Consider the following 144,179-nt stretch of genomic DNA (forward strand, 5'->3'; position numbering starts at 1 on the left):
TTCTTCCTCGAACAGAGGCCCGAACAATTCTCATCCACCACTACTCTCCTTCGTCTGGCTGAATTTGTTCTCATACTGAACAATTTCTCCTTTAACTCCTCTCACTTCCTCCAAATAAAAGGTGTGGCTATGGGTACCCACATGGGCCCCAGCTATGCCTGTCTCTTTATGGGGTACGTGGAACATTCCTTGTTCCAGTCCTACTCCGGCCCCCTTCCACAACTCTTTCTCCGGTACATCGATGATTAATTCAGTGCTGCTTAACGCTCTCGTCAGGACCTGGAAAAATTTATTAATTTTGCTTCCAATCTCCACCCCTCCATCATTTTCACATGTTCCATCTCTGACACTTCCCTTTCCTTCCTTGACCTCTCTGTCTCAATTTCTGGTGATAGACTGTCCACCAATATCCATTACAAGCCTACCGACTCCCACAGCTACCTTGACTACACCTCCTCACACCCCGCTTCCTGTAAGGACTCCAACCCATTCTCTCAGTTCCTTCGCCTCCGTCGCATCTGTTCTGATGATGCTACCTTCAAAAACAGTTCCTCTGACATGTCCTCCTTCTTCCTTAACCGAGGTTTTCCACCCACGGTCGTTGACAGGGCCCTCAACCGTGTCCGGCCCATCTCCCGCGCATCCGCCCTCACGCCTTCTCCTCCCTCCCAGAAACATGATAGGGTCCCCCTTGTCCTCACTTATCACCCCGCCAGCCTCCGCATTCAAAGGATCATCCTCCGCCATTTCCGCCAACTCCAGCATGATGCCACTACCAAACACATCTTCCCTTGACCCCCCCGGTGGCATTCCATAGGGATTGTTCCCTCCAGGACACGCTGGTCCACTCCTCCATCACCCCCTACTCCTCAACCCCCACCTATGGCACCACCCCATGCCCACGCAAAAGATACACCTGCCCCTTCACTTCTTCTCTCTTCACCGTCCAAGGGCCCAAACACTCCTTTCAAGTGTGCAATATTTCACTTGCATTTCCCCCAACTTAGTCTACTGCATTCATTGCTCCCATTGCGATCTCCTCTACATTGGAGAGACCAAACGTAAACTGGGCGATCGCTTTGCAGAACACCTTCAGTCTGTCTGCAAGCATGACCCAAACCTCCCTGTCACTTGCCATTTTAACACTCCACCCTGCTCTCTTGCCCACCTGTCTGTCCTTGGCTGCTGCATTGTTCCAGTGAAGCCCAACACAAACTGGAGGAACAGCACCTCATCTTCCGACTAGGCACTTTACAGCCTTCCGGACTGGATATTGAATTCAACAACTTTACTTCATGAACTCCCTCATCCATCCCCATCCCCTTTCCGTTTCTTCCCCCTCCCTTTTGTTTTTTCCAATAATTTATATAGATTTTTCTTTTCCCACCTATTTCCATTATTTTTAAATCTATACCTTTTATGCCCTTTTAGTCTTATTTCACCCCACCCCCACTAGAGCTGTACCTTGCGTGCCCTGCCATCCATTCTTAATTAGCACATTCATTTAGATAATATCACCACCTTCAACACCTCTTTGTTCTTTTGTCTGTGACATCTTTTGATTATCTGCTCCTATCACTGCTTGTTTGTTCCTACAACCACCGCCCCACACCCACTTCTCTCCCCCCACCCAACCCCATCCCCCCCCCACCCCCCACCTTAAACCAGCTTATATTTCACCCCTCTCCTATTTTTACTTAGTTCTGTTGAAGGGTCATGAGGACTCGAAATGTCAACTTTGTTCTTCTCTGCCGATGCTGCCAGACCTGCTGAGTTTTTCCAGGTAATTCTGTTTTTGTTTTGGATTTCCAGCATCCGCAGTTTTTTGTTTTTAATAATAAATAAGTACAATCTGATCGCCATTACAGAGTTGTTGCTACAGGATAACATAGATTGGGACCTGAATATAAAGTATACATGACATTTAGGAAGGACAGGAAGTTAGGAAAAGGTGGAGGGTTGGCTCTGTTAATTAATGATAGTATTAGTACATTAGAGAGGGATGATCCAAACAGGATATAGAAGCAGTTTGGGTTGAGATGAGGAATGATGAAGGCAAGAAGTCACTTGTGGGAGTGGCGAACAGGCCCCCTAATTGTAAAATAAATTGTGAAGAGTACATAAGGAGACTACAAAGTGGCAAAGAGAGATAGGTTAAGTGAGTGGGCAAAGACCTGACAAATGGAGTATAATGTGGGCAAATGTGAAATTGTTCATTTTGGCAGGAAGAATAAAAAAGAAGCTTATTATCTAAATGGTGAGAGATTGCAGAGCTCGGAGATTCAGAGGGTGTCCTAGTGAATGAATCACAAAAGGCAAGTAATCAGGAAAGCTAATAGAATGTTACTGTTTATTGAGAGGGGAATTGAATAAAAAAGTAGGGGGTTATGTTTCAGTTGTACAGGGCACTTGTGAGACACATCTGGAGCTGTGTGTACTGTATTGGTCTCCTTATTTAAGGGAAGATGTAAATGCGTTAGGAGAAGTTCAGAGAAGGTTTACTAAGCTAGTACCAGGAATGGGTGGGTTGTGTTATGGGGAAAGGATGGTCAGGTTAGGCTTGGATCCACTGGAGTTTAGAAGAGTAAGAGGCAACTCAATCCAAAACTTTAAGATCCTTCGGGGTCTTGACAGGGTGGATGAGGAAAGGATGTTTCTTCTTGTGGGAGAACCAGGGGTCATTGTTTAAAAATGTGGGGTCACTCATTTAAGACAGAGATGAAGAGAAATTTTTACTCTCAGAGTATCTTTGGAACGCTCTTTCTCAAAAGATGGTGGGAGCAGAGCCTTTGAATAATTTTAAGTCAGAGCTATATAGATTCTTGAAACACAAGGGGGTGAAAGGTTATCAGGGGTAGGCAGGAATGTGCAGTTGAGGTTACAATCAGATCAGCCATGGTCTCATTGAAAGGCAGAGCAGCCTCGAGGGGTTGAGTGGCCTTACTTCTGCTCCTAATCCCAGGACAGGTACAGCACGGGAGTAAATACAGAGTAAAGCTCCCTCTGCACTGTCCCCATCAAACTCTCCCAGGACAGGTACAGCACGGGGTTAGATACAGAGTAAACCTCCCTCTACACTGTCCCCATCAAACACTCCCAGGACAGGTACAGCACGGGGTTAGATACAGAGTAAAGCTCCCTCTACACTGTCCCCATCAAACTCTCCCAGGACAGGTACAGCACGGGGTTGGATACAGAGTAAATCTCCCTCTACGCTGTCCCCATCAAACACTCCCAAGACAGGTACAGCATGGGAGTAAATACAGAGTAAAGCTCCCTCCAAACTGCCCCTATCAAACACTCCCAGGGCAGGTACAGCACGGGAGTAAATACAGAGTAAAGCTCCCTCTACACTGTCCCCATCAAACACTCCCAGGACAGGTACAGCACGGGGTTAGATACAGAGTAAAGGTTCCTCTACTCTGTCCCCATCAAACACTCCCAGGGCAGGTACAGCATGGGGTTAGATACAGAGTAAATCTCCCTCTACACTGTCCCCATCAAACACTCCCAGCACAGGTACAGCACGGGGTTAGATACAGAGTAAATCTCCCTCTACACTGTCCCCATCAAACACTCCCAGGAAATGATGTAGCTTCTCGGCTAATTTATTTTGATTGACAGCTCATAGCAGATGCCAACCTCAGGTGGGGCCAGTCAGTGGGTGGTGTTTGAGGCCTTGACAAGTTGCATGGTTGATGTGAAGAACTCTAATTTTTACTGTTAAAATGTTGTTTTGTCTATTGTCCTACTCTGTGACTGACTGCACCAAACAAGGTGGGGAGAAGGTGATTGCGTTTTAAACCCCCTTCAGTGCTAGTTGCCACCTCAAAGGTGGGTGATTTGATCACCTGGAGGAGTGAACATCAGTCTGGGCTTATTGGGCTGAATGGCATCTTTCTGTATCATAACCCCCACATGTTTCTGTGTTCATACACCCCAGCATATCTAGGACTCAACATTGATGCAGCCTTAAACAAAGGGAGGAAGGGTTCATCGTCCCACAGTGAGTGTTCATTGGATCATGTCAGTCTACGTATGAAGAGAGATATTGCGGTCAGGGGTAGACATGGTCACTAACTTGGGTCACTTGTGGGCATCATACTGGACGCTGTTGTTGTGGAGCAATGCCTGAGCAAGAAGCAGCATCTTTAGAAGGGGAGGAAGGAGAGGGAAAAAGCACAAGGGTATGCTATTGAGTTGCTATGCGAACAAAGATTTGTTCTGTCTGGTTCTGAGGAGTGTTTGTGCGTCAGTGAAGTTTTTGTGCTCATTAATGTAGAGGCAATTTCTTTTGGAGGCAACACTTTGATATTCCCCACTTCATGAGTAACATCCATTGTCCACAATTACTCATTTGTCGAGGTTGGCTAGAGTTTTGAATGATTCACGTGAGATTCTGACAAAGAATGGTAAACAACTTTTTGTTGGTGGACAGAGTTTAGAGTTTCACCATTACAGGAACCCAAATGAACTTTTCTCTCCTAGCATTCCAGCCCATGTTCCTCCTCCATTATCTCCAAAAACAAGTTAACTATTCATGTATCTTATTGCTGCTTTTGGGATCTTGCTGTGTAAAAATGGCTGCTGTGGTTTTATAAACAAGAATCGTCACTTGGTTGCCAAGTGATTCCTTAGATGTGAAGCACTGTGTTCTGAGCAGACATTGTAAAAATGCAAGGCTTTCTTATTTTCTCTTGTGTAAATGGACAAACCGGGAAAAAGAAATTGATAAACTGATGATCAATAGGCAGAGATGGTGAAATAAAGAAAAATAAGGAGGCATAGAAAAACAGTTAGAGGGAGAAATCGAGAAATAGTATGAGTTGAGATAAATAGAGAGAAATCATAGAAATCATAGAATTGTTACAGCACAGAAGGAGGCCATTCAGCCCATCGTGTCTGTGCCAGCTCTCTGAATGAGCAATCCACCTAGTGCCACAATGCTGCCTTCTCTCCGTAACCCTGCACATTCTTCCCTTTTAGATAATAATCCAATTCCCTCTTGAATACCTTGATTAAACCTGCCTCCACCACACTTTGAGACAGTGCATTCCAGATCCTAACCACTCGCTGCGTGAAAATGTTTTTCCTCATGTCGCTGTTGCTTCTTTTGCCAATTACCTTAAATCTGTGCCCTCTAATGGGAACAGTTTCTCCCTATCTACTCTGTCCAGACCCTTCATGATTTTGAACACCTCGATCAAATCTCCTCTCAACCTTCGCTTCTCCAGGAAAAACAGTCCTAACCTCTCCAATCCATCTACCTAACCGAAGTTCCTCATCCCTGGAACCTTCCTTTCGATGCCAATTGTGAGTGGCAGTCCTTGACACAGGTGATCAGGGATATACAGATGGAGAGAAAAAGGAATGATAGAGAATGAGAAAGAAAGATGAAGTTAATTAGATAAAGAGGGAAATAAATAGAGAGATACAAAATGATGGAGATAGAGAAAGATAAAGAGAGTAGGACGAGATAGATAGGTATAAATAAATAAATAGAGATGGAGAAAGATAGGAAGGTGAGCGGATAGAGATGAATAAAAGGAAGGACAGAAAAGTGGATGGATAATTGAATCATAGAATCACAGAATTGTGACAGGGCAGAAGGAGGCTATTTGGTCCATCATGTCTGCACCAGCTCTCCAAATGAGCAGCTCACCTAATGCCACTCCCCCACCTTCTCCCTGTAACCCTGCCCATTCTTCCTTTTCAAATACAGTCTAATTCGCTTTTGAAAGCCTCGATTGAATCTGCCTCCACCACACTCTCAGACAGAGCATTCCAGACCCTAACCACTCGCTGTGTGAAAATGCTTTTCCTCATATCACTATTGCTTCATTACTTTAAATCTGTGCCCTCTCATTCTCAATCCTTTCACAAGTGGGAACAGTTTCTCCCTCTATATTCTTTCCAGAACCCTTAAGATTTTGAATACTTCTATAAAATCTCCTTTCAGCCTTTTTTTCTCCAAGGAAAACAGTCCTAGCTTCTCCAATCTATCTTCGTAACTGAAGTTCCTCATCCCAGGAATTCTAGTGAATCTTTTCTGCACTCTCTCCAATGCCTTCTTCTTAAAGTGCTGCAACCAAAACTGGACACAATACTCCAGCTGAGGGTGAACTATATACAAGTTCAACAAAACCTTTTTGCTCTTGTACTCTACGCCCCGATTAATAAAACCCAGGATACAGTGTGCTTTATTAACCACTCTCTCAACCTGTCCCACCACCTTCAATGAGTTATAGACATATACACCCGGGTCCCTCTGCTTCTGCACCCGTACACCCTATTTTATATTGTCTCACTATGTTCTTTCTACCAAAATGAATCACTTCACATTACTCTGCATTGAACTTCATCTGCCACCTGTCTGCCCATTCCACCAACTTGTCTATGTCCTTTTGAAGTTCTACACTATCCCCCTCAATTCAAGATTTCTGAGTTTTGTATCACCTGCAAACTTTGAAGTTGTGCCCTGTACATCAAGATTTAATTCATTAATATATAATCAGGAAAAGCAAGGGTCACAACACTGACCCCTGGGGAACTCCACTACAAACTTTCCTCTAGCTCGAAAAACATCCATTAACCACTACCCTGTTACCTGCCACTCAGCCAATGTTGTATCCATGGGGAGAATTCCCTCCCCGTCGGGTGGGCCAGTTGGGTGCTGGCGCGGGTGGGCACAGAGCTGATCGCCGCCCATAATCGGCTGGGTGCTACCATTTTACATGAGCAGGCCAATTAAGGCCGGCCCAGCATGACGCGCACCCAGTAACGCTCAGCGCTACCTGTACAGGCAGGAAGAGGAGAGTGAGTCAGGGCCAGCGCTCTTTCACATGCGCAGAAATCTCCGCAGCATGGAGCTGCCTCAGGGAGATTAAGTCCAGAATGAAAATTTTCAATAAAGGCAGAAAAAAATTATTTAGACATGTCCCCTCATGTGACAATCTCACATGAGCTGGCACATGTTTACGAACTGTGGAAAAAATACTTATTGAATTATGAAACCTTCACGAAACCCCATACTGCCCGTGGATGAGGTTTCATGAAAAATGTGAAGACCACTTGGGCTCTTTGCCTGCCCCCGTCCCCCTGCCAGCCTCAAGGTTAGACAGGCAGCCCTGTTAATTGGGTTAATTGCTGTACTAATGACCTTAACAGGCCTTTGACAGGTTGGTGGGCGCGCAGCCGACTTCGGTGCACACCCACTGAACGAAAGATCGGAACAACACACGGTGACATTGGGACACATGCCCGCGTCACCGAGCATCATTTTACCCGTCAGCGAGTAGGGTCTACACCCGCATGCCGACCAGAAAATTCTGCCCCATGTTGCTACTGTCCCTTTAATTCCATGAGCTATAACTTTGTTTCTAAGTCTGTTGTGCAACACTGTATGAAAAGCCTTTTGGAAATCCATGTATACCACATCAACCACCTCTTACCTCTTCAAAAAAAAACTCCAGCAAGTTAGTTAAAACATGATTTTCCCCTCAAGAAATCCATTCTGGCTTTCCTTACTTAACCCGCATTTGTCCATGTGACTGCTAACTTTGCCCCAAGTTATTGTTTCTAGAGGTTTCTCCACCACCGAAGTTAAACTGACTGGCCCGTAGTTGCTGGGCTCATCCTTACACCCTTTCTTGAACAAGGATGTAACATTTGCAATTCTCCACACCTTCGGTACCACCGAAGTCTAAGGAAGACTAAAAAAATATGGCCAGTGCCTCCGCGATTTCCACTCTCACTTCTCACAGTCTCCTTGGGTGCATCTCATCCGATCGCGGTGCCATATCCACTTTAAGTACAGAAAACTGATCCAGTACCAACACCCCTTCAATTTTAAACCCGCCTGGTGTCTGGATTTCCTCCTCTTTCACCATGGTCTGGGTAGCATCTTCTTCTTTGGTAAAGACAGATGCATAGTATTCATTCAATAGCTCAGCTATGACCCCTGCCTCCATTTGTAAATCCCCTCTTTGGTCCCTAATCACCCTACTCCTCCCTTAACCACCAAATAATGTAAACAAGCAGACTGAGCACTGGAAGTTATTATAATGCTCGAATTAAAGAAGTGATACTAGGTCAAGACTTGGTGCAGAACTTGACAGACTGAAGTAATCTGAAACAAAATAGCCAATGCTTAAAAATAGATTTACTCTTTCAAAACCCAACTATATTAATAACCTTCATATAGCTAAGAGTACCCTTAAGGACAAGTTCGCATTTAAATGTCAGGTCGATGGGCAGGTTTGTGTGTGTGCGTGGGAGAAAGAGAAAGCGTGTGCGTATGTGTGTGTGAGAGTGTGTGTATGTGTGTGCACGAGTGCTTGAGTGCATGTGAGTGTATGTGTGCGAGTGTGTGTGTGAGTGCTTGAGTGTGTGTATGTGAGTGTGTGTGCACATGTGCAAGTGTTTGAGTGCATGTGAGTGTATGTGTGTAAGTATGTGTTTGCATGTGTGCGAGTGCTTGAGGGTGTGAGTGTGTGTGTGCATGTGTGCGTGTGTGAGTGTATGTGTGTGTGTATGTGTGAGTGTGCGTGTGTGTGAATGTGTATGTGGGAGTGTGTGTGAGCGTGTGTGTGTGTGTGTGTGTGTGTGTATTTGTGTGAGTCTCTGTGTGTATGTGTGAATGCGTGTTTGTGGGTGTGTATGAGCGTGTGTGTGTGTGTGCATGTGGGACATGCAAAATTGTGTGAGTGAGAGTGTGTATATGTGTGTGAGTGTGTATGTGTGCATGTATGCATGTGTGTGTGTGTGTGTCTGCGTGTGTGTCTGCATGTGTGTGTCTGAGAGAGAGAGAGTGTATGTGTGTGTATGTGGGTGTGTGTGTGTATGTGTATGTGAGAGAGAGAGAGAGTGTGTGTCTGTTGTGTGTGTGTGTGCTTATGTGTGTGCTTATGTGTGTGCATTTGTGTATGTGTATGTGTGCATGTACATGCATATGTGTGTGTGCATAGGTGTGTCTGTGTGTGTGTGTGGCCGTGAGCGTGTCTGAGTGTGCGCGCGGAGAGTGGCAGAGACTTCATTTATATAGAGTGGAGAGCAAGGAGACATCATTAATAAAGAGCTTGAAGGGTGAGGAGACTTCATTTTTAAAACAGAGCAGCGAGCAGGGAGACTTCATTTTAAAAAGAGTGGGGAGAGCAGGGAGACTTCATTTTAAAAAGAGTAGGGAGAGCAGGGAGACTTCATTTTAAAAAGAGTGGGAAGGGCAGGGAGACTTCAATTATAAAGAAGGCGGAGAGTTGGGTGACTTCATTTAAAAAGAGCACGGAGAGTGGGGAGACTTCATTTATAAAGAGCGCAGAGAGAGAAGAGACTTAATTTTAAAAAGAGTAGGGAGAGCAAGGAGACTTCATTTAAAAAGAGCATAGAGAGTGAGGAGACTTCAATTCTAAAAGAGCGCAGAGAGCAGGGAGACTTCATTTTAAAAAGAACTTGCAGAGCGGGAGACTTCATTTGAAAAGAGCGCAGACAGCATGGAGACTTCATTTATAAAGAGCGTGGAGGGCGAGGAGACTTCAATTTTAAAAGAGCGCAGAGTGCAGGAAGGCTTCCTTTATAAGGAATGCGCTGTGGTGGGATTTCAGGGAGGGTGCCTCCAGATTTCTCTTCAGAAGTTTCTTTGGGGCTTGACTGGAGGCCCTGGGTCATGGACTCTGTTGGCTGTTTCCCAGATGTGCCTGTGAAAGCAAGGGGAGATAATTAGTCCTTGGCAGTAGCCTGTGAAACAGGACACATCACTCACAGCATGGTTGTCTGATGGATGTTGCACTGCTGGATCCTCACTTGGTAGAGCAGCGCTGACCTCACCATCAGCACAGGACTGGTCCAGATCCACGGGAGGCAGCTGGGTGGTTCTGTTTTCAAAGCCCAAGAGGTCCTTGATTTCAAGCATTCCCCTACCGGTCTGTGACCTCTCCCTGTTGTTGTGTGCCAGCTTGTCCTGCATGAATACAGATGGAGAGAGTGTAAGCAGGAGAGAGTGTAAGCAGGATGCCTGCCAGGCCAGATGACAAGTGTGCCCGGCCTGTGTGGGTGGTGAGTGGTCCCATGGATAGGATGAGGACAATGAAGGTGTGTGTGAGGGAGTGAATGGTGAATGGTGTCTCTCGGACAGCGGTGGTGAGCTGGTGGCGATGAGCGCTGTGCTGGCGGCTGCCTGTTAGACATGGTGGCCGCTGTGATGCAACAGTGGGGTGGTGGAGGGCGGGCGAATGAGACCCCATCTGCCATGGAAACAGCGCGTTTCCCAGAAATACATAAGAAACGTGGTCGGTGTGGGACAATACGGCCTGAAAACCCACCATCGCTGTCAGAGGGTAGAAAGCTGTTTTGCCTGCTTGTTACCTCACTTAGTGTAAATGTGGGAAAACTCCACACTTCATTTCTAAAGAGCGAAGAGCGGGGAGACTTAATTTTAAAAAGAGCTCAGAGAACGAGGAAACTTTATTATAAGAGTGCGGAGAGCGAGGAGACTTCATTTTTAAATAGTGCAGAGAGCGGGGAAGACTTCATTTTAAAAAGAGAACGGAGAACAGGGACTATTTGTTTTAAAAAGTATGGCGAGTGAAGAGATGGCATTTATGCAAAGCGGGGAGATTTCGTTTATAAAGAACATGGAGAGTGGGGAGACTTTATTTATAAAGAGCGCAGAGACCAGGAGACTTCATTTTAAAATGAGTGCGGAGAGTGGGGAGACTTCATTTTAAAAAGGAGCGAGACTTCATAAAGATTGCGAGAGGGAGAGGAGCCCAACGATTGGTGAGTGACAGGTGAGTAAACACACTGTATTAAGTTTAAGGCATGTCAGTGCAGCATGGCCATGTGTAATGTGTATCCTGCCTGTGGGAAGTCGTGCAGGCACAAAGTGCCCTCAATGACTACATCTGCAGGAAGTGTCACCAGCTGCAGGAAGTTGAGCGGCAGCTGGAGTCACAGTGGTGCATCCGCAAGGCTGAGGATTATGTGGACAGCACATTTAGAGAAATGGTCACACCACAGCTAAGAAGTATACAGGCAGAGAGGGAATGGGTGACTGCCAAGTTATCTAAGGCAACCAGTCAGGTAGGGCAGGAATCTGCCAAGGCTATGTCATTCTCTAACTGCTTTTCCATTTTGGATACTGGTGAGTAAGATGGTTCCTCAGAGAACTGTAGCAAGAGCCAAGTTCATGGCACCACGGGTGGCTCAGCTGCACAGGAGGGGAGGAGGAAGAGTGGAAGTGCTATAATGGTGGGGGATTCCATAGTTAGAGGAGCAAACAGGCCTTTCTGAGGCTGTAGATGTGACTCAAGGATGGTATGTTGCCTCCTGGTGCCAGGGTCAAGGATGTCACAGAGTGGCTGCAGGACACACTTTTGGTGGAGGGTGAACAGCCAGAGGTCGTGGTCCACACTGGGATCAATGACATAGGTAGAAAAAGCGATGAGGCCCTGAAAGCAGATTTTAGGGAGTTAGGAAGGAAATTAAAAAGCAGGACCTCAAGAACAGTAATCTCAGGATTACCCCCAGTGCTATGTGCAAATGAACACATGAATAGGAAGATTAAGCAGTTCAACATGTGGCTGGAGAAATGGAGTAGGAGGAGAGGGTTTTAGATTTCTGAGGCACTGGGACAGGTTCTGGGGCAGGTGGGACCTGTACAAGAAGGATAGGTTACACCTCAACAGGACTGGGACTAATGTCCTTGTGTGGAGGTTTGCTAGTGCTGTTGAGGAGGGTTTAAACTAGATTGGCAGGGGGATGGGAACCTGAGAGGAAATTCAGAGTGGAGAGGAGAAAACTGGCAATGAGAAGTAGTGAAGTATTAACTGATAAGGAGGATATATCAGAGAGTAGCATCAAGGTAAATAGAATACTTGGAGAGTTTCATAGAATTAGAGAGTAGGCAAGAGTAAGTCATTAGATGAGGCCAGAGCAAGGGGCAAAGTTAAAAAGCCTAAATCAGGGTTAATGCACAGGTATGTGAATGCACGGAGTGTGGTTAATAAGATTGATGAACTATAGGCACACGTTGACAAATGCAATTATGATATTATTGCTTTAATAGAGACCTGGCTCAAAGGAGGGCAGGACTGGACATTAAATATTCCCGGATACAAGCTGTTTAGGAGAGACAGGAAAGGAAGAAAAGAAGGGGGAGTGGCAGTGTTAATTAAGGATAGTGTTACCGTTCTGGAGAGAGAGGATGTTCCAGAGGGGTCAAGGACAGAATCTCTCTAGCTAGAGGTAAGAAATGAAAAAGGTACAATAACATTGATCTGTGCGGTAGATAGACCGCTAACTAGTGGAAGGAATGTGGAGAAACAAATCTGCAAAGAAATTACCAAGAGGTGCAAGAATTATAGAACAATTATAATGGGGGACTTCAATTATCCAATATAGACTGGTTTACGAATAATGCTAAGGTACAAGAGGGGCAAGAGTTCCTGGAATGTGGTCAAGATCATTTTATGCAGCAGTTTTGTTTCTGGTCCAACATGAGGGCAGTTACTGTTGGACCTGGTTCTGGGGAATGAGTTGGCTGTGGATCAAATAGCAGTGGGAGAGCTTTTGGGGACAGTGACCATTGTATCATAAGGTTTAGGTTGGCCATGGAAAAGAACAGGGAACAATCCAGAGCATGGATAATTAATTGGGGGAAAGCCAAATTCGATGGGATGAAAATGCACCTGAGTCAAGTGAGTTGGAGTCAAATGTTGACGGAAAAGACTGGGGCTGAACAATGGGCCACCTTCAAAGAGATAATACTTCAGGCAATGTCAAGGCATATTCCCATGATGGGGAAAGGTAGGACAAGTAAATCTAGAACACCCTGGATGACGAGAGTGATAGAGGTGGAGATGTAGAGGAAGAAGTCCGCGCACGACAGATGTCAGGTCGAAAATCCAATGGAGAATCCAGCTGAATATAGAAGGACCAGAGGGGAAGTGGAAAAAACTAATCAGAAAAGCAAGGAGGGAGCATGAAGTGAGGCTGGCAACGAACATAAAAGGGAATCCCAAGGTCTTCTGTAAGCATATAAATAATAAAAGGGTGACAAAAGAAAGGGCAGGGCCAATTAGGGATAATAAAGGGGACTTGCACATGGAGGCAGGAGAAGTAGCAGAGGTATTAAACAAATACTTTGCATCTGTCTTTATAAAGGAAGAGGATGCTACCCAGACTCAGGTGAGAGGAGGTAACTGCTACACTCAGGAATTTACAGTTGAGAAGGGGGAGGTAATAGAAAGGCTATCTTTATTTAAAATTGAAAAGGTACCAGGACCGGATGAGATGCATCTGAGGATACTGAGGGAGGTGAGAGTGGAAATTTCAGAGGCACAGGTGATAATCTCCTAGACTTCTTTAGACACAGGGGAGGTGCCAGAGGACTGGAGAATTGCGAATGTTACACCCTTGTTCAAAAAGGGGTGCAAGGATAAAGCCGGCAACTATAGACCAGTCAGTTTGACTTCAGTGGTAGGGAAACTTCTGGAACCTATAGTTTGGGACAAAATCAATAGTCACTTAGACAGGTGCAGGATAATTAAGGAAAGTCAGCATGGATTCAACAAGGGAAAATCATGTTTAACTAACTTGCTGGGGTTTTTTGAGGAGGTAACAGGGAAGCTTGATAAAGGAAATGCTGTTGATGTGGTGTACATGGATTTTCAAAAGGCATTTGATGCAATGCCACACAACAGACTTGTGAGCAAAATTCTAGCTCATGGAATAAAATGGAAAGGAGGCACTTGGATAAGAAATTGGTTCAGTGACAGGAAACAGAGTAGTGATAAATGGCTGTTTTTCAGATTGGAGGAAGGTCTGTAGTGGTTCCCCAGGGGTCAGTGTTGGGACCCTTGCTCTTCTTGATGTATACTAATGACCTGGACTGTGGTGTGCAGGGAATGATTTCAAAATTTGCGGATGATACAAAGATTGGAAGCATTGTCAACTGTGATGGTGATAGTCTTGGACTACAAAAGGACATATTGGTGGGTTGGGCAGAAAAATGGCAGATGAGGTTCAATACAGAGAAGTGTGAGGTGGTTCATTTTGGCAGGAAGAAGATGGAGAGAGAGTATAAAATAAAGGAAGAAACTCTAAAGCAGGTGCAGGAACAAAGGGACTTTGATGTAAATGTACATAAGTCATTGAAGATGGCAGGGCATGTTGAGGGAGCAGTTAATAAAGCATATAGTATCCTAGGCTTTATGAATAGGGGCATTGAGTATATGGGCAAGGAGGTCATGTTAAACAAGTATAAGACACTAGTTAGGCCTCATCTAGGCGTCCAGTTCTGGGTGCCATACTTGAGGAAGGATGCAAAGGCATTGGAGAGGGTACAGACGAGATTCACAAGAATGATTCCCGGGATGAAGAACTGTAGCTATGAGGATAGATTGGAGAGGTTGGGACTGTTTTCCTTGGAGTAAAGAAGGCTGAGAGGAGGCTTGATAGAGATATTCAAGATCCTGAGGGGTATGGGCAGGGTAAATAGTGAGAAACAGTTCCCACTCAGGATAACATCAAGAGCTGGAGGGCACAGATTCTAAATAATTGGCAAAAGGAGTAAAAGTGATGTGAGGAACATTTTTTCATTCAGAGGGTGGTTGGAGTCTGGAACAAAATTCCTGAAAGGGTAGTGGAGGCAGGTTTGATCTAGGTATTCAAAAGGGAATTGGATTGCTATCTAAAAAGAGAGAATGTGTAAGGTTACAGGGATATGGTAGGGGAGTGAGATTAGGTAGAATCAGTGAGTCAGTACAGACTCGATGGGCTGAATAGCCTCCTGCATTGTAAATATTCCGTGATTCTGTGATACCAAGTGAGGATCCAACAGTGCAACATCCATCAGATGACCATGCTGTGAGTGATGTGTCCTGTTTCACAGGCCACTGCCATGCACTAACCATCTCCCCTTGCTTCCACAGGTACATCTGGGAAACAAGCAACAGAATCCACGACCCAGGGCCTCCAATCAAGCCCCAAAGAAACCTCTGAAGAGGAATCTGGAGGCACCTTCCCTGAAGTCCTGTCACAGCGCTCACCCACACCCTCCACCAGCGCAGAGACACACACCTCGGTGGAACCTGGCTTTAGAGTAGCCTCGGGATCACAATCTGGTGAGAACATCGCTCTGTCTGATCCACAGCAGGTGAGGGCAGGGACTTCCCCGGTGTCCAGCACTCGGGGGACTGCTGGAGGCCAGAATGTTGCTGAGTCCAAGTCAGATGAGGAGCCTCTGGACTTGGTCATGTCACAGTTGCTTGAGCTGCAAAGGCAGCTCGGGAACATCAGGAAGGGATGTCCGCTGCACTCCTCAGATTGCAAGGAACGATGGAGGAGTCCATCCGCCTTCAGTCTGAGGTGATAGCGCTGGCATGCCGACGCATTGAGGTCAACACTGGTAGGATGGCGAGTGCCATGTAGACCTTGGTCCAGGACGTCACTCCTGCACTGCTGCACGGGCTCAACTCCATCACTGACACCATAGATGGCCTCCAACAACGTAAACACGAGTGGGGCGTGGGGCAGCTCGATTTCACTCCAGAAAGGTGAAGAGAGAGAATCCAACCATTGTCCCTTGACATTCAATGGCATTACCTTCACTGAATTCCCCACTATCAACATCCTGGGGGTACCATTGACCAGAAACTGAACTGGACTAGCCACATAAATACTATGGCTACAAAAGCAGGTCAGAGGCTAGGAATCGTGCGGCGAGTAACCCACCTCCTGACTCCCCAAAGCCTGTCCACCATCCACAAGGTACAAGTCAGGAGTGTGAAAGCTCCCCACTTACTTGGATTAATGCAGCTCCCACAACACTCAAGAAGCTTGACACTGTCCAGGACAAAGTAGCCTGCTTGATTGACACCACATTCACAAACATTCACTCCCTCCACCACCGACGCACAGTAGCAACAGTGTGTACTATCTGCAAGATGCACTGCAGGAACTCACTAGGGCTCTTTAGACAGCAGCTTCCAAACGCATTACCACTACCATCTAGAAGGACAAGGGCAGCAGATAGATGGGAATATCACCACCTGGAAGTTCCCCTCCAAGTCACTCACCATCCTGACTTGGAAATATATCGATGTTCCTTCACTGTCACTGGGTCAAAATCCTGGAACTCCCTCCCTAACAGCACTGTGGGTGTACCTACACCACATGGACTGCAGCGATTCAAGAAGGCAGCTTACCACCACCTTCTCAAGGGCAACTGGGGCCCAGCCAGCGAATAAATGATTTGATCTACCAGAGCTTGGTACAAGCGCACGTGTGTGGCATTGTCTCTCTTGCTTCTGTGAATATAGCCTAGGTCTAGCGAGTCGCCTCCGTGGTCTGAGCCTCTCCTCCTGAAACTCATGTTCGTGCTGTGGCTCCATTTGACTCTGGGCCTCAGGTGGGATCTCCTCCTGACACTGCGCTCGGTGTCGCCTCGCCATCCTTCTCCTCCTCCACCAAATTAGAACCCTCAAAAAGGCAGCATTGAGCCCTGGATTCATAATCCTTCTCTTTGAAATGAAAGATGGAATAGATTGATGATTAATGGGTGAACATAGTGAAGCTCATAATCTCAAATCAATAGCAGCTGTAATGGTCTCTAGTGGCTTCAGCCCCACTAGCCTTGTCTGATTCAGTATCATATCTGAGGTGCTTACAGACACATCGAGGTGACCAAGATGCCTTCCCTGAGACTTAACATCTCAATCCCACAAAGGTTTGAGAAAGTTTGAATGGCAAATGCACCCTGGCCTTGCTCAGTGCTCCAATCTCCGATCTGGCGTACTAATTAACAATTAGTTGCTCATGCTCAATGACTGCTTGCCCTTTGGCCCGTTCTAAAGGCCAATTCTGGAAAACACATGACAGGCCTCCATTGATAGGATTCCATATATGCAGCACCTGTGCCTGCTTCTTGGATGCCTGCATACCCAAATTTCACATTCCTGTGTGTTGATGTTAATGCAGTGACTGTGATGTTAAGCCAGAGACTCCTCCATTTCCCTGTTACAGCCCTGAAATTGGCCTGGGTTCCAGTGGCCTCTCAAGGAAGTCTTCCTCCTTTCTCTCAGCTCTGACTCCTGTCTAATCTTGTGGCACCAAAAAGCTAGAGGGCACCCCCAGGAAGGGCCCCTTAGTCCAGCAGTGCACTCCTCCCACACTGCCTCAGGCCCCCCCATTCACAATCACTTCTACTTTCGATTTATAACTGCCCCATAACTCCGATACAGCAAGATGGTGGTTCTGCGCTATTACTTTAAGATTCCATGCTCCTCCTCTCACTGCCTGTGTTCCAGAAATTCAACTGGAACCTCACAATGTGAAGGTAGAGCTCCATCCTGTTATTCTCCAGCCTCCCCTAATAATACTGGATCCCATAGTTGTTGTGATGGACATTCCTACCTTCCCCATCATGACTGAAGCGTCCATGCCCCACGTGGACCTTTACCCTCCCTATCTAGAGGCTGTGTGCACAGTCACCTACCGAGGAGACCCACTGCCCCCACCCCACGCCCCCCCACCCCCAGCCAGGAAAGTTTCACATACCCCACCTTCCCCCTTTTATTACGGTTTCCCCAAATACAGGCCACAGATGCCTCCCATAGCCATCACTATCCCATCTGCAGCCCAGTGCAGAGCCAGACAATCCCATGGACAGTGACTGTGAAAATGCCCTGCACACCAAGTTGTGCAATTTTCCAATTGAGCACACAACCCTTGCCCCTTCCTGGAGCTGGAGTATATTGTGCTCCCCATGAATAACTCAGTAGCATGGCTGCTGCACCCCATAACTGTCTCAGCCCTGTAACACTTGACTGTGAGGTCCACAGAGCCCCAGTGACTCGGTGCTGCTAGCCCAGATCAAGGACTTTGGCTTTCAATGAGTTCCCCATTGCCCTCATGACTGATCACTACACTGTCTCCCTTCCCAACTCCCCCCTTATGAGTCACCTTGCGACACATCCCTCTCGTGCCACACTTATATACCCCCCCCCCCCGCTTTCCTATTCTAGGGCCTCCATGCACCCCCTCCCAATCATACATGTGGCATCACATTCACCCCCTTGTTTGTCAGTGTTTCAGTTTCCCTTGTCGGGCTCCAGCTTCCCACCCCTCAATCTCCCCTCTGCCTGCCGTCGTTCTCCTCCCTACCCCACCTGCCTGCATAGCCTTCCTGCCCCTTGCCCCCCACCATGTGCTTGTTCTCCTTCTCCCCCCACCCCCCTGGTCGAAATGCTGGTCTCTGAATGTTCGACCCTGCCTGAGTACTGCTGCATAGGGCTGTGCTTGTGACTTACCGAGTCGGTCACAGGAAGCAAACCAACCCTACAGCGCCAGCAATGTGGCGTTCACTGGCATCACATTGAAACCAGCACAGCACTGTGGCAGATAGGCAATATCTATTGCACTCACCTCGAAGTCAAGAGTGAAGTGAGGTCTGACCACTGCACTCCACTCTTTTCTAGCAGGATTCAGACTGATATGATTTGCACTGACGTCTTGCAAGAATGGAAAGGGGAACAGGATTCCAGCAAGAAGCTAATTTAATGAGCATTCATGAAATGGTAATGAATGCAAATGACATTCACACCACTCTGCAGCGGGATAGCCAACACGCCATTAACCCGCCAGCTGGAAAATTGCTAACTATTTATATGTCGGTGGGTTTCCACTTATTGGCTCCTGCTAGATTTGCTGCTCCTGCCCGCTACAAAACCCACTGCAGGCAGGATGGGAAAATTCCGCCCTATATGTGTGAGTGTGTGTGATAGAGTGTGTGTTAGTGTGAGCGTGTGAGAGAGTGTGTGTGTGTGTTAGTGTGCATGTGAGATTGTGTGTGTGTGTGTGTGTGAGAGTGTGAGAGAGTGTGTGTGTGTGTTAGTGTGCATGTGAGATTTTGTGTGTATGTGTGTGAGATTGTGTGTGTGAGAGAGTGTGTGAGTGTGTGTGAGAGTGTGAGTGTTATTGTGAGCATGTGTGAGAGTGAGTGTGTTAGTGTGCATGTGAGATTGTGTGTGTGTGTGTGTGTGTGTGTGTGAGAGTGTGTGTATGATAGTGTGCATGTGAGATTTTGTGTGCGTGTGTGTGTGTGTGTGTGAGATTGTGTGTGTGAGAGAGTGTGTGTGTGTATGAGAGTGTGAGTGTGTTAGTGTGTGTGAGAGTGTGTGTTAGTGTGAGTGTGTGAGAGACTGAGAGAATGGGTGTGTGTTAGTGTGCATGTGAGATTGTTTGTGTGTGTGTGAGATTGTATGTGTGTGTGTTGGTGTGTGTGAGAGTGTGAGAGTGTGAGTGTTTGTGTTTGTGTGTGTGAGAGTGTATGTGAGAGTGTGAGTGTTTGTGTTAGTGTGTGCGAGAGAGTGAGAGAGTCTTTGTTAGTGTGCATGTGAGATTGTGTGTGTGAGATTGTGTGAGTTAGTGTGTGTGTGAGTGTGTTAGTGTGTGTGAGGGTGTGCGTGAGAGGGTGTGTGTGTGTTAGGGTGTGTGTGAGATTGTGTGTATGTGAGAGTGTGTGAGTGTGTGTGAGAGTGTGAGTATGTGTTAGTGTGTGTGTGTGAGAGGGTGTGTGTGAGTGTGTGTGTGTGTATGTGAGGTCAGAGGGAATCCTGGCCTCACTGCAGTGCAATATTGCTACTGTCCTGTAAATCTTATGTCTATGTGTCAGTGTCTCTCTGTCTTTATATTTCTGCCTGTGTATCACTGTAGGTATGTGTCTGACTGTGTATGTCTCCCTCTCTTTGTCCATGGGCTGGATCAAATAGGATACATGACACAGAAACAGGCCATCAGCCTGTCCAGTCCGCCTTGGTATTTATGCTCCACTTGAGCCTCTTCCCAGCTTTTGTCATCTAAATCCACCATCACAACCCTCTATTCCCTTCTCCCTCAAGTGTTTGTCTGGTTTCCCCTTAAATTAACTCGGAGCAGGGTGGAGGTGGTGGTGGGTCGTTGGAGAGGGGGCTGTTCTGGTTTGAGAAATCAGTCTGGTTGGGGAATCTGGAACATGCCAATGTCTGTGTGACTCTGCATGCATGTCTCCCTGTACATGTGATTGTGTGTCTATGTGCTGCAGCCTATGACTCTCAATGTGCGTGTCTATGTTTTACCCTCTGAACAAATCTAGATTGATTGGGAAAACTCAGTAAATGCAAACAGGCAGGAGCTGTGCCCATCAATCAAACCAAATTGACTTTGTGCAACGGCTTGTCTAATTTTTATGATCCAGAGGTAAATCTATTGATCTGCTCACCAGTAACAGCTTTAGTTCTGTTAAAGGTTTGCAATTAAAATGTTAACCTGCCATTTGCCTTTCAGATACAGAGTGAGCTGCTCTGTGCAACTCCAGCATTTTCAGTTTTATTTCACATTTCCGAGGATTGTGCTTCTCCTTCTAATCCTGCAACAACCCTGGTTACTGTGAGAGACAGAGCCAGCCAGGCTTTCTGATACTCACGTTCTGCCAAGTTACACCGGTGATTGTCATTCTTCTGAATCGATTGTTCTGAAGGCTAGAATTGGGGAAATCTGTTCTCTACAGCTCATTTAAAACTTTGCTGCCACTATCCTAACTGTCACTAAGCCCAGCTTACTCATCACCCCGCTGTGCTCACTAACCTACATTAGCTCCCATTCCGGCAATGATTTAATTGTAAAAATCTCATCCTTTTTTTCAAATCCCTCTGCGGTCTTGCCCCTCCCTATCTGTGTAATCTTCTCCAGTCCCACAACCCACCAAGATCTCTGCGCTGCTCCAATTCTGGCCTCTACAGCATCCCCAATTCCCATTGCTCCACCATTGGTGGCCGTGCCTTCAGCTGCCTAGGCCCTAAGCTCTGGAATTCCTTCCTGAATCTGGCTGTCTCCCTTACCCCCTTTAAGACAATCCTTAAACGGATCTCTTTGGCACAGCTTTTAGTCATCTGGCCTAATATCTCCTTATATGGACTTAGTGTCTACTTTTGTTTGATTACGTTCTTGTGAAGCTCCTTAGGACCTTTCCTTATGTTAAAGGTGCTATTTAAATGCACATTGTTGCTCCTGTTTATCCACTGTCCTTAAAGACCTGAAAGCAGAGCGTGATTTCCAAGTGAGAGCAGCTGCCGTTTTTTACGTTCAACATTTTCTAATTAGCTGTTTCTTTTTAATCTTATTTCCTAACATCCCCAAAACAGATTTAACAAAAAAAATTTTGATGAGCTTGGCCATGAAAGGAAAAGCATCAGATGGAGCAGAGGCTGATTCATGAAGAGTATGTTTAATGTACCTGGAGACATCAGTGAGGACCCTCAATTCAACCTCTTCTCCTGCATCAACCTAGAGCGTTGTTCAACAACAGAGCCATCAATGACGACATTAAGTTGGAAGAAGAATTGCAAAACCAGTTGAGCTTTTGTTTTAATCTTATTCACTGTGCCTGTACACGATGCCCCCAGTTTTATCTCATTGGAGTTTACTTCTTACTTTAGAATTTGAATGAATTCTGATTAAGAGGTAAATTTATGAGCTACAATTATCTGAGCAAGAATCAAACTCTGACCATGTATAATATTCAAACTGGGAGAGCAGTTGCTAACTGGTGTTTTGTTTGCCTTGTCCTTCATGTCCTACACTTGGAGAACAGTGTGAAGCAGTGAAGGGATTTAAGTTTCATTAACAATCTGGCAGACCACAACATTATCATTACTCCATTATTGTTACTATTCTTTTCCTTCTATTGTCTATCTTTCGTCCAGCCAATCGGGTGTTAGTGGGCAGTTTAACGGGCAGGTTCTATGCTCTCCCAAATATGAACCAACAAATTAGGAGCAGGAGTAGGTCACTCAGCACCTCAAGCATGCTCTGGCATCCCATAATATCATGGCTGATGTGATTGTAACCTCCTGCCTCCCTTAATAACCTTTCACCCCTTAATTATCAAGAATCTATCTACCTCTACATTAAAAATAATCAAAGGCTCTGCTTTCACTGCATTTTGAGGAAGAGAGTTCCAAAGAATCACTACCCTCTGAGAAAAAAAGTTTTCTCCTTATCTCTGCCCTAAATGGGGATCCCATTATTTTTAAACAGTGACCCTTGTACATTTTTTTCATTCATTTAGGGGATGTGGGCATTGCTGGCTAGGCCAGCATTTATTGCCCATCCCCAATTGCTCTTGAGAAGGTGGTGGTGAGCTGCCTTCTTGAACCGCTGCAGTCCATGTGGTGTAGGTACACCCACAGCACTGTTAGGAAGGGAGTTCCAGGATTTTGACCCAGTGACAGTGAAGGAACAGCGATATATTTCCAAGTCAGGATGGTGAGTGACTTGGGGAGAAACTTCCAGGTGGTGGTGTTCCCATCTATCTGCTGCCCTTGTCCTTCTGGATGATAGTGGTCGTGCGTTTGGAAGGTGCTGTAGAAGGAGCCTTGGTGAATTCCTGCAGTGCATCTTGTAGATGGTACACACTGCTGCTAGTGTGCATCGGTGGTGGAGGGAATAATTGTTTGTGGATGTGGTGCCAATCAAGTGGGCTGCTTTGTCCTGGATGGTGTCAAGCTTCTTGAGTGTTGTAGGAGCTGCACTCATCCAGGCAAGTGGGGAGTATTCCATCACACTCCTGACTTGAGCCTTGTAGATAGCGGACAGGTTTTGGGGATTAAGGAGGGGAGCTACTCACTGCAGTATTCCTAGCCTCTGACCTGCTCTTGTAACCAAGGTATTTATATGGCTAATCCAGTTCAGTTTCTGGTCAATGGCAACCCCCAGGATGTTGATAGTGGGGGATTCAGTGATGATAATGCCATTGAATGTCAAGGGATGATGGTTGGATTCTCTCTTGTTGGAGATGGTCATTGCCTGGCACTTGTGTGACGCTAATGTTATTTGCACTTGTCAGCCCAAGCCTGGATATTGTCCAGGTTTTTCTGCATTTGGACATGGATTGCTTCAGTATCTGAGGAGTCGTGAATGGTGCTGAACATTGTGCAATCATCAGCGAACATCCCCATTTCTGACCTTACGATGGAAGGAAGGTCATTGATGAAACAGCTGAAGATGGTTGGGCTGAAGACACTACCCTGAGGAACTCCTGCAGTGATGATCTGGAGCTGAGATGACTGACCTCCAACAATCACAACCATCTTCCTTTGTGTTAGGTATGACTCCAACCAGAGGGGAGATTTCCCCTTGATTCCCATTGACTCTGGTTTTGCTAGGGCTCCTTGATGCCACACTCAGTCAAATGTGGCCTTGATGTCAAGGGCAGTCACTCTCACCTCACCTCAAGAGCTCAACTCTTTTGTCTGTATTTGAACCAAGGCTGTAATGAGGTCAGGAGCTGAGTGGCCCTGGAGGAACCCAAACTGAGCATCAGTGAGCAGGTTGTTGCAAAGCAAATGCCCCTAGATGGCACTGTTGATGACACCTTCCATCACTTTACTAATGATCGAGGGCAGGCTGATGAAGCAGTAACTGGCCATGTTGGATTTGTCCTGCTTTTTGTGTACAGGACATACCTGGGCAACTTTCCACATTGCCAGGTAGAGGCCAGTGTTGTAGCTGTACTGGAACAGCTTGGCTGGGGACGCAGCAAGTCCTGGAACACAAGTGCTCAGTACTATTGCCGGAATATTGTCAGGGCCCATAGCAGTATCCAGTGCCTTCAGTCATTTCTTGATATCATGTGGATATTGGCTGAAGACTGGTATCTGTGATGCAGGGCACCTCCAGAGGAGGCTGAGATGGATCATCCACTCAGCACTTCTGGCTGAAGATTGTTGCCAATGCTTCAGCCTTATCTTTTGCACTGATGTGCTGGGCTCCCCCATCATTGAGGATGTGGAGCTTCCTCCTCCATTAAGTTGTTTAATTGTCCAACATCATTCACGACTGGATGTGGCAGGACTGCAGAGCTTAGATCTGATCCGTTGGTTGTGGAATTGCTTAACTCTGTCGCTTATTGCTTATGCTGTTTGGCACGCAAGCAGTCCTGTGCTATAGCTTCACCAGGTTGACACCTCATTTTTAGGTATACCTGGTGCTGCTCCTGGCATACCCTCCTGCACTCTTCATTAAACCAGTGTTGATCCCCTGGCTTGATGGTAATGGTAGAGTGGGGGATATGCTGGGCCATGAGGTTACAGATTGTATTCCAGTACAATTCTGCTGCTGCTGATGGCCCACAGCACCTCATCGATGCCTTGTCTTGAGTTGCTAGATCTATTTGAAATCTGTCCCTTTAGCACGATGGAGGGTATCCTCAATGTGAAGATGGGACTTTGTCTCCACATGGACTGTGCGGTGGTCACTGCCATCCATACTATCATGGACAGATGCACCTGCAGCAGGCAGGTTGGTGAAGATGAGGTCAAATATGTTTTCCCTCTTGTTCATTCCCTCACCACCTGCTGCAGACCCATTCTAGCAGCTATGTCCTTTAGGACTCGGCCAACTCGGTCTGTGGTGGTGCTACCGAGCTGTTCTTGGTGAGTGACATTGAAGTCCCGCACCCAGAGTACATTCTGTTCCCTTGCCACCCTCAGTGCTTCCTCCAAGTGGTGTTCAACATGGAGGAGCACTGATTCATCAGCTGGTGAGGGAGGGGGGGTGGGGGGGGACTCCCAGGGCAACTCCCTCCCAACTGTATACCACTGTGTCACCATGTCTGCTGGGTCTGTCCTGTAGGTGGCTCAAGACATATCCAGGGATGGTGATGGTCGTGTCTGGGGTATTATTTGGACGGTACAAAAAGACAGGAGCTATCTACTCACTGGACTATCAGAGTCATATTTCATCACTACAAAATCTTGGTTAGACCACTCCTGGAGTATTGTGAGCAGTTCCGGGCATCACACCACAGAAAGGATACATTGGCCTTAGAGGGAGTGCAGTGTAGATTTACTAGACTGATACCTGAACTCAATAGACTAAATTACTATGAGTGAATCCACAAACTAGGGTTGTATTCTCTAGCTTTTAGAAAGTTAAGGGGTGATTTGATTGAAGTTTGCTTTGATGGGGTCCTGCCAAGGCCACTAGGCTCCAAACCTGATTACCCCCTTGGTCTGCCAGGTTGTTAATTGTGTTCATGAAGGAAAGTCCAGAGCTTAGGATCAAGGAGCTGAAGGCAGGAGTGAAGGAAATCTAGGTGAGCAGGCGGCCAGATTTGGAGGATCCCAGGTATCTTGGAGGGTTGTAGGGCTGAATATTTATAGGTGCCCACTTTGCATTGAGTAGGACTGGGACCCCTGGCTAACTTGCACAGCTCTGCGCACCTGAATTCCCAACCAAACAATATAGTTACCTGGGAGGAGGGGTGGGGGTGGTGGTGGGTAGGGGCACCTTGGGCAATTGAAACGATACGTCCAGAGTTCAGCTTTTACCATGTGACCTCTGTTTTTTCGAGGGAGCAGCAATGTAAGTCTCAAGCCCTTGAACCTCGCTCCTCAAATCTTCACCAATAACCTACTATGTGCATTTAAAATATCATTTGATTTCATTATCTTTTAAGGATTTGATGTGGCAGCGTGAAGGCCAAGTCCAATTTACCGCAAATATAACGCATGCTCAGGTTGAATTCGCCAAACAGGAATCTATTTTTGGTTTGTGTGGAGAGTTCATGTTTATTTCATTTTAAACCCACTTCTGCTCAAGTGTTTTTTTTTGTTTTGCTTTGATTACATTGGCCCAAAAACCCGGTGAAGGGCTTTGATAATTCAGCAAGTATGCTTTGTACCTTGAACAAAGTGATTCTGCATTCTTTAACTCCTCCACATGAAGTGGGCACGTTTTATTGTTAATCCAAGTAGCAAAGCCCAGTAATTATTGGAGGCACCTCTCCCTCTCCTGCGGAATGAATTCATTATTTCATATTCCCTTTTTTAGAAATTATAAAGCAAATTTTGTCACGTAAAATGGACAAAAATGGGGGAATAGAAATCATCTAAAAAAGTTGTGGATGAAACAGTAATTTAATCATACGAGGGTCTTCTGCTCCTTATTTTAACAGATGAATAAATTCATTTAAAATCAGTGGTCAAGTTCCTACCCAGTCCATGTATTTCTCCAGGAGCTATGCCCTGAGCAGTTGGAATAATCAGCAGGAATTGTAACTGATAGAGAATTGAAAGTCCTGTACAAACATTAGCAGACAGAGAAATCCATTCGATTTTATCAAATGGTCTTTCCTGTGTTTTTGCAATGAATCCATTCTGAGCTCCACCAGCTCAGCCTAAATGAGAAATTGGGGCCCCTGCAGCCAGGGTTGCATTATGGGTTGCAATCAGCAACCAGACTGTCACATGAACTGGCTCATGATGATGACCAGACTGAGTCATTTTTATTATCTTTGCGACGATGCTGTTCATTTAGGATTTCCAACCCTCCAGGGTTGGCCTGAAGTCTCTAGGAATTGAAAGTCAATCTCCAGGACACTGCAATGTGCAATCCTGGAGGAAAATCATCAGGACATTAAAAAAAATTATTTTTTGTCATTTTCTTATTTCTCTTTATCAGATATAAAAATTTGAAAATGGGTAAAAAGGCTGTCTGGCTAACAGTCAAGCATCATCCAATTGGGCAATGAGTCTTTTGCTTTCCAATTGGTGTAGGAAGACCGTGCATCATAAGGATGGATGTATTGGCCGACCAATGGCTGGAGTGTTGGGGCAAGTCATGTGATTAAACCTCCAGGAATACATCCAATCACAGTTGGCAAACCTATGTTCACTATAGATGTAGTTAAAGGGGGAGCTGTGGTCAGGAGGTGCCCTGTCACTACAAACCCATCCCCTAGTTTCCCCACAGCTAAAATTGTGTGCTTGTCCTGATGGAACTTCCTTCATCTTTAAACTCAGTTCCTTGGAGCTCAGTTCAATTTGAACCCCATCTGCTGCATTTCCTACATTCGGTGGAGTTAAACTAACCCTGCCCCCACCCCACATCCACCTTAGAAAAAGAGACTGGGTTGGGGGAGATGAGAGAGAGAGGGAAAGATATGCAGAGAAAGAGACAAAGATGTTGAGAGAGACAGAGACAAGATCAAAGTAGAATGAAAGAGAGAGAAATGTAAGGTCACACAGAGGCAGGAAAGGAGAGAGGATGTGAGAGAGAAAGAGGGGAAGAGCAAAAGAGCAAAAAACACTGAAGGACAGAGAAAAAAAAGCAGACAAAAGAAGAGGAGAGAGATTTCATTTTATTCTGTACCATCTGTGAGGATAGGAATAGAAGAGCATTCAGCTCCTTGAATCTAATCCACCAATCAGTCAAATCATAGCTGATTGAATCTTAACTCCATTTACCCACCTTAGTTCCAGATCACTTCATCCTAACTCATTGATTTATTTTTCTCCTTCATGTTCCCCTTCACTCATGGCCTGAATTTGGTGGGAGTCTAGTGACCTGCAAAACTCACCATTCTTCGTATGTTAGACATAGACAATGAGTGCTTAAAGTCCATTCAATATGGGGGACAGTAAAACTGTGTCCAATCCAGTCCTACCCTCTCTACACTCATATTTACATAGGCTAATGTACAACAGAGAAATAGGCCATTCAGCCCAATGAGCAATACTGGTGTTTGTGCCCAACACAAGTCTCCTCCGACCCTACTTCATCTCACTTTATTAGCATACTCTTTCATTTCTTTCTTGTGTTTATCTAGTATCTTTCTGTATGTCACTGCAGCCCTCCACCCTGCTTCCTTTACTTGACATTAAGTGTAACACCCAGCAGCCCTGGTTGAAATCATTAAACCCAACACAGACCTGACCCCATCTAAAATCCACTAAAAGCTATGGGCTGAGATAATCACATCACTCACACACACATACATATATACAATAATCACATTCTCCTGAGTCCTGATGCGTCTAATGTGCTCAGTGCAGTGTTGAGAATCTGGAAAATGCAGTTAGCACTATCAAACTGCCAGAGCAGATTGCAGTGTGTGTGCCACTGTCCCCTCAGTCTCTCTGTTTAGTCTGCTGGAGTTTATTTTTGCAGTCAAGGGAAATTTACAAACTTCAGAATCCCATTCTCCAGTTTATTGAATAAGACACAGGTCAAAGAAAAGAACAATGTGAAAAGTAAGAATGTTGGAAGGGACGAACTTAGAATAATTTGGGTTTTGCAGTTTCCAGGGTGTAAGATGAAGCTGAGTATGTGAAATCCAATAATGGCAACAGATACTTACAGTTAAACATAACATCCTTCAATCCTGGCAATAGTACTGAAGACTTGTGCTCCAGAACTTGCCGCGCCCCTAGCCAAGCTGTTCCAGTACAGCTACAACACTGGCCTCCACCCAGCTATGTGGAAAATTGCCCAGGTATGTCCTGTACACAAAAAGCAGGACAAATCTAACCCGGCCAATTACTGCCTCATCAGTCTACTCTCATATATCAGTAAAATAATGGAAGGGGTCATCAACAGTGCTTTCAAGCTGCACTTGTTTAGAAATAACCTGCTCACTCAGTTTGAGTTCTGCCAGGGCCACTCAGCTCCTGACCTCATTACAGCCTTGGTTCAAGCATGGACCAAAGAACTGAACTCCCAAGGTGAGGAGCAAGTGACTGCCCTTGGCATCAAGGCAGCATTTGACCCAGTTGGCATCAAGGAGTCCTAGCAAAACTGGAGTCAGGGGGAAAACTCTCCACTGATTGGAGTCATACTTAGCACAAAGGAAGATGTTTGTGGTTGTTGGAGGCCAATCATCTCAGCCCAGGATATCACTGCAGGAGTTCCTCAGGGTAGTGTCCTAGGCCCAATAATCTCGAGCTGCTTCATCAATGCCCTTCCTTTGGGAGCAATGTGTTGCTGAGTGATATGGACTAGGAAAGTTCCAGATTCAATCTCTAGCTTGTAGAATTAGCCAAACACATTACACACTCCTCACACATACTCTTATGCTAACACACAGTCACACACATACACTATTGCACTGTGGCAGCAGTTTGTACCATCCACAAGGTACACTGCAGAAACTCACCAAGGCCCCTTCAACATCACTTTCCAATACCATGACCTCAACCACCTAGAAGGACAAGGGCATGGATTCATGGGAACACCACTACTTGCAAGTTCCATTCCAAGTCACTCACCATCCTGACTTGGAAATATATCGTCGTCCCTTCACTGTCGCTGGGTCAAAATCCTGGGACTCCCTTCCTAACAGCACTGTGGGTGTACCCACACCACAGGCGCTGCAGTGGTTCAAGAAGGCAGCTCACGACCACCTTCTCAAGGGCAATTAGGGATGGGCAATAGGCCAGTGACACCCACATCCCATGAAAGAATATATAAAACACACATTCACACTCCTCACAGTCACCTATACTAACACACTTATTTGCAAGATCAAACACACCTGACACATATTCTCACACTAACCCACATACAAATTCACACTCATTACATTCCTCACATTCTCAAATAAACACAGACTTTGATATACACCACACAGTTAGGCACCTCACACTTACACAGATACATATACTCTCACTGCACACATAGACAGTGGTAAAATCTAAACTTATCTGCCCTAAGAAAAATAAACAATGTTTTTATCTCATCTCCTGTTGCGTTTTTATGAATCTTGAGTTAGGAAGGGATTTGAAGCCCAAATGACGCAGAGAACTCCTTTTGACATTTATTTATTTATTTAGCTTCCCCTGTGTTTAACATGAGACACGTGAGTTATGGGCTGTATAAAAGGGGCTGAGAGAGACGGGGCTGAACAGCGAGTGCATTCAAGACTTCAGATCAGCACCTTGGACAGAGACAGGTTCCAGAGTGGGTGAGCCAGCGCACGGACTCATACTTTCTCCCTCTTATTTTCTCTCTTATTTGTTACTATTTTCCTTTCTCTTCTGGTTTGCTCTTTTTTTCTAGTATCTTTATTTTGTCGTTCTTTTCCATTATTTCTCCTCACTTCACTCGTTATTTCTGAGTTGCATCTCCTCCTCCAACTCTCCTCACCTTCCCTCTCTCCTCTTCCAGCTCCTGTCACATAAACTAGTGTCGGGGTGAATGCAAACTCAACGGGGCTCAAGGTGGGTGGGGGGTTGGCGGGGGGGAGGGTTGATTCACACCGGGTAGGGGGTTTAATCCGATAGGAACTTCTTCAAACTCCCCATTCGGCTGGAACGTGACCTTCCGTCGCTTTACTCCAGGGTCTTGGAAGGATTTTGTGTCAATTGAGTAAAGTTTTATAGAGTTAGGGAGCGTGGGTTCAAGACCCACTCGAGAGACTCAAGGACAGATTTTCAACTGCATTTGAATGCATAAGGGAGTGCTGCTCTGTCGGAGGGTCAGTACTGAGGGAGTGCTGCTCTGTCGGAGGGTCAGTACTGAGGGAGTGCTGCTCTGTCGGAGGGTTAATACTGAGGGAGTGCTGCACTGTCCGAGGGTCAGTACTGAGGGAGTGCTGCACTGTCCGAGAGTCAGTACAGAGGGAGTGCTGCACTGTTGAAGAGTCAGTACAGAGGGAGCGCCGCACTGTCAGAGGGTCAGTACTGAGGATGTGCCACATTGTCTGAGGTGCTGTCTCACATAACCTTGACCTGATCATGGTACTCCAGGTGTGGTCTAATCAGGGTTTTGTATAACTGAACTGTAATTTCTACAAGTTTATGTTCTCATTCTCTAAAAATAAAGGCCCACATTTCATTGGCTTGATTGATTTTTTTTTTCTTTCTGTTCAGAACATTTTAATGATCTGTGTACATGACCCTCTATGCATACTTGGACCTCCAATTTCTGCCATTTACAAACAATTCTTATTCTATCTTTTTAGGTGCAAAGTGGATGACTTCAAATTATGTTGAAATCCACTTTGCCCATTTATTGTTACTGGATGTCCATGTGTGATTTGTATTTTGCAGGTATGACCAACACAGTGTACATCAGTGTTCTTGTGGTTGTCCTGGCAACAGGCTGCCTGTCAAAGCCACTTTCTGGTCCTCACAATAATGGAGGAATTATCCTGGAACGTACCGGCAAGTACCCATCAGGCAATGGGGCAGGTTCACTGGGCCGCAGGGCTGCGCCTTTAAGAGCAGAAGATCTGATATCCAGACTGCTACCCCAGATTCAAGAAGGTACAGTGGGGGCACCTCAGAAAGGCATTAGACAGCATTCTGCAAATTATTCCATAAGAACATATGAAATAGGAGCAGGAGTAGGACACTCGGCCCCTCAAGCCTGCCCACGCATTCAATAAGATCATGGCTGATCAGCCCCAGGCCTCAAATCCTCTCTCGTGCTCCTCATAACCCTCAACTCCCCGATAACTCAAAAACCCATCTACCTCCTCTTTAAATACTTACAGTCTTACAGTGATCTAGCCGCCATAACTCTTAAGAGAAAAAATTCCTTCGTATCTCAGTTTTGAATGAGTGTCCCCTTATTCTATAACGATGTCCCCTAGTTTGAGATTCTCCCGCTAGTGGAAACATCTTCTCAACATCTACCCTGTCAAGCCCCTTTCCTGAAGGACTCTTGCTGGGTTAGCACAGCATCTTGCAATTACATAGCATCTTTAGCATAGAGCAGTGTCCTCTGGGCACTCCACAGAGGGACAAGGAAATAAGATTGGTGTTGAGCCTGAAACAGAATGTCAGAAAATGTGTAATTCTGAGCGCATAATCCAGGTTGACACTCCCTGTGCAGGACTGACGGAGTGCTGCATTGCCGTAGGTGCTGTCTTTTAGTTCAACCAAGGTCCCATCTACCCTCTCAGTTGGACATACAAGAACCCAAGGCCAAGGGGTGGGGGGAGGGTTCACCCCAGCATCCTGGCCAACATCAACATCACTAAATTAGACATCTGGTCATTATCACATTGCTGTTTGTGGGACCTTGCTGCGTGCAAATCACAGTCGTAATGTTTACATTCCAACAATGAAGATATTTCATTGGCTGTAAATTGCATTGGAATAATTTGAGGTTGTGAAAGGCTCTCTAGAAATGCAACTTTTTTTTAAAGGGGGCCTTAAAGGAGGCAGTGGGTGAAAAGTTTAAGGGAGAGAATTTCTATCAGTGGGATCCAGGTGGCTGAAACTAATGGAGGAACAAATGAATGGAATAATGAACAAGAGGAGCTGGAGACAGCTTTAGATTAGAAGCAGTGAGGCTGTGGAAGATACAGGGGCTGTAAGCCAATGGTTAGCAAGGGCAATAGGATAAGTGAGTGAGATTTGAAATGAATTGTTCATGTACAGCAGAGTTTGAGATGAGCTCGAGTTTCTGAAGGTTGGAGGATGGGAGACTAATCAGAGTATGAGAATAATTGAGCCTAGGGGGTGATAATAACATATATGACAGTTTCAGCAGCAGATAGGCAGCAAGTGGAGCTGGAGTCAATAGCCCTTGTCTTTTCAGAGCATGTAGCTCGGGATCGATTGGAACACAAAGTTCCTAAACAATCTAATTCCAGTTCCACCCTTTGCTGAATCTTCCTGTGTGACCCTGAGTAGTGACTGTTAGTAGGGTACTTGACTATTCAACCGCTTAGAACATCACACTCAGCCTGATTCTGTCCACAGCTGAGGTCCAAAAATAATCTTCCAGTAGGGATTAGTAGATAGTGCCCAGGAACGGCAGTACTCTCTGGCTTGTTGAAGTCATTTTCCCTCTCTCTTCCCTCTTCAGTCCGATGAATGTGGCTAATTATAAAAACCCATGGACACAACCATTTTTTAAAAATCCAACCTTTTTAAAAAAAAAATATCCAATTCCAGCTGATCCAGTCCACCCTGACTCCCAACCCTGAGCCCTTTCCCCTCCACCGGACCCAGACCATTGTGATCCACTGACTCACATGCAACTGAATCAATCCCTCCTGTCCTCTCCACTGTGATGTTGGTGAATCAGGCTCAGTAGTGGTTCCACTCAAGTTCAAAGAGCTTGCTACCAATCACTTGTCTAGTGATGGATGGAAACTTGAGTACAGTACCAGAGGATAGTGTGCAGATCTGTACCCCAGTGAGTGTCAGTGTGTAAGGAACTGATCCCCAGTGAGAGTCAGTGTGTAAGGAACTGATACCCAGTGAGAGTCAGTGTGTGTGGAACTGTACCCCAGTGAGAGTCAGTGTGTGTGGAACTGATCCCCAGTGAGAGTCAGTGCTTATGGAACTGTACCTCAGTGAGAGTCAGTGCTTGTCGAACTGTACCTCAGTGAGAGTCAGTGCTTGTCGAACTGTACCTCAGTGAGAGTCAGTGCTTGTCGAACTGTACCTCAGTGAGAGTCAGTGCTTGTCAAACTGTACCTCAGTGAGAGTCAGTGTGTGTGGAACTGTACCCCAGTGAGAGTCAGTGTGTGTGGAACTGTACCCCAGTGAGAGTCAGTGTGTGTGGAACTGTACCCCAGTGAGAGTCAGTGTGTGTGGAACTGATCCCCAGTGAGAGTCAGTGTGTGTGGAACTGATCCCCAGTGAGAGTCAGTGTGTGTGGAACTGTACCCCAGTGAGAGTCAGTGTGTGTGGAACTGATCCCCAGTGAGAGTCAGTGTGTGTGGAACTGATCCCCAGTGAGAGTCAGTGTGTGTGGAACTGATCCCCAGTGAGAGTCAGTGTGTGTGGAACTGATCCCCAGTGAGAGTCAGTGTGTGTGGAACTGATCCCCAGTGAGAGTCAGTGTGTGTGGAACTGATCCCCAGTGAGAGTCAGTGTGTGTGGAACTGATCCCCAGTGAGAGTCAGTGTGTGTGGAACTGATCCCCAGTGAGAGTCAGTGTGTGTGGAACTGATCCCCAGTGAGAGTCAATGTGTGTGGAACTGATCCCCAGTGAGAGTCAGTGTGTGTGGAACTGATCCCCAGTGAGAGTCAGTGTGTGTGGAACTGATCCCCAGTGAGAGTCAGTGTGTGTGGAACTGATCCCCAGTGAGAGTCAGTGTGTGTGGAACTGATCCCCAGTGAGAGTCAGTGTGTGTGGAACTGATCCCCAGTGAGAGTCAGTGTGTGTGGAACTGATCCCCAGTGAGAGTCAGTGTGTGTGGAACTGATCCCCAGTGAGAGTCAGTGCTTGTCGAACTGATCCCCAGTGAGAGTCAGTGCTTGTCGAACTGTACCTCAGTGAGAGTCAGTGCTTGTCGAACTGTACCTCAGTGAGAGTCAGTGTGTGTGGAACTGATCCCCAGTGAGAGTCAGTGTGTGTGGAACTGATCCCCAGTGAGAGTCAGTGTGTGTGGAACTGATCCCCAGTGAGAGTCAGTGTGTGTGGAACTGTACCCCAGTGAGAGTCAGTGTGTGTGGAACTGTACCCCAGTGAGAGTCAGTGTGTGTGGAACTGTACCCCAGTGAGAGTCAGTGTGTGTGGAACTGATCCCCAGTGAGAGTCAGTGTGTGTGGAACTGATCCCCAGTGAGAGTCAGTGTGTGTGGAACTGATCCCCAGTGAGAGTCAGTGTGTGTGGAACTGATCCCCAGTGAGAGTCAGTGTGTGTGGAACTGATCCCCAGTGAGAGTCAGTGTGTGTGGAACTGATCCCCAGTGAGAGTCAGTGTGTGTGGAACTGATCCCCAGTGAGAGTCAGTGCTTGTCGAACTGATCCCCAGTGAGAGTCAGTGCTTGTCGAACTGTACCTCAGTGAGAGTCAGTGCTTGTCGAACTGTACCTCAGTGAGAGTCAGTGTGTGTGGAACTGATCCCCAGTGAGAGTCAGTGTGTGTGGAACTGATCCCCAGTGAGAGTCAGTGTGTGTGGAACTGTACCCCAGTGAGAGTCAGTGTGTGTGGAACTGTACCCCAGTGAGAGTCAGTGTGTGTGGAACTGTACCCCAGTGAGAGTCAGTGTGTGTGGAACTGATCCCCAGTGAGAGTCAGTGTGTGTGGAACTGATCCCCAGTGAGAGTCAGTGTGTGTGGAACTGATCCCCAGTGAGAGTCAGTGTGTGTGGAACTGATCCCCAGTGAGAGTCAGTGTGTGTGGAACTGATCCCCAGTGAGAGTCAGTGCTTATGGAACTGTACCTCAGTGAGAGTCAGTGCTTGTCGAACTGTACCTCAGTGAGAGTCAGTGCTTGTCGAACTGTACCTCAGTGAGAGTCAGTGCTTGTCGAACTGTACCTCAGTGAGAGTCAGTGTGTGTGGAACTGTACCCCAATGAGAGTCAGTGTGTGTGGAACTGTTCCCCAGTGAGAGTCAGTGTGTGTGGAACTGTACCTCAGTGAGAGTCAGTGTGTGTGGAACTGATCCCCAGTGAGAGTCAGTGTGTAAGGAACTGATCCCCAGTGAGAGTCAGTGCTTATGGAACTGTACCTCAGTGAGAGTCAGTGTGTGTGGAACTGTATCCCAGTGAGAGTCAGTGTGTGTGGAACTGTATCCCAGTGAGAGTCAGTGTGTGTGGAACTATTCCCCAGTGAGAGTTAGTGCTTATGGAACTGTACCTCAGTGAGAGTCAACGCCTTTGGAACTGTACCCTAGTGAATCGGTGCCTTTAGAAGAGGGGAGACAATAAAAAGTGAAAATTGCCAAGAAGGTCTAATTATTATTTTTATTTCAAATAGCTGGGCTTTTGAACCAAGCTGACAGGTATCAGCTACGAGATGTCCTCCATCAAATGCATGACAGAGATTACACAGGCTGGATGGACTTTGGCAGACGCAGCATCGAGGAGTATGAACTGGACTCCTAAAGTGCAAGATCAGAGTCATCATTCAGAGAAAAATTTTCATGTGTTTTGCTAGGAAACCATTCACCCAGTGTACCAACAAATTGAGCTCAGAATATCAGTCACTGTTTCATATATATCCATTCTCAAAATAATGCGGAAACAGATTTTTGATCCATTTAAGAATTATTGGAAAAATTATTGGTGTTGATTTTATTCAAAGAATTTGATATTTTTTGCTTGTTTAATAAATGGTCTAAGTGTTGTGTACTACACTTGGTGTTCAGAGTTATTGATTGCCACAGACTACAGTGTGTGATCCTGGATACATGTGCTGTGGGACCCTAAGGATTAACAGCCTCTCAGAAGAAACATAGAAACCTGCATTTGTGTTCATTCTTTGTGAAACAGTGAATTACAGGATGTGTGTGTCCGCATGTGTGTGTGGGTGTGTGTGTAGACATGCCTGTGTCTATGGGTGTTTTCTGCAGGGGTTGGGGGTGTGTGTGTGGTGGGCGGATGGGCAGGGGGCGGGGTGGGCAACGGGGGAGTGTGTCCTGGGAATATGGAACATCAAAAATTGAACATTCAACACATTCTCCAAATAAATATTTAAAAATGACCAATTTGATATAACCATGGCTCACCTCACTGCAGGTAATCCAGTGACTAGAGAGGATATTAGCTCCTCTTTGGAATGTTCATGTTGCAATCGGCACACTGCTTTCTGATGGCCAACCCTCTCTCTTTTGCTGAATGCTGACTCGATCTGGGCTACTTCTGATCTTTGTGGACCGCATGACTAGTGATAACCTGTGGCTTATCTGTCTGGATAAAGGCAGAGGCGGCTGCTGTCCAAGTGTATATTTAATTACAGTTAAGGAATATAGGTTATTTGGCCCATCAGGTGGGGGAGGAATGCAGCTTACATGTGTGAGTATAGCTCCCATCTCTGTACGCCACTGTAATCTCTACAGTTATTGGGAAGGAAAGAATGAAAGCTTTTCAAAGCACCGGGGAAACAGGAAAGGTTTATACCAAACTTTAATCAAGGAAATGCCAGACGGCTCAGGGTCTCTGAAAGATCTGAGGTTGACAGCCTGGGAGATGGTCCTTTATGTGGTTACAACAACAACTTCTACTTATATATCGCCTTTAAAGAAATGTCCCAAGGTGCTTCACAGGAGCACTAATAAACAAAGTATGACACCGAGTCACATATTAGGTCAGATGACCAAAAGCTTGCTTAAAGCTGGAGTTTATAAGGAGTGTCTTAAAGGAGGAAAGTGAGGTAGAAAGGTGGAGAGGTTTGGGGAGGGAATTTCCAGAGCTTAGGACCCAGCAACTGAAGGTGCAGCCACCAATAGGAGAGCAATCCTAATTGGGAATGCACACAAGGCCAGAATTAGAGGAATGCAGGTATCTCGGAGAGTTGTGAGGCTGAAGGAGATTACAAAGGCAGGGAGGGACAAGTCCGTTCAAGGATTTGAAAAAAGTGTGAGAATTTTAAAGTCAAGGCACTGCTGAACGGGAGTCGATGTAGGTCAGCGAGCACAGAGATGATGAGGAAACTGGGACTTGCTGCAAGTTAAGGCACAGGCAGCTTATGGAGGGTGGAACATGGGAAATCAGCCAGGAGTGTAATGGAATCGTCAAGGCTAGGAGCAACGATGGCATGGATGAGGGTTTCAGCAGCAGATGAGCTGAGGCTGGGACAAAGACAGATGATGTTATGGAGGTGGAAATAGCCGGTTTAGTCTTGGCACAAATGTGATTGCAAAAAAATAATTGATGGACACCTCATTGCTATCAAATCCCAATTTAAATGACAACTTCTACAGAAATTGTTATTTAAATATTGAGAAATATTGAGGGGGAGGCAATGTCATAGTGGTAATGTCACTGGACTAGTAATCCAGAGACCCAGATTTATGCTCTGGGGACCTGGGTTCGAATCCCACCATGGCAGATGGTGAAATTTGAATTCAATAAAAATCTGGAATTAAAAGTCTGATGATGACCATGAAACCATTGCCCTTTGTCATAAAAACCCATCTGGTTCACTAATGCTCTTTAGGAAAATCTGCCGTCCTTACCTAGTCTGGCCTCCATGTAACTCCAGAACCACAGCAATGTGGCTCACTCCTAAATGCCCTCTGAACAAGGGCAAATAAGAATGGGCTGTAATCTCTACCCAGTGATGTCCACATCCCATGAACGAATAAAACAAAAAAGGTCCAGGAAGCTAGGAGCATCTTGGGAATCTTACTGATAGGTTCTGATCGCTGCCCAGATCTAATCACTGCTGCTGATGAGCTGGACTTTGATTACTCTGGACATGAGATACTCTCCACATTAGAACAAGCATCTGGGGCACTGAAGTGGGAGATATTAGAGAAGAGGGAAGTTTACAGCAGCCTCTGAAAGTAGAGAGAAATTTGGCAAGTCAGACAAGGAAGGTTCAGGGACCATTTACATCAGTAACTCAAACTCAAACAGTAACTCTTATGATATCTGCTTTATTACTTCTCTTAATTAAAAAATTACAAATCTTTACAGGATTAAACTCTATCTTTGATTTTTCTTTCTGACACAGTGAACTCGAGGTCTGTTCAGTTGCTACACAGAATAGCTGACAGACTCGAAGGAGCACCTCATTAACTTAATAAGGGAGCAACTTATTTCATCTACAAATCTCCAACTAGGACGGGCTTATGTGCAGTCACATTTCCTAAAATACATTACACCTTTGCACTAAAACTGCAAATAAACAAACTGCCTAAACAGCAGATTGATGTACGTAACACACAATTCCAGAACTGAGTTCAGTCTCTACATTGCATTCTTACTAGAGGCTGGGAGAAGGGAATGATTGGTGACAGAATCTTTATTGTAAATGTAAGTCAGTGATCAGGGTCCAAGGCTGCCCATGGGGAAGAAATGGGGGATCAAAAACAGGAGTAAGTCCCTACTGAAGCATCTAATAAGACACACTGGTGGAGGGGCTGGTACGGTTCAGGGTGATCTGCTAGCGCCACAATTAGCACAGTTAGTTGTGCTATTTCTCTGGGATGCTCAGTCACAAGATGGTGGAGGATTTGTTCTTTAATCCTCCAACACACAGAGGCCTGAAAGAATTCAGACTCCAGAAAGATCAAAATTGGAATCATGTCTGGGACTTGGAAAATTAACCTAATAAAACCCAGTTAAGGTTCCATTGCTCCTGACACTCAGCCCTTTAACACTGAGGGTTTAACATTTTCACTGAAGAATTCCTGCTTCTTCAAGGTGGCTCATGTACCAACAATACTTAGAGTTAAGTGCTGATGTCAGGAAACACTTCTTCACATGAACGGTAGTGGAAATCTGGAACTTTCTCCCAAAAAGTAGTCAAGGTTAGGGATTAATTGAACATTTTAAAACAAAGAATGTTGTTAAGTAAGGGGATTAAGGAGTACAGAACCAAGCATTCCTAACATGCAGCTGTGTTCTGAACTCCCTAAACTCCACTGTGACTCTGCTGAATTATCCAGACATTCATCTTGATTTTATATGAGGTTGGCAGTGGGGCTGTAAACACAGAGGAATTTCAGCTTGCAAATTTCAGAATTTCCACAATAACATTTCAATTTTACTTTGTTGCACTCCAATTTTTTTTAAGGTTACTGCAGAGTGCGAAGGATTAACATTCAGTAACCAAAGGCAAAGGAATTCTCCAAAGATAAAGACTTGTTGAATTTTTAAAAATGATAAAACCACCAGTGAAAGCACAGAAAATTCTCTCCCAATGCAGTCAAGGATAACTTTTATATTACAGCTCATTGTTTACAGATGGTTAAGTGTTACTGTGGGTGCCAAACGTGTTTAGTCCAGGTGCTGATTCGCTGATATAGCAGCAAGTAATTCAATCAGTTGTAATCTGCCTGTACTGATCCTGTATCGTAACAACGCATCAAGTTCAATGGAACAACTCACCAAACTTTTAAAGACTAGGAGCCGTCTCAGATATAAGAAATGCACATTATTCCACAGAGTCAGGCACCCTTCCAACTATCCGACTCTAAGAGTGCTGAGGTACAGGTGTTTAGCTGCACCATTGCCAGTTGTTTCATGTGGATCAGAAATGGTGGAGGGGGATAGCTCCCACTGAGTATGGTGAAGCTGGTCACACAGTGAGGAATGTCGGTGCTGAGAAAATGGAACATCCTTCCCTTTCAGCCAAATTTCCCCACAACCCAGAATCTCAAGAATATTTTTTCTGGAAGTGTCAGAGATCAGGCTTCCAGTAAAGATCTGCAGTCACTACTGATACTGAGAGAAGTGTTTGGGAGTTCACTCAGGGTCATACACTGGCACAGAGGAACTCTGTAGGTGACTGGTCAGGGCACCAAATGCTGTCAAAGTGCGACCACCAGCATTCTCAAGGCAGCCTGGGCTCTGTGCATATATGACCTCTAAATAATACATATTTAAGAATAAAATCCACAGTTTATGCCCAGTGGAGATTCAACAAAGGATGACAATGAGTGAAATAGACTGAATTTGTCCAGGATGCATGATATTGTTCAGTGACCTGAGACAGTTGACTGGGAGTGGAGACACATACACACACACTGAATATGGAAGGAGCACAGAGGTCGTTAAAACACCATTACCTCCCATAGCACAGACCAGCCAACCACATTGCTACCATTAGCAATTCAGTTCACATAATAATTTTCATTTCATCCTTGTCGTTATTGATTATTAAACATTTAGCAGATAATTTAATAGCGAATCAATTAAAACAGTTTGCTTAATGCATACAAAACTGAAATAAAATGGAATGGATCTTGGATTGACTGATGGGAACCTGCTGCAATAGTCATATGACTAGGTTCAGTATTTTTAAATACAATGCAGGTAGGGAAGTGGAGGAGAGAGGGGGTGAAAGGGGGTCATTCATTCTGATCCTGCTGGAGGATCTGTCATTACATTTAGGAAGTCAAAGTCTTGCTACTCCCATTTCTCATGTGCTGAATCTTCGGGTGAGTCTGGTCAACCTTTGGCCCTCAGGGTTAACCATCCCCCTGGCCACCACTTTGTCTAAACCAAGACGCTTCAGTTTTTCCACCAGGTTCAAGCTGAAGATGTTTCTTTGGGTCCTGTTGTCACTTGGGCTCCTTCCATCCTCTGCGAAACTCATCCTCTTGAGCATGGACCTTGCTAAGCTGGAGGTAAGGAAGGGTTTTAGAGGTGGACTGGTATACTTCAGTTCAAATGGAGATTTAGAAAGGTAGATCAACTGTGCTCTTGGATCTGGGATATTGGGCAGGGTTCCATTAGAGTGCTGTTGAATAATGGCAGTACCCTCAGCAGCACTGCTGTCTTCAGCGTTACTGACAAGGTCATACACCGCTGCAGATATTCCATGCTCCTTTAGCAATGTGACTAATCCAAATGAAGTGCTCATTGTGATGGTATGTTCTCTCAGGTTAGTGGCTGACTCAGATGCATAACGCTGACGGTGGGGAGAACAGCACGTGGCTTGCAGTCCCTCGAAATCCGTGCTGGATGTGGTGGTCCCCAAGGTATTAGAGTTTCTATTGGATAGGGTAGATCTCAAAGAGCTTATGTCCCCATGCGATAGAGGAGGCTGAAATCTGTCAAAATTTCCACATGAAGAGATGGGCCTCAGTCTGCCCAAGTTCCCATCAGATGAGGTAGACCTCAACTTGCCAAAGCTGCCACAAGAGGAGCTGGGTCTGTGATGAAAACTGGAAAGAGAACAGAGGGGTAAACACTCAATAATGTATTTGACAACCAAATCAATAATGTAGCGAGGTGGATCTGGCATAAACATGGTGTCATTGCACTGAGTGTACCCCAAGTTAAAAGGTTTGCTTCCTGTATTAATCACCAAAAAACAGAACATTTTTGGGTATGACTGATTCAGAACTTAAGTTTTAAGCAAGAGGTTAGATACCACAGTTGCCAAATTGAAGTATGCAAGTGCTGTGATGTTAGGCACCAATCCTACAATCACCACAACCCACCCTGCCCAATTCATAAACTTCAACCCACTCCAACCCAGCCAAATCCTGCCAAACCAATCACTGTGCTGTGAAGCTCATTCCAACCAAACCAACCTCAATTCATCCCAACTCACAGTTACCTCATGTAAAGAACCCAAATATCACTGAAGTTCAAACTTATCCAATCAACCCCATTGCTAATAAGCAAAACTCAACTCAACAACGTTCTTGGTGCAATGCTACACATTTCAACTCACCTCAAACTCAACCAATCCAAGCCAACTCTCTCTTATCCAACTTTGATTACCACTTGACCAGTTTTGATCTATCTGACTTCAATGCAAAAACCTCAAGCAATCATGTCACAGGACAAGGTATATCACTAGTTTTTGTTGATAATATTTTCTATGGGTATACATACTGATAAGTAAATCCAGAGGCTAATTTCAATTTCAACAGCTGATCAATCTTTTACCGGGACTTAATGGATCCCTTGTTTAAATTAATTATTTAGAACCCCAACTCCAAACCTTACATTGCTCTCTTTGTCATGACTGATGCCATTGGATGAAGCTCAACAGAAGAAATGAGCAACACTGGTGAAATTCAACCATGAAATCACAAGCAGAATAGAGCTGGAGAGAATAACATACTTTATCAAAAACATTAAAGCCATAAACTCAAGATTGAAAGCCTCAAACATTATAAGATAATCATGGGTTAAAATGGGAATGAACTTTACAAATAATGTATGACACAGAAACAGGCCATTCAGCCCAACTGGTCCATGCTATATTCCACACAAGCCATCTGCCACCCTTCTTCATCTCACCGCATCACCATACCCTTCCATTCCTTTCTCTCTCTCATGTGTTTATCCAGTTTCCCTTTAAATACATCTATACTATTCACTTCAACCACTCCCTCAGTAGAGAACTTTTTCCTGAATTTCCCATTGGATTTATCAGGGACCTATTTATGTTTATGCTATCTACTTTTGGTCTCGCCCGAAAGTGAAAACATCTTTCCTACCCTGTCAAGCCAGTTCACAATTTTAAAGACCGCTATCAGGTCACCATATATTATATGCTGAAGGTCCTGCAAAGCAGACAAAACTGTGAGCCACACCAGATTTTGTACAAATTCCTATGCTGGATATGAAGCAGATTCCCAAAAATATAGTACACAGGCAATACAATGACATCATTAGCAAGGTGCTAAATAATTGGCTCAGTCATTAAGGTAAGGTTCAGTCATCTCTCCATGAGCACAGAGAGAGACATCAGCACGGATTCTGCACTAGAAGCCACACAAAAGTAGGGCTGGTCGCAGTTTGAATTGGAGAAAGCAGATCTTAAATATTTTTTAAGTAAAGTGATAATTCGACCATTCCCATATCACCCTACCCATTCCCATATCACCCTACACCATCACCCTCACCCCAGGATCTTCAACCGCTTTCAGCTTTTTTCTCCATCAAAATTCAATTGAAGGCAAACCAAAGAGAACGTTTCGAAGCTCTACATCTACAAGCTGCTGAAACAGGGCAACTGATAGCTCAAGAATTCATTCTTTCAAATTGCATGTCCTAACACCAGGCCACTTTCAGCTGAGAATGTCTCACCCACCTCATAGGCTAGGCTCAGGAAGATGGCTTCTAATTGTAAAGTAGGTGATGTTAGTGTTATTAAATCACACTCTACCAATCGCACAAAGGATAATGACAATAAAATCCATGATTGTACTGATTCACCACAAGACATCAGTTAGGTTAGAGCAAATGTCAGGGGAAAACTGTTAAATGTTTAACAATGGCAACAAGAATGATGATAACCAGCCAGTGCAGCCTGGGAATGTGAGACAGCCTTCAATACAGATGACCAGGATGATGTGCCAGTGAGCATGTGAGCAATTTGAGGATTTTCTTTTGTTAACACTGAAAGTAAATCAGAGGTCGATCAATAAAGAGGGTGTTGGGGAATCTTGACTTTGGATGAGAGTGTAAATCAAGCAGTATCAATTCAGCTGCCTGTTTCCATCTCTCCCCATTCCAAATTTTCATTTATTGTTCCGGCCAATTTATCTTTTAACCAACATCACTAAACAGTCAAATTACCTGCTCATTTATCACACTGCTAATTGTGGGAGCTTGCTATGCATAAATTGGCTGCTACCTTTCCTACATTGTAATAGTGGCCACACTTCAAAAGTAGTTAATTGGCCATAAAGCACTTTGGGACGTCCAAACATATCGGAGAGGTACAATGTAAACACAAGAATGTCTTTTTATTTATTTTTGTTGAAGTTATTGAGAAAATTTAGAGAGATCTATACCCGCTAGCTGGTCTGAAATCACCCAGTTCTGTCACTCAGTGTCAAAATGACTAAAGGGAAATCATGAATCTTGGGCCAGGCCCGGTTCACACTGGATGTGCACACATGAGCTTTTCAAGCAGGGAGTCACTGGACAGTAAACAGGGACAGGAACCCTGGATGACCTTCCTCCATTCAAAGCCAAGGCACTGAGGCTAATTATAATGATTCAGTGATCATTCAGCTGAGGATCGAATTGTGGAGAGGCTGGAGAAGCTGGGGTTGTTCTCCTTAGACCGCGCAAGGTTAAGAGGAGATTTAATGGAGGTGTTCAAAATCATGGAAGCTTTTGCTGGATAAAATAAGGAGAAACTGTTTCCACTGGCAGGAGGGTCGCAGAGGACACAGATTTAAGATGATGGGCACAAGAGCCAGAGGAATAATCAGAATAATTCTTTTTACACAGTGAGTCTTTGCGATCTAGACTGCACTGCCTGAAAGGGCGGTGGAAGCAGATTCAACAGGAACCTTCAAAAGGGAATCAGATAAATACTTTAACCCAAACCCATATAGTGAAAACTGACCTCAGGGAGTTAATGGAAACAAATCTCACCAAATGAAACAGTCTCCCACTAAATCAGAGAGGCAGATGCCCAGGCTACCAGGTGGTATCAGTGCGGCAGATGTTCTACAGGAGAGGCTGATGCTCAACACAAGGAAAGTCTACACAACAGCAGATGTTCTTTCTATGTGAGAGGCAGACACTCGACACTGGGAAACAAACACCACAGGTCTTACTTTGAAATTCAATACTCTTTAAACTTTCAGCAACTGTCTGTACCATGGCTTTTTCTGCCTGTATTTGGGATAAAGACAACAGTCCATTAGCAAATCCTCAGTTGGTCCATCAACATTCACACCTGGGTGTAAGGGCCATACAATGGCCTCCTTCAGAATGAGGGAGGGAGGAGGTGTGGGGGTGATAGGGTATTAGGGAGGGGGTTACAATGGAGGGGAGGTGAAGCACCAGACAGAGAATAGTTACATTCCTCGTAGCCCTTGTCCAAGATGGAGGACAAGACATCATTCTTTTTGCAGAGTCCTTCCCAATATGCGGTGGACATGGTGTGGAGATCTGCAGTCTTGATGGAATCTGGATGAAATCAGCTCCAACAACAGTTCTCCCTTAAGAATCTCATAACAGGATATAAGCAGCTGGATCCAAAAACCACAATCCCACTGCCTAAAAACAAATCCCATGTGGAGAAATGACCTACCCCACTTCTGACTTTGTGATGGAGGGATGTTCACTGTTAATTGGACAATGTTCTGCACCATTCGCAACTCCTCAGATACTGAAGCAGTCCATGTCCAAATGCAGCAAGACCGGGACAATATCCAGGCTTGGGCTGACAAGTGGCAAGTACCATTCACGCCACACAAGTGTCAAGCAATGACCATCTCCAGCAAGAAAGAATCTAACCATCGCCCCCTGACGTTCAATAGCATTACCATCACTGAATCCCCCACTATCAACATCCTGGGCTTACCATTGACCAGAAACCAAACTGGACTAACCACGTGAACACTGTGACTACAAGAGCAGGTCAGAGGCTAGGAATCGTGCAGCATCCTGACTGCCCAAAGCCTGTCCACCATCTACAAAGCACAAGTCAGGAGTGGGATGGAATACAGCTATAAAGGAACTGCAGCCACCAGTCTGTGCATACTGTAAATCTCCACTGCCCCTACACATCCCCACCCCTCGCACGCACTCACTCTCTTACCTCAGTGTCATTGTGGTGAGCTCATCGGAGGGATGCATGATACGGCAGGTGGTAATAGTGTAGGTGGAGTGAGTGTCGGGCAGTCGGTTTGTGGATTGATACACTGAAACTAAAAGGAGGCAAATATTATTACACACCACGGGGTAACCATCTTATCCCGCTGCTACACAACTCCAGGAGCCAATGGCAGAAAGGGAGGTTTAGCACTAGGTGTGACATTTCCTAGGAGGAAAGGAAGACATGGGGTACAGAGGTAGAGAGAAGCCAAGGTTTGGCAGTGGAAAGCGTGGAGGAGGCTAGTGACTGACTTATGAAAAGCCTAGAGTTAAGCGATGGTGCATGAGTCCCAGTCACAGGGGACAAAGTGCTGGGTAACACTTAGGGAAAGGCAGAGAAAGTAAAAGATATACATTCACCATCAGGATCTCCGAGCAGGGACACGGTTTACTTTCCAGCATCTGTATTCAATCTAACAGAAAGTGAGGAGTGTGAGATATATCAGAGTGTTACAGTGAGGGGTGTGGGGTATATCAGAGTGTTACAGTGAGGGGTGTGGGGTATATCAGAGTGTTACAGTGAGGGGTGTGGGGTATATCAGAGTGTTACAGTGAGGGGTGTGGGGTATATCAGAGTGTTACAGTGAGGGGTGTGATGTATATCAGAGTGTTACAGTGAGGGGTGTGGGGTATATCAGTGTGTTGCAATGAGGAGTGTGGGATATATCAGAGTGTTACAGTGAGGGGTGTGGGGTATATCAGTGTGTTGCAATGAGGAGTGTGGGATATATCAGAGTGTTACAGTGAGGGGTGTGGGATATATCAGAGTGTTACAGTGAGGAGTGTGGGATATATCAGAGTGTTACAGTGAGGGGTGTGGGGTATATCAGAGTGTTACAGTGAGGGGTGTGGTGTATATCAGAGTGTTACAGTGAGGAGTGTGGGGTATATCAGAGTGTTACAGTGAGGGGTGTGGGGTATATCAAGGTGTTACAGTGAAGAGTGTGGGGTATATCAGAGTGTTACAGTGAGGGGTGTGGGGTATATCAAAGTGTTACAGTGAAGAGTGTGGGGTATATCAGAGAGTTACAGTGAGGGACATGGGGTATATCAGTGTGTTACAGTGAGAGGTGTGGGATATATCAGAGTGTTTCAGTGAGGGGTGTGGGGTATATCAGAGTGTTACAGTGAGGGGTGTGGGATATATCAGAGTGTTACAGTGAGGGGTGTGGGGTATATCAGAGTGTTACAGTGAGGGGTGTGGGGTATATCAGAGTGTTACAGTGAGGGGTGTGGGGTATATCAGAGTGTTACAGTGAGGAGTGTGGGGTATATCAGAGTGTTACAGTAAGGGTGTGGGGTATATCAGTGTGTTACAGTGAGGGGTGTGGGATATATCAGAGTGTTACAGTGAGAGGTGTGGGATATATCAGGGTGTTACAGTGATGGGTGTCAGGTATATCAGAGTGTTACAGTGAGGAGTATGGGGTTTATCAGTGTTACAGTGAGGGGTGTGGGGTATATCAGAGTGTTACAGTGAGGGGTGTGTGGTATATCAGTGTGTTGCAATGAGGAGTGTGGGATATATCAGAGTGTTACAGTGAGGGGTGTGGGGTATATCAGAGTGTTACAGTGAGAGGTGTGGGGTATATCGGTGTGCTACAGTGAGGGGTGAGGGATATATCAGAGAGTTACAGTGAGGGGTGTGGGGTATATCAGTGTGTTACAGTGAGGGGTGTGGGATATATCAGAGTGTTACAGTGAGAGGTGTGGGGTATATCAGTGTGCTACAGTGAGGGGTGTGGGATATATCAGAGAGTTACACTGAGGGGTGTGGGGTATATCAGAGTGTTACAGTAAGGGTGTGGGGTATATCAGAGTGTTACAGTGGGGGGTGAGATGTATATCAGTGTGCTACAGTGAGGGGTGGGGGTATATCAGAGAGCCAGATATCACAATCTCTGTGTGAATTCGAGTCTCGCTTACCATTGGGGTCTGGTTTGTTTTCTACAGCAGTTATGAGTTCCTGGAATGAAGCCAAGTCTGTTTCATCTTCTTCCAGGTCATTGAGGTTGTGAACTTCACCCGTGTCGATGTCCAGTTGCTGGAAATCTTTGGTAAGGACTCCAGGCCGTGGGTCCAGTATCCCTCCGAGATTTGGCTGAGCAAGTTGTTGCCATTGATAGAGAGTCACTGAACCTGAGACAGAGACAGGGGTCAGAAAATAGCAGACAGCACAGGAATCAAAACAGGGCAAGTGTGGAGAGGGAGGGAGTGTGTCAGAATGAGGAGACAGGCAAGAGATTGGGTGAGAAAGACAGAGAGAGAGAGAGAGTGAGGGGACAGAGAGAGAGGAGGGATAGAGAGAGAGAGAGAGAGAGAAAGAGGACTGAGAGAGAGAGAAAAGGAGAGAGAGAGAGAGACAGAGGGGCAGAGAGAGCGAGAGAGGGGACAGAGAAGGAGGGGCAGAGAGAGACAGAGAGAGAGGGGACAGAGAGAGACAAGGAGAGAGGGAGTGAGAGAGATGGGGGAGAGAAAGAAAGCTAGAGGCACAGGGTGAGACAGAAAGAGAAACAGAGGTACAGAGAGAGGGGAGGACAGAGAGCAAAAGGGAAAGACAGAGAGAGGGATCGAGAAACTGAGACAGAGGGAGACAAAAAGAGAGAAAAAGAGAGTTGGATTGAGGAAAAGAGAGAGGGTCTCAGGCGTAAATATTAGGTCAGTGTTGATGTTCAGGGGCCTCACCTTCCAACGGCTTCACAATCTTCAATTTATCAGGGCAGTTGGGGTGGGAGCTCACAGAAAAGGCAGAATATCCGGTTATCCCTGAGCTCCCGGAATAGTTGGTGCCTGTTGACAGGACACTCTCAGCTGGGGTGACTAACCCACTGGACAAGACCTCGTCACCGGTCAGGGTTTTCAGCTTCTGGTCCCGCTCCTGCTCAAAGAAAGTTTTATCGGATGAAGCCAGCTGCTTCTGAGACAGTCGCTGCAAAGCAGCATGTAAATCCCGACATCCAGGAGTACCCGGCGTTCCAGGCTTCCGGTCCACATCCTCCTCCCTGGAAAAAAAGGTTTTCACTGTCAGTCCGAGCAGGAAATGGAAATCCTTGGCAGGGGGTCCAGCACGACTGACTCCACTGGCTCCACAAGAAGTCATTCCTCACTTCCAGGACCTGCCACTGTCAGAGTCTATTCCACAAGGGAGGCTTCGCAGTCTGGCCCACCGCTGCCAGTACCTTACACACACGCACCTGCCCGTCAGGGTCACTCACTAGGGGAGGGTTCAGAGGAGATTCACTGGAATGGCACCAAGGATGAGGGACTTCAGTTAATGTGGAGAGACTGAGGCAGCTGATATTGTTCTCCTTAGAGCAGATTGAGAGGAGATTTCAAACAGCATGAACGTCTTTGATAGAATTAATAAGGAGAAACTGTTTCCACTGGCATGAGGACTGGATAAGCAGAGGGCAACAGGCTGAACATGATTAAGTGTGGGTGAGAATTTTTTCTTACACAGTGAGTTGTGACCTGGGATATGATGTCCAACAGCCAGTTGAAGCAGATTCAATAGTAACTTTCAAAAGTGAACTGGATAAATACTTGAAAAGGGAAAGCAAGATTATGGGTATCTAGCAGGGGAGTGGGGCTATTTGGATAAACTCCCTGAATCAGGAGGTTGTGGGGTCAAGTCTGAATTCAGAGAACTGAACACATAATCCAGGCTGACAAACCCTGTGCAGTTATGAGGGAATGCTGCACTGTTAGAGTGCTGTCTTTTGGATGAGACATTAAACTGAGGCCCCATCTGTCCACTCATAATCAATCCCATGACACTATTTCGAAGAAGAGTCAGGTGAGGGAGAGGGGTCCTGACCAATATTTATCTCTCAACCAACATCACTAAAAAAAGGACAGATTATCTGACCATTATCACTCTGCTCCTTGTGGGAGCTTGCTCTGCAGAAATTGGCTGCCACATTTTCTACATTACAACAGTGACTAAACTTCAAAAAACACTTAATTGTGTGTAAAGTGTTTTAGTTCATCTGGAGTTTGTGAAAGATGCTATATCACTGTATGCTTTTCTTTCAAAGAGCTGGTTCAGGTAGTTTGGGTTGAGCGGCCTCCTTCTGTGTTGTGAGGTTTTATAATATTATTGCAATTAGAAGGGATGCGTAGCAGAGGAGGTAAAATTCTTACGGAGTGTTCTCAGTCTCCAGGTTCAGTGACTGCAGTTTGTCATCCAATCCAAAACTTGAAGTATTCGACTCGTAGAAGCTGGTGTGAGGGGTACTGAAGCGGCTAGATCCAGATTGTCCTGTCGATGATGGACTGGAGCCTGGAATGTTCTGGGGGGACTGGGAGCGAGATTTCAGCCTCACTGTCTGGTTGACTGCCCGGACTGTCTCAAACACCCTTCGATTGTAGTTACTGAGGGAGGAAGCAAAGCGTTGTCAGACCTTCACCCTGAACGTGTGGGAATGGCAGCCTGTCTTAGTGGGTAACACTCTCACCTCTGAGTCAGAAAGTTGTGGTTTCATGTATCACTTCAGAACTTGAGCACTAAAAATCAAGGCTGACACTCCCAATACAGTACAATACTGAGGGAGCGCCACACTGTCAGAGGTACTGTCTTTCAGACGAGATGTTAAACCAAGGCCCTGCAGTCTCAGATGAATCTAAAAGATCTCTTGGCATGATTTTGAAGAAGAGCAGGGGAGTTCTCCTTGCTGTCTGACCAATATTCATCCCTCAACCAAAATTCTTAAAAACAGATTTTCTGGTCTTATTACTGCTATTTGTGGGAGTTTGCTGTGCACAAATTGGTTGCTGTGTTTCCCACATTACAACAGTGACTACATTTACAAAGTAGGTCATTGGCAGTAAAGGGCTTTGGGACATCCTGAGGCCATGAAAGGCACTATGGAAATGAAAATCTTTCTTTAAGAAAGATGAACGTCCTCCAGTCTAGTGGTGGGTTTGGCAGTAGTCTCTATAATGCTTCTTTTACAAGAACCTTATGCAAACACATACAATATCCATATCCCAGCAGTAATTGAGTGAGAACCCAAATTGTCTTTTCTCCCCAGCCAAATAATGGGGCCAAATTTGCCAAACCACAGCCCAAGATCAGCTAAACCAACAGAGACTTGAAACTTTCTTGAGCTGTGTTACACTGAGAGAGGGCTGTGTCCGTGTCACCAGGAGAGCTCACACTTAGTCATTGACGATATACTCAACCCTAAATGCTCAGAATGAAAACCTCAGCTCTTAAACTCCAGATCCAGGTAAATGCTCAGATCTACATTTATCAGACTTGTTGCTCTATGCCTAAGTGTCCATCTCCTACCTGTTCTCGTGCGATGCAGCAGTATCCACATATAAGCCTTTCCGCATTGTTCCTTCAATTTCAGCAGCCAGGGAGTCCTTCAATGGAAAAAATTTCACTTGTGACTGGAGACAGAAAGACAGTGGAGCCCCTAGCACCTTTCAAATGAACATCCCCATTCACTGTGCCCATGACAGAGGAAGCTTCAAAACCACTCGTGCTCAAGCTAAGAGGACTGCCTTTGGTTGGATGTGCCATCTTTCATACAAGATGTTAAACTGCGAGTCTGTCGTCTCAGGTGGATATAAAACATCCCACTGCTGCGATTTAAGAAGGACAGGGGAGTTCTCCCTAGTTAGCTAGCCAATATTTATCTCTTAACCAACATCACCATAAACAGATTATCTGCTCATTGCTCTTTGTGGGAGCTTGCTTTGTGCAAACTGGCTGCTGAGCTTCCAGTTACATCACTGACTACACTTCCATTGGCTATGAAGTTCCAGTTACATCACTGACTACACTTCCATTGGCTATGAAGTTCCAGTTACATCACTGACTACACTTCCATTGGCTATGAAGTTCCAGTTACATCACTGACTACACTTCCATTGGCTATGAAGTTCCAGTTACATCACTGACTACACTTCCATTGGCTATGAAGTTCCAATTACATTACTCTCTACACTTCTATTGGCTATGAAGTTCCAATTACATCACTCTCTACACTTCCATTGGCTATGAAGTTCCAATTACATCACTGACTACACTTCCATTGGCTATGAAGTTCCAATTACATCACTGACTACACTTCCATTGGCTATGAAGTTCCAATTACATCACTGACTACACTTCCATTGGCTATGAAGTTCCAATTACATCACTGACTATACTTCCATTGGCGATGAAGTTCTTTGTGCATCCTAAGATAGTGAAAGGTGCTATGGAAATTTATTTTCTTTCTTCCAGTTTCCCCTCTCCTCTCCTGAAGGTGCAGATTGTCTCTCGGTCAGGCCCCACAGGAACCTATGGCTCACCAATATCTCTACCCAAATGGCCGTTTTGCATGTATGAGTAACAATGGGCCATTGGAATGTGGGGGAATCACAGCCAAGAATAATCTCGTTATTACACACACTCACTCATGCACGCACACACACACACACACATGCACGTGCACACACACACACACGTGCACGCTCACACACACACACACACACACACACACACACAGTCACACACACAGGTGCACACACACACTCACTCATACGCACACACACACTCACACACACACACACACACACACACGCACGTGCACACACACACACACACACTCACTCACTGACATGCACACACACACACACACACACACACACACACACACACACACACACACACATTCTCTCACTCACTCATTCATTTTCCACTCTGGGCAGAGATCAGGAAAGCAAGTGCTATCTCTAACCCAGGGACACTACATTAGTTAAAAAAGCCCAGCCGAGTTCAGTTGCCAGTGTAGAGCAGGGATGGAACAAGATAACATCTATATATTTCAGCTCTTTCCTGGACTCGAACTCAAGTTCTGTCGAAGGGTCATGAGGACTCGAAACGTCAACTCTTTTCTTCTCCGCCGATGCTGCCAGACCTGCTGAGTTTTTCCAGGTAATTCTGTTTTTGTTTAAGATAACATCCTGCCCTGTTCTGTACTGAAATAAAACCTCTTTAAAAACAGAAAATGTCCCTGATTCATCAATGGACCAACTGCAACTGCAGAATGTTCCAACTGGACAGCAAGAAAAGGCCCTTGTCCCACAGGGCAGGACACTGACACAGCACTACCAGGTTTACATGTTGATTATAGGAAGGCTGGAGGCAGTGAAGGGAGACAGGGTGTGGGAGTCTGATTTCATTGTTTACCATGGGATAGACAGGCACCGTGTGGTAGCGGTTGATGGAGCTGTTGGGAGCGTTCTTATTCCGCAGATTCTTCACCTCCTCCTGTGCCTCGTGCAGCATCGCATCACACTGTGAATATTTCTCCCGCAGGTACTGCACCTACACAGCAACCCAATAAAACAAGCTCTGAGTCTCCAAATCAAACAGCCTGTTCACATTAGGAGCTGGGATTACTGTGACTGTGTTTGGGAGATAGATTAACATCAGTAGAGATACAGTCAGTAACACAGGGTGCAGGGGGAGAGGGGTTACTGAGTGACAGTGTGATGGAGCTGGATTAACATCAGTAGAGATACAGTCAGTAACACACGGCGCTGGGGGGAAAGGGGTTACTGAATGACAGTGTAGGGGAACTGGATTAACATCAGTAGATATACAGTCAGTAACACAGGGTGCAGGGGGGAAAGGGGTTACTGAGTGTCGGTATGAGGGAGCTGGATTAACATCAGTAGAGATACAGTCAGTAACACAGGGCGCTGGGGGGAGAGGGGTTACTGAATGACAGTGTGAGGGAGCTGGATTAACATCAGTAGAGATACAGTCAGTAACACAAGACGCTGCGGGGAGCGGGGTTAATGAGTAACAGTACGAGGGAACTGGATTAACATCAGCAGAGATACAGTCAGTAACATAGGGTGCAAGGTGGGGAGAGGGGCTACTGAGTGATAGTATGAGTCCATTACCCACCTCAGTCTTTAGTTGCTCCTGTATCTCTCTCGATGTGACAAGGTATTGAGTTAACTCTTCGTTTTCTGTAGTGCACTGATTTAAGAAAATAAACACATCTTAAATTGTTATAATTATGATGGATCGTTGAGCTGCGATATGAATGGTTGAATGTTGACATACCAGTTTGCATTTCTGCTGTAATTCCACTACCCGTGCGAGCAGGATACTGATCTCCTCTTGCTGCCGGACCGAGTCCTCCATCTTTCGTGCCAGCTCTTCAGAAACCACTGCCAGTTGATTATTACTTTCCCCTGTATCGTCATTCAATAAACCGCAAGATTAATGTAAAGAGAGAGTGGGGGCAAGATTAGAAATGTGGAAGCAACTTCCTCAACACATGAAAGGTAAACAGTCGATACTCAAGGGGTCTCCAGTTCAGATAAGGTTCCCTAAATTTCCTTGTTGTTCTGTGTCTGAGCATTAAGTGGACAGTTACGGCAGGAAATCCTCTGGTCACAAACAGATCACAACCGGAATAAAAACCATGCAGAGAAACTTGGGAAGCACACAGATGGGGAAACCTCTGTATTACAGCAACATGAACAGATTGACAATCAGTGTGAACAGGGCAGTATTTCTGCACTGCACAGGAACTCTGGAACATAGGTCACCTAATACACTCACCCTGCCACAGCCCCGAATCCTTCATTATCCAATTGAAAGACATTTGACCATCAAACACCTTGATCCTGTCTCTAATATTTTTGTAATAAACAGGAGGTGTTCAAAGAGAATGAAAAAAAACACAATTTTTTTAAAGCCTTTCTGATTTCTCTCCTGGGTTTGTCCAGTAATGTCCTGGAAATTAATCTTCAATTCCACCTTTATAATGGGATCTGTCCATGTAAACATGTCATGCTACAATCACACAATGCCCCCCTTGGATGGGATGAGTAATTACAACATTTACAGGTTTACAGACAATTTCCATAATAAATATGGGAACTTAGATGATGGAAAATATTTTGGTATTTTGGGAACCATTACATCCAATTTTGCTTCACATTGTTCTGGCCACAGCTGATGTTATGTGCTGAGCAAGCCAAGTCCCATAGGGAAACTTGTCTTACTGATCATAACCTTTTTTTTTGTATTTTGAAAATGAAGGAAAAACCAAAAGCATAGAATCCCAGTAACACTTTTAGGATTTTAAATTTAAAAGATTTATTAACAAGAAAAAAAACTTAAGCACACAAGATTAAAGTTACACAGTTACACAGTCGTAGAAAACATTCCTGAAAGAAACCCCACTTGGGCAGAACACATAAATAAACTATTTGGTAACAGCTCCCTTATAGATTTTAACCAAAAAAATCCAGTAATATTACTCAAGGCAATAACTACTGTCATTTTAGGAAAGGTATACCACACATCTTCTCAATCTCTTCCACTCTGCTGTGGAAATCCCAGAAAAGTTCAGAAACAGACTGTTTTCTGAAAACAAAGAACTCTCTAGCTTGAAACTGGATGGCTATTTCAAATTCACAATTTTTCTCAGCACAGAGCTGGTCTCAGGACGCAGCTTTCCTTAAATATCCTTTTTCCCTTTCATTTTCGATTCCATTGTCCTAAGCATCTCTTTGAACTCAACTTTTCCAAAATATAAAAATCTTTCATGTTTTCCCATGGCCTCCACTTTCAGTTCAATTTTTTTTTATATTTGTTCATGGGATGTGGGCTTTGCTGGCTGGGCCAGCATTTATTGCCCATCCCTAATTGCCCTTGAGGACTGAGTGGCTTGCTAGGCCATTTCAGGGGGCATTTAAGGATCAACCACATTACTGTGGGTCTGGAGTCACACGTGGGCCAGACCAGGTAAGGTCAGCACATTTCCTTCCCCAAAGGACATTAGTGAACCAGATGGATTTTTACGACAATCAACAATGATTTCATGGTCATCATTAGACTTTTAATTCCAGGTTTTCTATTGAATTCAAATTCCACCATCTGCCTTGGCAGGGTTTGAACCCGAATGCCCAGAGCATTACCCTGGGTCTCTGGAGTACTAGTCCAGTGAAAATAACACTACACCATCGCCTCCCCATTAATAAAATTTAATAACCTTCCCCTGTTTACTTATGAAACTTTTCTAAGTTGTAAAAGACTCTTGTCACTTCTAAACTCCCTTTGAAATTTAACAGCTGAAAAATCAAATCCCTACATATCACCTAATGCAAATTTAAAAATCCAACCTATTTACTCACACATTCAATTTCATAGTCTTTCATTACAATTGCATTCATCTAGCACCCTTACCTTTCATCTCTCAGTCCCCATAGACAAACCCTCTATGAACCTTCCCCCAATTTAATTACCCATGAGGGAGGCGGTACTGGTAATCCAAAGACCTAGGGTAATGCTCTGGGGGCCCAGGTTCGAATTGGGTTCAAAGATGGTGGAACTTGAACTCAATAAATATTTGGAATTAAAAGTCTAATGGTGACCAAGAAACCATTGTCGATTGTTATAAAAACCCACCTGGTTCACTAATGTCCTTTGGAGAAGGAAACCTGCTGCCCTCACCTGGTCTGGCCTACATGTGACTCCAGACCCACACCAATGTGGCTGATTGTGAACAAGGGCAATTAGGGATGGGCAATAAATGCTGGCCTAGCCAGCGAAGCCCACAACCCACACAAATGAAAGAAAAAAAAGGACACACACACACACACACACACACACACACACACACACACACACACACACACACACAGCATTCTTTACAGGATATCGCCATATTCCCCAAAATATTAAAACAGATAACATCCATCTTCACAACATAAACAGATAAAGAGCAGATAATCTACCATGAGGCATTAATATTGAAAGGACACTGGGTTAACTCCCCTGCATTTGTTTGAAATAGTGGATGTGGGATCTTTTACATCCACCTCAGAGGCCAGATTGGTCCTTGGTTTAACGTCACATCTGAAAATCCGACAGTGTAGCATTCCCTCGGTACTGCTCTAACAGAGAAATGATACATGGACGACAATCACTGAATCGCAGTGAGCCATTGTGTTTACAGAGCTGGGCTACCACAAGTTGCACATTCAGAGAATCAAAGAATGATACAGCATTGAAGAAGGCCATTTGGATCCTTGGAAAGAGCTATCCAATTAGTTCCACTCCCCTGCTCCTTCCCCATGTCCCTCAAATATTTCCCCTTCAATTTTTATCCATTTCCCCTTTGAAAGCTATTATTGAATCTGTTTCCACTGCCCTTTCAGGTAGCTCATTCCAGAACATAGCTCATTACATAAAAATAATTACTCTCATCATCCCATTTTTGCCAATCACCTTAGATCTGAATCCTCTGGTTACAGCCCTTCAGCCACGGAAACAGTTTCTCCTTATTTACTCTATCTAAACCCTTCATGAATTTGTAGAACCTCTATTAAATCTCACCTTAACCTTCTCTGCTTTAAGGAGAACAATCCCAGCTTCTCCAGTCTCTCCACATGAACTGAAGTCCCTCATCCCTGGACCAATTCTAGTAAATCTCCTCCGCACCCTCTCCAAGGCCCTGACACCCTTCAAGGAATCTTGCTGCTGGGGTTGAGGTTGGTGTTTGCTTTAACTCACCCAGCTCCTTGGCACATTCTACCACCAGCTGTTCCTCCTTGCTCTCGTACTCCAACGTTTCGGTTGATAATTGAGCAGCCTACAGAGAAAATAAGAAAACAAGTCACACCCTCCAGCTGCAGTACAACCAAATCATTGGCTGGAGTTGGTCAGGGGCAGGGGGAATGGTGATGGGGGTGGGGCTCGGGGGGGGAGGGAATGAAGATCACAGGGTTCCAGTGCAAGGGTGTATGAAAGGAAAGAAAAAGAATGCATTTGTGTAGCACCTTTCACATCAGGACACCCCCAGCATGCTCTGAAATGTAGTCGCTGTTGTATTTTGGGAACCATGACATCCAGTTTTGCATCCCATAAACAGATAAAGAGCAGATAATCTACAATGAGACATTAATATTGGCCAGGACACTGGGCTAAGTCCCCTGCACTTGTTCAAAATAGTGGACGTGGGATCTTTCACATCCACCTCAGTGGACAGATGGGGCCTTGGTTTAACATCACATCTGAAACGTCACCTCCAAAAGTGTAGCATTCCCTCGGTACCACACTAACACAACCCAAGTACACAAACTAATGTCCTGAGTACAGACACTGACCTGGCCCGAATACAGACACGAACCATCCCAATTACAGACACTGGCCATCCCGATTAAGACACAGACCTATCCCAAATACAGGCACTGACCTGTCCCGAATACAGGCACTGACCTGTCCCGAATACAAACACCAACCATCCCAATTACAGACACTGGCCATCCCAAATTCAGGCACTGACCTGTCCCGAATACAGACACCAACCATCCCGATTACAGACACTGGCCATCCCAATTAAGACACAGACCTATCCTGAATACAGGCACTGACCTATCCCGAATACAGGCACTGACCTGTCCCGAATACAGGCACTGACCTGTCCTGATTAAGACACAGACCTATCCCGAATACAGGCACAGATCTGTCCCGATTACAGACACAGACCTATCCCGAATACAGGCACTGACCTGTCCTGAATACAGGCACAGACCTATCCTGAATACAGGCACTGACCTGTCCCGAATACAGGCACAGACCTGTCCCACTTACAGACACAGACCTATCCCGAATACAGACACTGACCTGTCCTGAATACAGACACAGACCTATCCCAAATACAGGCACTGACCTGTCCCGAATACGAACGCAGACCATGCTGAGCACCAGAGCCTGATGTGTGCCTTACTGTTCCCAGATGGCTGTAGCAGGTATAGGGTCAGTGATTACCTTGTGCCTCAGTTTCTGGTTCTCGTCTTCCAAGCAGTGGAGTTTCTGCTGCATGAATTCCAGGTGGACGGAATTCTGGAGAGAGACTGAAGACTCGTTCCGTCTCAAGCTGCAATTGGGAAATGACAAAATGAATCCACAAAGCACATTGAACAGCCACTGTACGGCCTCTGGACGCGAGAGTGTGTGAGTGAGGCAGATGGCAGAGATTCACGTGAGAGAGGGGGGGAGTGGGAGACAGGCAGAATGTGAAAGGAGGAACAGGCCAGAGGAGGAGTGAGGGAACAGGGAATGAAGGGAAGTGAGGAGCAGCAGAATTGGATATGGTCAGATGTGGGCATGAGGGATGTGGGCGTCGCTGGCTAGGCCAGCATTTATTGCCCATCCCTAATTGCCCTTGAGAACTGTGCCTCTCAGAGGACATTTAAGAGCCAACCACACTGCTGTGGGTCTGGAGTCACATGTAGGACAGACCAGACCAGGGAAGGATGACAGATTTCCTTCACTGAAGGACAATGGTTTCATGGTCATCATCCAGGTTTTTATTGAATTCAAATTTCACCATCTGTCATGATAGGATTCGAACCTGAGTCCCCAGAGCGTTACCCTGGATTAATAATAGAGTGACAATACCACTACGCCACTGCCTCCCCAGAGGAGTTGGATGGGTTTAGGAGGAGGTGGATTTGGATGAGGGGCGAGAGGGGTAGGGGTAAGGCGGAAGGCCTAGGATTGCTGGGGAGGCAGAGAGGTGTTGGGATGACTGGGGGAGGATGGGCTGGGGTGGGTAAGGGTGGAGTGAGGGGTTTGGGGAAAGTGGGTGGGGCTAGGATGGGTGGGGGAGGGGGAGGGGCTGGGAAAGGTGGGGGAGGGGCTGGGATGGGATGGGTGGAGGAGGGGGAGTGTAGGGCTGGGATAGGTAGGGGAGGGGTGGGGCTAGGATGGACGGGGAAAGGGGTACTCACGGGCTGCAGCAGGATGAATTGGGCTCAGTGTCCTCTGTTGTATTGGTGTAGAGATGGAGAAGATCATCTCTCATGCTCACTTCATGTTTAAGTTGTGCAACCTGTGGAAGGAAGGAAAGGGTTAATATCAAGAGGTTGACAGATTGAGTGACACCAGGAATTGCAGCTGTAAAGTAATGTGATATGTAATATACCTTTAAGGCGAGTGTTGTAATGTAAGATCACATGATCTTAGTGGGCTACCTCTGTGGGAAAGTCTCGAATTAGACACAGCAGATTGCAGACAGAGCTTTGCGTTGTGAGCACACAAAGGTAGCCGCTGAGTTTAGCTTGTAAATAAACAGATGTGTTTATTCTAATAACAATCTCCGGATGTTCTCTGTCTCTGTACCAACTCCAAAACAGGTGTGCAACCCAGATCCCTTAGCCCCAACAAACCAAATGGCACTGGATCCAACAAACTGATAGTGAAAAAAACAAAAACAGAAATACCTGTAAAAACTCAGCAGGTCTGGCAGCATCGGCGGAGAAGAGCAAAGTTGACATTTCGAGTCCTCATGACCCTTCAACAGAACTAAGTAGAAATAGGAAAGGGGTGAATTATAAGCTGGTTTGGGGCGGGGGGTGGGGGAGAACAAGGGGTGAGGGGGGTTGTTGGGACAAGCAAGCAGTGATAGGAGGAGATAACCAAAAGATGTCACAGACAAAAGAACTAAGAGTTGTTGAAGGGGGTGATATTATCTAAAAGAATGTGCTAATTAAGAGTGGAGAGCAGGCCAAGCAAGGTTGCTCTAGTGGGGGTGGGGTGAAATAAGCGATGGGTGGAATACATTTAAAAATAATGGAAACAGGTGGGAAAAGAAAAATCTATATAAATTATTGGAAAAAACAAAAGGGAGGTGGAAGAAACAGAAAGGGGGTGGGGATGGAGGAGGGAATTCAAGATCTATAGTTGTTGAATTCAATATTCAGTCTGGAAGGCTGTAAAGTGCCTAGTCGGAAGATGAGGTGTTGTTCCTCCAGTTTGCGTTGAGCTTCACTGGAACAATGCAGCAGGCCAAGGACAGACATGTGGGCAAGAGAGCAGGGTGGAGTGTTAAAATGGCAAGCGACAGGGAGGTTTGGGTCATTCTTGCGGACAGACCGCAGGTGTTCTGCAAAGCGGTCACCCAGTCTGCGTTTGGTCTCTTCAATGTAGAGGAAACCGCATTGGGAGCAGCGAATGCAGTAGACTAAGTTGGGGGAAATGCAAGTGAAATGCTGCTTCACTTGAAAGGAGTGTTTGGGCCCGTGGACGGTGAGGAGAGGGGAAGGGGCAGGTGTTGCATCTTCTGCGGTTGCATGGGAAGGTGCCGTGGGAGAGGGTTGAGGTGTAGGGGGTGATGGAGGAGTGGACCAGGGTATCACGGAGCGAATGATCCCTACGGAATGCCAACATGGGGGGTGAAGGGAAGATGTGTTTGGTGGTGGCATCATGCTGGAGTTGGCGGAAATGGTGGAGGATGATCCTTTGAATGTGGAGGCTGGTGGGGTGATAAGTGAGGACAAGGGGGATCCTATCATGGTTCTGGGAGGGAGGAGAAGGCGAGAGGGCAGATGCACTGGAGATGGGCCGGACACAGTTGAGGGCCCTGTCAACTACCGTGGGTGGAAAACCTCGGTTAAGGAAGAAGGAGGACATGTCAGAGGAACTGTTTTTTGAAGATGGCATCATCAGAACAGATGCAATGGAGGCGAAGGAACTGAGAGAATGGGATGGAGTCCTTACAGGAAGCGGGGTGTGAGGAGCTGTATTCGAGGTAGCTGTGGGAGTCGGTAGGCTTGTAATGGATATTGGTGGACAGTCTATCACCAGAGATTGAGACAGAGAGGTCAAGGAAGGGAAGGGAAGTGTCAGAGATGGACCATGTGAAAATGGAGGGGTGGAGATTGGAAGCAAGATTGATAAATTTTTCCAGGTCCCGACGAGAGCATGAAGCGGCACCGAAGTAATCATCGATGTACCGGAGAAAGAGTTGTGGAAGGGGGCTGGAGTAGGACTGCAACAAGGAATGTTCCACATACCCCATAAAGAGACAGGCATAGCTGGGGCCCATGCGGGTACCCATAGCCACACCTTTTATTTGGAGGAAGTGAGAGGAGTTAAAGGAGAAATTGTTCAGTATGAGAACAAGTTCAGCCAGACGGAGGAGAGTAGTGGTGGATGGGAATTGTTCGGGCCTCTGTTCGAGGAAGGAGCTAAGGGCCCTCAGACCTTTCTGGTGGGGGATGGAGGTGTAGAGGGATTGGACGTCCATGGTGAAGAGGAAGCGGTTGGGGCCAAGGAACTGGAAATTGTTGATATGATGTAGGGTGTCAGAGGAATCATGGATGTAGGTGGGAAGGGACTGGACAAGGGGAGAGAGAAGGGAGTCAAGATAGCGAGAAATGAATTCCGTAGGCAGGAACAGGCTGACACGATCGGTCTGCTGGGACAGTCCTGTTTGTGGATTTTGGGTAGGAGGTAGAAGCGGGCCGTCCGAGGTTGGGAGACTATCAGGTTGGAAGCTGTGGAAGGAAGATCTCCAAAGGAGATGAGGTCAGTGACAGTCCTGGAGACAATGGCTTGATGTTCAGTGGTGGGGTCATGGTCCAGGGAGAGGTAGGAGGAAGTGTCTGCGAGTTGATGCTCAGCCTCCGCGAGGTAGAGGTCAGTGCACCAGACAACAACAGCACCACCCTTGTCAGCGGGTTTGATGACAATGTCAGGGTTGGACCTGAGAGAACGGCATGCAGTAAGTTCAGAGAAAGACAGGTTAGAATGGGTGAGAGGAGCAGAGAAATTGAGACGACTAATGTCGCGCTGACAGTTCTCAATGAAAAGATCAAGAGAAGGTAAGAATCCAGAGGGAGGGGTCCAGGTGGAGGGAGAATATTGGAGGTGGGTGAAAGAATCCTTTGAATGGGGAGAGGACTCCTGCCCAAAGCAGTGAGCACGGAGACGAAGACGGCGGAAGAAGAGTTCAGCATCGTGCCGAGGCCGAAATTCATTGAGATGAGGGCGTAAGGGTATGAAACTAAGTCCTTTGCTGAGCACTGAACGTTCAGCGTCGGAGAGGGGAAGGTCAGGGGGTATAGTGAATACACGGCTGGGGCTGGGATTGGAAGATGGGGTGGGGACGGAGGAACAGGCAGGGGTGGAGGGTCCTAGATGGGTGTTGGTGTCGATGAGTTGTTGGAGCTTGCGTTCCTTAGCACTTGAGAGAAAACGTTTCTTGTTGAGACGTCGGATGAGATGAAGAATAAAATGAAACTGGGGGCACGCGCAGCTTTGAAAAAGGGTACGGTGGTGCTGCTGGAGGGAGAGGTCGAGTGTGTTCATATGGCGGCGCATGGCACTGAGTGTGGATCTCAGAATGTGATGGGAACAGCAGTCCGAGGAGCGTTTTATGTCCCGGAGATACCTGTAACCCTGGGTGGGTTCGAAAGGGATGGAATTTCAGTTGAAATCCACGTGGGGTAAGTCGGAGACGGAGACAGTCACTGAGAAAGGAGATATGGCTGTGGAAGCGGGTTTTAGTAAACACCTTGTCAAACACCAGGAGGAGGGAAATAGAAAGCAATGAAGGTGAACAAGGCAAAAGAGATTCAAAAATCCTGATGGAGCCTGCTGAGTATTTCCAGGTATTTCTGTTTTTGTTTTGGATTTCCAACATCCGCACTTTTAGATTTTTAAAACTGATAGTGAAACAAGGCAGAAATGAAGGGCCAGGGTTTCATGTGTTGCTTCTTCCAATATCACTGATGCATTATCTGTTTGAAATGTTGATCTACATTGGGCAGCATACCGGGAGGGGGGGATGGTGGAATCCCCTGCTCTTCTTCAAAATACTGACCATAAGATCTGAAAGCATGAGTGACAGGACAGTTTAATGTCCCCTCTGAAAGACAGCATCTCTGACAGTGCAGCACGCTCTCAGAGCTGCACTGGGAGCCTAAATGATATGCTCAAATCTTTGGAGGGAATTTGAACCCGAGCATTCTCCATTAGAGGTGAGTATGTTACACCCTGAGCCATTGTTGAGACCTCAGTTAGTGATTGAGAAAGGAGTATGTCCACGGGTTAGAATGTGATGGGATCAGGGGTGGTGAATGAGGAGTGGAGGGTGCTCAGCCCGTCACTTGCCTTTGCATACAGCTTTCCATCACCTCGGGACATCACAAAGTAATTTCTTTCTTAGATAATCCGGTAATGTTGGTTGAGGGATAAATATTGGCCAGGTGCCCTTTTACGAATAGTGCTGTGGAACATCTTACAGCCCCCTCAACAGGTAGAGGTGGCCTCAGTTTAACATCTCACCTCAGCACCACTAGCAATGCAGCACCCCCTCAGAGCTGCACTGGAGCATCAGCCTGCATTGGGGGTTCAGCTCTGTGGAGCCTGTGTTCTGACACAACACTGAGCCATGGCTATCAGGTTGTTAAAGAGAGGGCAGAAAGTTAGACAATGACTGTTTCCAGAGTGTGTAACAGGGCTGTTGTGTGACATTGACTGAATGCTGATGGAGAAAATCAGCAGCACCTTGTTCTATCCCAGCTGCTCAGTCTCACCTCCTCGTTGATGTGTTGGAGCTGTTCCTCCAGGTAATCATTGTTCTCGGTCAGGATCCGGTTCTGTTTCAGGAGAGACTGCCCAATCCGAGCCGCCAACTCCAGATCACGCTCTTTCTGAAATCACACCATCATTACTCAGTTTGGAACAGAAAACTGAACCAAACAGCAGAGATTATTCGGAATGACATGCCCATACTTCATGTCACTACAACTTTCCAATGAGACCACAAGCTCACATCTTCCAAAACAGAAAAACAAACTCCAAAAACCATCATTATCAATGTTTACCCCAGGGGCTTTCCCTCATTTTCCACCACCTCTTGTGCAGATACTGCCTCTCACTGGGGTACGGTTCCACACGCACTGACTCTCACTGGGATACAGTTCCACACACACTGACTCCCACTGGGGTACAGTTCCACACACACTGACTCTCACTGGGGTACAGTTCCACACACACTGACTCTCACTGGGATACAGTTCCACACGCACTGACTCCCACTGGGGTACAGTTCCACACACACTGACTCTCACTTAGGTACAGTTCCACACACACTGACTCCCACTGGGGTACGGTTCCACACACACTGACTCTCATGGGGTACAGTTCCACACACACTGACTCTGACTGGGGTACAGTTCCACACACACTGACTCTCACTGGGGTACGGTTCCACACACACTGACTCCCACTGGGGTACAGCTCCACACACACTGACTCTCACTGGGCTATGGTTCCACACACACTGACTCTCACTGGGGTACAGTTCCACAAACACTGACTCTCACTGGGGTACAGTTCAACAAACACTGACTCTCACTGGGGTACGGTTCCACACACACTGACTCTCACTGGGGTACAGTTCCACAAACACTGACTCTCACTGGGGTACGGTTCCACACACACTGACTCTCACTGGGGTACGGTTCCACACACACTGACTCTCTCTGGGGTACAGTTCCACACACACTGACTCCCACTGGGGTACAGATCCACATACACTGACTCCCACTGGGGTACAGTTCCACATACACTGACTCTCACTGGGGTACGGTTCCACACACACTGACTCCCACTGGGGTACGGTTCCACACACACACTGACTCTCACTGGGGTACAGTTCCACACACACTGACTCTCACTGGGGTACAGTTCCACACATACTGACTCCCACTGGGGTACAGTTCCACACACACTGACTCACACTGGGGTACGGTTCCACACACACTGACTCTCACTGGGGTACGGTTCCACACACACTGACTCTCTCTGGGGTACAGTTCCACACACACTGACTCCCACTGGGGTACAGTTCCACATACACTGACTCCCACTGGGGTACGGTTCCACACACACTGACACTCACTGGGGTACAGTTCCACATACACTGACTCCCACTGGGGTACAGTTCCACATACACTGACTCCCCCTGGGGTACGGTTCCACACACACTGACTCCCACTGGGGTACGGTTCCACACAGACACTGACTCTCACTGGGGTACGGTTCCACACATACTGACTCTCACTGGGGTACGGTTCCACACATACTGACTCCCACTGGGGTACGGTTCCACACACACTGACTCCCACTGGAGTACGGTTCCACACACACTGACTCTCACTGGGGTACAGTTCCACACATACTGACTCTCATTGGGGTACAGTTCCACACACACTGACCCTCACTGGGGTACGGTTCCACACATACTGACACTCACTGGGGTACGGTTCCACACACACTGACTCTCACTGGGGTACAGTTCCACACATACTGACACTCACTGGGGTACGGTTCCACACACACTGACTCCCACTAGGATACAGTTGCACACACACTGAATAACACCGAGGTGCAGTTCAACACACATTGACACTGACTGGGGTGCAGTTCCAGACAAACTGACTCTCACTGGGGTACAGTTCCACACACACTGACTCACACTGAGTTACAGTTCCAGATAAACTGACTCTCACTGGGGTACAGTTCCACACACGCTGACTCTCACTGGGGTACAGTTCCACACACACTGACTCACACTGAGGTACAGTTCCAGACAAACTGGCTCTCACTGGGGTACAGTTCCACACACACTGACTCAACTGAGGTACAGTTCCACACACACTGACTCACACTGGGGTACAGTTCCACACACACTGACTCTCACTTGGGTACAGTTCCACACACACTGACTCTCACTGGGGTACAGTTCCACACACACTGAGTCTCACTGGGGTACAGTTCCACACACACTGACTCTCACTGGGGTACAGTTCCACACACACTGACTCTCACTGGGGTACAGTTCCACATACACTGACTCTCATTGGGGTACAGTTCCACACACATACTGACTCTCATTGGGGTACAGTTCCACACGCACTGAATCTCGCTGGGGTAAATTTCCACACATGCACTGACTCTCACTTAGGTACAGTTCCACACACACACTAAATCACACTGAGGTACAGTTCCATACACACTTACTCTCACTGGGGTACAGTTCCACACACACAGATTCACGCTGGGGTACAGATCCACACACACTGACACTCACTGGGGTACAGTTCCACACACACTGACTCCCACTGGGGTACGGTTCCACACACACTGACTCTCATGGGGTACAGTTCCACACACACTGACTCTGACTGGGGTACAGTTCCACACACACTGACTCTCACTGGGGTACGGTTCCACACACACTGACTCCCACTGGGGTACAGCTCCACACACACTGACTCTCACTGGGCTACGGTTCCACACACACTGACTCTCACTGGGGTACAGTTCCACAAACACTGACTCTCACTGGGGTACAGTTCAACAAACACTGACTCTCACTGGGGTACGGTTCCACACACACTGACTCTCACTGGGGTACAGTTCCACAAACACTGACTCTCACTGGGGTACGGTTCCACACACACTGACTCTCACTGGGGTACGGTTCCACACACACTGACTCTCTCTGGGGTACAGTTCCACACACACTGACTCCCACTGGGGTACAGATCCACATACACTGACTCCCACTGGGGTACAGTTCCACATACACTGACTCCCACTGGGGTACGGTTCCACACACACTGACTCCCACTGGGGTACGGTTCCACACACACACTGACTCTCACTGGGGTACAGTTCCACACACACTGACTCTCACTGGGGTACGGTTCCACACATACTGACTCCCACTGGGGTACAGTTCCACACACACTGACTCACACTGGGGTACGGTTCCACACACACTGACTCTCACTGGGGTACGGTTCCACACACACTGACTCTCTCTGGGGTACAGTTCCACACACACTGACTCCCACTGGGGTACAGTTCCACATACACTGACTCCCACTGGGGTACGGTTCCACACACACTGACACTCACTGGGGTACAGTTCCACATACACTGACTCCCACTGGGGTACAGTTCCATATACACTGACTCCCCCTGGGGTACGGTTCCACACACACTGACTCCCACTGGGGTACGGTTCCACACAGACACTGACTCTCACTGGGGTACGGTTCCACACATACTGACTCTCACTGGGGTACGGTTCCACACATACTGACTCCCACTGCGGTACGGTTCCACACACACTGACTCCCACTGGAGTACGGTTCCACACACACTGACTCTCACTGGGGTACAGTTCCACACATACTGACTCTCATTGGGGTACAGTTCCACACACACTGACCCTCACTGGGGTACGGTTCCACACATACTGACACTCACTGGGGTACGGTTCCACACACAATGACTCTCACTGGGGTACAGTTCCACACATACTGACACTCACTGGGGTACGGTTCCACACACACTGACTCCCACTAGGATACAGTTGCACACACACTGAATAACACCGAGGTGCAGGTCAACACACATTGACACTGACTGGGGTGCAGTTCCAGACAAACTGACTCTCACTGGGGTACAGTTCCACACACACTGACTCACACTGAGTTACAGTTCCAGATAAACTGACTCTCACTGGGGTACGGTTCCACACACGCTGACTCTCACTGGGGTACAGTTCCACACACACTGACTCACACTGAGGTACAGTTCCAGACAAACTGGCTCTCACTGGGGTACAGTTCCACACACACTGACTCAACTGAGGTACAGTTCCACACACACTGACTCTTACTGGGGTACAGTTCCACACACACTGACTCTCACTTGGGTACAGTTCCACACACACTGACTCTCACTGGGGTACAGTTCCACACACACTGAGTCTCACTGGGGTACAGTTCCACACACACTGACTCTCACTGGGGTACAGTTCCACACACACTGACTCTCACTGGGGTACAGTTCCACATACACTGACTCTCATTGGGGTACAGTTCCACACACATACTGACTCTCATTGGGGTACAGTTCCACACGCACTGAATCTCGCTGGGGTACATTTCCACACATGCACTGACTCTCACTTAGGTACAGTTCCACACACACACTAAATCACACTGAGGTACAGTTCCATACACACTTACTCTCACTGTGGTACAGTTCCACACATACAGATTCTCGCTGGGGTACAGATCCACACACACTGACACTCACTGGGGTACAGTTCCACACACACTGACTCTCACTGGGGTACAGTTCCACACACACTGACTCTCACTGGGATACAGTTCCACATACACTGAGTCTCACTGGGGTACAGTTCCACACACACTGACTGACTGAGGTACAGTTCAACACACACTGACTCCCACTGGGGTACGGTTCCACACAGACACTGACTCTCACTGGGGTACAGTTCAACACACACTGACTCTCACTGGGGTACAGTTCCACATACACTGAGTCTCACTGGGGTACAGTTTCACACACACTGACTGACTGAGGTACAGTTCAACAAACACTGACTCCCACTGGGGTACGGTTCCACACAGACACTGACTCTCACTGGGGTACAGTTCTACATAAACTGACTCACACTGAGGTACAGTTCAACACACACTGACTCTCACTGGGGTACAGTTCCACACACACTGACTCTCACTGGGGTACAGTTCCACACACACTGACTCTCACTGGGGTAAATTCCACATACACTGACTCTCATTGGGGTACAGTTCCACACACACACTGACTCTCACTGGGGTACAGTTCCACACACACTGAATCTCACTGGGGTACATTTCCACACATGCACTGACTCTCACTTAGGTACAGTTCCACACACACACTAAATCACACTGAGGTACAGTTCCAAACACACTGAGTCTCACTGGGGTACAGTTCCACACACACAGATTCTCGCTGGGGTACAGATCCACACACACTGACACTCACTGGGGTACAGTTCCACACATACTGACTCTCACTGGGGTACAGTTCCTCACACACTGACTCTCACTGGGATACAGTTCCACATACACTGAGTCTCACTGGGGTACAGTCCACACACACTGACTGACTGAGGTACAGTTCAACACACACTGACTCCCACTGGGGTAAAGTTCCACATACACTGACTCTCACTAGGGTACATTTCCACACATGCACTGACTCTCACTTAGGTACAGTTCGACACACACACTAAATCACACTGAGGTACAGTTCCATACACACTTACTCTCACTGGGGTACAGTTCCACACACACAGATTCTCGCTGGGGTACAGATCCACACACACTGACGCTCAGTGGGGTACAGTTCCATACACACTGACACTCACTGGGGTACAGTTCCACACACACTGACACTCACTGGGGAACAGTTCCACACACACTGACTCTCACTGGGATACAGTTCCACATACACTGAGTCTCACTGGGGTACAGTTTCACACACACTGACTGACTGAGGTACAGTTCAACAAACACTGACTCCCACTGGGGTACGGTTCCACACAGACACTGACTCTCACTGGGGTACAGTTCCACATAAAATAACTCTCACTGGGGTACAGTTCCACATAAACTAACTCTCACTGAGGTACAGTTCAACACACACTGACTCCCAATGGGGTACAGTTCCACATACACTGACTCTCACTGGGGTACAGTTCCACACACACTGACACTCACTGGGGTACAGTTCCACACACACTGACTGACTGAGGTACAGTTCCACACACACTGACTCCCACTGGGGTACGGTTCCACACAGGCACTGACTCTCACTGGGGTACAGTTCCACATACACTGACTCTCACTGGGGTACAGTTCCACACACACTGACTCTCACTGGGGTACGGGTTCCACACAGACACAGACTCTCACTGGGGTACAGTTCCACACACACTGACTCTCACTGGGGTACAGTTCCACATACACTGACTCTCACTGGGGTACAGTTCCACACACACTGACTCTGACTGGGGTACAGTTCCACACACACTGACTCTCACTGGGGTACGGTTCCACACACACTGACACCCACTGGGGTACAGCTCCACACACACTGACTCTCACTGGGCGACGGTTCCACACACACTGACTCTCACTTGGGTACAGTTCCACAAACACTGACTCTCACTGGGGTACAGTTCCACAAACACTGACTCTCACTGGGGTACGGTTCCACACAAACTGACTCTCACTGGGGTACATTTCGACAAACACTGACTCTCACTGGGGTACGGTTCCACACACACTGACTCTCACTGGGGTACGGTTCCACACACACTGACTCTCTCTGGGGTACAGTTCCACACACACTGACTCCCACTGGGGTACAGTTCCACATACACTGACTCCCACTGGGGTACGGTTCCACACACACTGACACTCACTGGGGTACAGTTCCACATACACTGACTCCCACTGGGGTACAGTTCCACATACACTGACTCCCACTGGGGTACGGTTCCACACAGACTGACTCCCACTGGGGTACGGTTCCACACACACACTGACTCTCACTGGGGTACAGTTCCACACACACTGACTCTCACTGGGGTACGGTTCCACACATACTGACTCCCACTGGGGTACAGTTCCACACACACTGACTCACACTGGGGTACAGTTCCACACACACTGACTCTCACTGGGGTACATTTCCACACATGCACTGACTCTCACTTAGGTACAGTTCCACACACACTGACTCTCACTGGGATACAGTTCCACACACAATGCGTCTCACTGGGGTACAGTTCCACACACACTGACTCTCACTGGGGTACAGTTCCACACACACTGACTCTCACTGGGGTACAGTTCCACATACACTGACTATCACTGGGGTGCAGTTCCACACACACTGACACTCACTGGGGTACAGTTCAATACACACTGACTCTCACTGGGATACAGTTCCACATACACTGAGTCTCACTGGGGTACAGTTCCACACACACTGACTGACTGAGGTACAGTTCAACAAACACTGACTCCCACTGGGGTACGGTTCCACACAGACACTGACTCTCACTGGGGTATAGTTCCACATAAACTAACTCTCACTGGGGTACAGTTCCACACACACTGACTCTCACTGGGGTACAGTTCCACACACACTGACTGACTGAGGTACAGTTCAACACACACTGACTCCAACTGGGGTACGGTTCCACACAGACACTGACTCTCACTGGGGTACAATTCCACATAAACTAACTCTCACTGGGGTACAGTTCAACACACACTGACTCTCACTGGGGTACAGTTCCACATACACTGACTCTCACTGGGGTACATTTCCACACATGCACTGACTCTCACTTAGGTACAGTTCCACACACACACTAAATCACACTGAGGTACAGTTCCACACACACAGATTCTCGCTGGGGTACAGATCCACACACACTGACACTCACTGGGGAACAGTTCCACACACACTGACTCCCACTGGGGTACGGTTCCACACACACTGACTCTCACTGGGGTACGGTTCCACACACACTGACTGACTGAGGTACAGTTCCACACACACTGACTCCCACTGGGGTACGGTTCCTCACAGGCACTGACTCTCACTGGGGTACAGTTCTACATACACTGACTCTCACTGGGGTACATTTCCACACATGCACTGACTCTCACTTAGGTACAGTTCCACACACACTGACTCTCACTAGGATACAGTTCCACACACAATGCGTCTCACTGGGGTACAGTTCCACACACACTGACTCTCACTGGGGTACAGTTCCACACACACTGACTCTCACTGGGGTACAGTTCCACATACACTGACTATCACTGGGGTGCAGTTCCACACACACTGACACTCACTGGGGTACAGTTCCACACACATTGACTCTCACTGGGATACAGTTCCACATACACTGAGTCTCACTGGGGTACAGTTTCACACACACTGACTGACTGAGGTACAGTTCAACAAACACTGACTCCCACTGGGGTATGGTTCCACACAGACACTGACTCTCACTGGGGTACAGTTCCACATAAAATAACTCTCACTGGGGTACAGTTCCACATAAACTAACTCTCACTGGGGTACAGTTCAACACACACTGACTCCCACTGGGGTACAGTTCCACATACACTGACTCTCACTGGGGTACAGTTCCACACACACTGACACTCACTGGGGTACAGTTCCACACACACTGACTGACTGAGGTACAGTTCCACACACACTGACTCCCACTGGGGTACGGTTCCACACAGGCACTGACTCTCACTGGGATACAGTTCCACACACAATGCGTCTCACTGGGGTACAGTTCCACACACACTGACTCTCACTGGGGTACAGTTCCACACACACTGACTCTCACTGGGGTACAGTTCCACATACACTGACTATCACTGGGGTGCAGTTCCACACACACTGACACTCACTGGGGTACAGTTCCACACACACTGACTCTCACTGGGATACAGTTCCACATACACTGAGTCTCACTGGGGTACAGTTTCACACACACTGACTGACTGAGGTACAGTTCAACAAACACTGACTCCCACTGGGGTATGGTTCCACACAGACACTGACTCTCACTGGGGTACAGTTCCACATACACTGACTCTCACTGGGGTACAGTTCCACACACACTGACTCTCACTGGGGTACAGTTTCACACACACTGAGTCTCACTGGGGTACAGTTCCACACACACTGACTCGCACTGGGGTACAGTTCCACATACACTGACTCTCACTGGGGTACAGTTCCACACACACTGACTCTCACTGGGGTACAGTTCCACACACACTGAGTCTCACTGGGGTACAGTTCCACACACACTGACTCTCACTGGGGTACAGTTCCACACACACTGACTCTCACTGGGGTACAGTTCCACATACACTGACTCTCACTGGGGTACAGTTCCACATACACTGACTCTCACTGGGGTGCATTTCCACACACACTGACACTCACTGTGGCACAGTTCCACACACGAGTTCAGTTCCACACATGCACTGACTCTCACTTAAGTACAGTTCCACACACACTGACTCTCACTGGGGTACAATTCCACATACACTGACTCTCACTGGGCTACAATTCCACATACACTGACTCTCACTGGGGTACAGTTCCACACACACTGACTCTCACTGGGGTACAGTCCCACACACACTGACTCTCACTGGGGTGCAGTTCCAGACACACTGACTCTCACTGGGTTACAGTCCCACACACACTGACTCTCACTGGGGTACAGTTCCACACACACACTGACTCTCACTGGGGTACAGTTCCAGACACACTGACTCTCACTGGGTTACAGTCCCACACACACTGACTCTCACTGGGGTACAGTTCCACACACACACTGACTCTCACTGGGGTACAGTTCCACACACACTGACTCTCACTGGGATACAGTTCCACACACACTGACTCTCACTGGGGTACAGTTCCACACACACTGACTCTCACTGGGGAACAGTTTCACACACACTGACTGACTGAGGTACAGTTCAACACACACTGACTCCAACTGGGGTACGGTTCCACACAGACACTGACTCTCACTGGGGTACAATTCCACATAAACTAACTCTCACTGGGGTACAGTTCAACACACACTGACTCTCACTGGGGTACAGTTCCACATACACTGACTCTCACTGGGGTACATTTCCACACATGCACTGACTCTCACTTAGGTACAGTTCCACACACGCAGATTCTCGCTGGGGTACAGATCCACACACACTGACACTCACTGGGGAACAGTTCCACACACATAGATTCTCGCTGGGGTACAGTTCCACACACACTGAGTCTCACTGGGGTACAGTTCCACACACACTGACTCTCACTGGGGTACGGTTCCACACACACTGACTCTCACTGGGGTACGGTTCCACACACACTGACTGACTGAGGTACAGTTCCAGACACACTGACTCCCACTGGGGTACGGTTCCTCACAGGCACTGACTCTCACTGGGGTACAGTTCTACATACACTGACTCTCACTGGGGTACATTTCCACACATGCACTGACTCTCACTTAGGTACAGTTCCACACACACTGACTCTCACTGGGATACAGTTCCACACACAATGCATCTCACTGGGGTACAGTTCCACACACACTGACTCTCACTGGGGTACAGTTCCACACACACTGACTCTCACTGGGGTACAGTTCCACATACACTGACTATCACTGAGGTGCAGTTCCACACACACTGACACTCACTGGGGAACAGTTCCACACACACTGACTCTCACTGGGATACAGTTCCACATACACTGAGTCTCACTGGGGTACAGTTTCACACACACTGACTGACTGAGGTACAGTTCAACAAACACTGACTCCCACTGGGGTACGGTTCCACACAGACACTGACTCTCACTGGGGTACAGTTCCACATAAAATAACTCTCACTGGGGTACAGTTCAACACACACTGACTCCCACTGGGGTACAGTTCCACATACACTGACTCTCACTGGGGTACAGTTCCACACACACTGACACTCACTGGGGTACAGTTCCACACACACTGACTGACTGAGGTTCAGTTCCACACACACTGACTCCCACTGGGGTACGGTTCCACACAGGCACTGACTCTCACTGGAGTACAGTTCCACATACACTGACTCTCACTGGGCTACAATTCCACATACACTGACTCTCACTGGGGTACAGTTCCACACACACTGACTCTCACTGGGGTACAGTCCCACACACACTGACTCTCACTGGGGTGCAGTTCCAGACACACTGACTCTCACTGGGTTACAGTCCCACACACACTGACTCTCACTGGGGTACAGTTCCACACACACACTGACTCTCACTGGGGTACAGTTCCAGACACACTGACTCTCACTGGGTTACAGTCCCACACACACTGACTCTCACTGGGGTACAGTTCCACACACACACTGACTCTCACTGGGGTACAGTTCCACACACACTGACTCTCACTGGGATACAGTTCCACACACACTGACTCTCACTGGGGTACAGTTCCACACACACTGACTCTCACTGGGGAACAGTTTCACACACACTGACTGACTGAGGTACAGTTCAACACACACTGACTCCAACTGGGGTACGGTTCCACACAGACACTGACTCTCACTGGGGTACAATTCCACATAAACTAACTCTCACTGGGGTACAGTTCAACACACACTGACTCTCACTGGGGTACAGTTCCACATACACTGACTCTCACTGGGGTACATTTCCACACATGCACTGACTCTCACTTAGGTACAGTTCCACACACACAGATTCTCGCTGGGGTACAGATCCACACACACTGACACTCACTGGGGAACAGTTCCACACACATAGATTCTCGCTGGGGTACAGTTCCACACACACTGAGTCTCACTGGGGTACAGTTCCACACACACTGACTCTCACTGGGGTACGGTTCCACACACACTGACTCTCACTGGGGTACGGTTCCACACACACTGACTGACTGAGGTACAGTTCCAGACACACTGACTCCCACTGGGGTACGGTTCCTCACAGGCACTGACTCTCACTGGGGTACAGTTCTACATACACTGACTCTCACTGGGGTACATTTCCACACATGCACTGACTCTCACTTAGGTACAGTTCCACACACACTGACTCTCACTGGGATACAGTTCCACACACAATGCATCTCACTGGGGTACAGTTCCACACACACTGACTCTCACTGGGGTACAGTTCCACATACACTGACTATCACTGGGGTGCAGTTCCACACACACTGACACTCACTGGGGAACAGTTCCACACACACTGACTCTCACTGGGATACAGTTCCACATACACTGAGTCTCACTGGGGTACAGTTTCACACACACTGACTGACTGAGGTACAGTTCAACAAACACTGACTCCCACTGGGGTACGGTTCCACACAGACACTGACTCTCACTGGGGTACAGTTCCACATAAAATAACTCTCACTGGGGTACAGTTCCACATAAACTAACTCTCACTGAGGTACAGTTCAACACACACTGACTCCCACTGGGGTACAGTTCCACATACACTGACTCTCACTGGGGTACAGTTCCACACACACTGACACTCACTGGGGTACAGTTCCACACACACTGACTGACTGAGGTTCAGTTCCACACACACTGACTCCCACTGGGGTACGGTTCCACACAGGCACTGACTCTCACTGGAGTACAGTTCCACATACACTGACTCTCACTGGGGTACAGTTCCACACACACTGACTCTCACTGGGGTACGGGTTCCACACAGACACAGACTCTCACTGGGGTACAGTTCCACACACACTGACTCTCACTGGGGTACAGTTCCACATACACTGACTCTCACTGGGGTACAGTTCCACACACACTGAGTCTCACTGGGGTACAGTTCCACACACACTGACTCTCACTGGGGTACAGTTCCGCACACTGACTCTCACTGGGGTACAGTTCCACATACACTGACTCTCACTGGGGTACAGTTCCACACACACTGACTCTCACTGGGGTACAGTTCCACATACACTGACTCTCACTGGGGTACAGTTCCACACACACTGACTCTCACTGGGGTACAGTTCCACACACACTGAGTCTCACTGGGGTACAGTTCCACACACACTGACTCTCACTGGGGTACAGTTCCACACTCACTGACTCTCACTGGGGTACAGTTCCACACACACTGACTCTCACTGGGGTACAGTTCCACACACACTGACTCTCACTGGGGTACAGTTCCACATACACTGACTCTCACTGGGGTACAGTTCCACACACACTGACTCTCACTGGGGTACAGTTCCACACTCACTGACTCTCACTGGGGTACAGTTCCACACACACTGACTCTCACTGGGGTACAGTTCCACACACACTGACTCTCACTGGGGTACAGTTCCACATACACTGACTCTCACTGGGGTACAGTTCCACATACACTGACTCTCACTGGGGTGCATTTCCACACACACTGACACTCACTGTGGCACAGTTCCACACACGAGTTCAGTTCCACACCTGCACTGACTCTCACTTAAGTACAGTTCCACACACACTGACTCTCACTGGGGTACAATTCCACATACACTGACTCTCACTGGGCTACAATTCCACATACACTGACTCTCACTGGGGTACAGTTCCACACACACTGACTCTCACTGGGATACAGTTCCAGACACACTGACTCTCACTGGGGAACAGTTCCACACACACTGACTCTCACTGGGGTACAGTTCCACACACACTGACTCTCACTGGGGTACAGTTCCACACACACTGACTCTCACTGGGGTACGGTTCCACACAGATTGGGTAGAAAGTTCTGCTTCTGTTGGCAGTGAGCATGTTTGGCAGCGTGAGTACACAATACGGCAGGAAGACTAAAAATCAGTTTTCTGCCATCGGGAAAGCAGTTTGCAATCATCGGCAGCACCTGTCAATGGCAGGCCACGTTTCGCACTCGCACATCTGAAACCTCATTTCAACTCCTTAGCATCACATTACAGGCCCTGCTCGCCAGAGTCACCCCCCCCTACCTCCCCCCGCACCCCCACCCCCACCCCATGCTGGATCATCTAGGCACCTGCCAACGTCTTTCACAACTGTACATAAGCGACATGCACCTGGCGAGCTGCACTTCTCTCAGGACTCGAGGTTTGTTTGCCTACCTTGCTTCAGGCAGCACTTGCCAGCCATCAACACCAGGCTTCACAGACAGCACCACATCGCTTTTAGATGGCTCCATGGGCAGGTCTCCACCCACCAGGCCAGCTGTAAAGCGGGTGTGGCTTTTCAATGGCTGCAGGGCTAGGGCTTGCTTGGGGAAGGGGGAAAACTGGCTGCAGGCAAGGGAAGAGGCTGCAGGGGTGGGGCTGTACTGGGGAAGGAAAGTATCCTAGAGTACATGTGGGGGCACATTTTGATCTGTGCAAGTGGCCTCAAGGTGGTGAGGGCTGAGGAGGCAGTGTCCAGAGGAGATGAGGCCAGGAGGAGATGTGAGGGTGTGAGAGAGAGTGAGCGGTGATATCCCTTGAGCTGGCAGTGAATGAGATGCCAGTGAATGTGTGATGAGCTTGTTGGTGTGAGTTTAAAGTGATCAGATGGTTGTCTTACCCTGGCAGCACGGATGTGATCATTTATCCTCTTTCTGCGCAGGATGGCCGACCTCTTCTGTCCAGTGTTGGTACTGACCACCAGTGCCACCGCCTCCCAAGCTGGAGTGATGAGATTGCTGGACCTCCTATGGCCAGGGGGCAGGGGGGGGTAGAGGACATCATGGGGGGGCCTCCAAAAGACATTCCAGTGACAGGTCACTGAACAATTCTTGGCTCTCAGGGCCATGTCTTCACTGGAGCAGTCCTGGGCTACAAGCATTGAGAACTCTGGGAGCGGCTGTAGTTTAGATATGGAACCCGGAGTAAGGAAGTGGTGAGATAACGGTGTGGCAGGCGATTCAATCCTGCATACTTGCTGCACGATTCCCAACCTCTGACCTGCTCTTGTAGGCCCCAGTATTTGTATGGTTAGTCCAGTTCAGTTTCTGGTCATTGGTAGCCCCCAGGATGTTGATAATGGGGGATTCAGCGATAGTAATGTCATTGAATGTCAAGGGGCAATGGTTAGATTCTCTCTTGTTGGAGATGGTCATTGCCTGACACTTGTGTGGCGCAAATGTTATTTGCCACTTGTCAGCCCAAGCCTGGATATTGTCCAGGTCTTGCTGCATTTGGACATGGATTACTTCAGCATCTGAAGAGTTGTGAATGGTGCTGAACATTGTGCAATGATCAGCGAACATCCCCACTTCTGATTTTATGATGGAAGGAAGGTCATTGATGAAGCAGCTGAAGATGGCTGGGCCGAGGACACTACCCCGAGGAACTCCTGCAGTGATATCCTGGAGCTAAGATGACTGACCTTCAACAATCACAACCATCTTCCTTTGTGCTAGGTATGACTCCAACCAGCGGAGAGTTTTCCCCCTGATCCCCACTGACTCCAGTTTTGCCAGGGCTCCTTGATGCCACACTCGGTCAAATGCTGCCTTGATGTCGAGGGCAGTCACTCTCACCTCACCTCGGGAGTTCAGCCCTTTGTCCATGTTTGAACCAAGGATGTAATGAGGTCAGGAGCTGAGTGGCCCTGGCAGAACCCAAACTGGGTGTCAGTGAGCAGGTTATTGCTAAGCAAGTGCTGCTTGATAGCACTGTTGATGACCCCTTCCATTACTTTACTGATGATGGAGAGTAGACTGATGGGGCGGTAATTGGCCGGGTTGGATTTGTCCTGCTTTTTGTGTACAGGACATATCTGGGCAATTTTCCATATAGCCGGGTAGAAGCCAGTGTTGTAGCTGTACTGGAACAGCTTGGTTAGGAGCACGGCAAGTTCTGGAGCACAAGTCTTCAGTACTATTGCTGGAATATTGTCAGGGCCCTTAGCCTTTGCAGTATCCAGTGCCTTCAGCCATTTCTTGATATCATGTGGAGTGAATCAAATTGGCTGAAGACTGGCATCTGTGATGCTGGGGACTCCCAGAGGAGGCCAAGATGGATCATCCACTCAGCAATTCTGACTGAAGATTGTAGCAAATGCTTCAGCCTTATCTTTTGTACTGATGTGCTGGGCTCCTCCATCATTGAGGATGGGGATATTTGTGGAGCCTCCTCCTCCAATGAGTTGTTTAATCGTCCACCACCATTCATGTCTGGATGTGGCAGGACTGCAGATCTGATCCGCTGATTGTGGAATCGCTTAGCCCTGTCTATCACTTGCTGCTTATGCTGTTTGGCATGCAAGTAGTCTTGTAGCTTCACCAGATTGACCCCTCATTTTGAGGTTTGCCTGGTGCTGCTCCTGACATGCCCTCCTGCACTCTTCATTGGACCAGGGTTGATCCCCTGGCTTGATGGTAATGGTAGAGGGGGGGATATGCCAGGCCATGAGGTTACAGATTGTGTTCCAGTACAATTCTGCTGCTGCTGATGGCCCACAGCACCTCATGTAAGCCCATTCTTGAGTTGCTAGATCTTTTCGAAATCTACCCTATTTAGCACGATAGTAGTGCCATACAAAACGATGGACGGTATCCTCAATGTGAAGACAGACTTTGTATCCACATGGACTATGCGGTGGTCACTCCTGCTGATACTGTCATAGACAGATGCGTCTGTGACAGGCAGGTTGATGAGGATGAGGTCAAGTATGTTTTTCCCTCTTGTTGGTTCCCTCACCATCTGCTGCAGACGCAGTCTAGCAGCTATGTCCTTTAGGACTCGGCCAGCTCAGTCAGTAGTGGTGCTACCGAGCCACTCTTGGTGATGAACGTTGAAGTTCCCCCACCCAGAGTATATTCTGCACCCTTGCCACCCTCAGTTCCCCCTTCAAGTGGTGTTCAACATGGAGGAGCGCTGATTCATCGCCTGAAGGGGTGGTGGGGTGTTATAATCAGAAGGAGGTTTTCCATGTTTGACCTGATGCCATGAGGCTTCATGGGGTCCGGAGTCGATGTTGAGGACTCCCCAGGGGAACTCCCTCCCAACTGTATCCCACCATGCTGTCACCTCTGCTGGGTCTGTCTTGCCAGTGGGGGAGAACATACCCGGCGATGGAGATGTTGGTGTCAGGGACATTATCGGTAAGATATGATTCCGTGAGGATGACTATGTCAGGTTGTTGCTTGACTAGTCTGTGAGGCAGCTCTCCCAATCTTGGCACTAGCCCTCCAGATGTCAGTCAGGAGGACTTTGCAGGGTCGACAGGGCTGAGTTTGCCATTGTTGTTTCAGGTGCCTAGGTCGATGCTGGGTGGTCTGTCCAGTTTCATTCCTTTGTGACTTTCTAGTGGTTTGATACAACTGAGTGGCCTGCTTGGCACTCGGAGATCAGTTTAAGAGTCTGGAATCACATGTAGACCAGTTAGGATGGCAAATTAGTGGATGGGACATTAGTGAACCAGATGGGTTTTACGACAATCAACAATGGTTTATTGGTCAAATTTCACCATCTGCCTTGGTGGGATTCGAACCAGGGTCCCCAGACCATTACCCTGGGTCTCTGGGTTACTAGTCCAGCAACAATACTACTATGCCACTGCCTCCCTTTTACAGGGCAGGAGGTCATTTGAGTCATCGTGCCTTTGCTGGCCCATTTGAAGAGCCACCCAATTAGTCTCACTCCTCCTGCTCTATCCCTGTAAATGTTTCCCCTTCAAGGATTTATCCAATTTCCTTTTGAAAGTTATTATTGAATCTGCTTCCACCGCCCTTTCAGGCAGTGCATTCTGATTACAACAACTCACTGAGTAAAATAAAAGTCTCATCTACCTGCTGAACATTTTGCTAATGATCTGAAGACTGTGATCTCTGATTACTGACCCTCTTGCCAGTGTGAATAAACAGAGGTTATTGACTGCTGCCTCACCTCCTCCAGTAAGTGTGTGACAGCCTCGATGTCATGGTATGTCTTTGTCACCTGGCCCACCCTTTCTGCACAAAGAACTGTGAAAGGAAACAGACAGTGATCAGTGTCCAACTCTGCCCCATCACCCACAGACCTTCTGTTACCCCCACCTCCCTTCGCTTCCCCTCCCCACCACTCCCATTTCATCCCTACAGCAGAATTCAGTCGTCCTTCCGCTCGAAGTCTGAGGGTTAATGTTTGAGATGCCCAGCTCTGCTCCCTCTCCTCACTTTTTAATATCTCCAACTGGATAGCAGTTCCACAGGCTAGGACACCACTCCTGATTTTCTTCAGGGTAATTCAAAGTGTTCGGGACTGCACACCTGGATTACTGGGTGTGAGGTTGGTGTCCATATCTAAGGAAGGATGCACTTGGGGGTGGTTCAGCGAAGGTTCACTAAATTGGTCCCTGGGGTGAGGGGACTGTCCGACGATGATGAGGCTGAGTAAATTGGATTTCTATTCTCTGGAGTTTACAAGAATGAGAGGTGATCGCATTGAAACCTGCAAGACTCTGAAGGGATAAAATCAAAAAAACTGCGGATGCTGGAAATCCAAAACAAAAACAGAATTACCTGGAAAAACTCAGCAGGTCTGGCAGCATCGGCGGAGAAGAAAAGAGTTGACGTTTCGAGTCCTCATGACCCTTCGACAGAACTTGAGTTTGAGTCCAAGAAAGAGTTGAAATATAAGCTGGTTTAAGGTGTGTGTGTGGGGGGCGGAGAGATAGAGAGAGAGAGAGAGGTGGGGGTGTGGTTGTAGGGACAAACAAGCAGTGATAGAAGCAGATCATCAAAAGATGTCAACAACAATAGTACAATAGGACACATAGGTGTTAAAGTTAAAGTTGATATTATCTAAACGAATGTGCTAATTAAGAATGGATGGTAGGGCACTCAAGGTATAGCTCTAGTGGGGTTTTTTTTTATTTTTTTTTATACAATGGAAATAGGTGGGAAAAGGAAAATCTTTATAATTTATTGGAAAAAAAAGGAAGGGGGAAACAGAAAGGGGGTGGGGATGGGGGAGGGAGCTCACGACCTAAAGTTGTTGAATTCAATATTCAGTCCGGAAGGCTGTAAAGTCCCTAGTCGGAAGATGAGGTGTTGTTCCTCCAGTTTACGTTGGGCTTCACTGGAACAATGCAGCAAGCCAAGGACAGACATGTGGGCAAGAGAGCAGGGTGGAGTGTTAAAATGGCAAGCGACAGGGAGGTTTGGGTCATTCTTGCGGACAGACCGCAGGTGTTCTGCAAAGCGGTCGCCCGGTTTACGTTTGGTCTCTCCAATGTAGAGGAGACTACATTGGGAGCAACGAATGCAGTAGACTAAGTTGGGGGAAATGCAAGTGAAATGCTGCTTCACTTGAAAGGAGTGTTTGGGTCCTTGGACGGTGAGGAGAGAGGAAGTGAAGGGGCAGGTGTTGTATCTTTTGCGTGGGCATGGGGTGGTGCCATAGGAGGGGGTTGAGGAGTAGGGGGTGATGGAGGAGTGGACCAGGGTGTCCCGGAGGGAGCGATCCCTACGGAATGCCGATAAGGGGGGTGAAGGGAAGATGTGTTTGGTGGTGGCATCATGCTGGAGTTGGCGGAAATGGCGGAGGATGATCCTTTGAATGCGGAGGCTGGTGGGGTGATAAGTGAGGACAAGGGGGGCCCTATCATGTTTCTGGGAGGGAGGAGAAGGCGTGAGGGCGGATGCGCGGGAGATGGGCCGGACACGGTTGAGGGCCCTGTCAACGACCGTGGGTGGAAAACCTCGGTTAAGGAAGAAGGAGGACATGTCAGAGGAACTGTTTTTGAATGTAGCATCATCAGAACAGATGCAACGGAGGCGAAGGAACTGAGAGAATGGGATGGAGTCCTTACAGGAAGCGGGGTGTGAGGAGCTGTAGTCGAGATAGCTGTGGGAGTCGGTGGGTTTGTAATGGATATTGGTGGACAGTCTATCACCAGAGATTGAGACAGAGAGGTCAAGGAAGGGAAGGGAAGTGTCAGAGTTGGACCACGTGAAAATGATGGAGGGGTGGAGATTGGAAGCAAAATTAATAAATTTTTCCAAGTCCCGACGAGAGCATGAAGCGGCACCGAAGTAATCATCGATGTACCGGAGAAAGAGTTGTGGAAGGGGGCCGGAGTAGGACTGCAACAAGGAATGTTCCACATACCCCATAAAGAGACAGGCATAACTGGGGCCCATGCGGGTACCCATAGCCACACCTTTTATTTGGAGGAAGTGAGAGGAGTTGAAGGAGAAATTGTTCAGTATGAGAACAAGTTCAGCCAGACGGAGGAAAGTAGTGGTGGATGGGGATTGTTCGGGCCTCTGTTCGAGGAAGAAGCTAAGGGCCCTCAGACCATCCTGGTGGGGGATGGAGGTGTAGAGGGATTGGACGTCCATGGTGAAGAGGAAGCGGTTGGGGCCAGGGAACTGGAAATTGTTGATGTGACGTAAGGTGTCAGAGGAATCATGGATGTAGGTGGGAAGGGACTGGACAAGGGGAGAGAGAAGGGAGTCAAGATAACGAGAAATGAGTTCTGCGGGGCAGGAGCAAGCTGAGACGATCGGTCTACCGGGGCAGTTCTGTTTGTGGATTTTGGGTAGGAGATAGAAGCGGGCCGTCCGAGGTTGGGCGACTATCAGGTTGGAAGCTGTGGGAGGGAGATCCCCAGAGGAGATGAGGTCACTGACCTCTACCTCGCGGAGGCTGAGCGTCAACTCGCAGACACTTCCTCCTACCTCTCCCTGGACCATGACCCCACCACTGAACATCAAGCCATTGTTTCCAGGACTGTCACTGACCTCATCTCCTCTGGGGATCTCCCTCCCACAGCTTCCAACCTGACAGTCGCCCAACCTCGGACGGCCCGCTTCTATCTCCTACCCAAAATCCACAAACAGAACTGCCCCGGTAGACCGATCGTCTCAGCTTGCTCCTGCCCCACAGAACTCATTTCTCGTTATCTTGACTCCCTTCTCTCTCCCCTTGTCCAGTCCCTTCCCACCTACATCCGTGATTCCTCTGACACCTTACGTCACATCAACAATTTCCAGTTCCCTGGCCCCAACCGCTTGCTCTTCACCATGGAAGTCCAATCCCTCTACACCTCCATCCCCCACCAGGATGGTCTGAGGGCCCTTAGCTTCTTCCTCGAACAGAGGCCCGAACAATCCCCATCCACCACTACTCTCCTCCGTCTGGCTGAACTTGTTCTCACGCTGAACAATTTCTCCTTCAACTCCTCTCACTTCCTCCAAATAAAAGGTGTGGCTATGGGTACCCGCATGGGCCCCAGTTATGCCTGTCTCTTTATGGGGTATGTGGAACATTCCTTGTTGCAGTCCTACTCCGGCCCCCTTCCACAACTCTTTCTCCGGTACATCGATGATTACTTCGGTGCCGCTTCATGCTCTCGTCGGGACTTGGAAAAATTTATTAATTTTGCTTCCAATCTCCACCTCTCCATCATTTTCACGTGGTCCATCTCTGACACTTCCCTTCCCTTCCTTGACCTCTCTGTCTCAATCTCTGGTGATAGACTGTCCACCAATATCCATTACAAACCCACCGACTCCCACAGCTATCTCGACTACAGCTCCTCACACCCCGCTTCCTGTAAGGACTCCATCCCATTCTCTCAGTTCCTTCGCCTCCGTCGCATCTGTTCCGATGATGCTACATTCAAAAACAGTTCCTCTGACATGTCCTCCTTCTTCCTTAACCGAGGTTTTCCACCCACGGTCGTTGACAGGGCCCTCAACCGTGTCTGGCCCATCTCCCGCGCATCCGCCCTCACGCCTTCTCCTCCCTCCCAGAAACATGATAGGGTCCCCCTTGTCCACACTTATCACCCCACCAGCCTCCGCATTCAAAGGATCATCCTCCGCCATTTCCGCCAACTCCAGCATGATGCCACCACCAAACACATCTTCCCTTCAGCCCCCTTATCGGCATTCCGTAGGGATCGCTCCCTCTGGGACACCCTGGTCCACTCCTCCATCACCCCCTACTCCTCAACCCCCTCCTATGGTACCACCCCATGCCCACGCAAAAGATGCAACACCTGCCCCTTCACTTCCTCTCTCCTCACCGTCCAAGGACCCAAACACTCCTTTCAAGTGAAGCAGCATTTCACTTGCATTTCCCCCAACTTAGTCTACTGCATTCGTTGCTCCCAATGTGGTCTCCTCTACATTGGAGAGACCAAACGTAAACTGGGCGACCGCTTTACAGAACACCTGCGGTCTGTCCGCAAGAATGACCCAAACCTTCCTGTCGCTTGCCATTTTAACACTCCACCCTGCTCTCTTGCCCACATGTCTGTCCTTGGCTTGCTGCATTGTTCCAGTGAAGCCCAACGTAAACTGGAGGAACAACACCTCATCTTCCGACTAGGGACTTTACAGCCTTCCGGACTGAATATTGAATTCAACAACTTTAGGTCGTGAGCTCCCTCCTCCATCCCCACCCCCTTTCTGTTTCCTCCTTCCTTTTTTTTCCAATAAATTATAAAGATTTTCCTTTTCCCACCTATTTCCATTGTATATAAAAAAAATTTTAAAAAAATAAAAACCCACTAGAGCTATACCTTGAGTGCCCTACCATCCATTCTTAATTAGCACATTCGTTTAGATAATATCACCAACTTTAACTTTAACACCTATGTGTTCTATTGTACTATTGTCATTGACATCTTTTGATGATCTGCTTCTATCACTGCTTGTTTGTCCCTACAACCACACCCCCACCTCTCTCTCTCTCTCTCTATCTTTCCGACCCCCACACACACACCTTAAACCAGCTTATATTTCAACTCTTTCTTGGACTCAAACTCAAGTTCTGTCGAAGGGTCATGAGGACTCGAAACGTCAACTCTTTTCTTCTCCGCCGATGCTGCCAGACCTGCTGAGTTTTTCCAGGTAATTCTGTTTTTGTTTAAGACTCTGAAGGGGTTTGACAGGGTGGACGCTGAGAGATTGTTTCCCCTGGTCGGGGGAATCTAAAACTTAGGGGCACGGTCTCAGGATAAGGGGCCGATCATTTGGGACTGAGATAGGGAAATTGCTTCACTCAAAGTGTTGGGAATCTTTGGAATTCCCTACGTCAGAGGTTTGCGGGTGCTTCATCGTTGAATAAATTTAAGGCCGGGATAGACGGCTATTTGTTGTCTCAGGGAATGAAGGGGTATCGGGGAGTGGGTGGGAAAATGGAGCTGAATCCCAAGATCAGCCATGATCGGATTGAACGGCGGAGCAGGTTCAACAGGGCGTGTCACTAATGGAGGTGCTGGCTTTCAGGTGAGATGTTAAACTAAGGCCCCAACGGCACTGTTAAAGATCCCATGGCCACTAGTTAGAGTCATTACTGCACAGAAGGAGGCCATTCAGCAATCAAGTCAATGCTGTTTCTGTAGAATAATCCAATCAGCCCCAATCCCCAGCTCTATCCTCGTGGCCTTGCATGTTTATTTTACTGAAGTGCCCGCCCAATTTCCCTTTGAAATTATTCATTGTCCCCTTCCACAACCCTCGTGGGCAGTGATTTCCAGGGTATAAGAGGCAGAAGGAGCAGCCATAGAGCCCCTCGAACCTGTGGAAATTTTCTCTCCTTAGCCCAGTGGTTACAGGATGAGATTAGCTGATCAATCACAGACCCAGGGACTGACCCTTGGGGGGGTTGAGGGGGAGAGAGGGGCACATGAAAGGCGGGGGGGGGGTGGAGGGTGCAGCATTGGCAGCTGTGTTTACGCTTTGGGAGACCAGAAGCACCAGCCATCCACCCCACAGCCCTAATCCTGCGCCAATCCCATGCTGTTAGAGTACGTGAGTAGCCGCACGTTCCGCACACTATATCCTCCCCCGTGCAAGACGCAGCCTCCTTGTCCTGAGTCACTAACGCCACAGGAAGGTCATGTCTTTGTTCTATAAATTGGACTTTATTTTCACACAGAGGTCTGACGGTGATTTGTAAAATGAGGAGTGACAGCTCAGATTTAACTCTTTGATTGCCCACCTCACCCATTCCACCACACTTTAACTCTGCTCCTCATTCTAACATTAACCCTTTGAAGATGCTCCCGGTGGCTTCGGGACACAGTGGTTGGCACTGAGTCCCACTGACCCAATCCCTGAATCTCTGACCCCCAGCCAGCGTCACAACAGGAGACCATAGTCAACCCCAATGTTCCTGGCATAATAAAGGGGGGAAGAAAAGGATCGAATTTCCACTGCAGAAGGGTCCCAAATGATTAAAATAAGATTACAATAAAATATATAAAAATAGACAACCCAAATTGGATTTGGACATGACAAATACACACCAGGCCTCAGCCTTGTAAAGCCCTCCTCACTAACTATTCCTTCACTGTCGCTGGGTCAAAATCACGGAACTCCTTCCCTAACAGCACTGTGGGTGTACCTACACCACATGGACTGCAGCGGTTCAAGAAGGCAGCTCACCACCACCTTCTCAAGGGCAACTAGGGATGGGCAATAAATGCTGGCCCAGTCAGCGAAGCCCACATCCCAGAAAAGAGTGGATGAATGTGGAATGCGTTTGTATGATCATTGGGAGCAATGTGCCCACTCAGACCATGGACAAATCACCCAGCACCACCCAATATCCTGGCTGACATGAGGAGAGTAATGGAGCTTGTGGAACTTCAGCACTTTCGGGAGGGGAGGGCAGAGAACAGAGAGAGAGAGAGAGAGAGTGAGAAAGAGCTGCAAAGAAAGCAGTGATTGAGGAATGCCAATAGAGAAAAACAGCGAGTTCAGAATTGTTCCAAACCTTTGAAATAGTTCATATGAGAATTGAAAAGTATTTAGAGTACAAAACGGGCCATTCATCCTGACACGTCCATGCTGGCGTCTATTCTCCACACCAGTCTCCGCACAGTCTAATCCCTCTCAATGTTTCAGCATACCCTGCTACTCCTTTCTCCCTCGTGTATTTATCCAGCTTCCCTTAAATGTATCTATACTGTTCACCTCAACCATTCCCTGTGGTTGAGAGTTCCACATTCCCAACACATTCCCTTTTTTCCACAATAAGACAGTTTATTGTTTATCAGCCTGTTTGGATGTCCAAGCGCTCTTTGGACACGCATTCCCTGTGAGGAATGCCAGGGTCTCCTCTCATTCCCCAACTCATTAACATCCTGGTGATTGGACACATTGGCCCACACTCCGATTCAATTTACTCCATTCTGTGGAAGAACAGCAGGAGCAGGGAATGGAGCTGAACCCACATCGCCCACACAAACACCCTGTACCTTGCACCCTCCCCCACCCCCTGTTCCTCTCACCACAACCCCCCCACCCCCAACACACACGGATCCATCGCAGTTAATGGGCTGGAGACATTCGACGGGTTCACTCTGCCGAATATTTGGAATTCTGACGATTGCAGAGTCTCCTTGGACCCAGTAAACCATCAGTAACCATCAGTTATCATCAATAACCATCAGTAACCATCAGTGATCAGCAGTAATAATCAGTTAACATCAGTAACCATCAGTTATCATCAGTTATCATCAGTAATCAGCAGTTTCCCCCTCCAAAGCTGTGAATTTCAGGTGAAGCAATAATTGAGGGAGAATTGACGGGGTTTCTGACATGACCCAGGGTGTGCTCGATTTCGACAATTTATTGCTCTCGCCAAAAAGATTCCAAATTCCAGAATGTCCCTGATACAAAAACACCCAGTAAAATGGCTGTCCTGACAAAAGGCCACTGAAATCATTGTGACTGAATCCCCTTCCCCTCATCATACCTTCCCGTGTGTCACATTGCATCGCATCACTGACATTGTCCCACTCAGCCACACAATTCCCATCGTCTTCACTGCTCCATGCATCCATGCCAACAAGTTAGCAGCTCTGTGCAATTTGAGCCAATTCAGACTGGAATATTCACGCCTAGACTCCTGAACGAATCTCTGGGCAGCCTCAGAAACAATCTATCCTTAAGATAGCTCCAGGAAGCGGTTAAACGCTCTCGCTCACTGGCAGCCCCGTGTTTGTAAATATCTGTTGGTGCTCCTGCCATCCAATGACTGAAAGCTCAGCTTGCGGGCTGACCGGTCTTATATACATGTCAGATCCAATAATACCCAACGGAGAGCCAAGCACACCTCAAGAGGGAGCGAACAAGAGAGCTCAAGGGTTTTTTGTAAATAAACTTCCATTCTTTAGCGTTAATCATCTCTAAACATTGCCCAAGAATTAAAACATTTGCTCTCTGTAAACAGTTAACAGAGCTTTCTTCTAAAATTGGAATTATTATTCTAGTGGTTTTAGTGCCAGCCCCTTTAGACTGTTCAATGGTTGATTCCCTGGTCCATGTTACAGTGATTCAGAATCAGGGAACTTGCACAGGACAGAGCTACACCCAGCCCAGACAGTCCAGAACAAAAACACTCCCTCACACACACACACTCAGACACACTGACACTCATTAAATGCAAATTATTCAGAGGAACCAAAGTTTCTTTATAAAGTCACAATTTTTTGCATCATTCCTTGTCTCGTAATTTCTCTTTTCCACCAACCTGACAGCCCCCCTGCCCTCCCTCCCTCCTGCAGTATCACCCCTGCCCTCCCTCCCTCCCTCCTGCAGTATCACCCCTGCCCTCCCTCCCTCCTGCAGTATCAACCCTGACCTCTCCTACTCACTGTTTTCTCTGCTTCACTCTGTTAAAGATAACAGACTAATGTCAAACTTTGGGGCACGCCAGAGGTTAAATAAAAATATGATAAGTGAAAGAGAGTTAAAAAGAAGAATACATGAATGCAAAGAGGGAGAGAATGTTAGAAACAGAGAAGATGAGAAAGGATGAGGGGAGACGCTGAGACCAGGAATGATGGGGACCAGGAGTGACAAATAGTCAGAGTCAGAGAGCAAAACTGGAGAGAAGATGAACAGCCACCGTGCATGAGTGTGTGTGAGTGTGCAAGCATCTGTGAAATGGTGCGTGTGTGTGTGTGTGTGTGTGTGTGTGTGAGCACACGTGTGTGATTATGTGAGAGTGTATGCGAGTATCTGTATGTGAATGTGTATTTGTGTGTGTGTATGTGTGTGTGTATGTGTGTGTGTATGTGTGTGTCTGTGTGCGTGAGCACATTTGTGTCAGAGAGTGTGTGTGTGTGTATGTGTGTGTCTGTGTGCATGCGCACATTTGTGTCAGAGAGTGTGTGTGTGTATCTGTTTATGTGTGTATCACTGTGTCGGTGTGTGTGTGTGTGTGTGTGTCTGTGTCTGTGTGTGTGTGCCTGTGTCTGTGTGTGTCTATGTCTGTGTGTGTGTGTCTGTGTGTTGTGTGTGTGTCTGTGTGTGTCTGTGTGTGTGTGTCTGTGTGTGTGTGTATGTATTTGTGTCTGTGTGTGTGTCTGTGTCTGTATGTGTCTGTGTCTGTCTGTGTGTGTGTGTATTTGTGTCTGTGTGTCTGTGTGTGTGTGCGTGTCTGTGTGTGTGTGTATGTGTGTATTTGTGTGTGTGTGTGTGTGTGTGTGTGTGTGTATGTATCTGTGTCTGTGTGTGTGTGTCTGTGTCTGTATGTGTCTGTGTGTCTGTGTGTGTGTGTGTGTGTGTGTGTGTCTCTGTGTGTGTGTGTGTGTGTGTGTGTGCACACGTGATTGCTCAGTCAGATCTGTCTCACAGGGTCTCCATGTGTTGTCTGTATCTGTTGTGCAATGCCTATGCTGAGCTCAGTGTTTTATCTGCACATTCACTCACACAAAGAATAATAAAATCCCAGCTCCAGTTTTGTAATCTTAGGTTTAATTCTGTGATTGCCATAGCAAGGATTAAGAATAATCCCCAAAATGTTTTAAATCCCTGAGATTCACATAGAATTATATAATATTTACAGCACAGAAACAGGCCATTCAGCCCAACTAGTCCATGCTGGTTGGTTATCTCCACACAAGCCTTTTCCCACCTTAAATTCATCTCACCCTCTCAGCAAATCCTTCTGTCCCTTCTCCCAAATGTGTTTATCCAGCTTCCCCTTCAATGTATCCAAACGATTCCCTCAACCAGTCTCTGGATAAATAAATTTCTCCTGAACTCTCTGTTCGGATTTATTAGTGATTATCTTATATTGTTCCAATTTCCCACAATTGGAAGCATCTTCTCGACATCAACCCTAACAAAACCCTTTCATAATTTTAAAGACCTTGAAAAGGTCACCCCAGCCTTCTTTTTGAGAGAGAAGAGACCCAGCCTGATGTTACAGCCTCTCAGCTCTGGGATCATCTTTGTAAAACTTTGTTTTTTATTCATTCAGAGGATGCGGGTGTCGCTGGCTGGGCCAGCATTTATTGTCCATCCATAACTGCCCTTGAGAAGGTGGTGGTGAGCTGCCTTCTTGAACCGCGGCAGTGCATGTGGTGTAGGTACACCCACAGTGCTGTCAGGAGAGAAGTTCCAGGGTTTTGACCCAGCGACAGTGAAGGAACATCGATATATTTCCAAGTCAGGATGGTGAGTGACTTGGAGGGAAACTTCCAGGTGGTGGTCTTCCCATCTATCTGCTGCCCTTGTCCTTCTAGATGGTAGTGGTCGTGGGTTTGGAAGGTGCTGTCTAAGGAGACTTGGTGAGTTCCTGCAATGCATCTTGTAGATGGTACACACACTGCTGCTACTGTGTGTTGGTGATGGAGGGAGTGAATATTTGTGGATGTTGTGCCAATCAAGTGAGCTGCTTTGTCCTGGATGGTGTCAAGCTTCTTGAGTGTTGTTGGAGCTGCACTCATCTAAGCAAGTGGGGAGTATTCCATCACACTCCTGACTTGTAGATGGTGGACAGGCTTTGGGGAGTCACTCACTGTAGAATTCCCAGCCTCTAACCTGCTCTTGTAGCCACAGTATTTATATGGCTAGTCCAGTTCAGTTTCTGGTCAATGGTAACCCCCCAGGATGTTGATAATGGGGGGGTTCAGTGATGGTAATGCCATTGAATGCCAAGGGAAGATGGTTAGATTCTCTTTTGTGGGAGACGGCCATTGCCTAGCATGAATGTCACTACACTAATCAGTTCAAGCCTGAATGTTGTCCAGGTCTTGTTACATATGGAAATGGACTGCTTCAGGATCTGAGGAGCCATGAACTGTGGTGAACAGTGCAAGAAGTAACACATTCTCCAGGGCCTCGACGTCCTTTTCATAATACAGAGATCTGTACTGTTCACAATACTCCCAGTGTGATCCAAACAAGGTGTGATACAAGTTTAACATAAGCTTATCTGTATTTTAATTCTATCCCTCTATAAATGAACCCCAGTATTACCTCAGTATCAGACAGAATGGGAATTAAAGAAATATTTGCATTTCTGTAGCACCTATCACCACCATTGAACACCCCAAAGTTTTTTACAGCCAGTGAAGTACATTTGAAGCGTAGTCGCTGTTGTAATGTAGGAAACAAGACAGGCCAAGTTTCACTCAGCAAATTTCCACAAACAGCACTGTGATAATCTCCAGGTCATCAGCTTTTCCGATACTATCTGAGGAATAAATATTGGCCAGAGCACCGGGGAGAACTCCCCTGATCTTCTCCAAAATAGTGCCCATGAGAACTTTTACATCAACCCGAGAGAACAGACAGCGCCAGTTTAACAACTCATCTGAAGGACAGCACCTCTGACAGTGCAGCACTCCCTCGACACTGACCCTCTGACAGTGCAGCACTCCCTCAGTACTGACCCTCTGACAGTGCAGCACTCACTCAGTACTGACCCTCTGACAGTGCAGCACTCCCTCAGTACTGACCCTCTGACAGTGCAGCACTCCCTCAGTATTGACTGTCCAACAGTGCAGCACTCCCTCAGTACTGACCCTCTGACACTGCAGCACTCCCTCCGTATTGACTATTCAACAGTGCAGCACTCCCCCAGTACTCACCCGCTGACAGTGCAGCGCTCCCTCAGTACTGACCCTCTGACCCTGCAGCACTCCCTCAGTACTGACCCTTCGACAGTGCAGCACTCCCTCAGTATTGACTCTCTGACAGTGCAGCACTCCCTCAGTGCTGAATCTCTGACAGTGCAGTGTTCCCTCAGTACTGACCCTCTGACACTGCAGCACTCCCTCAGCAATGACCCTCTGACAGTGCAGCACTCCCTCAGTACTGACCCTCTGACGGTGCAGCACTCCCTCAGTACTGACCCTCCCACAGTGCAGCTCTCCCTCAGTACTGACCCTCTGACAGTGCAGCACTCCCTCAGTACTGACCCTCCCACAGTGCAGCTCTCCCTCAGTACTGACCCTCCCACAGTGCAGCGCTCCCTCAGTACTGACCCCCTGACGGTGCAGCACTCCCTCAGTACTGACCCTCCCACAGTGCAGCTCTCCCTCAGTACTGACCGTCTGACAGTGCAGCACTCCCTCAGTACTGACCCTCTGACAGTGCAGCTCTCCCTCAGTACTGACCCTCTGACAGTGCAGCACTCCCTCAGTACTGACCCTCTGACAGTGCAGCACTCCCTCAGTACTGACCCTCTGTCAGTGCAGCACTCCCTCAGTACTGACCCTCTGACAGAGCAGCACTCCCTCAGTACTGACCCCCTGACAGTGCAGCACTCCCTCAGTACTGCTCTGGGAATGTCAGCCTGGAATTTGTGCTGGAATCCTGGAATTTCCTGACTCGGGAAAGACTGCTTGTCACGGAGCACTGTTTGAAACTTGAACATCACTCCTCCCTCGCACCCCCCCTGCTCCTCCCCTATTCCAATACTCACGGAAATACTTTAGTGTCTCCTCGATCTGTTCCTGAGTGAGGCGGATGTTATTGTCGGGAGCCACGAGTGGAGTGTTTAACCAGTCATCATGACTGTAACCATACACAGTGTCTGCCCTCAGTGTATACCTTGGTAAACCCTCCTCCAACAAACTGAAGATCTCAACCTCAGGGACATTTTCACTGTAACACACATCTGTGGAACAAAGGAAGTTAAATAGCTTAATCAGCAAGAGTGGAATGTAGAGGTAGGAACAGGAAGACAGGAACAGAGAGGAAAGAGAGGGAGACCAGAGTTGCAGAGGGGTTAGGGAGACAAAGCGAGGGAGAGGGAACGTGGAGAGTGGAGGGGAGAGAGGACAGGAGTGATTGGAGTGGGGACAGCAGAGAGGGGGAGGGGATGTGGAGTAAAGAGTTAACATCAGAAGCATACATGATACAATGCTGTCAGATCACATGACTGAATAGTAAGAGATACTTTGGAGAGAGCTGTAGCTCTTACTTCATGTGGAGTCAAAATGTAAATACACCCTGTAAATAAATAGTTCTGGTTAAAATAACTATGGACTCAAGCAGCTGACTCTTGGGAGACTAGACAATCCCCAAACCACCTCTAAATCCCTACTATCCAACATAACATGGTGGCAGCGAACAAAAGACCAAGCAAAGACTGAAAGAAGCCACGGGGCTGACAAGAAAAGAGAATCCCAATGGAAGGACATCAGAAAAATCACCAAGAAATCAGAACATCACAGGAGCAGCAGAGGCAAGCTGTGACACAGACTCGGAGAGACAGGCTGAGCAGTGAGCACAGGCCCAAAACAGCAAGCAACAACAGAGAAGCAGGATCCCATGCAGGAACAAGTCCAGGGCTCAGCAGATGCATGGGATTGGCTCGAGCGCTCTTTGAACCATTTCGGAGTGCAGAAGGCCCAGGAGTGAGACAACCAGAGAGGAAGGTTCACAAGGTACCAAACTGCTTCAGGATTACTTAAAGACTAGATGGATCAGGTCAGTACTCTACTTTATATTGTCGGAACCATTGGGGACAACATGATAGCAAGGCAGAGGGGTTGATGAGGCTTCGGCTCCTAATGAAGAAGTCATGCAAGCTTTCAACTCTTATTTCAGCCTCCGTCAGAGCTTAAGAGGAGTGACAATCACAGTCAGATTACCACTCAACTCCTTTTTACTTCACCAGAACGGAGCTGCACCTTCCTCGCCAACCTTCTCATTTAGGCCAGGTGAGGATAGAGCAACGAAGCTGTTCAGGAATCCCCTCAGTTGAGTGCAGCAGTGTTGGAGGAGTAAGTTTAAAAGTCCAGCCACTTTGAGAAGCCAAGGAGAAGATAAGCACCATAAATGGGTAGGGTGGGGAGGTAGGATGGCCAGTGGAGTGGGGGTGGGGGGGGTTCAGATGGTCAGTGGGCATAAAGTAGGTTGAGGGTTTTCAGTGGTCAGTGGTGGGGGGGGGAATCAGATGGTCGGGTGGAGTCGGGTGGTCAATGGGGAGTCAGATGGTCAGTGGGAGGGGTTAGGATTGGTCAAGGGTTGGATGGTCAGTGGAAGGTGTAGTATGGGTTGGGGGGTCAGTTGGTCAGTGGGAGGGGGTCAGTTGGTCACTAGAGGGGGTTTGTGTGGTCAGTGGAGGGTCAGGTGGTCAGTGGAGGGTTTGGATGGTCAGTGAGGGGTAGGATGGGTTGGTGGGGTGGTGGAGGGGTCAGTTGGGGGTGGGGGTTGGTGGGGGGTTGAGAAGGTAGTCAGGGGACGTGCCCCATTGGGGGGGATGGGAGGTCAGTATTATAGTTACCCAGGAGCTAGAAATGGTTTTAATACTTCTAACTTTTCCCAGGTAACTATTCTGCGGAGAGAGACAAAGCCAATCAAAGTCTCCAATTTCAATCGGAGTATTGGATGCTTCCCAGTGCAGGGTAATTTCCCATCGGAAGTTTGAACTTCCCAGCAATTCCCATACAGCCTTTGCATGGGGACTTCCGATGGGAGGGGGGGGCGGGGGTTTCCCTGGTGCATCTTCTGGATACCTCCTGGTTATGACCCTCTGGAGATCGGAGGTTATGGGCCAATAATTGTGAAGGTTAAATTTACCATAGAAAACAAAGGCCAGGCAAAGCATGGATTCTGGTGTCAACGATCTCCACAGGTTACAACAGGATCGTTGTCAGGCTGTGAGACGGAGCATTAACAGGTCTTTTCCAGACAAGGGAGGAGTTAACGCCGGTGAAAGCAGATCATGAGTCAAACGGATCTTAGGAAACAGAATCTGGTGTCTGTTCACAGGGAAGGGGAGACCCAGTGGAGAAGATCGAGCAACGGCCATTCAATTCGGACACCACAAAATGGAAGGTGCACCAGAGCCAGAGCCTGTCAAAATGAGGAAAAGTAACCAGCCAACATTTTAAATATATCCAGTGTGACAGGGACAATTCGCACAGACGAGAAGATTGTCTAGCGAGGTACAGAGCGCTACAGCTGTGGAAAAATAGGCCACTTTAAAACTGCTGGTTGCTCAAAAACACTGACAACCTGTAAAAAGAGGGAGAATATTTTAAAGCAGGAGACATGTAGACAAAGTGGAAGAGTGAGTGCATGAATCAACCTTCCTAAGGGAGATAAAATGACACGAAAGCAAGTGTTGGAATGTTAAACGCAAAGTGGATGGACACCCCAAACAGAGTTTAAAATTAGGCACAGGAGCAGGACTTTCTATTTTATCAGATGACATAAAATGGCTCAAACAGGTAACATTGAACATTCATCTATCAAATTACAAGGGTGCTGAGGGGACTGCATTAAAAGTGAAAGGGCAGCTCATGGTGAAGCTGAAATATAAAGATGGAGAAATCCTCGAACCTCTCTGTTATTCAAAATCACAAGGGCTCTCTACTGAGCAGAAAAACATTCCTAAAACTGAAATTAACCTGGCAAGTGGATGAAGTTGCTGATGAGGGTGACAGCAGCACATTCCAAAACAAATTCCCAAAATTGTTTACAGGCCTAGGGAAGGGAAGGACCAAGCAACCATGTCACCCCTACAAGCTGATGCTAAACCAATTTGCCTCTTTACACTCTTGGACAAAGTCAAGGGTGAAATTGAAAAGATGCAGCAGCAAGGGGCTATTTCACCCATCGCCATGTCAACAAATTGATGTTCAGGACAGGTCACAGCCCCAAACCAAACAGCTCCAGAAGAATCTGCATGGGTTTAACTCAACTATATAAATCAATGGAATGTGAGACTCGCCCAACGGCCTCAGTGAATGAGTCTTGCCAAACTAGCCAAGAATAACGTCTTTACCAAAGTGGACATGGACTGTGGATTTTAGCAGTTCCCTCTGGACAAAGGACCCAGGCTGCTGACCACATTTATTATACCATTCGGTCATTATTGTTTCGGTGGATTACCATTTGGGATCACATCCGCTCCAGGAATTTTCCAGAGAACAATGTCCAACTTTAAAAGGCCTGGAAGGTGTAACGTGCCAGATGGACAATATACTCAAAATGGATCCCTGCGAGGGGAGGATAATTGCAGGCTCAGGGCAGTCCTGAGATTCTTATAGGATGCAGGCCTAAGGCCTAACACTGAAGGGAAAATGGGAGTTCGTCAAACACATGATCAAGTTTCTAGGTCACATGGTACAAGCCACCGGAATCACAGCTGATCCACAAAAAACAAAAGCGATCCAAGTATTTGCACGAGCTTGACACATAAACTGAACTTCAACGCTTCCCCAGGATGGTGAATCAGGTGGGCAGGTTCCTACCAAACTTAGCAGAGGTCAACGAGCCCTTTGACAGTTGTTGAGACGGGGTCAACAGTGGAGCTGGAACATGGGCCAGCAAAGTGCTTTCATAAGAATTAAACAACTTTTAATCTCTTCTGAAATCTTGGCACATTACGACCCAGAATTAGCGACCACTGTAGTAGTTGCTGCATCACCTACAGGTCTGGGGGCCAGTTTTATATTATTTCAATGCAGAGAGATGCAAAGTGCAGACCAGGCTGCTCTGCCTCTAGGTCACTGACAGGAATGGAACAACGATACATAACAAAGACAGAAAGAGGAGCTTTGGCAGCAACACGGGCGAAAGGATTTCAGACTAGGTTTATAAATCAAAACAGATCTTACGAACATGTGAATTAGGAGCAGGAGTAGGCCACTCAGCCCCTCGAGCCTGCTCCGCCATTCAATAAGATCGTGGCTGATCTGATTGTAACCTCAACCCCACATTCCTGCATAACCCCTGATAACCTTTCAACCTTTCAGTGGAACATAAGCCACTAGCCACCCATCTGAACATGATCAACACTGGTGAGATACAACTCCATCAGAGTATGTGCAAGGAAAAAAATCAAATGGCAGTGAACACACTGTCATGAATACCATCAGAAAGAACTGAATTAGAGGATTTAGGCTTCATCGAGGAGGTAGAAGCACCTACGTCCTTAATCACTCAACACCTAGTGGCTACTGCAAGAAAGCTGCAGGAAATAATGCAAACCCAGAAATGAGATGAAGAATGTCTTCAAATCTGAGAATATTGCCCGAAAGGATGGACAGACCAAATCCCCAGTAATCCAAAATTGCGTCAGTGAGAGATTAGTCGTGCCCAGAGCTCTTTAGCTCGATATTTTTCAGAGGCTTCGCCAGGGACATCTACAAATCACTAAGTGTTATGTGGAAGCACAGTGATCACTCTGCTGGCCAGGGATTACTCACTCTATCGAAGAAATGATTTCTAACTGCAAGCAGCCAGGAATAAAAATAACTACGATTATCTTCATCTTATCCATCAAGTCCTGGAAGCACTTGGGGATGGACTGACTTGAATTTAAAGGGAAAACCTTCCTTCTCGTTATTGATTATTATTCAGAGAATTGAAGGAAATTGAATGCACAGGTGTCATAACAGAAGCAGTCATTCAATCCCTCAAAAGAATTTATACAATGCATGGCGTTCCAGACATTGTTGTCTCTGGGTATGGGCTGCAATTTGCAAATGAGCAATTCCAAAATTTTGCAAATGAATATGGCTTTGCTCATGTAACCAGTTCATCTCACCATCCTCAGTCAAACGAAGAGGCCGAGGGAAGGGTACGAACTATTCAGGATTTATTAAAGAAAAGCAAAGACCTTAATCTAGCTCTTCTGAGTTATCGAACCTCTCTGCTACACGATGGTTTCTCCCCATTGGGTAGGAGATTGAGAACACAGCTTCCATCTCCAGAACAAAAACTCCAACCCAATGTCACATGAATGACCAGGAGAGGGTAAGACGGCCAGAGGAAGAACAGAGAAACAACCAGGTTCGGGACTTTAGTCACAGGCATACAGCACAGAGCTACCGATGCTGATCAAATCCCGGGGAGAGATTGTGGGTCAGAGTCCAACAGAAGGAAGGTGCAATCATCAAAGAAACTCCACAACCACGATCCTATAGGACTGAGACAGACCGGGTATCATAAGGAGAAACCGCAGCGGCTTAATATCCTTGGAAAGAAAGCCAATTGAAGCTCGGGCTTCCTACTCAGATCCCGATGGAGAAAGACTTACTACGACCTCAACAGCCACACACAGACCGACAGAGGGGAGGGTGTGGAATATCCTCCAGCTCAACAAGAGATCAGCGTGGGATCAGGGAGATTGGTCCCTCGGGGACTGACCCTGTGAAGTCTGGGACTTTGAGGGGGTGAGGGGTTGGGTTAGAGATGTAGAGTAAAGGGTTAACATCAGGAGCACATGATGCTGATGTAACAATGGTGTCAGATCACATGACTGAGAAGAAAGAACCATCTGAAAGGGGTCGAAATCTGTAAATACTCGCTGTGAATAAAGAGTTCTGGTTAGAGATGGAGCTGTGTGCTTTTGGGAAAATAGGCAACTCTCCAAACTCTGTCTAAACCCCTAACACTAACCAAGAGGCTGTTTAGGGCTTTTGGCCACTAGTAACAGAGCGGTGAAAACTGGGGATGAGGCCGGAATTGGAGGGGCGCAGGAGCCAGGGTTGTGCGGTTGGGACAAAGTTACAGAGATAGGGAGGGGCGAGGTCTTGGAGGGATTTAAAAACGAAGATGAGCAGGTTAAACCAACCCAGCCTCTCATTCAAAACAAAAACAGAATTACCTGGAAAAACTCAGCAGGTCTGGCAGCATCGGCGGAGAAGAAAAGAGTTGACGTTTCGGGTCCTCATGACCCTTCGACAGAACTTGTGTTCGAGTCCAAGAAAGAGTTGAAATATAAGCTGGTTTAAGGTGTGTGTGTGGGGGGGCGGAGAGATAGAGAGACAGAGAGGTAGAGGGGGGGGGTGTGGTTGTAGGGACAAACAAGCAGTGATAGAAGCAGATCATCAAAAGATGTCAATGACAATAGTACAATAGAACACATAGGTGTTAAAGTTAAAGTTGGTGATATTATCTAAACGAATGTGCTAATTAAGAATGGATGGTAGGGCACTCAAGGTATAGCTCTAGTGGGTTTTTTTTTATAAATAATGGAAATAGGTGGGAAAAGGAAAATCTTTATAATTTATTGGAAAAAAAAGGGAAGGTGGGAAACAGAAAGGGGCTGGGGATGGGGGAGGGAGCTCACGACCTAAAGTTGTTGAATTCAATATTCAGTCCAGAAGGCTGTAAAGTCCCTAGTCGGAAGATGAGGTGTTGTTCCTCCAGTTTACGTTGGGCTTCACTGGAACAATGCAGCAAGCCAAGGACAGACATGTGGGCAAGAGAGCAGGGTGGAGTGTTGAAATGGCAAACGACAGGGAGGTTTGGGTCATTCTTGCGGACAGACCGCAGGTGTTCTGCAAAGCGGTCGCCCAGTTTACGTTTGGTCTCTCCAGTGTAGAGGAGACCACATTGGGAGCAACGGATGCAGTAGACTAAGTTGGGGGAAATGCAAGTGAAATGCTGCTTCACTTGAAAGGAGTGTTTGGGTCCTTGGACGGTGAGGAGAGAGGAAGTGAAGGGGCAGGTATTGCATTTTTTGCGTGGGCATGGGGTGGTGCCATAGGAGGGGGTTGAGGAGTAGGGGGTGATGGAGGAGTGGACCAGGGTGTCCCGGAGGGAGCGATCCCTACGGAATGCCGATAAGGGGGGTGAAGGGAAGATGTGTTTGGTGGTGGCATCATGCTGGAGTTGGCGGAAATGGCGGAGGATGATCCTTTGAATGCGGAGGCTGGTGGGGTGATAAGTGAGGACAAGGGGGACCCTATCATGTTTCTGGGAGGGAGGAGAAGGCGTGAGGGTGAATGCGCGGGAGATGGGCCGGACACGGTTGAGGGCCCTGTCAACGACCGTGGGTGGAAAACCTCGGTTAAGGAAGAAGGAGGACATGTCAGAGGAACTGTTTTTGAAGGTAGCATCATCGGAACAGATGCGACGGAGGCGAAGGAACTGAGAGAATGGGATGGAGTCCTTACAGGAAGCGGGGTGTGAGGAGCTGTAGTCGAGATAGCTGTGGGAGTCGGTGGGTTTGTAATGGATATTGGTGGACAGTCTATCACCAGAGATTGAGACAGAGAGGTCAAGGAAGGGAAGGGAAGTGTCAGAGATGGACTACGTGAAAATGATGGAGGGGTGGAGATTGGAAGCAAAATTAATAAATTTTTCCAAGTCCCGACGAGAGCATGAAGCGGCACCGAAATAATCATCGATGTACCGGAGAAAGAGTTGTGGAAGGGGGCCGGAGTAGGACTGCAATAAGGAATGTTCCACACACCCCATAAAGAGACAGGCATAGCTGGGGCCCATGCGGGTACCCATAGCCACACCTTTTATTTGGAGGAAGTGAGAGGAGTTAAAGGAGAAATTGTTCAGTGTGAGAACAAGTTCAGCCAGACGGAGGAGAGTAGTGGTGGATGGGGATTGTTCGGGCCTCTGTTCGAGGAAGAAGCTAAGGGCCCTCAGAACATCCCGGTGGGGGATGGAGGTGTAGAGGGATTGGACGTCCATGGTGAAGAGCAAGCGGTTGGGGCCAGGGAACTGGAAATTGTTGATGTGACGTAAGGTGTCAGAGGAATCACGGATGTAGGTGGGAAGGGACTGGACAAGGGGAGAGAGAAGGGAGTCAAGATAACGAGAAATGAGTTCTGTGGGGCAGGAGCAAGCTGAGACGATCGGTCTACCGGGGCAGTTCTGTTTGTGGATTTTGGGTAGGAGATAGAAGCGGGCCGTCCAAGGTTGGGCGACTATCAGGTTGGAAGCTGTGGGAGGGAGATCCCCAGAGGAGATGAGGTCACTGACAGTCCTGGAAACAATGGCTTGATGTTCAGTGGTGGGGTCATGGTCCAGGGAGAGGTAGGAGGAAGTGTCTGCGAGTTGACGCTCAGCCTCCGCGAGGTAGAGGTCAGTGCGCCAGACAACAACAGCACCACCCTTGTCAGCGGGTTTGATGACAATGTCAGGGTTGGACCTGAGAGAATGGAGTGCAGTAAGTTCAGAGAGAGACAGGTTAGAATGGGTGAGAGGAGCAGAGAAATTGAGACGACTAATGTCGCGCCGACAGTTCTCAATGAAAAGATCGAGAGAAGGTAAGAATCCAGAGGGAGGGGTCCAGGTGGAGGGAGAATATTGGAGATGGGTAAAAGGATCTGTTGAACTGGGAGAGGACTCCTGCCCAAAGAAGTGAGCCCGGAGAGGAAGACGGCGGAAGAAGAGTTCAGCATCATGCCGAGCCCGAAATTCATTGAGATGAGGGCGTAAGGGTATGAAACTGAGTCCTTTGCTGAGCACTGAACGTTCAGCATCGGAGAGGGGAAGGTCAGGGGATATAGTGAATACACGGCTGGGGCTGGGATTGGAAGATGGGGTGGGGACGGAGGGACAGGCAGGGGTGGGGGGTCCTAGATGGGTGTTGGTGTCGATGAGTTGTTGTAGCTTGCGTTCCTTAGCACTTGAGAGAAAGAGAAAAAGTTTCTTGTTGAGGCATCGGATGAGCCGAAGGATAAAATGAAACTGGGGGCACGCGCAGCTTTGAAAAAGGGTACGGCGGTGCTGCTGGAGGGAGAGGTCGAGTGTGTTCATATGGCGGCGCATGGCACTGAGTGTGGATTTCAGAATGTGACGGGAACAGCAGTCCGAGAAACGTTTTATGTCCCGGAGATACCTGTAATCCTGGGTGGGTTCAAAACATGAGGGGTGCAATTTCAGTTGAAATCCACGTGGGGTAAGTCGGAGACGGAGACAGTCACTGAGAAAGGAGATATGGCTGTGAAAGCGGGTTTTAGTAAACACCTTGTCAAACACTAGGTGGGAAATGGAAAGCAAAGAAGGTGAGCAAGACAACAGAGAGATACGGAAATCTTGTCGCAGAGAGGAACAGAACTTCTTCAAGGAGGTAGGCATTTCTTGAAGAGCAGTGGCAGTCAATTAAACACAGAGATAAAAACAAAAAAACTGCGGATGCTGGAAATCCAAAAGAAAAACAGAATTACCTGGAAAAACTCAGCAGGTCTGGCAGCATCGGCGGAGAAGAGGGAAATGGAAAGCAAAGAAGGTGAGCAAGACAACAGAGAGATACGGAAATCTTGTCGCAGAGAGGAACAGAACTTCTTCAAGGAGGTAGGCATTTCTTGAAGAGCAGTGGCAGTCAATTAAACACAGAGATAAAAACAAAAAAACTGCGGATGCTGATTCAGTTTTTTACAGGCACAACACTCGGGGGATAATAACACTGAAGTGGGTCACATGCCAGAAACGGGACACTGCACCTCGCCCTGTTTCAGAATAAACTGTGTTTCATGAGGTTTGTGCTCCTTTAATAATCGAAGCTGCTTGAAAAGTCCTTCAAGGTCTCTCGCTGCTGCCAACGCTCAGAATTCCATTGCCCCTGATGGAATCACAGCCTCGTGTTCCTGGTCCATATATGGAGCGCCTGCCCCCTCTTGTGGCAAAGAACCAGTACAACAAGTAAACATCAAGGAACTTCCCAAGGCCAAGAAACTTGGATTGTTGCCCATGTGTCTCTGTATCTGCGGCTGCAGCAATGTTATCAATAAACAATGGGAGGATGCAGGAATTTGACCAAAAACACCAGGGAGTGCTCACCTGTTCCTCTTCCCGAGTGATCTTGGTTCCTTTTATGACCACTTGAGAAGACAGATAAACTTTGATTTCACATCATATCTGAAGGACAGGCACTCATTCTGACAGTGCAGCACTCCCTCAGTACTGACCCCTCTGACAGTGCAGCACTCCCTCAGTACTGACCCCACTGACAGTGCAGCATTCCCTCAGTACTGACCCTCCGACAGTGCAGCACTCCCTCAGTACTGACCCTCTGACAGTGCAGCACTCCCTCAGTACTGACCCTCTGACAGTGCAGCACTCCCTCAGTACTGACTCTCTGACAGAGCAGCACTCCCTCAGTACTGACCCCTCTGACAGTGCAGCACTCCCTCAGTACTGACCCTCTGACAGTGCAGCACTCCCTCAGTACTGACCCCTCTGACAGAGCAGCATTCCCTCAGTACGGACCCTCTGACAGTGCAGCACTCCCTCAGTACTGACCCCTCTGACAGAGCAGCATTCCCTCAGTACTGACCCTCTGACAGTGCAGCACTCCCTCAGTACTGACCCCTCTGACAGAGCAGCACTCCCTCAGTACTGACCCCTCTGACAGTGCAGCACTCCCTCAGTACTGACCCTCTGACAGAGCAGCACTCCCTCAGTATTGACCCTCTGACAGTGCAGCACTCCCTCAGTACTGACCCTCTGACAGAGCAGCACTCCCTCAGTACTGACCCTCTGACAGTGCAGCACTCCCTCAGTACTGACCCTCTGACAGTGCACCACTCCCTCAGTACTGACCCTCTGACAGTGCAGCACTCCCTCAGTACTGACCCCTCTGACAGAGCAGCATTCCCTCAGTACTGACCCCTCTGACAGAGCAGCACTCCCTCAGTACTGACCCTCTGACAGTGCAGCACTCCCTCAGTACTGACCCCTCTGACAGAGCAGCACTCCCTCAGTACTGACCCCTCTGACAGTGCAGCACTCCCTCAGTACTGACCCCTCTGACAGTGCAGCACTCCCTCAGTACTGACCCCTCTGACAGTGCAGCACTGCCTCAGTACTGACCCCTCTGACAGTGCAGCACTCCCTCAGTACTGACCCCTCTGACAGTGCAGCACTCCCTCAGTACTGACCCTCTGACAGTGCGGTGCTCCCTCAGTACTGCCCCTCTGACAGTGCAGCTCTCCCTCAGTACTGACCCTCTGACAGTGCAGCACTCCCTCAGTACTGACCCTCTGACAGTGCAGTGCTCCCTCAGTACTGACCCCCTGACAGTGCGGCTCTCCCTCAGTACTGACCCTCTGACAGTGCAGCACTCCCTCAGTACTGATCCTCTGACAGTGCGGTGCTCCCTCAGTACTGACCCTCCAACAGCCCGGCACTCCCTCAATACTGACCCTCCAATAGCCCGGCACTCCCTCAGGACTGACCCTCCAACAGTGCAGTGCTCCCTCAGCACTGGCCCCCCAACAGTGCAGCACTCCCTGAGTACTGACCCTCTGACAGTATGGCGCTCCCTCAGTACTGACCCTCTGACAGTGCGGCGCTGCCTCAGTACTGACCCTTCGACAGTGCGGCACTCCCTCAGTACTGCACTGAGGGTGTCAGCCTGGATTCTGTGTCCAGCTCTCTGGAATCGGATGTTAACTCACAACCTTTCACTCAGAGTAGATGCTATGCTCTGAGCCAGGAGATTTGAAGGAGTAAAATTCTATAGTCCCCAAAAATTGGTGTATTTTGCAACTTGGGATGTACTTGCTGCTTTCGATGGGCCAGTAGTTAAACTTTGAGCGGCTGATTTGTATGAGTGTTGTGAGCAGGTACTGGGGACTGTGTCTGCTGTCTGAGCGGGACCTGTAGGGGAGGCGGTGGTGTGGTGGTATTGTCACTGGTCTAGTTATCATAAGATGCAGGGTGATGCTCTGGGGACCTGGGTTCGAATCTCCTCATGGGGTGAATTTAAATCCAATAAAAATCTGGAATTAGAAGTCCGATGATGGCCATGAAATCATTGCCAATTATTGTAAAGACCCATCTTTAGGGAAGGGAATCCTTACCTGGTCTGGCCTACATGTGACTTCACACCCATATGTGGTTGACTCTCAAATGCCCCCTCAGCCACTCAGGGATGGGCAGTAAGTGCTGGCCCAGCCAGAGATGCCCACATACCATGAGTGAATGCTGAGGCCTTTGCTAAATGCTGTTCCACTCTCTATGGACTTCAACAGCTTAAAGCAGAGAAACCATCAGACACTTGGAATGAACACAGCAACAGACAGTAGAAATCGATCAACAATTAACCTGGAAGTGGTTAATGGTCTGTTGAAATAGCGCTGGGGGTGATGGGAAGGACTCCTTCCTGATATGAAATGGCTGTTCAGCTGGTGGGGGATTCAGATGAGAACATGTCTGAGTCATGTTGAGGTCAGAAATGGCAGAATCTATACAATCACACGACTGCTGTTACAATCTGCATACTCCCGGGGCACTATCCCAGTGCCCTGCTAATAACTCACCAGAGCAGTACAAGCAAGGCCTGCACACCATTTTGGATGTTAAACAGCGCCCATAGCACCAAAATTACAAGCACGATTGAGCTGCTTTTATATATTGAGGCATTATTTCCAGCTGCAGTGTTCTGCTTGGCCCACAGAGGGCAGCATGGCGCCTTGCACTGTGGGCAGCCTGAGGCTGAATACAGCTTTCAGTATTCATGCTGATGACCACAGAATGCCTCCCTGACTTATCTTGTGGTTCCAAAAGGGCCTCCCCTCCTGTGCCCTGATATACAGCGAGGGCTGGGCACCGAGGGACGCCAGTCACAAGCTCACACCCAGCTTCCTGTATGGGGTGGGCACCCAGAGGAGCTCTGCCAGCGAGGATCCACCAGGAGGACCAGCCAGATTGCAGCATCTGCAGCTATGGCAGCTCCAGTAAAGGGGCAAAACACCCTGGAGATCAGGGTCATTGGCGGGGATGCCCCCTCCCCCCACTGGTTGTATGGCCTTGGACTGGTTCCGTCCTGTGTCCTCAGGATGTGGGCTTCGCTGGCTGGGCCAGCGTTTATTGCCCATCCCAAACTGCCCCTTGAGAAGGTGGTGGTGAGCTGCCTTCTTGAACTGCTGCAGCCCATGTGGTGTAGGTACACCCACCGTGCTGTTAGGGAGGGAGTTCCTGGATTTTGACCCAGCGACAGTGAAGGAACAGCGATATATTTCCAAGGCAGGGTGGTGAGTGACTTGGAGGGGAACTTTCAGGTGGTGGTGTTCCCATTTATCTGCTGCCCTTGTCCTAGATGGCAATGGTCATGGGTTTGGAAGGTGCTATAGAAGGAGCCTTGGTGAATTGCTGCAGTGCATCTTGTAGATGGTACACACTGCTGTTACTGTGTGCATCGGTGGTGGAGGGAGTGAATGTTTGTGGATGGGGTGCCAATCAATCAGGTTGCTTTGCCCTGGATGGTGTCAGCCTTCTTGAGTGTTGTAGGAGCTGCACTCATCCAGACAAGTGGGGAGTATTCCATCACACTCCTGACTCTTGACTTGTAGATGGTGGACAGGCTTTGGGAAGTCAGGAGGTGAGTTACTCATCGCACGATTCCCAGCCTCTGACCTGCTCTTGTACCACAGTATTTATGTGGCTTGTCCAGGTTCAGTTTCTGGTCAATGGTAACCCCAGGATGTTGATAGTGGGGGATTCAGTGATGGTAATGCCATTGAACATCAAGGGGCGATGGTTAGATTCTCTCTTGTTGGAGATGGTCATTGCCTGACACTTGTGTGGTGTGAATGTTACTTGCCACTTGTCAGCCCAAGCCTGCATATTTCCAGGTTTTTCTGCATTTGGACATGGACTGCTTCAGTATCTGAGGAGTCGTGAATGGTGCTGAACATTGTGCAATCATCAGCGAACATCCCCACTTCTGACCTTATGATGGAAGGAAGGTCATTGATGAAGCAGCTGAAGATGGTTGGGTCGAGGACACTACCCTGAGGAACTCCTGCAGTGATGTCCTGGAGCTGAGATGACTGACCTCCAACGACCACAACCATCTTCCTTTGTGCTAGGTATGACTCCAACCAGCAGAGAGTTTTCCCCCTGATTCCCATTGACTCCAGGTTTGCTAGGGCTCCTTGATGCCACACTCGGTCAAATGCTGCCTTGATGTCGAGGGCAGTCACTCTCACCTCACCTCGGGAGTTCAACTCTTTTGTCCATGTTTGAATCAAGGCTGTAATGAGGTCAGGAGCTGAGTGGCCCTGGCAGAACCCAAACTGGGTGTCAGTGAGCAGGTTATTGCTAAGCAAGTGCTGCTTGATAGCACTGTTGATGACCCCTTCCATTACTTTACTGATGATGGAGAGTAGACTGATGGGGCGGTAATTGGCCGGGTTGGATTTGTCCTGCTTTTTGTGTACAGGACATACCTGGGCAATTTTCCACATAGCCGGGTAGATGCCAGTGTTGTAGCTGTACTGGAACAGCTTGGTTAGGAGCACGGCAAGTTCTGGAGCACAAGTCTTCAGTACTATTGTTGGAATATTGTCAGGGCCCATAGCCTTTGCAGTATCCAGTGCCTTCAGCCGTTTCTTGATATCATGTGGAGTGAATCGAATTGGCTGAAGACTGGCATCTGTGATGCTGGGGACCTCTGGAGGAGGCCGAGATGGATCATCCACTCGGCACTTCTGGCTGAAGATTGTAGCAAATGCTTCAGCCTTATCTTTTGTACTGCTGTGCTGGGTTCCTCCATCACTGAGGATGGGGGAATTTGTGGAGCCTCCTCCTCCAGTGAGTTATTTAATTGTCCACCACCATTCACAACTGGATGTGGCAGGACTGCAGAACTTAGATCTGATCCATGGTTGTGGGATTGTTCAGTCATGTCTATCACTTGCTGCTTATGTTGTTTGACATGCAAGTAGTCCTGTGTTGTAGCTTCACCAGGTTGACACCTCATTTTTAGGTGTGCCTGGTGCTGCTCCTGACATGCCCTCCTGCTCTCTTCATTGAACGTGGGTTGATCCCCTGGCTTGATGGTAATGGTAGAGTGGGGGATATGCCGGGCCATGAGGTTACAGATTGTGTTCCAGCACAATTCTGCTGCTGTTGATGGCCCACAGGACCTCATGGATGACCAGTCTTGAGTTGCTAGATCTGTTTGAAATCTATCCCATTTAGCACGGTGGTACTGCCACACAACACGATGGAGGGTATCCTCAGTGTGAAGGTGGGACGTCGTCTCTACGATGACTGTGCGGTGGTCACTCTTACCGATACTGTCATGGACAGATACATCTGCAGCAAGCAGATTAGTGAGGATGGTTGGTTTTGACCCAGTGACAGTGAAGGAACGGCAATATATTTAAAAGTCAGGATGGTGAGTGACTTGGAGGGGAACTTCCAGATACTGGTGTTCCCATGTGTCTGCTGTCCTTGTCCTTCTAGGTGGTAGTGGTCGTGGGTTTGGGAGGTGCTGTCTAAGGAGCCTTGGTGAATTCCTGCAGTGCATCTTGTAGATGGTACACATGCTGCTACTGTGTGTCAGTGGTGAAGGGAGTGCCAATCAAGCGGGCTTTGTGCTCACTGCCCGCAACTGATCCCAGTCCTAAAGCCTTCGTAGTTTGTGTTTTTCTCAGTTACACTCACCGGTAATCGTTCCTGCATCTTGGAATTCTTTCCTGGAGAGCTGATCCCAAGAGGTGGGGGTGTCTTCTGCCAGAAGATCATTCGGTCCGATGGTGAAGGTGGGTCTCGAGACCTCGCTTGGGATGTAAGTGGACAGTGGGCTGGCTGGAACCTGAGCTGGGGTCTCCAGTTTGGCAGGATTTATGTGCAGTGGTGAATTCCCATTCGTGGGACTCGGAGCAGCTCTTTGGTTGAGCGTTCAGGGGACAGTCCCAGTCTGGCCCTTAATGCAATTATCACCTGAAAGCCTAAAAAACAAACAAATGAACACAAACAAAATGCATTTATTTATGCAGGAGCCATGGATATCATATAGAAACCAGCACTGAGGAAATGCACATTGGCAGCCCATCCAGCATCCAATCAGAGCGCAGATAATTTGTATCTAACTTCATCTATATGGAGCTATATATCTATATGTATCTATATGGAGCTGCCTTGGCTCCATATTCTCCAGGCAGGATTGAGCCAGAATTGTACTAAGCGCGGTACCGGGTGTGTCTTACCGCCGGCCGCTATGGTTTTCACACTGTCCCATCCCCCTTCCTGCCCCATTATTTATGCAGTCCCAGGGTTCAGGCCGTTTGGCTGGTGGGGCTTCCTCCGATTGACCGGCCACAGTTACCTCACCGCTGCCTCACCACAGCCACCGGCACAGCTCTCGATCCCTGTAGCCCAGAGCCACTGCACAGAAGACACGGCCCCGAAAGGCAAGAAAACTGCAGCACCCCCAACGCCCCCAACCCACCACCCCCCACCCCCCCAACCCCTCCGATTCAGTGACACATCCCTGGAACGCCGTGGAGCTCATTGCGATGTCCTGTACCCCCACTCCTGCCACAGGAAGCCCACCAGTGTCACCAACTCCGGGTTGGGAGACGATGGCTGCGCAGAAAAGGTTGGCCGTCCACTACAGGAACAGGATGAATGATCTCATCTGTACATCCAGGCAGCCCTCTCACCAATCTCAACTCACACACTCAAGCTCACCACACTCACTGGCATCTCACTCACTGCCAGCTGGAGGGGCATCACCGCTCACTCTCTCTCACACCCTCACATCTCCACCTGGCCTCAACTCCACTGGACACTGCCTCCTCAGCCCTCACCAACTTGAGGCCACTTGCACAGATCAACATGTGCCCCCCACACACACACCCTGGGATACCGCCCCCCCCCCCCTCCCCAGTACAGCACTGGCTTCACAACGGCATAAAACCAATTTCTGCCCCTTCTCGCCCACATTACCCCCTCGCGCCCAACATGATGCCAATGGAGGCGGAAAATTCCAGCCCTTGGTGCCTTCAACCAAGAAAAAAATCTATAAAGCTTCATACTGCTCCACCCCCCCTCCCCCCCACCACCCCCCACCTCCAGTGGCCCCAGTGTTTTGGGGGGGAGGGTTGGGGGGGGGTGCATGGGGCAGGGGGGCAGGGGGGGCAGGGGATGGGGGGGGGGCATGACACCGCCCCAGAATACTTTAAGAGCTAAAAGAGGGGAACGTGAAAGAAAAACAGGGGCCATCAGGAAGAGCTTTTAAAAAATATAGTCAGAGGAAGTGAGCGGCTAGACGGAGATGGGAAGCGGCTAAGGGAGATGGGAAGGGGTTGAGAGAGATGGGAAGGGGCTGAGGGAGATGGGAAGGGGCTGGAGGGAGATGGGAAGGGGCTGGAGGGAGATGGGAAGGGGCTGAGGGAGATGGGAAGGGGCTGGAGGGAGATGGGAAGGGGCTGAGGGAGATGGGAAGGGGCTGGAGGGAGATGGGAAGGGGCTGGAGGGAGATGGGAAGGGGCTGAGGGAGATGGGAAGGGGCTGAGGGAGATGGGAAGGGGCTGGAGGGAGATGGGAAGGGGCTGGAGGGAGATGGGAAGGGGCTGAGGGAGATGGGAAGGGGCTGGAGGGAGATGGGAAGGGGCTGAGGGAGATGGGAAGGGGCTGGAGGGAGATGGGAAGGGGCTGGAGGGAGATGGGAAGGGGCTGAGGGAGATGGGAAGTGACTGGAGGGAGATGGGAAGCGGCTAAGGGAGATGGGAAGGGGCTGAGGGAGATGGGAAGGGGCTGAGGGAGATGGGAAGGGGCTGGAGGGAGATGGGAAGTGACTGGAGGGAGATGGGAAGGGGCTGAGGGAGATGGGAAGGGGCTGGAGGGAGATGGGAAGGGGCTGAGGGAGATGGGAAGGGGCTGGAGGGAGATGGGAAGAGGCTGGAGGGAGATGGGAAGGGGCTGGAGGGAGATGGGAAGCGGCTGGAGGGAGATGGGAAGAGGCTGGAGGGAGATGGGAAGGGGCTGAGGGAGATGGGAAGCGGCTGGAGGGAGATGGGAAGTGACTGGAGGGAGATGGGAAGGGGCTGAGGGAGATGGGAAGGGGCTGAGGGAGATGGGAAGGGGCTGAGGGAGATGGGAAGGGGCTGGAGGGAGATGGGAAGGGGCTGGAGGGAGATGGGAAGCGGCTGGAGGGAGATGGGAAGAGGCTGGAGGGAGATGGGAAGGGGCTGAGGGAGATGGGAAGCGGCTGGAGGGAGATGGGAAGTGACTGGAGGGAGATGGGAAGGGGCTGAGGGAGATGGGAAGCGGCTGGAGGGAGATGGGAAGTGACTGGAGGGAGATGGGAAGGGGCTGAGGGAGGTGGGAAGTGACTGGAGGGAGATGGGAAGGGGCTGAGGGAAATGGGAAGGGGCTGGAGGGAGATGGGAAGGGGCTGGAGGGAGATGGGAAGGGGCTGAGGGAGGTGGGAAGTGACTGGAGGGAGATGGGAAGGGGCTGAGGGAAATGGGAAGGGGCTGGAGGGAGATGGGAAGGGGCTGGAGGGAGATGGGAAGGGGCTGGAGGGAGATGGGAAGGGGCTGAGGGAGATGGGAAGTGACTGGAGGGAGATGGGAAGGGGCTGAGGGAGATGGGAAGGGGCTGAGGGAGATGGGAAGCGGCTGAGGGAGATGGGAAGCGGCTGAGGGAGATGGGAAGGGGCTGAGGGAGATGGGAAGGGGCTGAGGGAGATGGGAAGGGGCTGAGGGAGATGGGAAGCAGCTGGAGGGAGATGGGAAGTGACTGGAGGGAGATGGGAAGGGGCTGAGGGAGATGGGAAGGGGCTGGAGGGAGATGGGAAGGGGCTGAGGGAGATGGGAAGGGGCTGAGGGAGATGGGAAGGGGCTGAGGGAGATGGGAAGGGGCTGGAGGGAGATGGGAAGTGACTGGAGGGAGATGGGAAGGGGCTGGAGGGAGATGGGAAGTGACTGGAGGGAGATGGGAAGTGACTGGAGGGAGATGGGAAGGGGCTGGAGGGAGATGGGAAGGGGCTGAGGGAGATGGGAAGTGACTGGAGGGAGATGGGAAGGGGCTGGAGGGAGATGGGAAGGGGCTGAGGGAGATGGGAAGGGGCTGAAGGAGATGGGAAGTGACTGGAGGGAGATGGGAAGGGGCTGAGGGAGATGGGAAGGGGCTGAGGGAGATGGGAAGTGACTGGAGGGAGATGGGAAGGGGCTGGAGGGAGATGGGAAGGGGCTGGAGGGAGATGGGAAGGGGCTGAGGGAGATGGGAAGGGGCTGGAGAGTGGGAGGGAGGTGGAATTGTCAATATGGAAGTGGCAGATCCTTCAGCCAGGACCCTGCCCATCACCTCCACAGAGAGGAAGAGGTCAAAATACCAGCAGCATTGGAGGAACTGGGAACAAATCAAATGCAGGAACTTAATGTATTCAATAGAAGTTAGAAAAATTATAATGGGGAAAGTAGTGAGGCTAAAAGATTGATAAGTGTCCAGGAGCTGATTGGTGAACAGCCCAGGCTGGAATTATTTCGAATGATCTTCCAAAACTCTTCTGATTCACAAATAGTCCCTACCTGCATTAGGAAGTTGCTCTCGTCACCCCATTGTCCTGTCAGAGGGGTGGATCCAGGCTGCTGCAGACCTGTCTGTTTAGTGTTAGTTGTGGGAAGTTTCTGGAATCTGACATCAAGAAGAGAGTGACTGGGAACTTGGACTTGAATTGATCAGAGAGAGCGAGCAGAGGCTGGTGGAGGCAACTTCAGTTTTGACTAATTACAAAGAACGTGCAGCACAGAAACAGGTCACTCAGCCCAAACAGTCCACTCTGGTGTTTACACTCCACACAAACCCAACCGTGCTTGTCCAACGCAGAATCAGCCTCCATTCCTTTCCCCCTCATCTCTTTAGTGGTGAGTATGTCAGTATGTGTGTGTGTGAGTGTGAATCAGAGTGTGAGTGCATTTGTGTGAGTGCATGAGTGTGCGTCAGTGTGTGCATGTCTGTCAGTGTGTGTGCACCAGTGTCTGCGTGCTTGTATATGTGTGTGTGTGTATGTCAGTGTGAGTGTGTGTATGTATATGTGTGTCAGTGCATGTGTCTGCATCAGTGTATGAGTGTGTCAGTGTGTGTGTGCGCATGTCAGCATGTGTGTGTCAGTGTGAATGTGTGTCTGCATGTGTATGTATGTGTGTCATTGTCTGCATCAGTGTCTGTCTGTGTGTGTGTCTGTGTGCATGTGTGTGTACATCAGTGTGTCATTGTGTGTGTGTGTCAGTTTGAGTGTATCAGTGTGAATGTATGTTAGTCTGAATGTGTGTCATGTGTAAGTGTGAGAGTAAGTGTGTGTGTAGGTGTCTGAGTGTGTGTCCGAGTGTGTGTGCGCACGCATCTGTGTCAGTGTGAATGTGTGTATTAGTGTGTGTGTGAGAGAGTGTTTTTGTGAGAGCTAGTGTGTGTCAATGTGTGTATGAGTGTGAGAGTATCAGTGTGTGTGTTGGTGCGGTGTGTGTGTATGTGTATGTGTGTGGGAGTATCTGTGTGTGTGTGAGTATCTGCATGTGTGTGTGTATCTGTGTGTGTGTCAGTGTGTATGAGTATGTATGTGTGTGTGCGTGTCAGTACGTGTGTCAGTGTGTGTGTGTCAGTGTGCGTGTGTGTCAGTGTGTATGAGTGCATGTGTCAGCGTGTCAGTGTGTGTGTGTGTGTCAGTGTGCGTGTGTGTGTCAGTGTGTGTGTTTTAGTGTGTGTGTGTTAGTGTGTGTGTCAGTGTGTGTGTCAGTGTGTGTGTCAGTGTGTGTGTGTGTGTGTCAGTGTGTGAGTGTGTGTGTGTCAGTGTGTGTGTGTGTGTGTCAGTGTGTGTGTGTGTATGTGGGTGTCAGTGTGTGTGTGTGTGTGTGTCAGTGTGTGAGTGTGTGTGTCAGTGTGTGTGTGTATGTGTGTCTGTGTGTGTGTGTGTCAGTGTGTGTGTGTGTGTGTGTGTCAGTGTGTGAGTGTGTATGTGTGTGTGTGTCAGTGTGTGTGTGTGTCAGTGTGTCAGTGTATGAGTGTGTGTGTCAGTGTGTGTGTGTGTGTGTCAGTGTGTGTGTGTGTGTGTGTGTGTCAGTGTCAGTGTGTGTGTGTGTGTCAGTGTGAGTGTGTGTGTGTGTGTGTCAGTGTGTGTGTCAGTGTGTCAGTGTGTGAGTGTGTGTGTGTGTGTGTCAGTGTGTGTGTGTGTGTGTCAGTGTGTGAATGTATGTGTGTGTCAGTGTGTGTGTGTCTGTGTGTGTGTGTGTGTCAGTGTGTGAGTGTGTGTGTCAGTGTGTGTGTGTCAGTGTGTGTGTGTGTGTGTCAGTGTGTGAGTGTGTGTCTGTGTGTCTGTGTGTGTCAGTGTGTCAGTGTGTGTGTGTGTGTCAGTGTGTGTGTGTGTGTGTCAGTGTGTGTGTGTGAGTGTGTGTGTCAGTGTGTGTGTGTGTCAGTGTGTCAGAGTGTGTGTCAGTGTGTGTGTGTGTGTCAGTGTGTGAGTGTGTGTGTCAGTGTGTGTGTGTGTGTGTCAGTGTGTCAGTGTGTGTGTGTGTGTCAGTGTGTGTGTGTGTGTGTCAGTGTGAGTGTGTGTGTCAGTGTGTCAGTGTGTGTGTGTGAGTGTGTGTGTCAGTGTGTGTGTCAGTGTGTCAGTGTGTGAGTGTGTGTGTGTGTGTGTGTGTGTGTGTGTGTCAGTGTGTCAGTGTGTATGTCAGTGTGTCAGTATGTGAGTGTGTGTGTCAGTATGTGAGTGTGTGTGTCAGTGTGTCAGTGTGTCAGTGTGTCAGTGTGTCAGTGTGTCAGTGTGTGTGTGTGTGTGCTTGTGTACAGTTGGTAAATCTGGGCTCAGCTACAGTCTGGGTTAAGAAGCTGCTGTCCTCAACAATCAGGTTTGCACAAGGACAGTGCGATCTCAGTGAGGGAGGTAATGAGTCTGTGTCCAGGGAACTGTATTCCACGAGACTGCAACATCAGGGAGGGGTCACGGGAGTGGGTTGGTGGGGTTGGTTAAAATAATCATTCAGTGCATGGTTAATGGTCCTTCTCAGGTGACCTGAGGCCATCTCCCCCATGAACTGAGGATCAGAGACCCTCCCACAGCTTCAAGCAGCTTAACCCCTCCTGGGATCACCAAATATTCAACTGTTGACATTTCCTCGCTTAAAGTGAACCCTTCATTGTGAGGGCGTCACAATGAGAAACAGACTCAGGATCTCTCGGGTTGTGCACTGAGGGAGGGAGAACAATGATCAGCACAAACTGAGACCAGGAGCAAACCTGAAGTGTCACTCCCTCCCTCACCAAATTCAGCCGGCTGCAGTTAAACGGATAGTCAATGGAATTTGCTGCTTGCAGAGAGGATTAAACTGAGCAGTGTCACAGAGTTGCCAATAAACCAATCCCAGCTCTGTGCCAAACAGAGGGGTTTTGTAATTAGATGATCTGTGAAAAGTTCATTCACACAACTTTTTCCCGGCTCATTCCCCCCTCACCTCACCTCCTCATCCAACCCCCTCACCACATTGCCCCCTCACCTCATCCCCCCTCACCCCCATACGCCTCACCCCATCACCTTTGCCCAGATCCCTCTGTACCTCAGAGTTCTGCAATCTCTCTCCATTTAAATAATTTGCTGCTTTTCTATTCTTCCTGCCAAAATGGACAAGTTCACATTTTCCCACATTATACTCCATCTGCCAAATTTCTGTCCACTCACTTAAACTGTTTGAATCCCTTTGTAGACTCCTTATGTCCTCTTCACAACTTACTTTCCTACCTATCTTTGTGTCATCAGCAAACTTAGTTACCAAACATTCGGTCCCTTCATCCAAGTCACTGAAGTAAATTGTAAATAGTTGAGGTCCCAGCACTGATCCCTGTGGCTCTCCACTCGTCACATCTTGCCAACCCAAAAACAACCCGATTTATGCCTACTCTCCTTTTCCTGTTAGTTAGCTAACCAATCCTCTACCCACACTATTTTGTTACCCCCTACTCCATAAGCCCTACTTTGTGTAGTAAGTAACCTTTGATGGGGCCAGCTTGTCAAATGCCTTCTGGAAATCCAGGTACACCACATCTACAGGTTCCCCTTCATCCACATTGTTCTTTCTACATCCTCAAAGAACTCTAATAAATTAGTCAAACACAATTTTCCTTTCACAAAACCATGTTGACTCTGCCTGATGGCATTGAGATTTTCTAAGTGTTCTGCTATAACCTCCTTAATAATAGATTCCAGCATTTTCCCAATGACAGGTGTTAAGCTAACTGGCCTGTAGCTTCCTGCTTTCTGCCTCCTTCTTTTCTTGAATGGAGGAGTCACATTCACTACTTTCCACTCCAGAATCTAGGGAATTTGGAAAATTAAAACCAATGCTACTATCCCTTTTCTTTTAAATCCCGAAGATGCAGATTATCAGGATTTGGGACTTTCGGCCTTTAGTTCTAATAATTTTCTCAGTGTCCTTTCCCTGGTGAATGTAATTGTTTTAAGTTCCTCCCTTTCACCTCCTGATCCGTTATTATTTCTGGGATGATATTTGTATCCTCCACATTGAAGACAGACGCAAAATATCTGTTCAATTAATCCAACATTTCCTTATTTTCCATTATTAATTCCTCGTTCTCACTCTCTAGAGGACCAATACTCACTTTACCGCCTCTTTTCCTTCTTAAATACCTGTAGAAACTCCTACTATCTGTCTTTATATTTCTAGCTAGCTTTCTCTCATACTCTAATTCTCCCTCCTTATTAATCTTTTAGTCATTCTTTGCTGTTCTTTATATTCTGCCCACTCTTCTGACCTGCTACTCATCTTTGCAGAATTATATGCTTTTTTCTTTCAATTTGATACTGTCTTTAACTTCTGTACTTAGCCATGGAGGGGTGTGTCCTTCTCTCAGTCTTTCTTTCTCACTGGAATGTATCTTTTCTGAATATTCTGAATATCTCCTTAAATATCTGCCATTGCACCTTTACTGACCTATCCCTTAACCTAACTTCCCAGTTCACATTAGCCAGCCCTTATAATTGCCTTTATTTGTCTTAGACCCGCACTTCTCTCCCTCAAACAGAACTCGAAATTCAATCGTGTTATGATCACTGCTACCTGGGGTGCCCTCGCTATGGGATCATTAATTAATTCTGTCTCATTGAACATTAGCAGATCTAGTATAGCCTGCTCTCTGGTTGGTGCTTAACAATACTACTGTAAGAAACTGTCCTGAAAACACTCTATGAACTCATCATCTAAGTTACCTTTGCCAAACTGATTCGTCCAATCTATATTTAGATTAAAATCACCTAGGATTATCACCGTAGCTTTCTGAATACTCCATCCTATAGTGAGGTTGCTGTTAAGGGGCCTATAAACCATTCCCACTTCTTACCTTTACTATTTCTCATCTCTACCCAAACTGATTCTTCATCTTGATCTTTAGAACTAAGATCATCTCTATTGTACCAATGTCATCCTTAATTAACAGAGCTACCCCTCCTCCTTTTCCTAGTGTCGTGTCCTTCTTAAATGTCATGTACCTTGAATATTGAGGTCCTAGCATTAGTCACCTTGCAACCATGTCTCTGTAATGGCTATTGGGTCATACATATTTATTCCTATTTCAGCTGACAATTCATCCATTTTGTTATTAATACCATGCGCATTCAGATACAGAGCCTTTAGCTCTGTCTTATTACTATTTTTGCAACTTCTGGCCTTATCTGCTGGTGTACACTTAAGTTTGTACACTCCGCCCCTTCAGCCATGCTCTGATCAGCATTTCCTTTTTGCTACCTTGCTCTCTTGCCTTGTCCACTCCTTCTAATTTATCACATCTTTCCAAACTTGTCCCTTGCCTTCGCTACTTAGTTTAAAGCCCTCTCTACCACCCTAGTTAAACGACTCGCAGAACACTCATCCCAGCACGGTTCAGGTGAAGACTGTCCCAACGGTACAGCTCCCACTTTCCCCAGGACTGGTGCCAGTGCCCCAGGAATCAAAACCCATTTCTCACACACCAGCCCTGAGCCATGCAGTTAACCCTCTGATCTGATGTACCCTACACCATCTTGCTCGTGGCTCAGGAAATAATCCAGAGGTTTTTTTATCTTTGAGGTTCTGCTTTTTAATTTAGCCGCTAGCAGCTCACCCTCCCTCAGCAGAACCCCTTTCCTGGTCCTATCTATGTTGTTGGTGCCCACATGGACCACGACCACTGGATCCTCCCCCTCCCACTGCAAGTTTGTCTCCAGCCCCCAACCTTGGAATTGGGCAGGCAGACTTGGGAAGCCGCCTGGATTCCCATTCTCGGCTGGAGAGAGCTGTGTCCATCCCCCTTACTATACTGCCCCCAGCGTGACCAGAACATTCCTATTAACCCCGCCCCCCCCACCTTTCTCCCCGACAGGATCACAGAATAGTGCCACCCATCATCTGCCTGGCCATTCTTCACATCAGACTAGATATGGTGTGTGAACAGGCTATTTGACTGTGGGGGCATCCTCACAGCAACTTCAATCTTTGCTTCATCCGACACACATGATGGGAGCTGGGGATACCAATGGCAACCACCGTGTCACATCTGCACCTTAGGATCAAGCAGCTGGCTCGGCACAGCATGGGGGTCGATCCCAGGGGTTTTCCTAATCTGTCTGTGTGAGGCACGGCAGAGCTCACAGGAGAGAGGACCTGGTCCTTACATACACACAGTTTACTGCCAGTGACAACGTCAGGGGACACAGACATCACTGTCTCTCTCTCTCTCTGCCTCTCCATCTCGGTCTCCTTCAGTATTGTATTTCTGTCTCTCTTTTTCCCTCCATGATTCCTCGTTCTTTCCATCTATTATCTCTCCCTCTTTTCCTCTCCCCCAGTCCATCCCTTTCACTGTTGCTAGGCAGAATTTACCAGATGAACATTCGCTTTTGTGTGAATATTTATATTCTTCGTTTTGGGAATAAATTTGAATAAATTGAGACAATCTCTTTGTGTGCAGAGCCTGTGTGCTCCTTGTTCCCCAACCCCCACCCCACCCCCCTCCCACACACAGTGCACTCCACTCCCACATCCCCCTTTCTCCTCCCCTACCCCTCCCCCTGAGCTTCTCCCCTCCCCCTCCCATCCACCTCCCCCCTCCCCCTCCTACAGAAGGAATTCACTGATCTACTAAAGCTGCAGCATTCCACAGTCAGAACAACTCACTGGAAAAGCTGATCAGAAAGTGAACTCCAGGACATGGCTGGACTTACATCTGGAGATTCCATCATGTGACCTTTTATTGACAACCGCCCCACCCAGTCAAATAGTCCTTTGTTTATCCTTCTCTAACATTTGTACCACAAAAACAAAAATGAAATCTCTTTTTGACCTCCCCCTCCCTCTCGCTGTGATTTTTTTCTCCCCCCTCACCCCCCCAGTTTTCTGGCAGAAATGTTTAATTTGTCAGGTCTGCCCTGGAGGGTGGGAAACAGCTGACTGAACTGATCAAGAGGAAAGATTGCAGTCAGAATCCTCGGCCTCACCTCTGACAGGACCCCACATTCCCACTGTTAGTGACACACAAGCTCGTGCCTGCTTGTTTGCTGTGTGGTTATTCAGAGTTACCAGAAAGCATTGAGTCTCCTTGCGGCGGGGGTAGAGTTTCATGGACATCAGTGACACCCCCAAACCCCCTTACCCGCAGAGTCCCTCTTCAAATGTAAACAAGTGCCAGCCAGATATTTTACCACAGGAGTCTAATAAGAGAGAAAGCATTTTGATAGCGCCTTTCACAATCTCAGGACATCTCAAAGGTCTTCAACAGCCAATGAAGTGCTTTCTGAAGTTTAGTCATTGCTGTAACATAGAAAACACAGCAGCCAATTTTCACACAGGCATTTATATAGCGCCGCTAATAAAGTAAAACATCTCACAAGCCTTCACTCTAGCGCAGCTAGGCAGATATTTGATACCAGGCCACGTTAGGTGATATTAGGACCAGGAAAGCAAATGTTTGTTGTTCTGGTGACTTTACAAAGCTTGAGGGTGAAAACTGAAATTGAATCATATTGTCAAAGTGAGAGTTTCATTATCTGTTATTTATGCTGCAGCTTTAAGAGCCGGGGGATGGGCCTGGGCTCTTTGCGTTATCAAAGGTAATTTGACACTGAACCATTTAAAGTGGCACCAGGATACCAAACACTTGGTCAAAGAGAAACAGAATCACCTGGAAAAACTCAGCAGCTCTGGCAGCATCGGCGGAGAAGAAAAGAGTTGACGTTTTGAGTCCTCATGACCCTTCGAAGGGTGTGGGGTGGGGCAGGGTGGGGGTGGGGCAGAGGGGGTGGGGGTGGGACAGGGCAGCGTGGGGGTGGGGCAGGGCAGGTTGGGGCAGGGTGGGGGTGGGGCGGGGTGGAGGTGGGGCAGGGTGGGGGGTGGGGCAGAGGGGGTGGGGCAGGGCGGGTTGGGACAGGGTGGGGGTGAGGGTGGGGCGGGGTGGAGGTGGGGGTGGGGCAGGGTGGGGGTGGGGCAGAGGGGGTGGGGGTGGGGGTGGGGCAGGGTGGGGGTGGGGCAGGGCGGGGGTGGGGGTGGGGCAGGGCGGGTTGGGACAGGGTGGGGATGAGGGTGGGGCGGGGTGGAGGTGGGGGTGGGTCAGGGTGGGGGTGGGGCAGAGGGGGCGGGGGTGGGGGTAGGGCAGAGGGGGTGGGGTGGGGTGGGGTGGGGGTGGGGCAGGGCGGGGGTGGGGGTGGGGCGGGGTGGGGCTGGGGGTGGGGCAGGGTGGGGTGGGGTGGGGTGGGGGTGGGGGTGGGAGTGGGCAGAGGGGGTGGGGTGGGGTGGGGTGGGGTGGGGGTGGGGGTGGGGTGGGGTGGGGTGGGGGTGGGGCAGGGTGGGTGTGGGGGTGGGGGGTGGGGGCAGGGGGGTGTGGGGTGGGGGTGGGGGGGTGGGGGTGGGGGGGTGGGGGTGGGTGGGGTGGGGCAGGGTGGGGGTGAGGTGGGGGTGGGGGTGGGGGTGGGGGTGGGGGTGGGGTGGGGGTGGGGGTGGGGCAGGGTGGGGGTGGGGTGGGGGTGGGGGTGGGGCAGGGTGGGGTGGGGGTGGGGGTGGGGTGGGTGTGGGGCAGGGTGGGGTGGGGTGGGGGTGGGACAGGGTGGGGTGGGGATGGGGCAGGGTGGGGTGGGGTGGGGGTGGGACAGGGTGGGGTGGGGATGGGGCAGGGTGGGGTGGGGTTGGGGGTGGGACAGGGTGGGGGTGGGGGCAGCGTGGGGGTGGGGCAGGGCGGGGTGGGGTTGGGGGTGGGGTGGGGGTGGGGCGGGGGTGGGGGTGGGGGTGGGGGTGGGTGTGGGGCAGGGTGGGGTGGGGGTGGGACAGGGTGGGGTGGGGGTGGGGGTGGGGCAGGGTGGGGGTGGGACAGGGTGGGGGTGGGACAGGGTGGGGTGGGTGTGGGGCAGGGTGGGGTGGGGTGGGGTTGGGGGTGGGGGTGGGGGTGGGGGTGGGGCAGGGTGGGGTGGGTGTGGGGCAGGGTGGGGTGGGGTGGGGTTGGGGGTGGGGGTGGGGGTGGGGGTGGGGCAGGGTGGGGTGGGGATGGGGCAGGGTGGGGTGGGGTTGGGGGTGGGACAGGGTGGGGTGGGGGCAGCGTGGGGGTGGGGGTGGGAGTGGGGGTGGGGCAGGGTGGGGTGGGGATGGGGCAGGGTGGGGTGGGGTTGGGGGTGGGGTGGGGGTGGGGCGGGGGTGGGGGTGGGGGTGGGGGTGGGTGTGGGGCAGGGTGGGGTGGGGGTGGGACAGGGTGGGGTGGGGGTGGGGCAGGGTGGGGCAGGGTGGGGGTGGAGGGACAGGAGGTCTGTGCCTGTGCTCTTTGGGTTTTGTGAATAAACGTTTATGAAAGAAAGGTGCCCCCAGCTCGCCCCATTACTCAGTGACTGAGCAGTGAATTAGAACAGGGTTGACCAGCCTCCCCTTCCTCGCCCCACTAGGGGGGCAGGTGCCAGCCTAAAGCCGGTGACTGCCCTGTGGCAGCTTGATGACAAAGAGGAGGCCGTGGGTACAGAAGGCAACCCTCACAGTCCTGACGACCTGCACCGCCCCCCATCTCACCCCCAAGGGCTTCCCCTCCTCCTTTTACCCGCTGAATAATTTTATTCGCTTTCTTGACTTGGCTCCTGTGGTCTCTGAGCTGTCTCAGTAGCACTTTCCCCCTTCCCCAGTGGCACTGTTGAGGCTTCAGGGATATGGGCCCTCTGATTGTACCGACAGCACCAGCAGCCTGCCCTCCTGGGTTGGATGCCAGTCCTGTAGACAGCCAATGAAGAGACCGCCTGTGGTCAAATTGCCGAGCCAGCAAAGGTGGGCTCGTGACCCACTTTTTGCTGCAAATTCAGGCGTCAGTGATAAAATTTAGGTCAGAAGTTATTTTTAAAATAAAGGTGCAGAATTTACTGGGAAACTAACAAGAGTTCAATGCATTTGCTGTTATAAATGCCTAAATAAACCAGCAATCCAGGAGGAGGCACACCAGGAGTCTCAAACCACCACAGGTTGCTGGACAATTTGCACGGGGTCCACCTCAATTGGCCCGTGAGTGTCAACGAATTGTTGCATTTTCTTTAATAATGAATCAAACTCACCTTAGGGAGTTAGGACCCATATGTAACAATGTAAACAGATAGGTCGATAGACAAGTAGATCTAGGCTTTCCATCACTCCACAGAGAGTCAAAGATCAAAGAGCATCTTGAGCTATAAACAAGAGCTTTGTACAGCTGAGGACTGACCTTACAATCATATTGTACGTATTCAATAAGACAGGTTGAGTGAGCGTTACTCCTTTACAGCCAAAGGCTCTCCGGCGCCTTCATCTTCCACAACTTACTCCCCGTAACCCTCGGAGCTGCTGAATGCATCAAGGAAACACCAAGAGGAGGAGCCTAATTAAAACTTCCCAACACCAGTAGACTCCAGACAATCCCAGGACCTCGGCCTTTCAGTCAGCTGCTTGGAGTTGCCATGGCAGTCCCTCTGACACTGCAGACGTGAGGCCCAGCACACACCCTAACAAACAAGAGGTGCACAATTCACCTGACATGCAGGCTTGTGGCCTAGCTAGTGCTGGACTCTGCTCCTTGTATTCATGGCAGCCGGCCAGCTGCGTCTATTTCTTTTACTGTACTTTATCCAGAGTACAGCCCATTCTCCCCTCGTAGAATCGAGTTGTCCCAAGCAAGGATCCCTGAGCCTGCACTGTCGCAGGCTCCCACAAAAAGAAGCCCTTCAGAAATCATTCAGCTACCACAGAACTATCACTGTGTACGTAGACTCGAGAGACAAGTAATCAGGAGCACATGGAATTACAGCACAGAAAATGGCCATTTGGCCCTTAAAGTCTGTGCTAGTGTTTATGCTTCACACAAGGCCCCTCCCATCCTACTTTTAAAAAGCAATACAGGATAATCCTTTGTTTTATTAATAGATTGACAGAGTATCAAAGCACGGAAGTTACGCGTAACATTTACAAATCATTAGTTAGGCCTCACCCAGGATAAGTGTTGTCCAATCCTGGGCCCCACACTTCAGGGAGGACGTCAGGGCCTAGGAGAGGGTGCGGAGGAGATTTGCTGGAACGGTCCCAGGGATGAGGGACTTGGGTTACATGGAGAGACTGGAGAAGCTGGGATTGTTCTCCTCAGGGCAGAGAGGCTTAAGGGGGAGATCTAATAGAGGTGTTCAAAATCAGGAAGGGTTTTGATAAAATAAATAAGGGGAAACTGTTTCCAGTGGCTGGAGGGTCAGTAACCAGAGGAACACAGATTTGAGCTAATTAGCAAAAGAAACTGGAGGTGAGGGACAGATTTTTATGCCGCAAGTTGTGAAAGGACTGTGGAAGCAGATTCAGTGGGAACTTTCAAAAGGATGCATGCTTGAGGAGGGAATGATTTGTAGGATTACGGGGAGACAATGGGGAGGGAGTGGGACTAATTGGATAGCTCTTTTAAAGAGCTATCACAGGTACAATGGGCCAAATGGCCTCCTTCTGTGCTACAACATTCTATGATTCTATGATACTTTGGGCCAGATTTTCCCAAAGGCAGGAAGGCTCCATTTTTAAAACTGATTGTCCAAGTCCCACCCGCCGTTTCTGATTGTCCAAGTCCCACCCGCCGTTTCTGATTGTCCAAGTCCCACCCGCCATTTCTGATTGTCCAAGTCCCACCCGCCGTTTCTGACACATCCAATTTTTGCTGGTGGGGGAATGGGTGGGGTATGATTCACACTGAAGCAGAGCCTGAACGCAGGGGGCCATTGGAAATTAGTGCTAGGTTATACGGACACCATTTTGGCTGCTGCAAAGTCCTTAACCCATAGTGTGGGAGTCACAAATTGATGGAGCAGACTTAAATGTTTTTGAAGGGCAGATAAGGTGTGTTTAAGTGCCTTAATCTGAAGTTTTATAAATCCTGTGTACTTTAAACTTGAAAAAAAAGCTGAAACTCTCAGTGAGAATTTAAAAAACATCACCTGAACTTCTTTAATTGACAGGCCATCTGGTGTAGGTTCGAAAAAACATACCATCTGCTTGTGTAGTTTCAATAGAGTTCATAGGTTTCATTTCCCAAGGACTATTATTGTGTCATTATGAATGCTTGGCTGAGTTTCAAAAGCTACAATTATCTCAGCAGGTGCTCAGAGTTCACAGTTTGATTTACGGTTTAAAGAGGCTATTAAAGAATTAGCTGTATTTGATGTGGAGTCCAAATAGAAGTTTTTTTTCTAACAGTTTAACCACTTGAGGAGATTTAAAAGCTTTGAACGGCTTTCATGAATTGGGAGTTCATTTCACTCGCAAAAATGTACAAATGAGAGATATATTAGATTGTTAGAAGTTTATTTTTTCAGTTCTACGTGATTCCAAGTCTGCCCATGGTGGATACTGGGTGAGTTGCTATGGGGGTGGCATGGGGGTGAAGGGCATGGGGGTGAGTGAGGGGCATGAGTTGTCATGGAGGGGCCATGGGGATGTCTGGGTGAGGGGTGTGAGGGGCCATGTGGGATGTCTGGGTGAGGGGTGTGAGGGGTGAGAGCTAGAGACCCTAACACCTTCCAAAACAACTGGGACAAAGTCCCAGAGAACTGAGGCGGGTCTTCTAACCAATCAGCCTTGGCACTCGCCTGCCCCTGGGTCGGTGAGCCTGACCTGATCCTGTCCCCTGCCTCCCTGAAGCAAAAGTTGGGCCTAACATGGCCCTTTAAGCTGAGACGGGCCTGCCCAATTCTCTCCACCTACCTCAGTAGTAAGAATCCAGTCCTTGCTCTCACCCTGTCACCATCTATTCCTTTCTCCTTCATGTGTTTCTCCAGATTCCTCCTAAATGTATCTACACAGTTCACCCCAACCACTCTCTTTGGCAGTGAGTTACACATTCTCACCACTCTCTGCATAAAGAAGTTTCTCCTGAATTCCCCTAGTGACAATCTTATGTTTAAAGTCCCTACTTTTGAATTCACCAAAGTGGAATCAGCTTCCATAAGTCACACTCTATCAAACTCTTTAGTAAACCCCCCTCTACCTGCTCACCTCTTGGTCTTCTCAGGGAAATGAGCCCCAGCTTGTTCAACCATTCCTGAATTCAGGTGACCTTCTAAGTCAGAAGGTTGAGGGTTCATGCCCCACTCCAGAGACTTGAGCACATAATCCAGGCCGACACTCCCTATGTGGTACTGAATGGGTGCTGCTCTGTTGGGAATACCATCTTTCATATGAAATATTAAACTGAGGTCCTGTCTGCCTGTTAAAGTGGGCATAAAAGATTCCACGGAACCATTCAAAGAAGATCAGGATGTCCTGGTCAACATCCATCACTTCACTAGACTAATTAGAAACAGATTAACTCATCATTCCACTGATTGCTGTTGGATTTTGCCTTTTACAAAGCACAATGAATATCACTTTTCCATTGGTCGTAAGGCACTTTGGGACGTTCGAAGGTTCTAACAGTCACTATATAAATGTAATTTTTTTTTAAATATCTTCACATACACCAAAACAAACTCCAACTTTTCAATAACTCTCAGAATGGGGATGGCAGACATTCAGGATCACTCACCGATTTGCTTGTACAGTTTGTGTGTGCAGTTCCATTAAGTATCTCTCGCTTTGTGAAGAGGCTGATATCTGGCCAGCTGTGCCATTTATTGTCCAGCCTGAACTGCAGCTCACAGTGTGCATGACCCCCACCCCCAGCAGAGCCCCGTTTATTGGGAGCTCAAAAACCAAACTATCTACCTGAAAACCGAGTGTTGTTGCCGGGGAAGTGGGTGATCCCTTCACCAGTCCTTTCCCACCCACCTGATGCTGGAAGATGGAGTTAATGCTGGATTCTCAGGGATCTGGGTAAGGCCATGAAACCCAGTATCAAGCCATTTCAGCGGAGATTAGCTCACAGTAAAAGTTGTGGTCTCTGATGGGGAGGGGTTACTGATCACAGAACCACCAGAAAGAGATGAAACAAAGTCACTGATGGAATTGCTCCAATTTCAATGGCTGACCCCAATACTTTGTTGGATATCTGAACCCCACTCACTGGATTAAACATCACAATGCTTGGCAAACACACACCCCTGTTTAGGCTCCAGCCAAGCTGTCATGTACAATCAATCTGTGACTGACCAATAAAACATTGAAAATTTCCCTCTGAGTTGAATGACTAATGGGGGTTAGCGCCAGAGGTGGGAGAAACTGCGCATGCGCCAGCGAGCCGGGTGAGTGCTGAGGTCCTGTCCAGTGTCAGCAGTTACAGTGTTCAAGAGCAGGGGGGGGTTCTCCCTGGTGTCCTGGCCAATATTTATCCCTCAACTAATATCATTAAAACAGATTATCTTGTCATTATCAGATTGCTGTTTGTGGGATCTTGCTGTGTGCAAATTGGGTGCTGCGTTTCCTACATTACAAAAGCGAGTACACTTCAAAAGTACTTCATTGGATGTAAAGTGCCTTGGGATGTCCAGTGGTTGTGAAAGGTGCTATATAAATGCAAGTCTTTCTTTGATCTTTTTTGACTAAACAAAAAGCTGAAACCCTGAGTTACATTGGAACAAAAATCCAATGTTGAATTGTGAGTAATTAAATTAGAAAATTCTGGAAACCCTCAGGTCAAATAAACATTGGTGATGAGAAAGGTGGAGTTAATGTTACAGGTGACAAAGGATTCACTTGTTTGTTACCTCCCTCCACAGACACTGTTTGAGCTCCTGCTTCAGATTTCCAGCTTCTGCGGTTTTTTTTAAATTTGCTTTTACATAATTAAATGAAACTGGATCAAACCCAAGGAGAGGAGATTGGAGCCATCAAAATGGTCTCTCCGTGGAATTGTTCCTGATTCCCCTGTGTCCTTGGGGATTGGCCTGGGAATTGATCTGTCAGTCACACTGGGACACCTGGTTCTCTGCTGGACAGTGAGCTAAAACCTCCTGTACAGTTAATTCTCGCCAGTCTGGGGTTTCTACACAATATCACCTTGTCCCATTGTCCCTCAAATTCGCGATACACAAATTTAATGCCAAATGTTCCTTGGCATCTTATCACACCATCCCCCAAACTCTTGTTCCCAGATTTTCACCCACTGAGTGACAAGGACACCCCAAAACCAGCAGAGCCTCAGACACCTGGAGAAGAAACACCATATTCAATATTCTAGTGATCACTGCTGGAAATGGCAGGAACACAACCGACTAAACTTCAGTGTGATGCTTTCTACAACCGGAATTATTCATTTCGGAACAATCTCATGAAGCACCACATTAAATTTGTACCCCAGTGAGAGTCAGTGTGTGTGGAACTGTACCCCAGTGAGAGTCAGTGTGTGTGGAACTGTACCCCAGTGAGAGTCAGTGAGTGTGGAACTGTACCCCCAGTGAGAGTCAGTGTGTGTGGAACTGTACCCCCAGTGAGAGTCAGTGTGTGTGGAACTGTACCCCAGTGAGAGTCAGTGTGTGTGGAACTGTACCCCAGTGAGAGTCAGTGTGTGTGAAACTGTACCCCCAGTGAAAGTCAGTGTGTGTGGAACTGTACCCCCAGTGAGAGTCAGTGTGTGTGGAACTGTACCCCCAGTGAGAGTCAGTGTGTGTGGAACTGTACCCCCAGTGAGAGTCAGTGTGTGTGGAACTGTACCCCAGTGAGAGTCAGTGTGTGTGGAACTGTACCCCAGTGAGAGTCAGTGTGTGTAGAACTGTACCCCCAGTGAGAGTCAGTGTGTGTGGAACTGTACCCCCAGTGAGAGTCAGTGTGTGTGGAACTGTACCCCCAGTGAGAGTCAGTGTGTGTGGAACTGTACCCCCAGTGAGAGTCAGTGTGTGTGGAACTGTACCCCAGTGAGAGTCAGTGTGTGTGGAACTGTACCCCAGTGAGAGTCAGTGTGTGTGGAACTGTACCCCAGTGAGAGTCAGTGTGTGTAGAACTGTACCCCCAGTGAGAGTCAGTGTGTGTGGAACTGTACACCCAGTGAGAGTCAGTGTGTGTGAAACTGTACCCCCAGTGAGAGTCAGTGTGTGTGGAACTGTACCCCCAGTGAGAGTCAGTGTGTGTGGAACTGTACCCCAGTGAGAGTCAGTGTGTGTGGAACTGTACACCCAGTAAGAGTCAGTGTGTGTGGAACTGTACCCCCAGTGAGAGTCAGTGTGTATAGAACTGTATCCCAGTGAGAGTCAGTGTGTGTGGAACTGTACCCCAGTGACAGTCAGTGTGTGTGGAACTGTATCCCAGTGAGAGTCAGTGTGTGTGGAACTGTATCCCAGTGAGAGTTAGTGTGTGTGGAACTGTACCCCCAGTGAGAGTCAGTGTGTGTGGAACTGTATCCCAGTGAGAGTCAGTGTGTGTGGAACTGTACCCCCAGTGAGAGTCAGTGTGTGTGGAACTGTACCCCCAGTGAGAGTCAGTGTGTGTGGAACTGTACCCCAGTGAGAGTCAGTGTGTGTGGAACTGTACCCCCAGTGAGAGTCAGTGTGTGTGGAACTGTACCCCCAGTGAGAGTCAGTGTGTATGGAACTGTATCCCAGTGAGAGTCAGTGTGGGTGGAACTGTATCCCAGTGAGAGTCAGTGTGTATGGAACTGTATCCCAGTGAGAGTCAGTGTGGGTGGAACTGTATCCCAGTGAGAGTCAGTGTGTGTGGGACCGTACCCCAGTGAGAGTCAGTGTGTGTGGAACTGCACCCCAGTGAGAGTCAGTGTGTGTGGAACTGTACCCCAGTGAGAGTCAGTGTGTGTGGAACTGTATCCCAGTGAGAGTCAGTGTGTGTGGAACTGTACCCCAGTGAGAGTCAGTGTGTGTGGAACTGTACCCCAGTGAGAGTCAGTGTGTGTGGAACTGTATCCCAGTGAGAGTCAGTGTGTGTGGAACTGTACCCCAGTGAGAGTCAGTGTGTGTGGAACTGTACCCCAGTGAGAGTCAGTGTGTGTGGAACTGTACCCCAGTGAGTGTCAGTGTGTGTGGAACCGTACCCCAGTGAGAGTCAGTGTGTGTGGAACTGTACCCCAGTGAGAGTCAGTGTGTGTGGAACTGTACCCCAGTGAGAGTCAGTGTGTGTGGGACTGTGCCCCAGTGAGAGTCAGTGTGTGTGGAACTGTACCCCAGTGAGAGTCAGTGTGTGTGGGACTGTGCCCCAGTGAGAGTCAGTGTGTGTGGAACTGTACCCCAATGAGAGTCAGTGTGTGTGGAACTGTACCCCAGTGAGAGTCAGTGTGTGTGGAACTGTACCCCAGTGAGAGTCAGTGTGTGTGGAACTGTATCCCAGTGAGAGTCAGTGTGTGTGGAACTGTACCCCAGTGAGAGTCAGTGTGTGTGGAACTGTACCCCAGTGAGAGTCAGTGTGTGTGGAACTGATCCCCAGTGAGAGTCAGTGTGTGTGGAACTGTACCCCAGTGAGAGTCAGTGTGTGTGGAACTGTACCCCAGTGAGAGTCAGTGCGTGTGGAACTGATCCCCAGTGAGAGTCAGTGTGTGTGGAACTGTACCCCAGTGAGAGTCAGTGTGTGTGGAACTGTACCCCAGTGAGAGTCAGTGTGTGTGGAACTGATCCCCAGTGAGAGTCAGTGTGTGTGGAACTGTACCCCAGTGAGAGTCAGTGTGTGTGGAACTGTACCCCAGTGAGAGTCAGTGTGTGTGGAACTGTATCCCAGTGAGAGTCAGTGTGTGTGGGACTGTACCCCAGTGAGAGTCAGTGTGTGTGGAACTGTACCCCAGTGAGAGTCAGTGTGTGTGGAACTGTACCCCAGTGAGAGTCAGTGTGTGTGGAACTGTATCCCAGTGAGAGTCAGTGAGTGTGGAACTGTACCCCAGTGAGAGTCAGTGTGTGTGGAACTGTACCCCAGTGAGAGTCAGTGTGTGTGGGACTGTGCCCCAGTGAGAGTCAGTGTGTGTGGAACTGTACCCCAATGAGAGTCAGTGTGTGTGGAACTGTACCCCAGTGAGAGTCAGTGTGTGTGGAACTGTACCCCAGTGAGAGTCAGTGTGTGTGGAACTGTATCCCAGTGAGAGTCAGTGTGTGTGGAACTGTACCCCAGTGAGAGTCAGTGTGTGTGGAACTGTACCCCAGTGAGAGTCAGTGTGTGTGGAACTGATCCCCAGTGAGAGTCAGTGTGTGTGGAACTGTACCCCAGTGAGAGTCAGTGTGTGTGGAACTGTACCCCAGTGAGAGTCAGTGTGTGTGGAACTGATCCCCAGTGAGAGTCAGTGTGTGTGGAACTGTACCCCAGTGAGAGTCAGTGTGTGTGGAACTGTACCCCAGTGAGAGTCAGTGTGTGTGGAACTGATCCCCAGTGAGAGTCAGTGTGTGTGGAACTGTACCCCAGTGAGAGTCAGTGTGTGTGGAACTGTACCCCAGTGAGAGTCAGTGTGTGTGGAACTGTACCCCAGTGAGAGTCAGTGTGTGTGGAACTGTACCCCCAGTGAGAGTCAGTGTGTGTGGAACTGTACCCCCAGTGAGAGTCAGTGTGTGTGGAACTGTACCCCCAGTGAGAGTCAGTGTGTGTGGAACTGTACCCCCAATGAGAGTCAGTGTGTGTGGAACTGTACCCCAGTGAGAGTCAGTGTGTGTGGAACTGTACCCCAGTGAGAGTCAGTGTGTGTGGAACTGTACCCCAGTGAGAGTCAGTGTGTGTAGAACTGTACCCCCAGTGAGAGTCAGTGTGTGTGGAACTGTACCCCCAGTGAGAGTCAGTGTGTGTGGAACTGTACCCCCAGTGAGAGTCAGTGTGTGTGGAACTGTACCCCCAGTGAGAGTCAGTGTGTGTGGAACTGTACCCCAGTGAGAGTCAGTGTGTGTGGAACTGTACCCCCAGTAAGAGTCAGTGTGTGTGGAACTGTACCCCCAGTGAGAGTCAGTGTGTATGGAACTGTATCCCAGTGAGAGTCAGTGTGTGTGGAACTGTACCCCAGTGACAGTCAGTGTGTGTGGAACTGTATCCCAGTGAGAGTCAGTGTGTGTGGAACTGTACCCCAGTGAGAGTCAGTGTGTGTGGAACTGTATCCCAGTGAGAGTTAGTGTGTGTGGAACTGTACCCCCAGTGAGAGTCAGTGTGTGTGGAACTGTATCCCAGTGAGAGTCAGTGTGTGTGGAACTGTACCCCAGTGAGAGTCAGTGTGTGTGGAACTGTACCCCAGTGAGAGTCAGTGTGTGTAGAACTGTACCCCCAGTGAGAGTCAGTGTGTGTGGAACTGTACCCCCAGTGAGAGTCAGTGTGTGTGGAACTGTACGCCCAGTGAGAGTCAGTGTGTGTGGAACTGTACCCCCAGTGAGAGTCAGTGTGTGTGGAACTGTACCCCCAGTGAGAGTCAGTGTGTGTGGAACTGTACCCCCAGTGAGAGTCAGTGTGTGTGGAACTGTACCCCCAGTGAGAGTCAGTGTGTATGGAACTGTATCCCAGTGAGAGTCAGTGTGGGTGGAACTGTATCCCAGTGAGAGTCAGTGTGTATGGAACTGTATCCCAGTGAGAGTCATTGTGTGTGGAACTGTACCCCAGTGAGAGTCAGTGTGTGTAGAACTGATCCCCAGTGAGAGTCAGTGTGTGTGGAACTGTACCCCAGTGAGAGTCAGTGTGTGTGGAACTGTACCTCAGTGAGAGTCAGTGTGTGTGGAACTGATCCCCAGTGAGAGTCAGTGTGTGTGGAACTGTACCCCAGTGAGAGTCAGTGTGTGTGGAACTGTACCCCAGTGAGAGTCAGTGTGTGTGGAACTGTATCCCAGTGAGAGTCAGTGTGTGTGGGACTGTACCCCAGTGAGAGTCAGTGTGTGTGGAACTGTACCCCAGTGAGAGTCAGTGTGTGTGGAACTGTACCCCAGTGAGAGTCAGTGTGTGTGGAACTGTACCCCAGTGACAGTCAGTGTGTGTGGAACTGTACCCCAGTGAGAGTCAGTGTGTGTGGAACTGTACCCCAGTGAGAGTCAGTGTGTGTGGAACTGTACCCCAGTGAGTGTCAGTGTGTGTGGAACCGTACCCCAGTGAGAGTCAGTGTGTGTGGAACAGTACCCCAGTGAGAGTCAGTGTGTGTGGAACTGTACCCCAGTGAGAGTCAGTGTGTGTGGGACTGTGCCCCAGTGAGAGTCAGTGTGTGTGGAACTGTACCCCAGTGAGAGTCAGTGTGTGTGGGACTGTGCCCCAGTGAGAGTCAGTGTGTGTGGAACTGTACCCCAATGAGAGTCAGTGTGTGTGGAACTGTACCCCAGTGAGAGTCAGTGTGTGTGGAACTGTACCCCAGTGAGAGTCAGTGTGTGTGGAACTGTATCCCAGTGAGAGTCAGTGTGTGTGGAACTGTACCCCAGTGAGAGTCAGTGTGTGTGGAACTGTACCCCAGTGAGAGTCAGTGTGTGTGGAACTGATCCCCAGTGAGAGTCAGTGTGTGTGGAACTGTACCGCAGTGAGAGTCAGTGTGTGTGGAACTGTACCCCAGTGAGAGTCAGTGTGTGTGGAACTGATCCCCAGTGAGAGTCAGTGTGTGTGGAACTGTACCGCAGTGAGAGTCAGTGTGTGTGGAACTGTACCCCAGTGAGAGTCAGTGTGTGTGGAACTGATCCCCAGTGAGAGTCAGTGTGTGTGGAACTGTACCCCAGTGAGAGTCAGTGTGTGTGGAACTGTATCCCAGTGAGAGTCAGTGTGTGTGGGACCCGTACCCCAGTGAGAGTCAGTGTGTGTGGAACTGATCCCCAGTGAGAGTCAGTGTGTGTGGAACTGTACCCCAGTGAGAGTCAGTGTGTGTGGAACTGTACCCCAGTGAGAGTCAGTGTGTGTGGAACTGATCCCCAGTGAGAGTCAGTGTGTGTGGAACTGTACCCCAGTGAGAGTCAGTGTGTGCGTGACTGTACCCCAGTGAGAGTCAGTGTGTGTGGAACTGTACCCCAGTGAGAGTCAGTGTGTGTGGAACTGTACCCCAGTGAGAGTCAGTGTGTGCGTGGGACTGTACCCCAGTGAGAGTCAGTGTGTGCGTGGGACTGTACCCCAGTGAGAGTCAGTGTGTGCGTGGGACTGTACCCCAGTGAGAGTCAGTGTGTGCGTGGGACTGTACCCCAGTGAGAGTCAGTGTGTGTGGAACTGTACCCCAGTGAGAGTCAGTGTGTGTGGGACTGTATCCCAGTGAGAGTCAGTGTGTGTGGAACTGTACCCCAGTGAGAGTCAGTGTGTGTGGGACACGTACCCCAGTGAGAGTCAGTGTGTGTGGAACTGTACCCCAGTGGGAGTCAGTGTGTGTGAAACTGTACCCCAGTGAGAGTCAGTGTGTGTGAAACTGTACCCCAGTGAGAGTCAGTGTGTGTGGAACTGTACCCCAGTGAGAGTCAGTGTGCGTGGGACTGTACCCCAGTGAGAGTCAGTGTGTGTGGGACTGTACCCCAGTGAGAGTCAGTGTGTGTGTGGAACTGTACCCCAGTGAGAGTCAGTGTGTGTGGGACTGTACCCCAGTGAGAGTCAGTGTGTGTGTGGAACTGTACCCCAGTGAGAGTCAGTGTGTGTGTGGAACTGTACCCCAGTGAGAGTCAGTGTGTGTGGGACTGTACCCCAGTGAGAGTCAGTGTGTGTGGGACTGTTCCCCAGTGAGAGTCAGTGTGTGTGGAACTGTACCCCAGTGAGAGTCAGTGTGTGTGAAACTGTACCCCAGTGAGAGTCAGTGTGTGTGAAACTGTACCCCAGTGAGAGTCAGTGTGTGTGGAACTGTACCCCAGTGAGAGTCAGTGTATGTGGAACTGTACCCCAGTGAGACTCAGTGTGTGTGGAACTGTACCCCAGTGAGAGTCAGTGTGTGTGGAACTGTACCCCAGTGAGAGTCAGTGTGTGTGGAACTGTACCCCCAGTGAGAGTCAGTGTGTGTGGGACTGTACCCCAGTGACAGTCAGTGTATGTGGAACTGTACCCCAGTGAGAGTCAGTGTATGTGAAACTGTACCCCAGTGAGAGTCAGTGTGTGTGGAACTGTACCCCAGTGAGAGTCAGTGTGTATGGAACTGTACCCCAGTGAGAGTCAGTGTGTGTGGAACTGTACCCCAGTGAGAGTCAGTGTGTGCGTCTGTACCCCAGTGAGAGTCAGTGTGTGTGGAACTGTACCCCAGTGAGAGTCAGTGTGTGTGGAACTGTACCCCAGTGAGAGTCAGTGTGTGCGTCTGTACCCCAGTGAGAGTCAGTGTGTGTGTGCGTCTGTACCCCAGTGAGAGTCAGTGTGTGTGGAACTGTACCCCAGTGAGAGTCAGTGTGTGTGGAACTGTACCCCAGTGAGAGTCAGTGTGTGTGTGCGTCTGTACCCCAGTGAGAGTCAGTGTGTGCGTCTGTACCCCAGTGAGAGTCAGTGTGTGTGTGCGTCTGTACCCCAGTGAGAGTCAGTGTGTGTGGAACTGTACCCCAGTGAGAGTCAGTGTGTGTGGAACTGTACCCCAGTGAGAGTCAGTGTGTGTGGAACTGTATTCCAGTGAGAGTCAGTGTGTGTAGAACTGTACCCCAGTGAGAGTCAGTGTGTGTGCGTCTGTACCCCAGTGAGAGTCAGTGTGTGCGTCTGTACCCCAGTGAGAGTCAGTGTGTGTGGAACTGTACCCCAGTGACAGTCAGTGTGTGTGGAACTGTACCCCAGTGAGAGTCAGTGTGTGTGTGCGTCTGTACCCCAGTGAGTGTCAGTGTGTGCGTCTGTACCCCAGTGAGAGTCAGTGTGTGTGTGCGTCTGTACCCCAGTGAGAGTCAGTGTGTGTGGAACTGTACCCCAGTGAGAGTCAGTGTGTGTGGAACTGTACCCCAGTGAGAGTCAGTGTGTGTGGAACTGTATTCCAGTGAGAGTCAGTGTGTGTAGAACTGTACCCCAGTGAGAGTCAGTGTGTGTGCGTCTGTACCCCAGTGAGAGTCAGTGTGTGCGTCTGTACCCCAGTGAGAGTCAGTGTGTGTGGAACTGTACCGCAGTGACAGTCAGTGTGTGTGGAACTGTACCCCAGTGAGAGTCAGTGTGTGTGTGCGTCTGTACCCCAGTGAGTGTCAGTGTGTGCATCTGTACCCCAGTGAGAGTCAGTGTGTGTGTGCGTCTGTACCCCAATGAGAGTCAGTGTGTGTGGAACTGTACCCCAGTGAGAGTCAGTGTGTGTGGAACTGTACCCCAGTGAGAGTCAGTGTGTGTGGAACTGTATTCCAGTGAGAGTCAGTGTGTGCGTCTGTACCCCAGTGAGAGTCAGTGTGTGCGTCTGTACCCCAGTGAGAGTCAGTGTGTGCGTCTGTACCCCAGTGAGAGTCAGTGTGTGCGTCTGTACCCCAGTGAGAGTCAGTGTGTGCGTCTGTACCCCAGTGAGAGTCAGTGTGTGCGTCTGTACCCCAGTGAGAGTCAGTGTGTGTGGAACTGTATCCCAGTGAGAGTCAGTGTGTGTGGAACTGTACCCCAGTGAGAGTCAGTGTGTGTGTGCGTCTGTACCCCAGTGAGAGTCAGTGTGTGTGGAACTGTATCCCAGTGAGAGTCAGTGTGTGTGGAACTGTATCCCAGTGAGAGTCAGTGTGTGTGGTACTGTATCCCAGTGAGAGTCAGTGTGTGTGGAACTGTATCCCAGTGAGAGTCAGTGTGTGTGGAACTGTACCCCAGTGAGAGTCAGTGTGTGTGGAACTGTACCCCAGTGAGAGTCAGTGTGTGTGTGCGTCTGTACCCCAGTGAGAGTCAGTGTGTGTGTGCGTCTGTACCCCAGTGAGAGTCAGTGTGTGTGTGCGTCTGTACCCCAGTGAGTGTCAGTGTGTGCGTCTGTACCCCAGTGAGAGTCAGTGTGTGCGTCTGTACCCCAGTGAGAGTCAGTGTGTGTGTGCGTCTGTACCCCAGTGAGAGTCAGTGTGTGCGTCTGTACCCCAGTGAGAGTCAGTGTGTGCGTCTGTACCCCAGTGAGAGTCAGTGTGTGCGTCTGTACCCCAGTGAGAGTCAGTGTGTGCGTCTGTACCCCAGTGAGAGTCAGTGTGTGCGTCTGTACCCCAGTGAGAGTCAGTGTGTGCGTCTGTATCCCAGTGAGTGTCAGTGTGTGCGTCTGTACCCCAGTGAGAGTCAGTGTGTGCGTCTGTACCCCAGTGAGAGTCAGTGTGTGTGTGCGTCTGTACCCCAGTGAGAGTCAGTGTGTGTGTGCGTCTGTATCCCAGTGAGAGTCAGTGTGTGTGTGCGTCTGTACCCCAGTGAGAGTCAGTGTGTGCGTGTGGAGCTCAAAGGAACGGGTTCACTAATTAATTTCCACACTTCATTACAATTTACATGTCTGACAGTGTTTCAATGTTCTGGGTTGGCAGGATATTGATTGGCTGATTTTTTGCATAGTTTCTGCCCACACCACTCCAAATGGGTCATAGTGTCCCAAACATCCAGCCCCACACTCTCTACGGTCACTCTTAACGACACAATCCTGAAAACCAGCAACAGAGACTGAAAGATAATTATCACCTTCTCAACTGAGAAATGCAGCAGCCACTTACTGAGAGTACACACTCACACAGTGAGAGCAGACAGCACACAGTCACACAGACAGCAGACAGCACACACTCACAGAGAGCAGACAGCACACACTCACGTAGAGAGAGCAGACAGCACACACTCACACAGAGAGAGCAGACAGCACACACTCACAGAGAGAGCAGACAGCACACATTCACACAGTGAGAGCAGACAGCACACACTCACACAGACAGCGGCAGCACATACTCACACAGAGAGAGCAGACAGCACACACTCACACAGAGAGAGCAGACAGCACACACTCACACAGAGAGAGCAGACAGCACACACTCACACAGTGAGAGCAGACAGCACACACACACACAGTGAGAGCAGACAGCACACACTCATAGAGAGCAGACAGCACACACTCACACAGAGAGCAGACAGCACACACTCACACAAAGAGAGCAGTCAGCACACAGTTGCACAGAGAGGGAGCAGACAGCACAAACTCATACAGAGAGCGCAGACAACACACACTCACACAGAGAGCGCAGACAACACACACTCACACAGAGAATGCAGACAGCACACACTCACACAGAGAGAGCAGACAGCACACACTCACACAGACAGCGGCAGCACATACTCACTCAGAGAGAGCAGACAGCACACACACACACACACACACACAGAGAGCAGACAGCACACACTCACACAGAGAGCAGCAGTACACTTACATTCAGTATAATTGCCCCATGTAGAAATTTAACACATTGCATAATTTGCACTAGGTTATGACCTTTCTTTCTTACCACAGAACTCGCTGACACCTGCTTTGATTCTGACTGGTCTGTGATGAAGCCCCTAACAGCCAAATAGTTGATCTGCCCTGTAGGTTCTCATGCGAAGAATAGTCACTCGCCCAGCGTGTTCGAGAACACTTGCTTCTGCAGCATCATATCACTGGCAGAGTCAGTGCCTTCAGGAGAGCAATAAGAGAAAATTGAAGGTCAAATAGAGATGCATATATCAGTGTTAGTATTACAGAAACCTTTGATGCTTTAAACTTCAACAATACACAGACACTAGTACTTTTCAAGAATCCACTCCAGAATCAGATGTTTAAAGGCCCCAGAATCAAGAACAGTTTGTCTTCTGCAGCACTTTCCCAAATCTTGTTTGTTTTTGTTGGATTCCCAGGGGAGCTCACTGCTCCTGCAGCATGACGGAGTGTAAGCAATCGATCAAACACTAAAAGCTGCATTACTGAAACCATTAGCCCTGCACTCAGCACAAAGCAATAGTGCAGCAGCTCTCTACAGCACACAGGCTGAACAAGCTCTCACTGTCTCACATCTTTTGGGTGAATGTTTTTTTAAATATTGTAATTCAGCCGATGGTGAAGAGAAGCATAGGCATCGAGAGGGCCAGGTAGTGCAGGGAATCGATCGTAGGTGGGAAGTGCAACACCAGCTGTCCGCTTAAACAGGAAGGATGTGAAGGAGACAGTGCAGAGGAGATCTCTTAGAAGGAGACCAAGGATGAGCGACTTCAGTTTTGTAGAGAAGAAGCTGAGATTGTTCTGCTTAGAGCAGAAATGGAGGTTTAATAGGACTGTTCAACGTCATGGAATATTTCGATTGAATAAATAAGGACAAACTATTCCACTGGCAGAGGTGTGGGTAGCCAGAGGGCAAAGGTGTAAGGTGATTGGATATAAAATCAGAGGCAAGATGAGGGAACTGTTTCTCACTCAGTGAGTTGTTGTGATCTGGAATGTGCTGCCTGAAAGGGCAGTGGAAGCAAATTTAATAACTTTCCAAAAGGAATTAGATAAATACTGGAAGGGAAGACATTTATGGGCTGTGGGAAAAAGCAGGGAAGTGGGATTAATTGGATAGCTGCTTCAAAAAACTTGCACATGCACAATGGGCTGAATGGCCTCCTGTGCTGTATGATTGGTTCCAGCTCCCTGAAGCAGGTGTCCAGTACATAAGTGGCGAGGAGAGATCGAGGTGTTCATTCCAAAGGGGCTGAGTGAAGCTGTGAACTCCCAGCTGGTTAAAGCACCGACACCACCCCCCACCCCCCGCCCCACCCCCCCCACCCCCAACAGGGTGTGGTGTTATGGAATGACAGCACAGAAGGAGGCCATTTGCTGGACTGTCATGCTTGTGTCAGCTCTTTAATGAGCTATTCAAATAGTCCCACACTCCCCCTGCTCTTCCCCCACAATCTGCAAATGTCTCAAGTATTCATCAAACCTCCTTTTGAAAGTTATTTTTGGATCTGTATTCACTCCCCTTTCATTCTGAGGAGGGTCCCCTTGGGTTCCAAAGTGTCACCTCTGGCCAGGGGATATTGGAATTGAGTCAACTCTCCTGTGGCAGGCTTTGCAATCTTATATTCCAGCCCGGCAGGTCATTAGGGCTGACTAAAGACTGACCAAGTTCTATAAAATATGGAATGTGCCGGTGGGAATGGACAGAAACAAGTACCTGGTGCCCTCTGGCATTGACAAAACACCAGGCAGCCACAAACTATTAAAAAATTGTTTCCAAAACAGTGTAGCAGCAATCTTTCTTCCCAAGGGCAATCCCAGAATGGGACAATCCCACAATGGGACATTCCCAGAATGGGACAATCCCGCAATGGGACATTCCCAGAATGGGACAATCCCGCAATGGGACATTCCCGCAATGGGACATTCCCGCAATGGGACATTCTGCAATGGGACAAGCTTCCAAAAGGAATAGTCACAGCCCCATCACTGGAAATTTTCAAGACTCATCTTTAGATTATTTCCATTTCAAGGGTTTCATTATCAGGATTACATCTCAACAGGTCATGCCTGGTTTGACTAGCACTACCCAGATAAATGTTGGTGGAATATGGATATTAGACTGTGATGCCAACACAATTAACACAGAAGCAACGACTGGAATCTGGAGGATCTCAACTCTGAAGGTGGATTTGTGTCCTGACCAAATTAAATAGACCATCTATAAAACCAACACACAATCTAGGAGCCTTCAGAGGTCAGAGGGTCTTTGTTACAATGTGATGTAATCTGCTGGTATAATGCTAGTGTACCTGTCCAGGGAGACATTACAGATCCTGTTGTAATTCACCAGCAATGTCCCAGTTTAGAATGCACTCCATTCTCTTACTAGGCTATTGATTGGACAACAGGATACATCGATGATTGTTTTTTTTTATCTCTTTCTCTCCCTTAGAAAAGCATTTGGATTCACTTCGGTATAAACTCGCTTATAAATAAATGCTGCCATGGAAAGACAGTGTTCAGGTTACGTTGCTGAACTCCTCCCTGTGGACTGTGTTTACTGATCTTGATCACCACGTTGGGGGCTCGCTGAAAAAAACTAGTTGTGATAAAAATACCAAAGTCCCCTCACAGTCGCTAAGCCACAGGAAGAAACACGCGCCCTCCAGTTTCTGCTTAGCTGGTCCTAGGATGAAAGAGTGCCCTGCCATCCATTCTTAACTAGCACATTCGTTTAGATAATATCACCACCTTCAACACTTCTTTGTTCCTTTGTCTGTGACATCTTTTGATTATCTGCTCCTATCACTGCTTGCTTGTCCCTACAACCACACCACCCCCCACCCTCCCCTCCCAAAACCAACTTATATTTCACCCCTCTTCTAACATTCACTCAATTCTGTTGAAGGGTCACGAGGACTCGAAACGTCAACTCTTTTCTTCTCCACCGAAGCTGCCAGACCTGCTGAGTTTTTCCAGGTAATTCTGTTTTTGTTTTGAAATTAAAATCAGCCCGGCCCCTGTTCCTGACCATCAGGTGGTTACTTCCTCTGCAAACTGTGCCCGCTGCATATTTGGAAACAGATCAGATTCAACTGAGATGCTTTCCACCGACAAACAGCTTGCAGCACGACCTGTCTCACTCATTGGCAACTGTGTGACAGACCTTCAAACCGTCCTCTGTTTGAATGAAACACAGGAAGCAAAGGTATTTGTGGGAGGTCAACATCGGGGCTGAAGGGTAAGCGTGAAATAAGTTTTGCGTCTGTGGTTTGGACACTTCCGCACTTGAAACACATTAAGTGACCCGGTCAGTGAAATGTAAATCTAGCTCCTGCTGAACACACTATAACAGGGAGAGGAGAGGCTACAACAAAAGAGTAACTGGAAAATGCATTTAAATTAGAACTAAGGTGAGCCATGATCCAACTGAATAGTGGAACAGATTCAAGGGGCTGAATGGCCTCTTCCATTCCTATGGTGCAATTGATGGATTTTAACAGTTTAACAACTGGTCAAAAATTGTGTGCCATATAAATAAAGCAATTTAGTTGTGGATAGAACTGCAAATGGCTGTTGATTTATACAAGGTGATTATAATTCACAGATAACTACAGCTAATAGGAAATATGCCTTTTCTTACTAATCTTCAAGAATACTGACTAAAGTGCTGTGTTCAGGGGCAGAACTGGTGATTTTCGGGACTTTCTGCCATTTTCACCAGGATGGAAAGTCTCTGGTCATAGTGAAAATCGAGGCCATATCCCCGAACTGGGCTTTGACCTGAACACAATGGTTTCACAGAATCACAGGGTTATTTTGGTGTAGAAGGAGGCCATTCGGCCCATCGTGTCTGCACTGGCTCTCTGAGCATTTTAACTCAGTGCCAATCTCCTGCCTTTTCCCCGTAACCCTGCACATTGTTTCTATTTAAATAATCATCCAATTCCCTGTCGCATGCCTCACAACACTTTTAGGCAGTGCATTCCTGACCCGAGCCACACAGTTTGTGTAAAAATCAATGGCAATGTTTATTTATAAGCAAGTTTATATGGAAGCAAATCCAAATGCTTTTCAAAGGGAGAGAAAGGGATGGAAACAATCATTGATGTATCCTGGAAAAACTCAGCAGGTCTGGCAGCATCGGCGGAGAAGAAAAGAGTTGACGTTTCGAGTCCTCATGACTCTTCGACAGAACTTGAGTTCGAGTCCAAGAAAGAGTTGAAATATAAGCTGGTTTAAGGTGTGTGCGTGGGGGGCGGAGAGATAGAGAGAGAGAGAGGTGGGGGGGGGGGGTTGTGGTTGTAGGGCCAAACAAGCAGTGATAGAAGCAGATCATCAAAAGATGTCAACAACAATAGTACAATAGAACACATAGGTGTTAAAGTTAAAGTTGGTGATATTATCTAAACTAATGTGCTAATTAAGAATGGATGGTAGGGCACTCAAGGTATAGCTCTAGTGGGGGTTTTTTTTAAATAATGGAAATAGGTGGGAAAAGGAAAATCTTTATAATTTATTGGAAAAAAAAGAGGAAGGGGGAAACAGAAAGGGGGTGGGGATGGGGGAGGGAGGTCACGACCTAAAGTTGTTGAATTCAATATTCAGTCCAGAAGGCTGTAAAGTCCCTAGTCGGAAGATGAGTTGTTGTTCCTCCAGTTTGCGTTGGGCTTCACTGGAACAATGCAGCAAGCCAAGGACAGACATGTGGGCAAGAGAGCAGGGTGGAGTGTTAAAATGGCAAGCGACAGGGAGGTTTGGGTCATTCTTGCGGACAGACCGCAGGTGTTCTGCAAAGCGATCGCCCAGTTTACGTTTGGTCTCTCCAATGTAGAG

The 144,179-nt window shown here is 48.3% G+C and overlaps 2 protein-coding genes across 2 annotated transcripts; one reads left to right on the forward strand and one right to left on the reverse strand.

The window, feature by feature from the left end:
• The first annotated feature begins 30,865 nt into the window (after window positions 1-30,865).
• LOC121294048 (cholecystokinin-like) lies at window positions 30,866-35,608 on the forward strand. Its single transcript, XM_041217586.1, has 2 exons — window positions 30,866-31,079; window positions 35,481-35,608. Exons 1-2 carry the CDS (start codon window positions 30,866-30,868, stop codon window positions 35,606-35,608), a joined length of 342 nt encoding a protein of 113 aa, XP_041073520.1.
• A 4,766-nt stretch (window positions 35,609-40,374) lies between these two features.
• Window positions 40,375-110,619, reverse strand: LOC121269106 (trafficking kinesin-binding protein 1-like; the record flags this gene model as incomplete). Its single annotated transcript, XM_041173570.1, has 16 exons — window positions 40,375-41,340; window positions 45,699-45,807; window positions 47,681-47,893; window positions 48,440-48,756; window positions 49,898-50,128; window positions 51,048-51,124; window positions 52,941-53,078; window positions 53,667-53,741; window positions 53,829-53,959; window positions 57,294-57,372; window positions 58,551-58,659; window positions 59,516-59,616; window positions 64,106-64,222; window positions 81,925-82,001; window positions 94,702-94,896; window positions 110,382-110,619. Coding segments are annotated over 16 exons (2,955 nt in total), but the record flags the coding sequence as incomplete, so codon positions are not given.
• Window positions 110,620-144,179: the final 33,560 nt, after the last annotated feature.

Source organism: Carcharodon carcharias, chromosome 23, assembly GCF_017639515.1.
Source record: "Carcharodon carcharias isolate sCarCar2 chromosome 23, sCarCar2.pri, whole genome shotgun sequence".
NCBI classification, from domain to species: Eukaryota; Metazoa; Chordata; class Chondrichthyes; order Lamniformes; family Lamnidae; genus Carcharodon; species Carcharodon carcharias.

Bases quoted from the DNA above. Each gene is read 5' to 3' on its own strand.
- LOC121294048 (XM_041217586.1), top strand. From the start codon at position 30,866: ATGACCAACACAGTGTACATCAGTGTTCTTGTGGTTGTCCTGGCAACA. The intron at 31,080-35,480 runs GTACAGTGGGGG...TATTTCAAATAG, and splicing joins GCTACCCCAGATTCAAGAAG to CTGGGCTTTTGAACCAAGCT.